General features: G+C 39.4%; 1 protein-coding gene across 8 annotated transcripts; it reads left to right on the forward strand.

Moving 5' to 3' along the window:
* Positions 1-22,247: 22,247 nt before the first annotated feature.
* UHRF2 (ubiquitin like with PHD and ring finger domains 2) lies at positions 22,248-121,385 on the forward strand. Of its 8 annotated transcripts, none has more exons than XR_004177863.1 (16): positions 22,248-23,051; positions 30,309-30,539; positions 43,080-43,339; positions 68,628-68,846; positions 90,041-90,150; positions 92,176-92,362; positions 96,230-96,353; positions 96,583-96,690; positions 101,505-101,609; positions 108,423-108,529; positions 111,790-111,860; positions 112,613-112,753; positions 114,426-114,522; positions 115,191-115,348; positions 118,906-119,004; positions 120,367-121,385. XR_004177863.1 is itself a non-coding variant. In XM_021927506.2 (16 exons), exons 1-16 carry the CDS (start codon positions 22,899-22,901, stop codon positions 120,511-120,513), a joined length of 2,409 nt encoding a protein of 802 aa, XP_021783198.1. In that variant the 5' UTR covers positions 22,248-22,898; the 3' UTR covers positions 120,514-121,385. The 8 variants fall into 8 exon arrangements, 6 of the variants coding, with proteins under 6 accessions (XP_021783198.1, XP_031510077.1, XP_031510079.1 ...); XM_021927506.2 differs by having other exon boundaries at positions 111,790-111,952; XM_031654217.1 differs by lacking the exon at positions 68,628-68,846 and having other exon boundaries at positions 111,790-111,952.
* The last annotated feature ends 18,575 nt before the right edge of the window (positions 121,386-139,960 follow it).

Genomic DNA, 139,960 nt, shown 5'->3' on the forward strand with positions numbered 1-139,960 from the left:
GTTTCTCCAAGTAGTACCTCCCACCTGGCTGTCTCATTATGTGCAAGTCTTATGATAACCTTAAATCAAGAAACATAGAACGTATACAAAAAAAAAATTAACAACAAGAAATTAAAGCATACCACCAGAGAAAATCATCTTTACTAAAAGGAAGACAGAAAGGAAGAAAAGAAGGAGGAGAAGACTACAAAACAATTAGAAAAAAAAAATGGCAGGAGTAAATCCTTATTTACCAACAACATTGAATGTAAATGGACTAAACTCTCCAACAAAAAGACATAGAGGCTGGGCTTAGTGGCTCATGCCTATAATTCCAGCACTTTGGGAGGCCAAGGTGAATAGATTGCTTAAGCTCAGGAGTTCAAGACCAGCCTGTGTAACATGACAAAAACCCTCTTTTTGGAAAAAAAAAAAATACTAAAAATTAGATGGGCATGGTGGCAAGTGCTTGTAGTCCCAGCTACTTGGGAAGCTGAGGTGAGAGGACCTCTTGAGCACAGAGGTCATGGCTGCAGTGAGCCATGTTCATACTACTGCACTCTAGCATGGGTGACAAAGTGAGACCCTGTCTCAAAAAGGAAAACAGAGAGAGAGAGAGAGAAAAAGACCCAACGGTCTGTTGTGTAAAGATACACATAGACTGGTTCATCTTTTAGTCTTTCTACTCAAGAAAGACGTAAGTAGTTTACACACCACAATTACAGTATTATAATATTCTGTGACATGCAAATGGAAACCAAAAAAAAAAGCAGAAGTAGCTATACTTATATCAGACAAATTAGATTTCAAGACTAAAACTATAAAAAGAGACAAAGAAGGTCATTATATAATAATAAAGGGGTCAACTCAGCAAAAGGATATAACAGTTGTAAATATATATGCACCCAATACTGGAGCACCCAGATATATAAAGCAAATATTATTAGAGCTAAAGAGATAGATAGACCCAGGCTGGGCATGGTGGCTCAGCCCTATAATCCCAGCACTTTGGGAGGCTGAGGCAGGCGGATCACCTGAGATCAAGAGTTCAAGACCAGTCTGGCCAACATGGAGAAACCATGTCTCTACTAAAAAATACAAAATTAGGTGTGGTGGGGCATGCCTGTAATCCCAGCTACTTGGGAGGCTGGGGCAGGAGAATCGCTTGAATCCGGAAGGCAGAGGTTACGGTGAGCCAAGATTGTGCCATTGCAATCCAGCCTGGGCAAAAAGAGTGAAACTCCATCTCAACAACAAAAAAAGAGAGAGAGAGAGACCCCAGTATGGTAATAGCTGGAGACCTCAACACCTAACTTACAACATTGGACACATCATCCTGACAGAAAATCAACAAAGAACCATCAGATTTAATCTGTGCTGTAGACCAAATTGACCTAATAGATATTTCCAGAGCATTTCATCCAATGGCTGCAAAATATACATTCTTCTGTTCAGCACATGGAATATTGTCAAGGAGAAGCTATATGTTATACCACAAAACAAGTCTTAAAAATTAAAAAAAAAAAAGAAATTAAGTATCCTCTCTGACAACAATAAAATAAAACTAGAAATCAATAACAAGGAATTTTGGAAACTATACAAACATATGGAAATGAAACAATATGCTCTTGAATGACCAGTGGGTCAACGAAGAAATTAAGAAGAAAATTTAAACATTTCTTGAAACGAATGATAATGAAAACAAAATATAACAAACCTATGGGAAACAACCAAAACAGTGCAAAGAGAAAGCTTTATAAGAAGTGCCAACATCAAAAAAGAAGAAAAACTTCAAATAAACAACCTAATAATGCATCTTAAAGAAAAAAAAGGCAATAGCAAACCAAATCCAAAATTACGAGAAGAAAGAATAAGGATCAGAGCAGAAATGAATGAAACTGAAATGAAGAAAACAATATAAAAATCAATAAAACAAAAAGTTAGTTTTCTGAAAAAATGAACAAAATCAATAAAACTTTAGACAGACTAACTGAAAAAAAAAAGAGAGAAGACCCAAATAAATAAAATTACGGATGAAAAAGGAAACATGCTTTTCTCCAACTGATGCCACAGAAATTGAAAGGATCCTTAGTGGCTACTATGAGCAACAATATGTCAATACATCAGAAAATCTAGAAGAAATGGATAAATATCTAGACATATACAACCTACCAAAATAGAACCATGAAGAAATCCAAAATCTGAACAGACACATAACAAGAAATGACATCAAAGCTGTAATAAAAATTCTCCCAGCAAAGTAAAGCCCAGGATCTAATCGCTTCACTGCTGAATTTTACCAAACATTTAAAGATGTTTGGTAAGTACCAATCCTACTCAAACTACTTTTAAAAAATAGAGGAGGAGGGAATACCTCCAAACTCATTCTATGAGGCTAGCATTACCCTGTACCATAACTAGACAAAGACATATTTTTTTTAAAAAAAAGGTAACTACAGGCCAAGATCCCTGATGAACATTGATGCAAAAGTCCTCAACAAAATACTAAGAAAGCAAATTCAACAACACATTAAAAAGAATATTCAAGCCAGATGTGGTGGTGCCCACCTTTGGGAGGCCAAGATGGGAGGATCGCTTTAGTCCAGGCATGAGACCAGCCTAGTTTTGTAAAGACCCTGTCTTTATAAAAAATAAAAAATCAGCTAGGCATGGTGGTGCATGCCTGTTCTCAGCTATTTGGGAGGCTGAGGTGGGAGGGTTGCTTATGCTTGGGAGGTCAAGGCTGAAATGAGCTATGTTTGCACCATGGTACTTCAGCCTGGACAAAAGAGTGAGACCCTGTCTCAAAACAATATGTAAATAAACAAGTAAATAAATATAAAGACCATTCATCACAACCAAGTGGGATTTATCCCAGGAATGCAAAGATAGCTTAACATATGTAAATCAATCACTGCGATACATTATAGCAACAGAATGAAGGACAAAATCTATATGATCATTTAAATCAATGCTGAAAAAGCACTTGATAAAATTCAACATCCCTCCATGATAAAAACCTTCAAAGAGCTTGAACATAATAAAAGCCATATATGGCAGACTCACAGTGAGTATTATACCAAATGGGGAAAAACTGAAAGCCTTTCCTCTAAGATCTAGAAGATGACAAGGATGCCCACTTTCACCACTGTTATTCGACATAGTACTAGAAGTCCTACCTAGAGCAATTAAACAAGAGAAATAAATAAAGGGCAATCGAATTGCAAAGGAAGAAGTCAAATTATCCTTGTTTGCAGATGATATGACATTATATTTGGAAAAACCTAAAGCCTCCACCAAAAAACTATTAGAACTGATAAATAAATTCAGTAAAGTTGCAGGATACAAAATCAACATACAAAAATCAGTAGCATTTCTATATGACAACAGTGAACAATCTGAGAAAGAAATCAAGAAAGTAATATCATTTACAACAGCTACAAATAAAATTAAATACCTAGGAATTAACTAAAGAAGTGAAAGTTCTCTACAATAAAAACTATCAAACATTGATGAAATAAATTGAAGAGGACACAAAAAAAGGAAAGATATTCCATGTTCATGGATTGGAAGAATAAATATTGTTAAAATGTCTACTCTACCTAAAGCAATCTACAGATTCAGTGTACTCCCTATGAAAATATCAATGACATTCTTCACAGAAATAGAAAAAACAATCCTAAATTTTATATGGAACCACAGAACATCCAGAATAGCCAAGACTATCCTGAGCAAAATTATACTACAAAAACTGTAGTAACCAAAACAGCATGATACTGGCATAAAAACAGCCACATAGGCAAATGGAACAGAATAGAGAAACCAGAAACAAACATACATCTACAGTAAACTCATTTTTGATGAAGGTTCCAAGAACATACATCGGGGAAATGACAGTCTCTTCAATAAATGGTGCTGGGAAAACTAGATACTCATATGCAAAAGCATGAAACTAGACTCCTATCTCACATCATATACAAAAAGTCAAATAAAACTGGATTAAAGACATAAATCTAAGACCTCAAACTATAAAACTACTAAAACAAAATATTGGAGAAACTCTACAGGACACTGGAGTGAGCAAAGATTTCTTCAGTAATATCCCACAAGCATAGGCAACCAAAGCAAAAATGGACAAATAGGATAACATCAAGTTAAAAAGCTTCTGCACTGCAAGGAAACAATCAACAAAGTGAAGAGACAACCCACAGAATGGGAGAAAATATTTACAAACTATCCATCTGACAAAGGATTAATAACCAGAATACCAAAGGAGCTCAAACAACTCTGTAGGTAAAAATCTAATAATCCAATTAAAATGGGCAAAAGACCTGAATAGACATTCCTCAAAAGAAGACATACAAATGGAAAATCAGTATATGAAAAGGTGCTCAACATCATTGTTCCTCAGAGAAATGTAATTCAAAACTACAATGAGATATCATTTCACCCATTAAAATGGCTTTTATCCCCCAAGACAGGAAATAACAAAGGCTGGCAAGGATGTGGAAAATAGGGAACCTTTGTACACTGTTGGTGGGGATGTGAATTAGTAACACCACTATGAAGAACAGATTGGAGATTCCTCATAAAACTAAAAATAGAGCTACCATATGATCCAGCAATTCCACTTCTAGGTATACACTTAAAAGAAAGAAGATTAGTATATGGAAGAAATGTCTGCATTGTCGTCAGGTTTCTTGAAGCACTATTCACAACAGCTAAGATTTGGAAGCAATCTAAGTGTCCATCAACATATGAATGGATAAAGGAAATGTGCTACATATACATAAAGGAGTACTATTCAATTCAGCCATAGAAAAGAACAAGATCCTGCCATTTGCAACAACATGGATGGAGCTGGAGGTCATTATTTTAAGTGAAATAAACCAACCACAGAAAGACAAACTTTGCATGTTATCACTTATTTGTGGGAGCTAAAAACTAAGACAATTGAACACACGGACATAGAGAATAGGATGATGGTTACCAGAGGCTGGGAAGGGTAGTGGCCGGGAGAAGAGGGGATTGGTTAATGGGTATAACAACATAGTTTGATAGAATGAATAAGATCAAGTATTTGATAGCACAACAGGATGACTACAGTCAACAATAATTTGTCGATCATTTAAAAATAACTAAAGTGGCCAGACACAGTGGTGAACACCTGTAATCCCAGCAGTTTGGGAGGCTGGGGCAGGCAGATCACTTGAGGTTAGGAATTTGAGACCAGCCTGGCCAATAAGGTGAAACCCTATCACTACTAAAAATACAAAAATTAGCTGAGCATGGTGGTGCACACCTGTAATCCCAGCTACTCGGGAGGCTGAGGCACAAAAATTGCCCGAACCCAGGAAGCAGAGGTTGCAGTGAGCCAAGATCATGCCATTGCCTTCCAGCCTGGGTGACAGAGTGAGATTTCATCTCAAAACAAAACAAAGCAACAACAACAACAATAACTAAAGTGTACAATTGGATTGTTTGTAACACAGAGAAAGGATTAATGCTTGAGGTGATGGATACCCCATTTACCCTGTTGTGATTATTATGCATTGTATGCCTGTGTCAAAATATCTCAGGTACCCCATAAATATATACACCTACTATGTCCCCACAAAAATTAAACACTATTTTTTATTTCATCTAATTTTAGTGAGTGAATGTGCGTGTGTGTGTGTGTGTGTGTGTACAGAAAGAGAGAGTGGGAGAAAAAGAGGGTCTTGCTCTCTCACCCAGGGAGTGGCTCAACCATTGCTCACTGCAGCCTCGACCTCCCAAAATCAAGAGATCCTCTCATCTTAGCCTCCTAGGTAGCTGGGTCTACAGGTGCATGCCACTATGCCAGGCTAATTTTATTTATTTATTTATTTATTTATTTATTTATTTATTTATGTAGTAAAGACTGAGTTTCACTATGTTGCTCAGACTGGTCTTGAACTCCTGGGCTCAAGCTAGTCTCCCACCTCAGCCTCCCAAAGTGCTGAGATTATAAAGATGAGCCACTGTACATTTACATTTTTAACGTATTTTTAAGTTAAAATAGAATGTTATATATATATATTTATAAAATATTATATTTCTCTATTTAACCAGTTCTTTTTATTAACAGACCATTTACCAGCTTCTGTCTCTTTGGTTAAGTGAGCTTCTATTCTTTGTGTCAAAATATTCATGTTCTTTAATTCAATAATTACATGTACATCTAGGCTGGGCATGGTGGCTCACACCTGTAATCCTGGCACTTTGGGAGGCTGAGGCAGGTGGATCGTTTGAGGGCAGGAGTTCAAGACCAGCCTGGCCAACATGGTGAACCCCAGTCTCTACTAACAATACAAAAATTAGCTGGGCATGGTAGCAGGCGTCTGTAATCCCAGCTACTTGGGAGGCTGAGGCAGGAGAATCACTTGAGCCTGGGAGGCAGAGGTTGCAGTGAGCTGAGATCACACCATTGCATTCCAGTCTGGGCAACAGAGTAAGACTCTGTTTCAAAAAGCAAAATAAAAAAACATGTACATCTAGGAATTTAGTCTAAGAAAATAATCATTTATGTTCATAAATATACGTGTGTGTATGTGTGTGTGTGTGTGTGTGTGTTCATGTTGGCATTGATTATAGTAGCAAAACTCTAAAAGCTTCCTAAAATGTCTATCAATTGAGGTGTATTATAATGGAATATTATGCAGAACCGTCAAAAATATTAAAAGAGGTTTACATATAATGAGAAGGAAATGTTCAGGTTATTCTGTTAAGTGTTAAGTGAAAGTTATAAACACATAGAAAAATGTCTGAGAAAGGGTGCAGAGGGGAGAAAGAGGTGGACAGGGGGAAAAGGGGAGAAATATTCTTTGCTCTGGAGAATATTAAGGTGAGGCATACATGTATATAAAGATTTATTTTCTCTCAGAACACATTATAGAGCAAAAGCAATAAAGATATGTTACCTGGATTTTCAAAGAAAATTAAGATATTTACAGTGGATAAACTCTGTGGTTATAGTTGCTGGGGAAAAGGACGGATTGTAAATTTTTCTGACTTGAATGTTGAAAATTAAAAATTAAGAATGCCTTCGATATCTATAACTTTAAGTGATCATAATATCATATTTGACACTCTGATGACGGCTTTGGACTTTTTAAAAAGAGGAAGAATTATCTGAGAGCAAGCACACCAAAACTTGCCAGCACACAGGAAGCACTTCAGATCTGCAGCGTGAACAGCCACAGGCCTCTTCTCTTGTCTCTATACTGTGTTTATTTATAAAGCAGGAAAGCCAAGTCAGAACAACAATCACGTTTCATTTCAAAACAATTTATCTCAGCATACTCTTTGTCTTTGAGTTTTGTGTGCACTACATATTTGTTTTCTCACTGCATACTCTTAGAATGTATTCATTTGAATTATTGGGTCCTTTGTTTTTTCAAGGAAAAGATTTAATCTTAACTACCTAGCTTTTTAGAAAGCAAAATCTCTTTTTTTTTTTTTTTTTGAGACAAGGTCTCACTCTGTCACTCAGGCTGGGCTGCAGTGGCATGACCACTGTTCACTACAGTCTTGAACTCCCAGGCTCAAGCAATCACGACCTCAGACTCTCAAGTAGGTGGGACTACAGGCATGTGCCAGCATGTCCAGCTAATTTTTAAAAAATTTTTGTAAAGAAGAGGGCAGTCTCACTACGGTGCCAGGACTGGTCTTGAACTCCTGGGCTCAAGTGATCCTCCCGCTTTGGCCTTCCAAAAAGCAAAATTTTTTACTAATTTAGGATTTAATATGAACCACTAAAAAAAGGAGCTTTGAAAATAATCACATCTAGATTTGTTTTTTAACTTGTAAAGTAAAAAGATCAGTATTCTTTCTCACAGCGTCAGCTTTCTATTCAGTTGTTGTTATTTGCCAATGATCTTATTTCTAGTTTAGATAAGTTGACCGAATTTTCTAAGCTCAATATTCAACATTTGACTACAATTTATTCCATTTTTAGCCATCTGAAGATCTATCTGGCTGAAGTAATTTTTAAATCCCTAAATTTGTTCCAGGGGTTTTTCTAATAGTAATTCATCATTTATTTAAGGCATTTTGTTCTTTATAATTGGGAGTAAGTTGTAATCCTAAAAGGAAGGTGGTTAATGAGAGAATTTCAAGTTTATGAGTGTAGCATTATCTCATTGGCTTTTCTAGCTGCCTACTTCATGGACAAACATTAGATCCCTGTTTGTGGATAGGAAATAAAGGAGAAAAATAGGGAAGTTCAGGAGAGTCTCCAAGACTGAAGAAAGCCTTTAAGAATGAAGCCAGGCAGTCCTGAAATGGAGTTAGACATCAATTGTGGACTGAATTGTGCCCCCAAACCCAAATTCATTATGTTGAAGTCCTAATCCTCAATGTGACTATATTTGGAGAGAGGGTCTTTAATGAGGTAACAAGACTAAGCGAGGACATAAGGGTGTGGCCCTAGTCCAACTTGACTTGTGTTGTTAGAAGAGGGAGAGACACTGAGGATGCACACACACAGAGAAAAGGCCGTGTGAGGACACAGAAAGCAAGCAGCCATCTGCAAGCCAAGGAGAGAGGCCTCAGGAGACAACCAACCTGCTGACACCTTGATCTTGAACTTTCAACCTCCAGAACTATGAGAAAATAAATTTCTGCTGTTAAGCTACCCAGTTTGTGGTATTTGGTTGTGGCAACCCTAGTAAGCCAATACAATGTCTAAAGCATTTAAATCACCAATATTTTAAAGCCATAGATAAATGCCTGCCAATGAGAATAGAAAGAAACACTTCCAGCTGGACACAGTGGCTCACACCTGTAATCCCAGCACTTTGGGAGGCTGAGAGGGGTGGATCACCTGAGGTCAGGAGTTTAAGACCAGCCGGGCCAACGTGGCAAAACCCCGTCTCTGCTAAAAATACAAAAATTATCCAGGCATGGTGGCACTTGCCTGTAGTCCTAGCTACTCAAGAGGCTGAGGTGGGAGGATTGCTTGAACCCAGGAGGTGGAGACTCCAGTGAGCTGAGATCATGCCACTGCATTCCAGTCTAGATGACAGAGTGAGACTCTGTCTCAAAACAAAAAAAAAAAAGAAAGGAAGGGAGGGAGGGAAGGGAAGAAGGGAGAGAGGAAGGGAGGAAGGAAAAGATGAAAGAAAGAGAGAGAGAAAGAGAGAAAAGAAAGAAAGAAAGAAAGAAAGAAAGAAAGAAAGAAAGAAAGAAAGAAAGAAAGAAAGAAGGAAGGAAGGAAGGAAGGAAGGAAGGAAGGAAGGAAGGAAGGAAGGAAGAAGGAAGGAAGGAAAAGAAAGGAAGGAAAGAAAGAAAAGAAAAAAGAAAGAAAGAAAGAAAGAAAGAAAGAAAGAAAGAAAGAAAGAAAGAAAGAAAGAAAGAGAGAAAGAAAGAGAAAGAACGAACGAACTTCTTACAAGTGCTACAATATAAAGTAACTAACTGAAGACTATAATAAACGGGTTTATACACAATAGAGAGTAGAATGACCATGGATCTGGATGCTTTAATGCTGACACCATGGTTGAGTTGACTGCTCCCGAACTGAGCCCTCTTCAGAGCTATCATCCTAGTCACTATGGACTGGAACTGATCCAGAAAAGATACAAGGAAATTAGAGGAATTCTATTTCCTCTATGCACTGCTATTATATCTGATATTGGCCTGACTAGACTTTCTTCTTTGATGGAGACAGTCAGGAGTCTCTATTCTACATCTACTTGCTTTCTAAAACTACAGAACCATCAGGTGCAGTGGCTCACACCTGTAATACCAGCACTTTGGGAGGCCAAGGCAGGAGGATTGCTTGTGCCCAGGAGTTCAAGACCAGCTTGGGCAACATAGCAAGACCTCATCTCTACTAAAAACAAAAAAAATTAGCTGGACATGATGTTGCACACCTGTAGTTGCAGCTTCTCAGGAGGCTGAGGTAGGAGAATCACTTGAGCCTGAGCAGTCAAGGCTGCAGTTAGCTGTGATTGCATCACTGCACTCCAGCCTGGGTGACACAGCAAGACCCTGTCCAAAACAAAAAACAATGAAAAAAACAATGGGACATAAAAAATTGTTTATCGATATTTTCATAGTTGTAGTGAAAGTCGTTTATCTGAAGTTCTTGAATACAAAATCTGACAACTGCACATTCACTGCCTCAATTACATTCACTCTGTCTTTTGACCTTTTCATAATTAAAATTCATTTAGCATATTTGCTGATTTTTGTATAAAGTTATTGATGATATGTGCCAATTTCAACCACATTCATTTCCTAACCTATGACTTTTCTTCCATTGCTCTATGAATTTCAGAATAATTGAAATCTTCAAGGAATATATGTTAGGTATAATCCCCTCTTTTAAAAAAAGTTGTATCTTGCTTCAGTTTATCCCTGCCCATCTCAATTTCAGAAAGCTAAATGAAAATGCATTCTGGCTCTTTATTTTGGCTTTTAAAAATTACATACATCAGATATTTTCAATACACACACACACACACACACACACACACACACATACACACACATACTCCAGTAGGTCTCATTCTTTTCTATCTTCTCTTTCATATGCCCCTTTAGACCCTTCATTGAAGAACCTAAACCACATTGTAAGTCAAGCTCACTCTCCTCTACTTTCCCTACCCTTGTCTCACCTCAAGGGGTTCATCTCCATCCAGTCCTGCATTTGTCGATGCTGCAGCAGTCTGTGTTCACATAGCTCCTAACCACTTCTTTGCAATGGAGTTCAGCTTATTTCACTCCTGGGGTACCTTGTAAATTTTAGAATCACCACCTTCCCTCTCTGAATCATGTGGTTCCAGTTATATTGGTTTTGGGACAGAGGTGAAGCAGGTCAGGTTGCTCTGCTGTTTACAGCCTGTCTCCTAATTATCTGTCCACTGCACCCATAACAGGACTAACATGAGGCTGAAGAATGGCTAACAGTTTTCTGAAGAATTGGGAACAAGCTAGAGTGAATTACAGTGTAAGAAAAGCATAGAACTAGGTATGGTGGCTTGTGCCTATAATTCCAGCTACTGGGGAGGCTGAGGCTGGAGGCCAAGGCTAAATTCCTGGCTTGAGCCCAGGAGTTCAAGAGTGGCCTAGGCAACATAGCAAGAGTCTGTCTTGGGGGGGGAAAAAAAAAAAAAGCACAACTGAGAAAAAAAAAATTAAAGAAAAGACAGAAGTGGTGCTATGGGTCCAAAGGAAATTAGCCTTTCATATGAGTCTCCTAGGGTGAGCACCACAGTTTCTAGACTTGCTCCCACGTTGTTTCAAAGTTCACTCTGCACAGACAGCTTCTTCTTTACCCTTCTCAGTGAGATTCTACACTTTGCCACTTTAGGACTATCCTATTCCCTAACACAGGAGTGAGGTACTTGTCCTAGACTCTGTGCCTTGTGCCCTACCACACCCTAGGGCAATTCATCTGAAGCTAAACATTTCCCTAAATTTTAATTGTGTTTAGAAAGATAGTACACAGAAGCTTCAGCAGAATTGTTTGATTTTGGGAGATTCAAAGTATGCACACTTTCATAAAATATTTGTTAGTTTAGAGTGAAGCTATGCCTCCTTACTCCTGTGTAAATTTGGTGGAAAACACACGTGCATGCATGCACATGCATCACACATGCACGCATAGCACACATGTTCACACATTCAGATCTACCCATATATGTGTGCATATACACAGCACACATATGCGAATGTATACATACATACATGCCTGTGTGTGCAAGAATGCACAGCACCATACCTTTCAAAAATCAGAACTAATCAATCTCTCATCAATATCCTTAGCTGCAGAACCTATAGAAGATTATAAAGTTAGTTTTTCTTTACCTTTGGTCACATTAACTTTTTTTTGTTGTTGTTTATTTTTGAGACATAGTCTCGCTCTATCCCCAGGCTGGAGTGCAGAGGCATGATTTCGGCTCACTGCAACCTCTGTCTCCCAGGTTCAAGCCATTCTCCCATCTCAGCCTCCCAAATAGCTGGGACTACAGGTGTGTGCCACCACTCCCAGGTAATTTTTGTATGTTTAGTAGAGACGGGTTTCTCCATGTTGGCCAGGCTGGTCTTGAACTCCTGACCTCAGTAATCCACCTGCCTCAGCCTCCTGAAGTGCTGGGATTACAGGCGTGAGCCACTGCCCCCAGCCTCCACATCAAATTATTATGCTGGGTTTTCACCCTAATTAAACTGCAAAAGAGGGGGAAGAAATCTTTTCCTTTTTAATATCTCAATACAGGTCAATCTTGAGGCCAGGGATAGAATTTATGCTTTCATTTATACCATCAATAGATAAAAATAAAAAGTCCCATTTTTCTAACAAGAACATCTATATAATTATGTGAATATAGGCACGCATAAACATTTAATGTACATACATTAAAGCAAACAAATCATAGGTGTATAGTGCAATAAATGTTTATATATATAAACCACCCTGTGGTCACTACCCAGGTCATAATATAGAATATTATGATAACCTAGAAGGTTCCTTTGCACCTTTCCCAGTTAATACCACCAATTTCTCCACTCCCCAAAGCTTTTACTTCTAACACTATGAATTAATTTTGCATATTTTTGAACTTTACATGAAGTTAATCATACAGAATGTGCATTTTTTACTCAGTGTAATGATTTAGAGAGTAATTCATGTTGTGGTGTGTATCAGTAGTTCATTCTTTTTCATTGCTATGTAGTATTCCATTATGTAAACATACCGTAATTTGCTCATCCATTCTCATATTTGTAGACATTTAGGTGGTTTTCAATTTGGGTCTATTACAACTAAATCTATTACAAACATTCTTATACCTATTTTATCAGACATATGCACTAATTTCTATTGCATGTATAACTACGAGTAGAACTGCTCCTAGAATAGGTATATAGAAACTACCCAGCAGGTTTCCAACTTGGTTTAATCAACTCACACTCCACCAGCAATATATGAAAGTCCCAGATGCTCTATATCCTTGCTAACACTCAATATTATCAGCCTTCTAATCATTAGTACTTTCTAGCGGGACATACATTTCCTTGATAGTGATATTTAGGATCTTTTCATAGGTGTGGAGGCCATTTAGATGTCCTCTTCTGTGAAGGGCCTGTGCCTATTTTTTCTCTGCCCGTCTCCCACTGAGCCTATTTTTAATTAGGTTGTCGTTCACCCATATTATTAAAATTGTACTCATTTGTGACACATTTTAAGAAACTAAAGACAGTCATCCCTGGGTTTACAGGGTATTGGTTCCAGGTCTCCCATGTATACCAAAATCTGCACATGCTCAAATCCCACTATAGGCCCTGTGCATATTTGAAGTCAGTCCTCCATATAAGTGCATTTTGAGTCCCTCCAATACTGTACTTTTTATCTGTGTTATATTGAAAAGGAAATCTGCACATAAGTGAATCAATACAGTTCAAACCTGTGTTGTTCAAGGATCAACTGTATTGTGATTTTTTTAAAAGCAATTTTTATGAATTGCTATTCATAGCAATTACCATTAATTTTAAACAGTCAAAACAATAATCCCTAATGTCTTTCACTATGACATATTCTGAGGAGTCACTCAAGAAAGTATATAGTTTTCCCTTAGCTAGGCTTAGAAAAAATTATACTGAGTCACAAAAGTTGAGGTAGATCAGAGTTTATCAGCATTAACTGGTCATCAGTATCGGCCAAAAAGAAAATTCAGCCTGAGCCAGCAATTGTGTGAAACATACAATAATCTGTGGTAGACTGAGGGATTGAAAGATTATGAAAAATAGAGGACAAGATGTTACCAAAGCTATAAAAGGTTATCAGTGGGTAATCTATGAATCTATTATAATTAGGGTTAGGAAGAGATGGTGTTTTAGATTAATTATAAAGATGACCAGGACGGGCACAGTGGCTCACACCCGTAATCCCAGCACTTTGGGAGGCCAAGGCGGGCAGATCACGAGATCAGGAGATTGAGACCATCCTGGCTAACACGGTGAAACCTCATCTCTACTAAAAATACAAAAAATTAGACAGGCGTGGTGGCGGGCACCTGTCTGTAGTCCCAGCTACTCGGGAGGCTGAGGCAGGAGATTGGCTTGAACCCGGGAGGCGGAGCTTGCAGTGAACCAAGATGGCGCCACTGAACCCCAACCTGGGCGAGAGAGCAAGACACTATCTCAGAAAAAAGAAGAAAAAAAAAAAAAGAAATGCAAAATTAGCCAAGTGTGGTGGCGCATGCCTGTAATACCAGATACTCAGGAGGCTGAGGCAGGAGAATCACTTGAACCCGGGAGGAGGAGGCTGCAGTGAGCTGAGATCACGCCATTATACTCCAGCCTAGACGACAGAGCAAGACTGTCTCAAAAAATAAATAAATACATAAGGTGACCGTAATTATTCCCCTCCCAATATACACACTCCTTTGCATTGAGACTTTGCAGCTCCTCCTATCAAGAGGAAGAATCAATTTTCCCTCTCCTTGAATCTAGGCTGGCCTTGTAACTTGCTTTAGCCAATAAAATCTGTTGAGGTGATCCTGTGCCAATTCCAGCCTTGGACCTCAAGAGGCCTTGTAGGCTTCCACTGGCTCTCTTAGAAACTTATCCAGTCACTGTGTGAATAAGTCTAGGCTAGACCCACATGGTGCACTGACAGATTATCTCGGGTGAGAAATACTCTGCCAGAAGATCCTGAGATGTGCATGGAGACAAGTTTGACGGGTTATAAATTGTATTGCAATTTATAAAGGAAAGCATTTAAGGATGGGTTTGGTGGCTCACGCATGTAATCCCAGCACTTTGGGAGGCCGAGGCAGGTGAATCACTTGAGGTCAGGAGTTTGAGACCAGCCTGGCCAACACGGAGAAACCCTGTCTCTACTAAAAATACAAAAATTACCCAGAAGCAGTGGCACACACCTGTAGTCCCAGCTACTTGGGACGCTGAGGCAGGAGAATCGCTTGAACCTGGGAGGCAGAGGTTGCAGTGAGGCGAGACTGTGCCACTGCACTCCAGCAGCCTAGGTGAAATAGCAAGACTCCATCTCAAAAAAAAACAAAAACAAAAAAACTTGAGGTCAGGAGTTTGAGAAAGCATTTGAGTATCAACAAGAGCAAGGAAAATTCTGCCCACCTTTTTATAAATGCATTTTTGTCGAAGCCCTGAAATCCTTGCCTGCCTGACAGTTTAGCTTTATTAATATCATCATTTTATTGTATTATGATGGGATTTGTTTGGATAATTACTTAGATAATTTGTTGCATTTTGTGTATATTATCTTATACCACTTAGTAGAAAATAGAAAAAGTGAAAGTACTGCTTAAAATGACAGTGCAATTGGGAGCAAGATGGACTCATTAAGTTTGCCAAAAGCAATAGTCAGCTGGGCACAGTGGCTCATGCTTGTAATCCCAACACTTTGGGAGACTGAGGCAGAAGGGCTGCTTGAGCTCAGGAAATGGAGACCAGCCTGGGCAACATGGTGAGAACTCATTTCTAATAAAAATTTTAAAAATTAGCTGGGTGTGATGTGTGCACTTGTAGTCTCAGTTAATTGGGAGGCTGAGGCAGGAGGATCACCAGGGCCACATAGCGAAATCATATCTCAAACTAAACAAACCAACCAACCAAACAAAACCAAAAAGCAACAGTCATTAGTTTCAACCTAATGTTTATTGGACTAAAGATGATCTACTGTGTATTCAAGAATTAAGGAGGCGGAGGTTGCATTGAGCTGAGATCACGCCATGCACTCCAGCCAGCCAGTCAGAGTGAGACCCTGTCTCAAAACAGACGAACAACAACAAAAACAAAAACAAAACAAAACAAAAAGAAATGACACTATGTGACTTTCAAAGCTAAGCCATACACAAAGTCATACAACTTGCACTTTGCTCACTGGAATTCTCCCCCTTCTTTGATGTCTTCAACCACCATGTAAGCAGTCTGACTGCCCCTGAGGTGGCAATTCTGTGAGACTGTCCAAACTAGCCCACAGAGAGAGATCACATGGAGAGATCCTGAGACTTCTTAAAGAAAGGGAGAGAGAGAGGAGAGAGGACAGAGGAGAGACAGAGAGAGATGGGGCGGGGGGGTAGGAGGGACAAAGAGAGAGAGAGAGACCTAGCTAATTCCTAACTATCCTGTCCTTGTTCTTCCAGTTCTGCCCCCATCTGATGGTACTGGCATGAGAGACCTTAAGCCAGATTCAGGCTTTTAAACTGAGCCATTTCTGAATTCCCGTACCACAGAAACTGTGAGAGATAGTAAAGTACTTTTATTATAAATCTCTACAATTTTTTTTGCAAAGTAAGTTGCATGTGATAGCCTACCCAGAAGTTGAACCTTAAGTTAACCCTATGATTAGGATGTTGAACCCTAACTGATGTCAAAACACAAAATTACAACAAATTTAAAGATCTAATTGTCTTTCTTTTGTGATTCTGGAATTGAGTAACATCTCATTCTGTAAAATAGAATGGGTGTTCCGCCAAGCTGAGCAGAGGGGGTTGGCTTTATAGGCAAAGGGCTGAAGAAAGCAGAAAGCAGATAGACCATTTCAAAGTTCCTTTCCTCATAGGGTTAAAACAGAGTGATTTTTTTTTTTTTTTTTTTTTGAGACAGAGTCTGGCTCTGTTGCCCAGGCTAGAGTGCAGTGGCACGAGTTCGGCTAGCTGCAACCTCTAGCTCCTGGGTTCAAGCAATTCTCTTGCCTCCCAAGTAGCTGGGACAACAGGCGTGTGCCACCACATCCAGCTAATTTTTGTATTTTTAGTGGAGACAGGGTTTCACCATGTTGGCCAGGCTGCTCTTGAACTCCTGGCCTCAGGTGATCCACTTGCCTTGGCCTCCCAAAGTGCTGAGATTACAGATGTGAGCCACCATACGTGGTCTAGAGTGAACTTTCTTATCATGCAGGCTCAGGTAAACTGGGGCCCCTCTGGTGGCTGTGTTGCTATGAATTTCCTGGTTTATTTATTTATTTATTTGAAAACTAGCCCCTTTCAAAGTTCAGTTTTATTACGTAGCAGTTAGCACAGGTGACTCCATGCTGGTTTGGTCTGGTCTGCTGGGGGTTAGTACAGGATCAGTCTAATAATTTTTTGTTTGTTTGTTTGTTTGTTTGTTTGAGACAGTCTTGCTCTGTTGCTCAGGCTGCAGTGCAGTGGCATGATCTCAGGTCACTGCAATCTCTGCTTCCTGGGTTCAAGTGATTGTCCTGCCTCAGCTGGGATTACAGGCACAAGTAGCTGGGATTACAGGCATGCACCACCACGCCTGGCTAATTTTTGTATTTTTAGTGGAGATGGGAATTCACCATGTTAGCCAGGCTGGTCTTAAACTCCTGACCTTAAGTGGTCCTCCCACCTTGGTCTCCCAAAGTGCTGGGATTACAGGTGTAAGCCACCGGTGCCCAGCCCTCATAAATTTTGTTAAACACTGTCGTCGGCGTAAGAAATGAGCTAATTGATTCAAAGACGCTCAGAAACGTTCGGCAATAGGAAGGACAAATTGCAGAAGGCAGAGGAAGGCATAAGATTGAAAATGGGGATACACCGCAAGTCTTTAGTGAGAATCCCAGGTACCCACTCCTACCTGAGCTATCAGATTGTCCAAAGAACCAGCGTCACTCACTGCAGAAAATAAGTTTATTCTTTGGACAAAGTTCAAAGTTCTTTGGACAAAGTTCAAGGGGAAGCCTCCAGAGAAACAAGAGGGTCAACTAAAAGCTAAAGAACACTGGCCAGCGAGGAAGGAGACTAGGGGTTTAAACAATAACACTCTTTCATTGGTTACATGTCCTTGTGCAAATCATTTCACCATTTCTTAAAGAGAAGTTTAGACCAGAATGAGGTCTAAAGTACATTTTCATAGTAAAAATACATGATTGCATTAGAAAGAGCACACCTTTTAAAATATGACTAAGTAACGAGCAACCATATGAAGTGCTTTTTAGCCAATGGAAATTCTAGTGCATTTCTTGTAACATGTAGTCCTTTCTAAAATAGCATTAGAGATTATAATCAAAATCCTCCAGTTAAGAAAATTTAATGGTTTCCCCACCCCAATGGGACCAATGATAAGAATATGGAACAAGATATAGGGAATGGAAAGAATATGCATGCATCTAGGACTAGTGACTGCAAATATGTTACAACCCCTAAACCCAAAGCAACAGGGGAGGGAAAGACAGGTTACCAGAACATGGAAGAGTGAGTCATTTGGAGCAGGTCACCTGAAGAGGACAAGTGACATCATGTAAAGGTAAGAGACAGTCTGACTTGGTCTTTCAGGGAGAGAGTCACGGGAATATCCTGATATCATTCTCTTCGCATCCTGCAGGTTTTGTCTGTGCTCCCTCCCCATTGGTCAACCTCAGTTGGAAGCTTGAGGTACTGCCTCTATATTCTTCCTGCTCTTGGACTCTAGGACTGCAAACAGGTAGAGAGTGGCCCTGGAGGAGAAAAAGGAAGACATCCAACATAAAAGGGCAGATGAAAAGGTATTAATCATAGCTTCAGAGGATAGGTTGTAATTCACTTTTAAAAAATAAGTTACTGGCTTTGAGACAGTAGTTAAAAAACAAGACATTCTGAAGTATAAGATTCTGGAATTTGTTCTACAATCAACGTTTTTCTGTTTCGCCTCTTGACTTGAACAAATATTGGATGATGAGTGATGGTACAAACTTTAGTATTTGCTTTTCATCCATGTAAATAATTTCTCTTTATTTTTCCCTGTTCATATCCAAATGGTTTCAGCTACACACTTGGTAGTAAGGCATGATATGCCAAAACTGTCTTGGCTGAGCACAGTGGCTCATTCCTGTAATCCCAACACTCTGGGAGGCTGAGCCAAGTGGATCCTTGGAGGCCAGGAGTTCGAAACCAGCCTGGCCAACATGTTGAAACCCCATCTCTACTAAAAATACAAAAATTTGCCGGGCGTGATGGTGTGTTCTTCCAATCCAGCTAATTGGAATGCTGAGTCACAAGAATCGCTTGAACCTGGGAGGCATAGGTTGCAGTGAGCCAAGGTTGCACCACTGCACTCCAGCCTGGGCAACAGAGTGAGAATCCATCTCAAAAACAAACAAACAAACAAACAATCAAAAAACCAACTGTCTAATATTGTGGTTTTTGTCAGAGAACTATTTTGTCTTTACAACTGAGCAGATGCCTAAGAACACAACAACAGTATTGTAGGCAAAGAGAGAAAACAGTACATAGTACTACGTGGAGAAACACAGGAAGGGTGTTATTTTGTTATATATAGAATCATTACTTGCAATTATTTGTGTATACCCTAAGTTGCCTACTGCATATGTAAATTTATGTTTCCAGATGTAATTCATTTGGTGCGCAGGACACATATATCATTTTTGAGTCTTACATCTCTAAACTCTGTCCTAAACAACATAGATCGTTTGGGATCTATACACAAATCCTATACAGTCTCAGTAGATGCCTAATTTTGAGACAGTAGTCTTATCCCCACCCCGCCCCAGTTCTCCATTAAAGCCCCACCACATTAAGAAAGATAAATCTCATAAGAGTGTGTACAGGAGGTCTTAAAAAGTCCCGCTTTAAGAACTTTCCTCTCTCTCTTCAATATTTGAAACTTCTGTTTCCAGTGGTCAGTTAGACATCTCCAGCTAGACAGATGCTATATTTCGGATGCATTTCAAACGCAACACAGCCCATTTGGAACTCATTGTATTTTCCCAACTTGCCTCCTCTTCAAGTTCAGAGCATCACCATCTGACCAAGCCATCAATTTAATTCTCCTAAGCTAGAAACTTGGAAACTGTTCTCAACATTCCATTTTCCTCATCTTTTATATCCACAATCCCACAAGTTTTATATGCTCAATTTTCTAGAATACTCTAGAATACATCCTCTCCTCTCCTACTTACCGCCACTAATTTCACCAAAACTGACACAATTGCCTCCTCCCTAAACTTTCTGACAGTAAATTCTCCCCCTCATCTCCCTCTTCCTTACTTTTTTCCTAAGGTATCTGTCCAGATTCCTTTTGCTATTATTTCAAATGCATATTTAATTACATCCATCTACTCCTTAAAAATCTTAATTTTTCCCTGGGGCCCACAAAAATCTTCTGCTTTGAATGCTAATTTTCACACGCTGCCCTTCTCTATTTAGTCAACCATTCTCTGATTTGCAGTCTTTTCAGACCTGTGAAAATGCATACTTTTTGTCTTTGTTTAAGCACTCTTTCCTCTTTGGGTATAGTCTGTTTATCTAAATCTTCTCTATAACAACAGCACTAAAATAATTTATTGTGTACTACTAAGGGATAGTATGCAAACCACTTTACATTCATGAGGTTATTTCAAGCACCATTTTACATTGAGGAAACTGAGGATGTAATTTGTACAAGATCACATTTTAAGCAAGCAGTAAAACTGGGATTACAATTCCGGTCTATCTCAATCCATGAACTGAACATTTAAATGCTGCCTCCTACTACTATGTATCACATAACTCATGTCAAGTTGTACAGTTATCTTTAAGCTTCCAGATCATTCTACTTCCCCTTTTCTTAATCATTCTAGTTCCCCTTCTCTCATCTCTAATCATAGTTTGTGCCAACATCAGTATTTGGTACTAAACTATTCTTTAATATTTTCTTTCTGTTAAATCTTATCTCAACTAGATTGTAATTTGTTTTGTGAGAGGTAACTAAAAAAAAAAAAAAACAACGTTACTCCACGAGGCCACAGAATAACCTTATAATAGTAAATAGTTTTGCCTTACTAAGCAAAACCATTAATAGTAAATGGTTTTGCCTTACTGGGATAGGTAGTAAGTGTGCTTTAGGTAGATTTGGTTTGTGCAAATGTAACTGCGGTTTTTGCCATCGAAAGTAATGGCAAAACCGGAATTACTTTTGCACCAACCTAAATCTCTCATTTACATATGTAATAAATACTCGATATTTGTTTTAATTAAAATAGGGCCAGACATGTGAATTATATATAGAGGTTCTGGTAACTGAAATTTTCACAGGGGCAAAAACCCAAAATATGTATGTGCAGTTAATTTTTCTCTCTCTCCTGTGTTGGGCCATCTTTTTTTTTTTTTCTCTCTCTCTCTCTCTCTCCTTGAGATGGAGGCTCACTCTATCGCCCAGGCTGGAGTGCAGTGGCGTGATCTTGGCTCGCTGCAGCCTCCGCCTCCCAGGTTCAAGCAATTCTCCTGCCTCACCCTCACGAGTAGCTGAGACTACAGGCACCTGCCACCATGCCCAGCTAGTTTTCAAATTTTTTTAGTAGAGATGGAGTTTCCCCATGTTGGCCAGGCTGGTCTGGAACTCCTGACCTCTGGAACTCCTGACCTCAAGTGATCCGCCCACCTCGGCCTCCCAAAATGCTGAGATTACAGGCCTGAGTCACTGCGCCCGGCCTTTCTCTTCTTTTTCATGATATACTACTGGTCTTGTCTGTGCTTGTAATTATTTTAGCTGTTTATTAGTTTATTACCCAAAAAAAATCTTTATCTTTACGGGAATAATTAGCACCGATAGGAATATTCAAGTTACCAATTTTGGAAAATATGAAGTCCAAGTTGTCTTGTTTTGTTTTCTTTTATATCCTGTCTCCCTTCTTGCGAAGACATATTTTCATTTAAAATAAACCCACTCACCCCTACCCAACTCCCCAGCTGTAGCAGGGAAGGATTAAGAAGGGGGCGGGGGAAAGCCCTGTTAGGTAGCGCGGCGTTGGGCCTACTTCTGAGAGTTTAATCCTAGTAGGGTCTTTGGAGTTCTTTCTTCGGAGGCGCGTAGCTCTGCATTATTTAAAACTGTTTTCCGCAAACCCGCAATCCCTTAGGCCAAAGGCACCCCTAACGCGGAAGGTCTACGAACGGAAATATCCCGAGCTAGAGAGCGGCCTTTCCGGAAGCAGCCCCGGCTCCTCCAAGGCCGGAGGGTCGGCTGGGAGCGCTGCAGGTCAGAGAGGGCGAACCCAGCGGGACCCGCGGCCTGAGGATGGGCCTGGGGCTGCCGCCTCCGCCAGGCGACGGGAAACCCTCGGACGTGGGTTTCCGCGCGAAAGCAGCATTGCGGCCAGGCAGGAAACGTGTTCGCGAAGCAGGAGGGCCCTTGGGGCCTTTCCCGGGCGACCCGACCTGCATGGCCGCGTGGCGGGAGCTTTCCTGTTGAGCGCGGTGGAGCGCGCACGTTTCCTTCAGTTCTTTCTCAGAAGTTTAGGCCGCACCCGCACGCGCCCCCTTTCCACGATTATACAAGAGCACGCCAGGGTTTCTTATTTTTGGTGTGTTTTTGAGACCAAAGACCCCTATTCGCTAAGCCTGAGGAGGCGCCCGTCCCCTCAGCCCTGAAACGAGTCCTCAAAACGGCAACCGATGTGGGTAGCCGCGCAACCGCCCGAAACCAAAGGCCAGAGGGCGTGCCCAGGGGCCAGGTGCAAGCGGTGGGGAAAGTAACGGCTTTTGGTAGCCCCGCCCCTCCGTCCCGCCCTCTCCGCGCCTGCCCATTTTCGTTCCCTCGGGTCTGTAACCGTCTCTCGGGCCGCTTCCTCTTTAAGGCGGAGCCCGGCGTGGATATCGCGAGATCCGGCTTGGCGCCGTGACCTCCATGTGGGAGCTCCAGCTCTATAAGTAAACACTCTGCGCGGCGCAGACATGGCCTCTTCCTCTTTTTGAGGCGGTGTCTGTGGCAGCGCCTCAGAGTGGTTCCGGTCGTCTCTTCTCAAGTCGGCTGGTCGGTCGCGCGGGCTGAGAGTCGCCGCTGCCTGTCGGGCCCGGCGTCCGGTAGGTCCAGTGCGCGCGCTCGCCCGCTTGTCGCGGAGGGCCCGAGCCGCAGGGGAAGCGGCGCGGGCCGGGCGGGGCGCGGCGCCCCGAGCGCAGGGGGAGACAAAGGGGACCGGCTCCTCTCTAGGCGCCAAGATGTGGATCCAGGTTCGCACCATTGATGGCTCCAAGACGTGCACCATTGAGGACGTGTCTCGCAAAGCCACGATTGAGGAGCTGCGCGAGCGGGTGTGGGCGCTGTTCGACGTGCGGCCAGAATGCCAGCGCCTCTTTTACCGGGGCAAGCAGGTGAGGCGCGCCCGCCGCGCCCCTCGCGAAGCCGGGGGCCGGAACAGCTGGGCTCCTCTGGACGCACAGGTCCCAGGGCTCGGTGCGCCGCGCTCTGTTGTCGCCTGGCTCCGCTGCGGGTGGGCAGCCCCCGCGAGGCGCAGCGTGCGGGGCCCCGTCCCGCCGGATGGGAGGGAGTGGGTCCCTGCCAGCCCGAACTGGAGGTGCGCCGAGCGGGGTCAGAGGTGAGGGTGTCCGGGGCGCAAATACCTCGCCGTTTGTTTTTGGCAGGACAGCGGCCGTAGGCATTGGACGCCGAGGTCCCTCGCTTCCCGCGCTCGGCGGGGCCTGGGGCCCCCAGAGGGCGGGGAGGGCAGAGGGCTCTGGCGGCCATGCCTCCGCGCGGGAGACCCGGAGAGCTGGCTGACCCGGCTGAGCGTTCGCCTCGCTTCTGTGGCTTTTCCGCGTCTTCGGCTTCTAAAAGGGGGAAAAGTCAGGCATTGAGCTTTCAAGAACCATACCTCTGCTTCCTGACTGGTAGGATTCGCGCAAAATGAAGATTCCAAGGGTTTCCAGAACTTCTGGTCCCTCTTCCTCGCCGCCTCTCCTAGGTTTGGAATGTCTCGAGGGAGGTTAGAGACCTGGGCATGAAGCAGCTGTCGGTTTAACCGGGTGCCGAGTTTACGACTGCCCAATATAGGCCAGAGTGAAAAGGAGTGTAAGACTCTTCCGCTCTTCTTCTCGCCTTCTAATACTCATCTCGTTCACGCTTTTAGCACGGCACTGAAGCATAGCCAGCGGTGCATACTTGAAGGCTGACTGTGGGCACCTCTGGTATTTTTATGGTCTGGCCAGTCTAAGATTTTTTTTTTTCCTATTCCATAAGTCTTTTACAGTCTATACCCCTAGCCACTCAGACCCATCATATTTTTCTTTGTCTTCATGTTGTTGATACACTAAAAAGTTGGCATCCTGAATTGATAGACCACAGTTTGGCTCCAATCCTGTCGTTTGAAATAAGTGTAGCTCTGATTCGGTAGAAGTAGCCTACAGTCGCAAACTACTTAAAAGGAATATTTTCCTCCGCTTCACAGGCTTAGTCTTCGAAGACTGTCGAGAAATTTCATAGTAACAAATTACACTTTGGGAAGGAGAGAGCTGCTTTTTTCCCCCCGTTTCTTTCTCTCTTTAAAATAATGTTATAGCACCTTTGATTTGTGTTTGCAGCCAGTTTTGTACTGACTCCTTAGTGTTTGACTTGTAAAAACAGGTATTTAGTTGTAAGCTTTGCTTTTGAAATAATTGTACACTTGTTAAATATACCTAGATTTGTTTTGCTGTGCCTCAGGTGGCTGATATTGTTTCCTTTTGATCATAAGTGAAAAAGCATGTAATCGTCTGATGCATTTTATTTTCTAACTAGGGACAAATAGTACATGAATTCCCAGGACACTGGTGATTTCAGCACCAGAAATAGAAATGAAGGATGTTCCTGGGCGACACCCCTAAAATCTTTATTATCAAATATGCTAAAATAATGATCACATATGGGATTGGGTTAAATTCAAGGCAACAAAGTAGACTTTCAGTAAACCTGGAAGCTCATTCCAGATTCCAGGGAAAACTGAAGATAACCGTTGAACTTCTCTTCCAGGATCCTAGTGGGTAATTCAGTACTCTGGTTTCTTCAGCCCAGTAGGGAAGAGGAATAGACCTTTGGTGCCAGCCATTAACTTGGAGACAGAAAAGGAAGGTCATTCGTACCAGCTGTGTGTTCGCTTCCTTATGAGCTGACAGGTAGCTATGGCAAGAGTGTTATCTTATCTTGGTCTTTGGAGCTCCACAGATGAGTTAGCTTACCTGTAGCAGGTAGCTACTGGATTGGCATAACAAAAAGTCCCCATCCTGTAAAATACCATGTCCTCATTGGGAAAAGGTCCCCATTCTTCAAAATGCTTTACTGCCACGTAGTGAAAAACGTCATAAATGGCAGACAGTACATTTATTTTTGTTTAAGTGGACCCGCCCCCCATACTCCATTCGTGTGTTAGGTTGCAGCTTTTAATCTTTGGTATGTATCAGAATCGCTTGTGGATATTTATTATAGATGTTCAGCTCACCCCAGAACTGCAAGTAGTTAAATTTAACAAGACCCCACGGGAGATTCTGATAACACCAGAGTTTAGAAAATGAATGTTGAGAGATAGTCTCCTACTAGTCTCTTACTATTCAAAGTATGGTCCCTGGATTCTCAGGACCAGCAGCATTGGCTTTACCTGGAAACCTCACGCCAGACCTACTGAAGCAGAATCTGTATTTTAACAAGATCTCCAGGTGATCTGTATGTAAATGAAGTTGGAGAAGCAGTGTTAATTGACTCCACTTTTTTTTTTTTTTTTTTTTTGAGCCGGAGTCTTGCCCTGTCGCCAGGCTGGAGTGCAGTGGCGCGATCTCGGCTCACTGCAACCTCCGCCTCCCGGGTTCAAGCGATTCCTCTGCCGCAGCCTCCCAAGTAGCTGGGACTACAGGCGCTCCACCACTCCCAGCTAATTTTTTGTATTTATTTTAGTAGAGACGGGGTTTCACCATTTTGGACAGGATGATCTCTATCTGGGACCTCAGGTGATCTGCCCACCTCGGCTTCCCAAAGTGCTGGGATTACAGGCGTGAGCTACCGTGCCCGGCCTTGACTCCACTTTTGAGTGTCAAAGTGGAAACCTGCAGTACAAAGCTATAAGTTCTGGTTAGAGTGGGATAACATGCTGTGAACATTCTTACCTGGGAAGTTGAGTTTGAGGAACGCGGGGATTGGGTCTTTTTCAGGAAGAGTTATGTTGGTGAATCTTTAAATCTTTTGAGAATCCAGAGCTTTCCCTATTTTAAAGGATTCCCTCTCCTGTCATTCTTTCACTCCTTACCACTGTAGAGATGGCCTTAAAATAGATAATAATGTGGGGCATGAACCATAGTTGAAGAAAAAAGTTGCCCCTCCCCCTTGGCTTTCACACAGAATATAAAAGTACTTGCTTGTTTAAAGGAGTATCGATGTATATATTATATATGATGTATATAATATATATAATATGTGATGGATACATGAAAGTTATTAACTTATGCCCTTCACTGGCAGCGCTCGTCAGTAGTTGCTTGGGAATGACTTCCCACTGCCCTCTCAGCCACTTCCACTTGGCATTTGCTTTCTGGTATTCCCTTGCATTATTGTTGTAGTTCCTCTTGTTACTTGGAATTTCTTCTTTCAACTCAGTAAAATTTAGAGAGTGGTCTGACAAAAAATCCTAACAATTTTTGCTTCTTAAGTATTGTAAATCCTGCATCCCCATCTTCAAGTATGGCAGTTCTCAAACATTTACTTTTGAGACATTGGTGGACCTAAGTTACATCCTTCTGACTCATATGTTTGTAATTTCTAAATGACTGCTTCCTTTTTTCCCTACTTAGAGCATAATTTGAGTGTCAGAGATAACTTTCAATCTTCTTTCATTAAATATGGAAGAACTTCAGTACTTTTCAAGTAAATCATCTCAACACTTCACAGCTCTTCATAGTATGTGAAGCTTTGTGGAATAAAGTTGTGTGAAACTTGTTATTGCAGTAGATAAATGGTCACTATTGTAGGAAGACTGAAGGGAGTACCTATGAATTAGGGAAGGAGTCGATAATCTGGGTTTAAAAAGCCTGTCATAGCAAGCATGAGGAAAGGTGGTTATATGTTACTGTGGATATAACTTATTATAGGGCCTCATGCCTTGATATGCTTAGACATTTGCTTAGAGACATATGCTCTTACGACATTTTTTCCTGTCAAATCAAATTTTAAAAAGTACCACTTGAAACAGCTTGTATTTACTCATGACAGTCATTGAGTAGAAACTAACCAGGAGTTGAATGTAGAAATACCCTCAACGTCCCTCTGACTCTGGTTCCCCAAACCTAAGTGGAAAAATGTTCTTTCAGTTTCCAGCAGTTGTTGTTTGTGTTTTTTTTTTTTTTTTTTTTTGAGACGGAGTCTCGCTCTGTCGCCCAGGCTGGAGTGCAGTGGCCGGATCTCAGCTCACTGCAAGCTCCGCCTCCCGGGTTTACGCCATTCTCCTGCCTCAGCCTCCCGAGTAGCTAGGACTACAGGCGCCCGCCACCTCGCCCGGCTAGTTTTTTGTATATTTTTAGTAGAGACGGGGTTTCACCGGGTTAGCCAGGATGGTCTCGATCTCCTGACTTCGTGATCCACCCGTCTCGGCCTCCCAAAGTGCTGGGATTACAGGCTTGAGCCACCGCGCCCAGCCAGTTTCCAGCAGTTTTATCACTTTAACTGCTATCTTCATTTTTGGAAATATCCTGCTAGTTAATTTGCATGTTTTATACTGTTAGAGTTTTTATTATCTTTAAACACTTCCATTTAAAAATAGTCATAATGTTTATCAGTTCTATGTTATGCTTTTTCAGCTCCTTCAGAATTAGTGAGGTATTTTGTTTGAGTTTTTTTGTGGGGGCTGTTGGAGAGTGTCAAAATGATGGTGTGAATGCAGTGTTTGCTCCTTGAGTTTTTTGGGGTTTTTTTTCTCGTCTATGGGAGTTCAAGACTAGAGGGTGTTCCTTTTTTTTGTTTTTTTTTTTTTGTTGTTGTTGTTGTTTAGGGGGTGTTCTTTTTGTTTTGTTTTGTTTTTAACCAAGGAAGCAATATTCACATCCCTATCCTTATTAAGGCTTATTTGCTTACTGACTTGGGATACTGCTTAGGCTTGTTTAGAGTGAGCATGCTAACTTGTGAGGTAGTACATAATTTAATTCCCTGACTGGGAAACTTGTGAAATTCTTGATCCTTTGTTCTGCTTGACAAATACGAATACCTATAGTGTTTGAGATTGTGCTTGTTGGGTTCTTGGACCACCAGATTTCAAATTACTGATCTAGTAGATTAAAAGTTTTAAATTCCGGACTTAACTTTTATTTCTTTTTGGTTGACTTCTCAAATACGGTGTTACTTTGTTAGAGTTGTGAATGTTGAAAAGTAATACATATGAAGAGTAGAAAATGAGCAATTTAAAAATCGGTTATGTTTCTGGGAAAGTGATAGTTCTGGCCTGAAAGGAGTTTAGTTTTCTTGTTTCATTGTATTATAGTGAAATTGCCAACTGAACTTTATAAAGAAACAAAATGGAGACTTAATTTTCTAGGGCTGTTGTATTAATGTAGCAAAACCTGGGTGGCTTAAAACAATAGAAATTTAGCCTCTCACAGTTCTAGAGGTCTACCAAGTTGTCAGCAGGACCATCCTCTGATAGCTCTAGCGGGGAGAACCCTTTACACTTTGCTGGAAATTTTCTTTCTTGGCTTGTATTAAGTACATCACTCCATTCACAGGGCTGCCTTTTTCCTGTGTCTTCACATTGTCTTCCTGCTGCATCTTTCCGAATGTCCCCTTATTATGAGGACACTAACCATGTTGGATTAGGGCCCTAATGGCTTTGTTTTAACTTAATTACCTCTCTGAAGACCCTATCTCAAAGTGAAGTCACATTCTGAGGTACTGGTGGTTAGGACTTCAACAAAAAATTTTGGCAGGGACATAACTTCCTTAGCCCATAACAGTAGATTTTGCATTTCTTTTGTTAAATTTATTTCCTGATTATCTCTTTAAAAGACTCTGTTTCCAAATAAGGTTACATTCTCAAGTACTATGGATTAGGATTTCAACCCATAACCCTTGCCAAAATATGGGTGGGTTGCAAGATAATTTATTCACTATTCATCCTGGAAGACTTCTTGATAAAACGTTGTAATTCTTGCAGATGGATAGAATTAGAGAACTTCAGGCAAGTGGAGTAGCATGAGCAAGAATTAGAATTATTCCTTCTTGGTTTTTTTGCTGCTTGACTTGAAAAATAAAAACCTACTGATAATGCTTTATTTTGCTCTGTCGCCCAGGCTGGAGTGCAGTGGCCGGATCTCAGCTCACTGCAAGCTCCGCCTCCCGGGTTCACGCCATTCTCCTGCCTCAGCCTCCCGAGTAGCTGGGACTACAGGCGCCTGCCACCTCGCCCGGCTAGTTTTTTTGTATTTGTTTTTTAGTAGAGACGGGGTTTCATCGTGTTAGCCAGGATGGCCTCAATCTCCTGACCTCGTGATCCGCCCGTCTCGGCCTCCCAAAGTGCTGGGATTACAGGCTTCAGCCACCGCGCCCGGCCCCTGATAATGCTTTAGAAAGATAAAATATTTAACTTAATGTCTTTTTTTTAAAAAGTGTAACACTGAGCTGATGACTTAATGTCTTTATGAAAAATGAGGTCATAAAACAACTTTGAAAATTCACATTTCTTGAAGTTGATTCAAGCACTGATTAAAAATAAAACTTGATGAGAAATTAAATCTAGTTTAGAGTTTTTCTGTGTAGGTCATAAGGTCACAGCAACCATGAAACATTTTGGGTTTGATTGATTGATTGATTTAGAAACAGGGTCTCACTCTGTTGCCCAGACTTGAGTGCAGTAGCATGATCATGGCTCACTGTAGCCACGACCTCCTGTGCTAAAGTGATCTCCCACCTCAGTCTCCTGAGTAGTTGGGACCCCAGGCATGTGCAGCCACACCCGCCTAAGTTTTTTATTTAATTTATTTTTATTTTTTGTAGAGATGGGGTTACCCAGACTGGTCTGGAGCTCCTGGGCTCAAGAGATTCTCCCACCTTGACTTCCCAAAATGTTGGGATTACAGATGTGAGGCATGGAACCCAGCCTTTTTTTTTTTGAGACAGAGTCTCTCTCTGTTGCCCAGGCTGGAGTGCAGTGGCACAATCTCGGCTCACTGCAACCTCCGCCTCTGGAGTTCAAGAGACTCTCTTGCCTCCGTCTCCTGAGTAGTGGGATTACAGATGCACCACCACGCCTGGCTAATTTTTGTATTTCTAGTGGAGACATGGTTTCACCATGTTGGACAGGCTGGTCTCGAACTGCTGACCTCATCATCTGCCCTCCTCGGCCTCCCAAAGTGCTGGGATTATAGGCGTGAGCCACTGCGCCTGGCCCATTTTTTTGTTTTAATGGCTAGCAGTGTTCTCTGTAGTGAATATGGAGTAACTATTAGGAATTTATTGGGGTCCAGAGAAGACACTGACATCAGAGGCCATTAAGTAATAGGAATGGTTTTAAAATTTCTAAATTGTAGTGCTATGGATTTTAAGTTTCGCTAGGACATTTGAGCAACTGAAAACGTAGAAAGATACATTTTAGAGAAGCATTTCAGTATTCTTTCTTTATTTTCTAGTTGGAAAATGGATATACCTTATTTGACTATGATGTTGGACTGAATGATATAATTCAGCTGCTAGTTCGCCCAGACCCTGATCATCTTCCTGGCACATCTACACAGATTGAGGCTAAACCCTGTTCTAATAGTCCACCTAAAGTAAAGAAAGCTCCGAGGGTAGGACCTTCCAGTCAGCCATCTACATCAGCTCGTGCCCGTCTTATTGATCCTGGCTTTGGAATATATAAGGTATGTTGTTTTCTTCAGACTTACTGTTGCGAGAATACAAATAAATTTCTTTTGTGTTCAGGATGTTTTGAGTAAGTAAACAGTGATTGCCATTTGAAAATAAAGATTGGGATGTTAATATAGTAACTTTTAAAAGTAGTCTTTTAAAAATTGATATGAAATACGTAGACAAATGTACAAGATGTATATGTACAGTTTAAAGAGCAGTAAAGGAAATAATTGTGTAATTGCACCAAGGTTAAGAAGTAGATTGATTTGAAATACTTTTTTTTTTTTTTTGATATGGAGGCTTGCTCTGTCACCCAGGCTGGAGTGCAATGGTACAATCTTGGTTAACTGTAACCTCTGCCTCCCAGGTTCAAGCAATTCTCCTGTCTCTGCCTCCTGTGTAGCTGGGATTACAGGCGTGCAGGACCACACCCAGATAATTTTTGTATTTTTAGTAGAGACAGGGTTTCACCATGTAGGCCAGGCTCGTCTCAAACTCCTGACCTCAGGTGATCCACCCACCTTGGCCTCCCAAAGTGCTGGGATTTCGGAGGTGAGCCACCTTGCCCAGCCTTAAATACCTTTTTAAAGCCTCGTATGTGTCCCTATCGGAACACTTCTCCCTCTGTCTCCCTAAGAGGTAAACTGCTTATTCTGACTTTTATGCTCATTTTGTTTTTCTTTAGTTTTGCTACTTACGTATATTTCTCTAGGCAGTATGTTTTGTCTATATTTGAATTTTATATGATGGAATTCTACTTTTTCTCAGCATTGAAAGATTCTCTGCATATAGCTGTGTTTTATTGCTTTTCACTATTATGTCATTCCATTTTATTAACATACCACAGTATATTTAATCTAATGCATAGATACCTGGCCTGTTTCCAGTTTCAACTGTTTTAAACAGTGCTGTTTTGAACCTTCTGTTATCCTGGTGCATATGTTCAAGAATTTCTACCTAGGATTAGAAGTGCTAGTTGTTCACCCACAGGGTACTTGCCAAACTGCTATACTTCATTCCATTGGTCTATTTGTCTAGCTCTGTTCCTATACTGTTCTGAGTACTGTGGCCTTATGGACTGTTTTGATCTCCCTTTCTCCTATCTCCCCAATTTCTTTTCACGTTCAGGGTCTCTTGGTTTTCTTGGCTTTTAGTATTTGGATACAAAAACTGTAGAAATAGCATGTAAAGCTCTACAATAATCTGATGGGATTCTATGGGGATTGCATCTATAGATGAGCTTGGAGAATCGACATCTTTACAATGTCGAGTCTTTTAATTCATGAATAGACTTCTCCATTAACTTAGATCTTTTCTTTCCTTCTTTTATTTATTGATTGATTGATTGATTTATGTGAGACAGGATCTTGCTCTGTCATCCAGGCTGTACTGCAGTGACGTGAACACGGCTCACTGTAGCCTTGACCTGCTGAGGTCAAGTGATCTTCCTGCTTGGCCTCCCAAAGTGCTAGGATTACAGGCGTGAGCCACCGTGCCCAGCTAACTTGGATCTTTGACATCTTAATTAGTTCTCTCTTTACATATTTAATATTTTGCTTTATTTCTGGTAGCTTTGTTTTTGATGCAATTATTATATATAGTTATCTTCTAAAATAGTAATCTGTTTGCTGATATATAGAAATGAAATTGATTTATTTGACTTTTGTAACCAGCAACCTTTCAAAGCTATCTTTGTAACTTCTTAATTCTTATCAGTTGGGATAAATGGGCACCTATACTGTTTTTCAAAGCATTTAAGACCAAAAATTGAAAATCGGTAGATGAAGTAAATTATTCAAAATTATTCAAATGGAGATAATTTTGGATATATGGAAAAATGCCAACAGATATAAATATGTATATGGAAAGATTAAGAAGAGATAGAACTATGTTTCCAAAGAAAGTACCAGGCTTGGGTTGCTGAACTGTTTTAAACCTATGAGGAGTAGATCATTATAATGTTACCTAAATTTACCTACAACATAAAGAAGGAAAGCTTCCTATTGCTTTATAAATTGAGTTTAATACTGATACTAAAACATGACAAAAAGCACATCAGCATCACTAACATTGATATAAAACGTAAGTTCTAGTCAGCAAATAGAATTATGGCTATATTCACTGATTTACCTTGCTTTTAAAAAATTATGGCTGCTTATTAAAAATATATTACTTAAAGCACATATGGTTTGTCAGGATGTGGGGACAGTTCATTATTTTAAAATGTTTCAGTATAATTCATTGTACTAATAAACCAAAGAAAACAAATTAATTTAAAATGTTTTCTGCATTTAAATACAAATTTGAGTCATTTGTGATTAAAAAAAAAAAAAACTCTTGGCTGGACGCGGTGGCTCACGCCTGTAATCCCAGCACTTTGGGAGGCCGAGGCAGGTGGGTCATGAGGTCAGGAGTTCAAGACCAGCCTGGCCAAGATGATGAAACCCCATCTCTACTAAAAATACAAAAAATAAGCTGGACGCGGTGACTGGTGCTTGTAATCCCAGCTACTCGGGAGGCTGAGGCAGAATTGCTTGAACTTGGAGGGTGGAGGTTGCGAGATTGTGCCACTGCACTCCAGCCTGGGTGACGGAGTGAGACTCTGTCTCAAAAAAAAAAAAAAAACTCTTGATAAAAGGAATAGATAGCATAGGTTAATATCTTAAACTACATTCTATACCAATATTCCCTTTAAAGACAAGCCAGATGAGGAAGCCAATTAATGCTTCCTTATTTGACATCTTTTTGGAAGTACTAGATAATGCAATTAGGCAAGAGAACAAAATAAAGTGTAAATATTAGAGAAGGCAAAATTATAGCCTATGGATACCTGGGAAAGCTGAGAAAATGTTTTAGAAAGTTATGAGCAATCACTAAAGTGGCTATCTTCAAAGTTAACATTGAGCTACTGATAGCTCAAGGAATTACTACGTCAATTAGAACAGGAAAAAAATTGCAATAACAAGAGGTAAAATCTGGGAATAAGTTAAGACTTATGTAAATTAAAACAGTGCTATGTAGTGGTCACAAGACAGAATTTTTAGCACTGAAGGCCAGCTTGCCATTTTTTTCTATATTACTCTGATTTCATCCACCTTTTAAATACCAGTACTTTCTGCATTTTTTACATTATTACTTTTTTATTTGTGTTACCACCTCCGTCATTGCTTTTAAAATAAACTTATTTTAGAACAGTTTTGGATTTACAGCAAAATTGAAGATAGTAGAGAGAGTTTCTGTATATCGCACACCTAGTTTTCCCTGTTAACATCTTAAGTTAGTGTGGTATATTTGTTGAAATTAATGACTCTTATTTTCTTAGCTTTTACCTCATGTCCTCTTTCTGTTCCAGAATCCCATTAGGATACTATACTGTATATAGTTTTTAAATCTCCTTTTACATTGACTGTGACAATTTCTTGGGTTTTTTTTTTTTTTTTTTTTTTTTTTTTTTCCCTGATTATGTGACCATTTTGAGGAGTTCTGGTCAGGTATTTTGTAAAATCTCCCCCATTAAGATTCATTTGTTTTCCTTATTTGTCTGCGTTTGCTTTGGGGAGGAAGACCACAGAGGTGTTTTCATCACGTATAAAGAGCACATACTATCAATATTCTATTTGCTAAGTATAACTTAGGTTTTACATCAGTAATAACATTAATACTGATGTGAACCTTAATCATCTGCTGGGGTAGTGTTGGTCAAGTTTCTCCTCTATTAAACTCACCCCACACCCCCTTCCTGTCTTTCCATACTGTACTGTTTAAGAGAAAGTTACTGTACAGTCCACACTTAAGGAGTGGGAAGTTAATGTACGCCCTCTACAAAAATTATTTAAAATTATTCAACATGGGAGGTGTATTTATTCAGACATTTACATCAGTATGGACTCATGCTCAAATTGTTCCACTTTTGGCTGTTAGAAACTCATTTATTTGATGACTGTGTCCCTTTGACATACCCCTATATCCCCCATTATTGTGGGCGTTTTGTTTTTCTTAAGCATTATCTTACTTTCTGGCACTACAGCATGCTTCAGGTACATCTTGTGTAGTTCCTGCTTCAGTCCTATAATCAACCATTTCTCCAAGGTTCCTTTAATTGTCGAATGATAGGGGTCGGGCACGATGGCTCACGCCTGTAATCCCAGCACTTTGGGAGACCGAGGAGGGTGGATCACTTCAGGTCAGGAGTTTGAGATGAGCCTGGCGAACATGGTGAAACCCCATCTCTACTAAAAATACAAAAAAAAAAAAAAAATTAGCTGGGCGTTGTGGCACATGCCTGTAATCCCAGCTATCAGGAGGCTGAGGCAGAAGAATCTCTTGAACCCAGGAAGCGGAGGTTACAATGAGCCGAGATCGCGCCACTGCACTCCAGCCTGGGTGACTGAGACTTTGTCTCAAAGTAAATAAATTTAAAAAAATAAAACGAAGATCTTGGCTCTAGGTATGCTTCTTACTATTGGTGTGTCATTGCTTTTAGAGCCTTCAGCAGACAGCAGGTAAATAATACATATTTGTACTAACCTATGTATATGTACATCTATGAATATTTACGTAACCGTCTGTATATTAAGCTTACAATATTACTTTTCATCTTTGACCAGAGTTTACAGTCGGCTGCTTTTGAATTGATTGTTTTGGCAGTGACAGGATGAATTTGCTTTCAAAGGAGGGCCAGTTTATGTATCTGCACATCTGAGATTAATCAAGGTTCAGCAGTTCAGGTCAACTTAAATTTCTGTTTAGCAAATTTCTCAGTACCCCACTATTCCTTCCTCTTCCCTCCCCAGTCTAACTCAGAAGAGCATCATGAGAAATTACTTCTCTCAGCAGGTGTTTGCTTTTTATTTTGGGTGTTAGTGCGTTGGCTGTGAACTACAGAATTTAAACTCTATTTGACATCTCTTCTATTTCCTATTATTGTGTAGTATAGATGTAGTATAGTATAGACTTGAGCTTTGCCATGAGACCTGGTTTCAAATTTCAGTTCAGCTGCTGCTTGGTTATACAAATTGGGAAGTAAATTTTACATTAAGGCTCCCTTTCCCCGTTTAGGAGCCCATAGGAATCTAGTAATTCTCAGAAGGCTGCTGTTCATACAGTAATAAATTTAGAGCTGTGTTTAGTCTTGGTTGAAGCTACTGTAGATTTATTTACTTTTGGAGGGATGAACCTTAGTAATTGTCATAGGTATTTGAAATTTTGACTGATGCCTTTGTTTTTTTTTTTCAGATAGAAGTACATATTTCTGGATAGTTCATTCTGTAAATAGTTGGATATCTTTTGTAATCGGTATTCTGCCTTCACAGAATTTTTATCACATACTGACTTGTTGACTAAACTGAAAAACCATTTAGAAGCTGCTGCTTTTGAAATGATTTGCTTTATTTTTTTTTATTTTATTTTTGAGATGGAATCTTACTCTGTCGCCCAGGCTGGAGTGTAGTGAGCCATCTCAGCTCACTGCTACCTCTGCCTCCTGGGTTCAAACAGTTCTCCTGCTTCAGCCTCTTGAGTAGCTGAGATTATAGGCACCCGCCACCATGCCTAGTTAATTTTTGTACTTATAGTAGAGACAAGATTTCACCATGTTGGCTAGGCTGGTCTTGAACTCCTGACTTCAGGTGATGACCTGCCTCGGCCTCCCAAAGTGCTGGGATTACAGGCATGAGCCACTGTGCCTGGTCTAAATTGGTTTGTTTTAAATTTGCATTGGGTTTTTTTGTATTTCCTATAGTGCAAGTCTGAGTAGGTAATATATAAAAACTTTAAGTTGATTATAAGTCATGTAAAAATTGGTTTTATTGCTTTTGTCTTGAATTCTTGGTTATGCCACTTGGGAAATGTTTTTTTTTTTTTTTTTATAGATGTAGAGCTTTCTGTAGTTGAAATTGCTTTATGGATGAGCAAACCTTTTTGGACTTTTCCTTCTGACTGAAATATTCTTTGAATGTTATGATAAGCAGGTACAAAAGATGAATTTTCAAATTAACTTTATTCAGAACTGGCATAGGTAAACATTTAAACTATATGTTAAGATGAAATTTTAGGCCAGGCACAGTGGCTCATGCCTGTAATCCCAGCACTTTGGGAGGTTGAGGCAGGCATATCACCTGAGGTCAGGAGTTTGCAACCATCCTGGCCAACATGGCGAAACTCCGTCTCTGCTAAAAGTACAAAAATTAGCTGGGCGTGGTAATTCCAGCTACTTGGGAGTCTGAGACGGGAGAATCATTTGAACCCAGGAGGCGGAGGTTTCAGTGAGCTTAGACCGTGCCACTGCACTCCTACCTGGCTGACAGAGCAAGACCCCGTCTCAAAAAAAAGAGAAATTTTAATCTGAAGTTATTTATTACCCAGTATCATTATTTTGCTCTGTTTGATAACTAAGCAATATTTAACCAGTTTCAGATATTTTCATAGTTATTGCAAGAAACTAGATACCACTACCACATATGGAGAGCCTATGAAAGATTGTACAGAGGCTGGGTCCATCCATTCACATTGTGTGTGCATTTAACATAAATTGAATCACACCGGGTCTAGATTGGGAACTAATTTTCTGCAATAAGATGGACGTTCGAACCTAAGTTGGTTTTAATTTTGGTTTTTGTATATGGAATTTTTTTATGATACCAAAAACATCGTACTTTTCAAATGGCTGTCATCCTGGCCTAAATGATGACGGTTTAGAATGATGATGGTAAGCCTTTACAGTTTAGCTGAACATGTGGCACTGTTAAACTTCTTACATGTTTTCTTATGCTTATTGTATAATAGAAAGTACTGGAAAGCGGAGAATTATCATTGATATCTTAGTATATTATTTCTTTTGTCCGTAGTACAGTTTTTGATGTTTAACCTTTTTGATTATGAAATGTATTAGACAATATAAAGAGTATGATCAGTGTCTATAAACACCACCCAAGTTATGAAATAGAATAACAATACTCCCAGGAACTTACCAGGTGCCTGCTCCTGATTATAACTCCCTCTTCCCTAGTTGTAACTGCTACCCAGACTTCTATGGTAATCATTTCTTTGTTCTTTACTAACTTTCTTATTAATATTAACCTTTAACAGCATGTTAATAATCTTTAACTTATTTATGCAACCCTAATCCCTCATTTTCTGGTTTCTGAACTTGATGTAAATAGAACCATATTGCTTTTGCCTTTTTTTTTTTTTTTTTTTTTTGAGACGATCTCATTCTGTCACTTGACTGGAGTGCAGTGGCATGATCATAGCTTACTGCAGCCCCAACCTTCTGGGCTTAAGCGATCCTGCCACCTCAGCTTCCTGAATAACTGGGACTACAGGTCTGTGCCACCATACCCAGCTAATTTTCAATTTTTTTGTAGAGACAGGGTTTCACTATGTTGTCCAGGCTGGTCTTGAACTCCTGTGTTCAAACAGTCCTCCTGCCATTTCCTCCCAAAGTGCTGGGATTACAGTGTGAGCCATCACACCCAGCCCAGCATTTTAAAATTTGTAATTAAAGAAAGATGGGGCTGAGTGTGGTAGTTCATGCCTGTAATCCCAGCACTTTGGGAGGCAGGGGACAAGTGGATCACTTGAGGTCAGGAGTTCGAGACCAGCCTGGCCAACATGGTGAAACCCCATCTCTGCTAAAAATACAAAAAGTTAGCCACCGTGGTGGTGGATGCCTGTAATCCCAGCTACTCAGGAGGCTGAAGCAGGAGAATTGCTTGTACCTGGGCGGCAGAGGTCTCAGTGAGCCAACATCACGCCACTGCACTCCAGCCTGGGCAACAGAGCAAGACTTCGTCTCAGGAAAAAAAAAAAAAAAAAAAGGAAAGAAAGATGGTACAATGAGAGAACGATTTTCAGAGTTGGAGAACCTGTGTTCTCAGCTTAACACCCACATTTTTTACCTGTGTCTCTCTTGAGCAAATGTATTTCTTGTCTGAACCTCATTAGAAAATGGGAATTATTTTGTATTATAATTAAAGGAGGTAAAGTATGTATTGGTTAACTGCTAATGTTTACTGACAGTATGGTAATAAGACTATACTCTGCGGTTTTTGTTTTTGTTTTTGAGACAGAGTCTTGCACTGTCATTCATGCTGGAGTGTAGTGGTGGGATCCACGCCTGGCTAATTTTTGTGTTTTTTAGTAGAGGTGGGGGTTTTGCCATGTTGGCCAGACTAGTCTCGAACTCCTGACCTCAGATGCTCCGCCTGCCTCGGCCTCCCAAAGTGCTGGGATTACAGGCGTGAGCCACTGCACCCGGACTATACTCTTTGAGTTTTAATGAGTCTTAACATTGAGCATATATACTTAGTAAGGAGACAGTTGTTTCATTTGTGTGTACTATATGCTTACTGGGTTGGCACGTTACATGAATTTTCTCACTTTATTCCAAATACACTGCAAGATGCTGGGACAAATTAAGTAACTTGTTCATGGTTACACCTAGTAGGTGATAGATGAAGAACTTGAACCTAGGTTTACCTGCAGAGCTGAAGTGTTTTCCGCAGACCAAATAATACCTAGCATATAGTAAAACCGTCAAATATTCGCTGTTGGTATTTTCTTTTTTTATTGATTGCTCCTTGCCTCCCATACTTTAGTTTTCAAACATATTAGATATTTGGACAGGTAAAACCTTTTCTCTAAATGTGGCTTTTTTTTTTTTTTGAGATGAAGTTTCACTCTTTTTGCCCTGGAGTAGTGGCACAATCTTGGCCCACTGCAACCTCCACCTCCTGGGTTCAAGTGATTGTCCCGCATCAGCCTCCTGAGTAGCTGGGATTACAGGTGCACACCGCCACACCTGGCTAATTTCGTACTTTTAGTAGAGACAGGGTTTCGCCATGTTAGCCTGGGTGGTCTTGAATTCCTGACCTCAGGTAATCTACCTGCCTTGGCCTCCCAAAGTGCTGGGATTACAGGCGTGAGCCACCATGCCTGGCCCTAAATGTGGCTATATGTTTGATGTGAATAAATGCAGCTCTTAAGTATAGAATTATGTGGTTGGCTTAAACTTTTTTTTAGCTTTTTAGCTCAGCTCCTTTTCCCCCCATATTAATCTTTTAAAAATAATTGTATATGATGTTTTGACATCTTTGGGGGCCTTACTGGCTGAGGAGGGACTGCCCTTCTTCCTAGGGCTAGCTTATTCCTAGAGATTGTAAACAGCTGATCAGTGAGCCTGCCTTTCATATACAAAACATCTAATCCTGAGTCTATGCACTTAACTACCTCCTTTATCTAACTCTTAAACACCAAGCCAATATTCTGCCATGATCACCCAGGGTCAGGTACCAAACAACTATAGACCACCCCTACAATCCAAAGCCCACTGACATTATTCAAACTAGCCATCTCGTTTCCTCTGCCTTGCCTTTCCATGGAAAACACAATAAAGGCTCTGGGTCCTAATTTTCCCCAGTTCCCTCTGCCTCCTGACCAAACCTAGTGCTTTCCTATATGTCTCCTTCTCTTGGGAAGTAAGTAATTGTTCTTTCAGTGGCGTTGGCCTCTCCGTGTTGTCACTCAGTTACATCAATAAAAATCTCATGAGTACAATTCAGATGTTCCCACATAGGCAAATTCTGTTTTCCTCTTTTGTCATCTTGTCTGCTATTTTGCTACTCCTCTAGCTAATTATTTCAGTTCTTAATTTGTACTAGATTACTTAGTTACCATGGCAGGATCTTCTGTGTTCATATTAATCACACAGGCCTAAGTATTTTTCCTCTGAACTGCCTTTAAAATCCAGGCTTTATAAAACAGCTTTAATATCTTGCATGCATCTTGGCTTATTCAAATTTTGCCTTAGTATGTCTATCCGGTGTGCAGAAAGTTTTGAATTTAAGAGCATTTCTGCCCCCGTCCAGTCTATATGCATTTCTGTGAGTGGTTACTCACAGCAATACTTAGTAGGATACTTACTATACTTAGTAGGATAATATTTTTTTGGCCAGGCAGGGTGCCTCGTGCATGTAATCTCAGCACTATGAGAAACCAAGGAAAGAGGATTGCTTGAGGCCAGGAGTTCAAAACCAGCCTGGGCAACACAGCAAACTCTGTCTCTACAAGAAGTAACGTTAGCTAGGTGTGGTGGCATATACCTGTAGTCCTGCTGCTCAGGAGTTCGAGTTCAGGAGTAGGAGGCTGCAGTGAGCTGTGATCACACTACTGCATCCAGCCTGGGCAGCAGATAGCCTGTGTTTAAAAAAAAAAAAAAGAAAAATTCTTGTTTCCAGTTGTAAATCTAGGTTTACTATATTCAAAGAATGCCCTACCTTTGTGAGCTGATATGTTCTATGTGTTGATGTTCAAACAATGGCATTATTTTGAGGTTGATTTAGGTTTCTGTTAACTTCAGTTTTATTTTTAGATGTTAAGGTAGCCAGCTATTAGATCTTCGTGCTAGTATCTTACATTTGATAGGCAAATTCAGTACTTCATTTGTGCCTCCTCGTGTTCCTTAGTAAGGTTGATACAGCTTAATGTATTTTTGCTGTTACCATTTTAGTATCAACTATATGCTGCATTCTTTGCAATATTCTCATAGTGATATATGAAACTTACATTTTGATTTGCTGCAACAGAGTAGTAACCTCAGTTTATTCTCCCAAGTATGATGGACCTTAACATTGATTATTTGCATTTTTATTGTGTTATCTACAAGAAACTAAATGTCTTTAAATTTGTCAGTGACTAGTATGGGAGAAATGAGCCTATGTTTATTTGATACATGAATTAATTTATGTTATGTATGACATGCTCCATCTCTGATTGTCATACCCAGCCTGGTTGACTGTTAGGTTTTTATTTTTTCCTAAACTCTTCATTCTTGTGTAATATTAAACATTATGTCTTTCAAGCTATTTTATTGCTACCATGTTCATTACATACACTGCCTTTGGTCAAATGTACCTCTTCTAGTAGTGACAGTTGATAGTTTTTGTTTTGTCTGTATTCTTTCTATCCTCTGTCAGTTAGTGGTTTGAAACCTTTTTATATTTTCAGTAACTTACATCTAAGTTCCTAACTTCCTTTGAAGTTGCTGTTTACCTGTCTTGTCATTTATCAAGGTTCATGGTATGATGGCAAGAACGTAAGCTTCAAAGTCAAGATGGCTTCAAATCCTAACCTTACATTTCATTAGCTTTAACCTAAAAGAAGTTAATTTCTCAGAGCCTTTGTTTCCATATTTTGTAAAACGAATTAAACTTGTTAGGGTTAGACATACCTGAGTAAGGAACCTTGCATATTATCTGGCATACTGATACTTAACTTTTAGTATATACTTCTCCCACAAGGTATGCCATCTATCAGACACCTTAGGAGTGGTGTCTTCTACCTTCAAGGAAAAGGTAACTGGATGAAATAGTGATCTTGTGTTGATTTCATTTTTTCTTTTTTAAGGGCTTAAAAAGAAAGTTGAAGGAATTTCTCTTGGTTATTGTCCTGAAAGGGCTCTGGCCCTTTTTTTTTTTTTTTTCTTGTTTTTCTTTTTGAGACAGAGTCTCACTATGTTTCCCAGGCTGGAGTGCACTGGCACGATCTCCACTCACTGCAGCCTCCACCTCCTGGGTTCAAGTGATTCTCCTACCTCAGCCTTCTGAATAGCTGGGATTATAAGCATGCTCCACCATGCCTGGCTAATTTTTGTATTTTTTAGTAGATACTGGGTTTCACCATGTTGGCCAGGCTGGTGTTGAACTCCTGAGCTCAAGTGATCCGCCCCTGCCTCGGCCTCCCAAAGTGCTGGGATTACAGTGTGAGCCACCATGCCTGGCCTGATCTTTTAAACAGTGTTTAAAAGGAGAGGATTTTTTTTTTTTAACCTTCCATTTTATAACTCTTAATTCTCTGATACACCTGTCTTTTAATACTCTTTCCTTTTGTCAGATTGCATGGGTTAGTTCTGGATCAGCCACTTGACTTGACTACATCCATTTTGTGTCTTACAGCCCTGTTCATTTTTATATTTTATCTTTGTTCTTTGAGGTGGTAGATAAATGTATTTGCCTAGTAAGTTACTAACTAGTGATTTCGTATAGATGTGTTCATTAGACTCTTTTTTTTTTTTCGTTGTGCATAATTCTCTCATTTTCAACTTTTGTTTTTCATGCTTTACTGTTTTCTGGTTGGACTGATTATGTAAGTTATCTTTAGGATTATGAAGAAATTAATGGAACAGATTAGTCATAATAGTTTAAAGTCCTGGCTTTTCATTAGTGTCATTCTTACTTGATGACTTGCAAGAATGACTCTTAGGCACATAAGAATTATATTTTCAAAAGTCTAGTGTATACGTCAATAAGGAGTAAAGAAAACATCTATTTCATTGAAGGAAATCAGGAAGAAAGTTAGTTTTCATCTTAGTCAATAGATTGAAGATAGCACAATTCAGAAAGAATAGTTTTGATCTAATCTTATTAATCACTTTAAACATGAGTAGCTGCAAATATTGTTTACCATGATAACCCACAAATAACTTGAGTTATATTAACGTTTATGAAGCAGTAGACAAAATTAAGCTTCATTAACTGATTTTAAACTTTTTTTAGGTAAATGAATTGGTGGATGCCAGAGATGTCGGCCTTGGTGCTTGGTTTGAAGCACACATACATAGTGTTACTAGAGCTTCTGATGGACAGTCACGTGGCAAAACTCCACTGAAGAATGGCAGTTCTTGTAAAAGGACTAATGGAAATATAAAGCATAAATCCAAAGAGAACACAAATAAATTGGACAGTGTACCCTCTACGTCTAATTCAGACTCTGTTGCTGCTGATGAAGACGTTATTTACCATATCCAGTATGATGAGTAAGTGCTCAAGCTATTGAGGACTTTATTCATATTTTCATTTGTAGAAACAAAGCCTTCTCTTTCAAGATTCTTTTAAATAGTCTTTCTGAAGAAATTCTTTAGAGATTATGTTCAATTTGTTACTTTTTGGTTTTGGTCGTTGTACTCTAATAAATAAGGGCCCTTTAGCTCTCTATTGTCTCTGATTCTTAAGTGGTTTATTTTTCAGTATCATAATATTGGCTTAATTTAGGGTGTATGGGTTTCTGTTTGTCTTTTTCTCTATTAGGTGGGCTTTTTTTGAGACGGAGTCTCTTTCTCTGTTGCCCAAGCTGGAGTGCTGAATGGCACGATCTTGCCTCCTACAACCTCAGCCTCCTGGGTTCAAGTGACTCTCCTGCCTCAGCCTCCCGAGTAGCTGGGATTACAGGTGCCTATCACCACGCCTGGTTAATTTTTCTATTTTTAGTAGAGGCGGGGTTTCGCTGTGTTGGCCAGACTGGTCTCAAACTCCTGACCTTAAGTGATCCACCCCCCTTGACCTCCCAAACTGTTGGGATTACAGGGATGAGCCACTGTGTCCGGCCTCTGTTACATATTTTGATATGTATTTTAACAGTATTTTGGAAACTATTTTATAACATGTAGTGTAATAGCATTAGAGTGACATCTGTATGTATATGTTGTGGGGAGTGGGGACAGGGTCTCACTTTGTTGCACATGCTGGAGTACAGCAATGTGATCATGACTCACTGCAGTCTCCACCTCCTGGGCTCAAGCGATCTTCCCACCTTAGCCTCCCAAGTAACTGAGAATACAGGCATGTATATTACCATGCTTGGCTAATTTTTTTTTTATTTTGGTTTTAAGACAGTGTCTCACTCTGTCACTCAGGCTGGAGTACAGTGGTGCAATCTCTGCTTACTGCAACCTCCGCCTCCCCAGGTTCAAGCTAGTCTCTTGCCTCGCCTCCCGAGTAGCTAGCATTACAGGCGTGCACCACCACGCCTGGCTAATTTTTGTGTTTTTAGTAGACATGGGGTTTCACTATGTTGGCCAGGCTGGTCTCGAACTCCTGATCTCAGGTGATCTTCCCACCTCAGTCTTCCAGAGTGCTGGGATTACACGCGTAAGCCACCACACCTGGCCGGCTAATTTTTTTGTAGAAATGTGGTCTCACTATAGTGCCCAGGCTGGTGTTGAACTCCTGGGCTCAAGTGATCTCCCGCCTCAGCCTTCCAAAGTGCTGGGATTAAAGGCGTGAGCCACTGTGCCCAGTGCAAAATATTTTTTAAACAGCTTTTTATTGAGATAGTTCATGTACAGTTTACCTGTTTAAAGAGTATAATTCATTGTTTTTGACATATTACCACAAACTAATTTTAGAGCATCCCCCCAAAAAGAAATCTCGTATTGATTATCAGTCACTCCCCAATCCTACTTCCCCAAGAAAATTGGATGGATTGATTGATTTAGAGATGGAATCTTGCTCTGTTAGCCCAGGCTGGAGTGCAGTGGTGCGATCTTGGTTCACTGCAACCTCCGCCTTTTGGGTTGAAGTGATTCTTCTACCTCAGCCTCCTGAGTAGCTGGGGACTACAGGTGCCTGCTACCATGCCTGGCTAATTCTTGTTTTTTTGTTTTTTTGTTTTTTTTGAGATGGAGTCTCGCTCTGTTGCCCAGGCTGGAGTGCAGTGGCGCAATCTCGGCTCACTGCAAGCTCCACTTCCTGGGTTAATGCCATTCTCCTGCCTCAGCCTCCCGAGTAGCTAGGACTACAGGCACTCGCCACCATGCCTGGGTAATTTTTTTTTGGTATTTTTAGTAGAGACGGGGTTTCACCATGTTAGCCAGGATGGTCTCAATCTCCTGACCTTGTGATCTGCCCACCTCAGCCTCTCAAAGTGCTGGGATTACAGGGGTGAGGCACCGCACCCAGCAAATTCTTGTATTTTTTAGTAGAGACTGAGTTTGACTATGTTGGCCAGGCTGGTCTCGAACTCTTAACCTCAAGTGATCCACCCACCTTGGCCTCCCAAAATGCTGGGATTACAGGCCTGAGCCACCACGACTGGCCCAAAATCGGCTTTAAACTGTTAGGTTGGAAGTGGTATTAAGAACTTATCTTGAGGGTTTAGATTCTGATAGTAAACTATTGTCTTTACCCATTTAAAAAATTATAGTATGAAAGTTACTGTTGGGACAGATTTAGTATGTATTAAACACACTAAATGACCTGAAGTCACTAATCAAGTAATACATTAATATGTATGGAAGATATTATGCTACCAAATTCTTATCAAGTACAAGTTCAAAATCCTAGAATGGTGGTTATTTTTCATATCACAAAACAGTATAAAAAGACTTCAGTATTCAGATTTCCAGGATATCTGAAAACAAATCAAAAGTAGATCCCTTTAATCTTTACTTTTCTGGTACTTATTGTTGTTGTGGCTAAGCTGCCAACACTGCTTATTTGACATGGTAGATGGTAATAGTACCAACAGTTATCTGAGTATTTAGATCCGGGATTGGCCAGAACTGAACAGAGGCTGGCGTAGAAAAGGGTTGAAGTTGGTGTGTAATAGTAAGTGGTCTCTGGGTTTATAAATGCTGCGTCAAAAGAGGTAAATAAGTAGAATGTTTTAAGTTCTTGAGTTTTGTTGTGGAAATGGGAGAAATAATTAGGAAAAGTACTACCTTGAATCTGATTTTGGCCAATAAGAGTTATTGTTTGGCAAATAATATTATGCAGAATGGCACAACATAGACATAGAATAAGGAATTTTAAATAGTGAACAAAAGCTTATTAAATTTTACAGTTTTAGGGGCTCGTAAAGTTGCTTTTGAAGTAAGACTATCCAATGAATAGGCCCTACACTTCAGTTTGGTGTATGTTAGAACACAAAACACAGTACTTTAGCATTTGTTTGGCTGCTTTTTTTGTCCGTTAGAATGAATGTTAAGTAAAGGGAAATCTAAATCCAACATGTGTGAAAAGACTAAAATTACCTGCCTTAATAATTTTACATGATGGAATTAAATGTTTCAATGCTGGCAACTTGAAAATATGATAGCTGAACTGTCTTTGAAAAATGAAAAATAACAGAAGCTTAGTAACAGGTAAATGTCACCTCTTTAAAAAGAGGAAAGGACTATATAAGATATGAGATGTATAAAATAAATAAGCTCCTGGATAAAAGAATCGTTATGAGCCGATATGGATGTGATACAAAGCTTGTTAAAGTTTCATTCTTCGTGATAATGAGAAAAATGAATTATAAAATATAATGAAGTACATGTTGATTTCAGTAAGTCATCAAACAAGTTCTTCCTTGAATGGAGGATGCATTGAAGAAAGCTGGTGAAGTGTATAGCCTAACAGTAGTAATAAACAGATTTTTTATTTTATTATTTTTTAGGCAGAGTGTCGCTCTGTTGCCCAGGCTGGAGTGCAGTGGCACGATCTCGGCTCACTGCAACCTCTGCCTCGCGGGTTCAAGTGATTCTCCTGCTTCAGCCTCACGAGTACCTGGGATTACAGGTGCCCGCCACCACACCTGGCTAATTTTTGTATCTTTAGTAGATACGGGGTTTCACCTTGTTGGTCAGGCTGGTCTTGAACTCCGGACCTCAGGTGATCCACCTACCTCAGCCTCCCAAAGTGCTGGGATTACAAGCATGAGCCACTGCACCTGGCCAGATTTTTTATTGAGTAGTAAGCTCCAAGTGAGTTGATAGAATGTGGTTGTCATATAGTTATGCTGTAAACCTGTTTTACTTACTTTGGTTTATTTATTTATTTTTGAGACAGAGTCTTGCACTGTGATCCAGGCTGGAGTGCAGTGGTACGATCTCAGCTCACTGCAACCTCTACTTCGTGGTTTCAAGCAATTCTCATGCCTCAGCCTCCCAAGAAGCTAGGATTATAGGCATGCATCACCACACCTGGTTAATGTTTGTATTTTTAGTTGAGACTGTGTTTCACCATGTTGGCCAAGGTGGTCTTGAACTCCGGAACTCAAGTGATCCACCCACCTTGGCCTCCCAAAGTGCTGGGATTACAGGTGTGAGCCACCACACCCAGCTAGTTTCATTAGAAGTAAGATACCTAGTACAAACCAGATGATGCTGCTGTTGTACTGGACTGGCTATTCCCTACTAGGAATATTGTCCTCCAACTCCCATGTCTTAAAAACAATACCATCAGGACCTGGTGCATATTCAGAGTAGGACTCAAAATGTAAAACTACAGTGAAGAGTAGCCAAGAAAACTAAATACTTAGCTTAAAAGACCTGGATTATGGTATTTCTCTCAAAGAACTACTTTTTCATTTTTCTCCTAGAGTGATAAGCATTATTTGGCAAACCTGTACACATTTGTATCTCCAAACCTCTGAGTGTAGCAGTGTAGTTTGAACAAGCCATCATTTAGCAAAAGCAGGGAAATGTACATGAGATAAAAGAAACCTGCCTCCAGAATTCTTTTGGGCTATACAATGTTTGTCAGTTAAAATGGAGCTGTTTAAAAGCTATTTTTATAGTAATCTACATATCTAATAGATTACTAGACCAGATTATCAGTCTTTGAAATGAAGCTTCATTAAAACAATTATAAATCATTAAGTGGTTAATACAAAAAAGGGAGAAAAATCAAATTTTCTCGTATTTCATTTTAGTAAGTGTGTACTGTTCAGTTTTATAGCTTCCTCAATGTTGCATATTCCCATCAATTATCTTCTCTGTAGTTAAGATATTAAAGGTTAAGATTAACATTTTTAAAGGCCCTAAACATCCGAATTCACAAAACTGACAGCAGTCTTGCAAGTAGAGACCCTGAAGCTATTGATGAAGAGTCAGGATGTTGACTGAAGGAAGTAGTGATCTTGAAGGACAGTCATTCCATTAGTGTTTTAAATATTATCTGTGGCATAGCTTATGATATTTTAGAGAATGTTGTCTTATGTGCCAGACTCTGAGCATAACTTCTTACACAGATGCTACGTAATCTTTAGCATGACTATAATGTAGCTACATTAACTCTTGTATGGGGAAACCAAGGATTAATTACATTATTAGCCAAGGGTCACATCTATTAAATTGTGTGATTCCAGAGCCCAAGAGTTAACCAATATGCAATATTGTGATTCAGCACAGACATGGTACATATAATTGGTAGTAGCCTAGTTGTGTGTTGCCTTCAGAGGTCAACATTTTATATAAATATTTAATTGCAAGTATGACCTGAAGACTTGCTGTAGACTTTGCCTGGGATTTAAAGCAAAACACACACACGCAACTTCTATTGAGTTAAACCATAGGTATGTCAACAACTTGGGCTATCCTGTCAAATTTTATCTGTACTCATCATTTGACTGCTTTATCAGCAGACAAATGCTAAAATCTTGATCCTGCTTTTGTGTATAAGAAGCATCTGCTTTCAGTGGATTTTGTTTAGATTCATTTTAATTACTTAGACTAGTGGTCCTCAACCCTGGCTACACATTGTGTAGGAAGTTTTCAAAATAATCAATGCGTGAGACCTCTCCCCACAGAATTTGCAGATAGTCCTTCTGAGGGAGCCCCCTTCCCTCTCCCTGGCATTGATGTCTTCAAAAGTTCTAATGATTCTAATCATTCCCTGTGATTCTATTTCATTCCCTGTGATTCCCTGTGATAATAATCCCCTATGATTGTAATGTCTAGCCATGGTTGAGAACCACTGCCTTAGTCCATTTGTTCTCAAAATATGGTCGTTGGCCAGGAGCATCAGCATCACGTGTTAGAAATGCAAATTCTTGGCCTGTGTGGTGGCTCATACCTGTAACCCTAGCACTTTGGGAGGCCAAGGCAGGTGGATCACTTGAGCCCAGGAGTTCGAGACTAGCCTAGGCAACATGGCAAAACCCAGTCTCTACAAAACAAACTCAGCCAGCTATGGTGGTGTGCACCTGTAGTCCCAGCTACTCAGGAAGCTGAAGTGGGAGGATGGCTTGAACCCAGGAGGTGGAGGTTGCGGTGAGTGAAGATTGTGCCATTGCACTCCAGCTTGGGTGACATGGTAAGAACCTGTCTCTACCAAAAAGAAAAAAAAAAGAAGTGCAAATTCTTGGGCTCACTCCAAACATGATGAATCAGTCTTGGGGGTGGCTGAGCAATATGAGTTCTAGTAAGTCCTTTGAGTGACTCTGATGCACACTTCAGTTTGCGAACAAATCATTGATAGATTCCTTTTGACCCAGCCTTATCCATTACTATCAGGCAGCTGCTGCCAAATAGCAGTGTGGGGGAAAGTAGTTGATATATGACAGTTTAAATATATTTTAGAGACCAAAGATGATATGCAATACCTGAAGAATCTGAGCATTCATTCTTATTTTAGTATGTCTAGGTGGTTTGTAGCTTTTTTTTTTTTTCATTTTGTTTCCTTATAGACAAATTATTGGAACTAAGTCTTTTCTAAAATTATATTTCGTTCAAGCTAAGTCATCTGTAGGTGACTTTAAATGAGGGACCATTTCTCCACTATGCAGTCTTTACCCATATTAATTTTTCATAGAAATTAATGTCTGTAATGTATTTATGGGGAAATTTGTCTGTTAAATTCTTGAGTCGGGGAAATACTATGTAATAGTTGACTTTTCTGAGATCTAAAGTTTTTCTTGCTCTGTTGCCCAGGCTAGAGTGCAGTGGCACAATCTTGGCTCGCTGCAGCCTCTGCCTCCTGGGTTCAAGCAATTCTCGTGCCTCAGCCTCTCGAGTAGCTGAGATTACAGGTGCCTGGCACCACGTCTGGCTAATTTTGGTATTTTTAATAGAGACAAGGTTTCACCATGTTGTCCAGGCTGGTCTCAAACTGCTGACCTCAAGTGATCCACCCGCCTCAGCCTCCCAAAGTGCTGGTATTACAGGTGTGAGCCACCACCTCCAGTCAGTCCTTCTAAGACAAGCTTCCTGAATGGGAGATGGGATTGAACGAGATGTCAGATTCTTCCCTGATTGTAAAATGCTTTTCCTTGAAATGTTACCAGTGGATGAAGCAGCTCAGTCTCTGTTCATTACAGAATAATCATAATCAACCCATAAATTTTCAATCAGTTCAAAAGTTTTCTAAACATTGGCATAATTTTTTTTTTTCTTTTTTCTTTTTCTTTTTTTGGAGACAGGGTCTTGCTCCATCACCCAGGTTGAAATGTGGTGGCACAAACATGGCTCACTGCAGCCTTGACTTCCTGGGCTGAAGTGAATCTCCTGCCTCAGCCTCTCAGGTAGCTGGGACCACAGGTGCACACCACTGTGACCAGTTCATTTTTGATTTTTTTTTTTTTGGTAGAGATAGGGTCTCACTTTGTTGCCCAGGCTGGTGTCGAACTGTAGGCTCAAGCAATCCTTTCACCTTGGCCTCCCAAAGTGCTGGAAGTACAGGCCTGAGCCACTGTGCCTGGCATGGCATGAAGTTCATAATGATATGGTCTAGGCTTTAATTTTTAGGCCATAGTTACCACACTACCACCTGTTCTCTTCATCCTCTTAAAACCAAGGATTTAGCATGTACTGTTAGTCAGTCTTACAGGTCAGTTAAAAAGGTAAGTGTAAGGAAGCTGTGCTTGTTAGTGACTTGCTTTTCCTTTATTGCTTTATTTAACTTAGTGGTCTAATTTAGAGATCTTGGGTTATAACTTCTAGCTGATTTCTGTAAGAATCAAAGTAAGCTAGAAAACACCTAGTAGTTTGAACAAGGAAGTGTGTATGTAAAGAAGGAAAATTCTTATGAAAGTTAATATGTCTGTATCTCATCTTAAGAATGAACAGTTACCTTCGGCTAGGCAAGTTGCAGTCTTTAACTATGGGCAAATGATTGTCAAGAGTCTTTTCATAGTGAAGCCCAAATTAAAGTAGCTTAATCTAGTAATTCTCTTATTAAAATAACAGGTGTGCCAAGCAGTATACAAATACTTCACCTGGATTATCTCATGTAATCCTCATAGAAACTCAATGAAGTAGATATTTTCTTATGTGAAAAGTGGGAATAACTGAGGTTTAAAGAAGTAACTTGCTCAGTATTAGAGAGCTAGTGAGTAGTAGGCAGATTCCAGAAAGCACATGCATGCAACTCCTCTGCCATACTACCTCTCATTTTAAGAGAAGCATGCTTTTAAAAAACTATTGTAGAGTACCATCTATCTATCTATAGCGTATCAGTTTGTTTACATAACTTAAAAATGTGTGTCTCTCAGTCAGAATGCTTTCACAGAACAGATACTATAGACCAGAGAGATTCTTTACTTGTCCATAAACACCTGTATGTACTTCTTTGTGGGGGAGAACACATACTCTTTAGTATTAAAAGGGTTGCTTAAACCAAATAGGTTCAACTGCTACTTTTAGTACAGTGTCAAGGCTTTACCATGGGATTGAAATCAAATGAAATGTTACAGCATCAGTTAGAATTTTGTGGGTAACTTAGGCTAGGCTATAATTAAAAACTCATCTGGCAAATGTCTTAAAATATGTTGTCATTGCTCCCAGCATTCTTTAAGATTTCTGGAGCTATTCTCAGTCTGTGGTACATGATTTTGAGTAGCCTTAATTATGGCTACTGCAAATAGAAGTCAGTGAGCCAATTCTGAATAAAATCAAGTAGTATTTTTAGATGAAAGTAGTTTTTCCAAAAAGTAACAAAACTGATGTTCTTGAGTATATTGATGTAGTGATATCTTCTCCTAAAAGAGTTCCAAAAATGTTTTTAACAGTGTCAAATGTAGTTATTTCTAGGTTTTGATGGGAGAGAGAGTAGGTTTTTCTTGAATTAAGTGTCATGTCGATCTTGAGTACAGGGACCTAGAAGGAGTTGTTGAATTTTAGAACCCTGGTAAAGTATCCTATCTGCTCTATTGCTTCTTGGTTGTTATTGGTGTCTTTACTAAAGACTTAAGAGTATTTCCTCTGTCTATGACTTGTAGGGTCCTGAGTGGATAGTAATCAAAAGGAGGGAGGAAGAAGTTAGATATGTATGTGATCTTCTCATTGCTCATGTGTTACAGGATCACTTAGTACTTAGAAAAAGGACTTTATAGATACCAGTTGATTTCACCTCTTCAAACTTATATATTGTCCCTTTACATTTATGTTTCTCAAAGGTGGTCTAAAACATTGCATTTTCACCCATGTAAGGTGTTTAAGAAACAGATTCCTGAGGGGACCCTCTCTCCCTGCCTCATTGTGTGGGCCTAGGAATCTGCTGCTTGCTTTTTTTTTGACAGAGTCTTGCTCTTGTCGTCTAGGCTGGAGCGTTGTAGTGGCATAATCTCAGCTCACTGCAGCCTCCCCCTCCAGGGTTCAAGTGATTCTCCTGCCTTAGCTTCCCGAGTAGCTGGGTTTGTAGGCGTGTACCACCATGCCTGGCTAATTTTTGTATTTTTAGTAGAGACAGCATTTCACCATGTTGGCCAGGCTGGTCTCGAACTCCTAACCTCAGGTGATTCACCTGCCTCGGCCTCCCAAAGTGCTGGGATTACAGGCGTGAGCCACCACGTCCAGCCTAGGAATCTGCTTTTCAAAGAGGTACCACCCTGGCCATTAAGTATACAGAGCAGTGGCTCTGTCACAGGCTTTATAGTTTAGGCACCGGATTTAGAATTTGGGTTGAGGCACAATGGCTCATGCCTGAAATCCTAGCACTTTGGGAGACTGAGGTGGGAGGATCACTTGAGCCCAGGAGTTTGAGGCCAGCTTGGGCAACATAGCAAAACCGCATCTTCTATTTAAAAAAAAAAAAAAAAAATTGGTTTGAATTCCAGATCTTCAGTTTATTGTTAAGTTTTTTGTTTTCTCTTAAATTTTTTCAGCTTTTAATTTCCTCATCTGTAAATAACTATTTGACCTGTGTTATTTATGTATTGATTGATTGATTGATGGAGCCTTGCACTGTCTCCCAGGCTGGAGTGCAGTGGTATCATCTTGACCCACTGCATCCTCCACCTCCCAGGTTCAATTGACTCTTCTGCTTCCGTCTCCTGAGTAACTGGGATTACAGGGGCGTTCCACCACATTTGGCTAATTTTGTATTTTTAGTAGAGACGGGGTTTCACCATGTTGACCAGGCTGGTCTCAAACTCCTGACCTCAAGTGATCCACCTACCTTGGCCTCCCAAAATCCTGGAATTACAGAGGTGAGCCACCACACCTAGCCTCTTTCTTTATTTTGAGACAGGGTCTTACTCTGTCACACAGGTTGGAGTGCAGTGGCACAATCACAGCTCACCACAGCCTTGACCTCCTGGGTTCAAGTGATCCTCCTACCTCAGCCTCCTAAGTAGCTGGGATCACAGGTGCATGCTTCCATACCTGGCTAATTTAACAACTTTTTCTTTCTGTAGGGACAGGGTCTCCCTGTGTTGCCTACACTGGTCTCGAACTCCTGGGCTCAAGCAATCCTTCCCCCTTGGCCTTCCAAAGTGTTGGGCTGACAGGCATTACCCACTGGTCCTAGCTCTTTCTTCTAATAATATTGAAAATAATCTGGTGATAATGGAATAAAGCTTTTTGCTTTTCATTTACTAATTAATAAAGACGGGTTTATTTTGGTAAATAACTGCCCCCTGCCCTTTTTTTCCCTTTTTCTGATATAGAGTCTCATTCCCATCACCCATGCAGGAATGCAGTGGCATGATCTTGGCTCACTGCAGCCTTGACTACCCTGGTTCATGTGATCCTCCTGCCTTAGCCTCCTGAGTAACTGGGACTACAGGCACATGTCACCTCGCCTGGATAATATATATTTTTTTGAGACAGAGTCTTGCTCTGTCACCCAGGCTGGAGTACAGTGGCTCAGTCTTGCCTCACTGCAACCTCCACATCCCATGTTTAAGTGATTCTCATACCTCAGCCTCCCAGGTAGCTGGGATTACAGGCATGTGCCACCACGCTTGGCTAATTTTTGTATTTTTAGTAGAGACAGGGTTTTACTGTGTTGGCCAGGCTGGTCTCGAACTCATGGCCTAAAGTGATCCACCTGCCGCAACCTCCCAAAGTGGTGGGATTACAGGCATGAGCCACCTTGCCTGGCCTAATTTTTTTTTAATTTTTAGTAGAAACAGGGTTTTGCCATGTTGCCCAGGCTGGTTTCAAACTCCTAAGCTGAAGCGATTCGTCTGCCTCTGCCCCAGTCTACATATTCTTAAATAATACCTAGAGCTGGGTGCGGTGGCTTATTCCTGTAATCCCAGCACTTTGGGAGGCTGAGGCGAGTGGATCACTTGAGGACAGGCGTTTGAGACCAGCCTGGCCAACGTGGTGAAACCCCGTCTCTACTAAAAATACAAAAATGTGCTTGGCATGGTGGTGCACGCCTGTAGTCCCAGCTACTCGAGAGGCTGAGGCAGGAGAACCACTTGAACCTGAGAAGCGGAGATTGCACTGAGCCGAGATCGCGCCACTGCACTGCAGCCTGGGCGACAGAGTGAAACTCTGTCTCAATAAATAAACAAATAAACAAACAAAGAAATAATAATACTTAGAAGTTTTATTTTGGGCATACTTTTTTTTTTTTTTTTTTTTTTTTGAGTCTTGCTCTGTCACCCAGGCTGGAGTGCAGTGATGCAGTCTCGGCTCACTGCACGCTCCGCCTCCCAGGTTCACACCATTCTCCTGCCTCAGCCTCCCGAGTAGCTGGGACCATAGGTACCCGCTACCACACCCACCCAGCTATTTTTTTTTTTTTTTTTTGCATTTTTGGTAGAGACGGGGTTTCACTGTGTTAGCCAGAATGGTCTCGATCTCCTGACCTCATGATCTGCCTGCCTCAGCCTCCCAAAGTGCTGGGATTACAGGCATGAGCCACCGCGCCTAGCCAGCATACTTATTTTTTAACCTAATTATGTTGTTTCTACTGTTAACAAAATATATGCTGGGCGGTCATAGTTTATTATATATTTGATTAAGAGCTTTTTATACAAAAGCATATTTTTCTATTTAGTAAGTTGGACATGTTTCCAGACATTTGTAGGCCTGGTCTCTCCCAGACACACTATATTTTGAACATGGTACTTGCTCCTCAATGAAAAATTGCTGTTTTACAGTACGATAGAAGTATGCATACCTAGCTTTGAGAGTACAAAGGTAGAGGAGATATTTTAGTTCCTGAAGGAGAACAGCAGTATACAAGGATAAAGAGGCAGAAAATACGGGGCTACCTGGGAGTAGATTAATATGGCTGGAGTGTAGAAAAGCATATAGTGAGTAAGAAGAAATGAAACTAAAGGCAAATAAAGATTTCCAGTTAAACATGGCAGGTTAAGATGCATGTTTCTTTCCACTCCTTTCTAAACCATTCTAGAAGACAGTAAGATAATAAATCCGTAAACCCCCAAGGACAAAAAAAAAAAAAAAAAGGCACAGAAATCAAAACACGAGAGAAAGCAACATTTTGGAAGGCACAACGGTAATGAATTAATATTATGTAGTTTAGCAGGGCAGAGAAAACTGAAACCTATGGACAAGAAGCCAGCAAACAAAGCAAGCAAGCAAACTGGTGTTGGAGAACCTTGGGGAAGACTCAGGCCTTGAATTCACTAGGCACTTTGGAGGAAGGCATGTGGAATAGAACTAAAAGCAAGAGGACTGGATAATTTGTATTAAAGAGCATTTTAACCACTTTTAACCCTTCCTAGTGTTAAGAAAGAAGACATGCTCTCCAGGAAATAGGATTCAATATAGGAGGTAATGGAAGGAGATGCTAGCATGATAGCTATGGACTAGGCATAAAGCCTATAAAGCAAGGTGTCCAGATTGGAATTTGACAGAGGCACTAGAATAAATGTTTCAAAGTTGCAAAAAGGTGGAGTACCTAAGATGTCTGAACAGTTTTAAAACTGTGTAGGAATGTAGATAAATTAATGATAGGTACATAGTAACAACCAAAAAGAGCAACCAAATTCTCAAAGGAAAACACAGCTGTGGAAGGAAGGAAATGTAATTAAAGCATAGTTCATTACTTATCTGTGAATACTATTTAGTTAACATGTAAAAAATATTGATTTTACAGACTACCTAGTATCTGTAATATATTTAAGAAAAAGAAAAAATTTATCAACCCCTGTTAAGTATATAGAGTCTAGAGCCAGATGATCAGTTTGAATAATGTCTCTGTGCCTTATTACCATCCAAATAAATACCTTCTATGCTTCATCTGTAAAATGGGGGTAGAATAATGCCTAACTGTCCTAAGGGTTGTTGTAAGTATATATGAACACTTAATGCAGTACCTCATGTTAGTAATTGTAAGAGGAGGATGGAGGCAAGTGAACTGTACTTGGTGGATGTTAAGAGTAACAGTTTAACAACAAAAAATACAAAGCATGGTGTTTGAAAATGTGGCGGTAAATAAGATAAGAATGGAAAGTTTTTGCCTCTTGAGTAACAGAAGTTAAGAATGTGGTAGGTTGTGGCAGTAGACAGACTCCCTGTCTTCACTGTAAGCCTTGAGTGTTACCTTTTAAAGTTTGTACACATAAGGAGAAACTTCAAAAATAGGAAAAGCCTTTTGTGTTTAGCCAGTGTTTGGATTTTCAGTTGCGTAGCATTTGTATTTATTACAGAAATCTTTAAACACTGCAGAACAACAATATGATGAACCCATCACCTTGCTTTAACCATTATCAACTCATAGCCAATCTTAAGACCTTTACTGACCAGCTGCAAGTAGTGCAGTTAGCGGATCGTCTTCAACTAACTACAGCACTTTCTAACTGTACCACAGTGTTTGAAGCAAAGCTACGCTCTTTCTTGGCCTCCCTCAGCCAGTGACCAAGTGTGGCAGAGCTTCTAGATTTGGCAATTTTTGCCCAATGTTAATTTCACACCTGAGCTTACCATTAGGCTGGCCAAGATGTCAGAGTTGAACCACACTCAGGCTTTTCCTGCCCCTTCCTTCTTTCAAAGTGATAGACCGGCATCATGGTCTAAGGGCTTTTACTACCTAGTTCTCCTTTCTTTCCCTGTCTTTCATAGGTGTTACCTTCATCTTGTCATCTGTTTGCCAGAGTATCCAATGGACAAAATGGCTTAAAAAGGATTCTTTTTAGAGTTTGCAGGAAAAAAAGTTAACATCAGATCTGAGACTGGTATCCCTGAAATGGTCGGCTTACATGGGTTGGCCCTTGCCTGCTGTTTGGAAACCTTAGATTTCAGGAACATTCCCTTTATTTTCTGATTAAAAATGGTTCTCTGTGTCTAAACTGTTTTTGCAAACAATATGGTCTATGCTGAACACTTGCTTCTGGGAGTCTGGAATTCTGGTATGTGCTAGGCAGTACATATCATCAGCCCCTAATTACCTTGAACACTTTAATCTGCCCTAGTAGACAATATTTGACATGTGTTTTCACAGTTGGTTGTTGGAGGCATTAAGCATGCCCTGTGTGACTCCACTAGGAGATGACTCTTCAGAGAGCTTGTGTCTGGTTTCCTCTAGTCACCTCATGTACCTTTTCCCTTTACTGATATTGCTTTTTGTTGTTGTTTTTTGGCTGTATTAACTCAGCCATGGGTATAGCTTCATGCTGTAATGTGTAGAGGAGTCCTATGAGTTCTACTACATCAATGAACCTGGAAATGGACTTGGAAACGCTGACATACAAAGTGTAACAACAAATGTCACATAAAATTCCCAGTGGTTCTTTAACATCAGATAACAAGTCAGTGTTCGTAGTTCCTTAATTATCTGTTTAAAAATGTACTTAGGTTGTTCAAATAAGGATCGAAAACAAACCCCACCCATTGCATTTAGTTGGTAAGTCCCGATCTACAGATTTCTTTCCCCTTTCCCCCCTATTTATTTAAATAAACTGTGTCATTTGTCTTGTACAATTTTCTCAGTCTGGATTTTACTGATCACATTACTGTAGTGATATTTGACACATTCTTCTGTTATATGTTAGTTTCCTGAGAAGCTAATAATTACATCTGAAGTTTGATTTGATTTAAACTCTATTAGATAAGACTACTTGAGAGACAGTGTTTGTTTACCTATGGCTTGTTATCCCATCAGGAGACACATAATACTTTTCTGTGGTAAGATTCAGGTGTTGTCAGCCTGATACACTCAAAATTTGTTACCAGCTTGTATTGTAATTCCCTAGAATCCTTCAAAGGTTGACCGATGACATTGATACTTTTAAGTATTATTAGGAACTTCCAGTGCCTTTTAACACTTATTTTTAACCTATCCCAGTTGTTACTTTGGTGCTTAGATTGTCTCATCTGTAGCCTGCGGAAGATCCTTCAAGTTTAAAGTGACATAATAGTTTTTGAATGTTTCTTTGTGTTCAGGTATAACAGAATGTTCCAGCCCTGGGTTCAGCCATGTCTAGGAATCCTAGTTATTTTGAATTTGAAATGGTATTTAGAGCACATAGTCTGTGCTGCTCGTTGATACGTGTTTGATCATGTTTCTAGATCTTTTCATTGAAGCAGAACTAGGAAATACTTAAATATACCATGTTTGAATATTGATATTTCCAGTTAAATTTAGAGGAGGAAAGGGTTATAACTTAACCTCTGTGATTTTATATTTATTTTCTCTTACCCTGAAAATCACAGTTTCTAATGATATCACTGATTTGCTTTATCCTACTCATGGTAGTTTAAGACTAACAATACTCATATTGCAAACAATAGGACTACTGAAAAATTATTATTTTTTATCCTTAGGAAATATATCATTTGGGCTGTCTAGTGAACTTGGTGTGCTTTCACATAACTTGTAATCGTTTATCTTGGTGTTGTTAGGCTACCAATTGTGTAGTTTCATTCATTTTGCTTTTGGTTTTTAAGGATTTTACACATTTTGTTAATTGTGTTTATAATCATGTGACACATTACATAGTTCTGTAGTTAAATCTCCAAAACACAGTATACTAAGAGAAGCTGAGCTTCCATCCTGATTTCTTCTATCCTGTTTCTTACCTAGTTTTGTTTTTTGAGACGGAGTCTCGGTCTTTCGCCAGGCTGGAGTGCAGTGGCACGATGTCAGCTCACTGCAATCTCTGCCTCCCTGGGTTCAAGTGATTCTCCTGCCTCAGCCTCCCACCTAGTTTTTTAAGTAACAGTATTTGTTAGTTTGGTTTATGCTTCTGTTTTAATAAAAGTGTGTTGTGTATATACGTATTTGTATATATGCCATATACCCATATCTAGTGTATATATGTGTATTTATACATATATACACTAGAAAATAGAACACTACACATACCGTTTTATTCCTTACGTTTTTTTAAGTTCATATATCTTGGAGATCACTTCATAGTATATGTTTCTCATTTCTTTTTTTATAGGAGCACAATATTCTATTATATAACTGTATCATGTTATCTTGAGGATTTCTGTTATAGACGTTTGATTGTTTTTAGAGCTGTTAAAAATAGTGCAGCTATAAATAGCCTTTGTATCTTTTCATCAGGAATTCCTGAGTCAGAAAGTAAATGTATAGACAGTGTTTCTAGTAATTAACAGATTCCCCTCTAAGAGGGGAAAGTACCACTTTGTATTTGTCAGTAGTATATGAGAGTACCTGTTTTCCCATAGCCTGCCAACAAACTGTAATCAAACTTCATAAGATATTTTAAGTAGATCTGTGTCTTAGAATCTTCATTTTGGCAGAAGTATGATATGGATTGAAAGATGTGATCCTGAAGATGGGGAGATGTGTTGGGCCTAGTCTGAGAAATGTATATCTTAACTAAGGACATAGAGTTACATTAAACAATCATTAACAGATTATCATAAGTGGGACTGAGTAACTGGATAAAGGCAATATAAGAGGAATTGGAGATAACTCTTACACTTCTAAGAGCATGAAGGGTTTTTCTCAGAGAATATTGAGCACCAGCAGATTATAGGGTAGGGAGATTCCATTTTGGATGCTTTGCATTTGAGGTGCTTCTGGGACATTTCATTTGGAGGTGTAGTTGGTTATATGAATCTGAAAAGTTCAGGCTAGAGTGGAGCTTTGGAGTTATCACTGTATATGTTAAAATATGTGTAACGGAAGATGCCTAGGAAAATATTAGGTAACATTTGAGCACATAATACGTTCCCAAGTTTAAGAGTAGTTTTATGTTCCTTTTCTGTTTTTGTTTTTTTGTTGTTGTTGTTGTTGTTTTCTCCTAGCAGTTGACTTACTATCTCCTTGGCTAGAATTTAAAAACATACGCTTCATTTTCATGACTTACCTTCTACAGACTTAACTATGTATATGTATGAGTACATACAGAATGTATATATAATCCACTATGTAATTCTCTCCTGGATTTGTACAAATTTAGTTTTGGTGCAGGTATAGCTTAAATTCTCTTGCTGTGGTTTATGGAATGATTTATTTTGCCCTGTCTCTATATAAATGTAACTTTATATACAATTTTAAAACTTTGTTGAGGTTCTCTACTTGGTTCAAAATCTTTCCATTCTAGGTATTTAATTTTGACAAAGTTAGGTTAATGGAGGTGGGGTTTTTTTTGCCACTGATACATGCTTTTTACATACAGAATGATGATAATGTGTTGTTCAAATAATTTTCACATTACAGCTGAGAAAGGAATCTCATCTGAAATAGAACAGGCTTCTGTCTTACATGGCCTTAAGAATATTGAGGCAGGAAATGAATTTACAACTGTGGAATCAGAAAAGCACTAAAAGATCTAGTTTAACCTCATATTATAGATTGAGAAAAAATGTTCGTTATTTTTCTGACCAAACCATTGTGAAATAACCTGAGTGTATAAACACCAGATGTTGGGCTACAGGCTTTAAATTTAGGTTTGACCATTAAAAAATGGGATTGGCCAAGGCGGGCGGATCATGAGATCAGGAGAGACCATCCGAGCTAACATGGTGAAATCCCGTCTCTAATAAAAATACAAAAAACCAACCAGGCGTGGTGGCAGGCGCCTGTAGTCCCAGCTATTCGGGAGGCCGAGGCAGGAGAATCACTTGAACCCGGGTGGCAGAGGTTGCACTGAGCCGAGATCATGCCATTGCACTCCAACCTGGGCGACAGAGTAAGACTCCGTCTCAAAAAAAAAAAAAGTGGGGATTGAAATGGAGAAGAGTAGAACTATAGACGTAATTTTGTACTTGTCAGTGTCCTTCTTTAACATTATTTCTGCGTAATAAAAAAAAAAACATTTATTTACCCCATTAAGTACTGTTCTAGGTGCTTTAAAAGATTTCTCATTTTAGTTCTCAAAAGCACCATATGAGATACAGTTACCATTAGGTACATTTTGCAGATTAGGAATATAGTCCAAAAGGTTTGGTAACTTTCCCAAGTATACACAGTGACCAGAAGCTAAGTTGAGGGGTTGGTGGGAGTTGAGGGAGAAGCTCAGTTGGGAATCTAAACCTAGGCTGGCTGAAAATAGAACATCTTTTGAGTGAAGACACCAGGATGATACAATGATCCAAAACCTTGTCACATGAGTTGAAGGAAATTCATTAAAAATGGTTTGAATTGGGAAAGATGATGATTGAGGCTGGCAGGGACATTTAGGCTAAGTGTTATATCTGTTGTGGCAAGAGTGTGTTGATTTCTTCATGGACTTAAGGCATAGAATGAGTTCCAAAAGCTTATCTTTGATTCAGTATCAAGTACTTTCTCTTTCCTGTGTCAGAACTATGTGATCACAGAGTGGCTTTTCTTAGAGTTCTGCCCCCCAACCCCCATCACCTGCTGTAAGATCCCACACGGGATTAATATATATTTAATCTAAATGAGTTAGGTATACTATTAGATTCCTGAGCTTTCATAGTCCTTGTTTGATTTGGAAGAGCCAGGACTAGCTGTTTCTAACTTCAGGCCCACTTTCATTTTGAGCAGGCCACTCTTAGTTGGGTAACGGTTCAAGATTTCTTCCCTTAGTTCCTACCTTTTTAATGCTGCCTCACTATGATATGATATTTAATATCATAAATATTCTTATATTTCTGTGACTCTTTAAAGTGGGTTTTTAAACTTGAGCATGCATCAGAATCACTGAGGGGATTTGTAAATGTAGATTACTGGACCTCATTTCTAGAGTTTCTGACTCAGGGTCTGAGATGGAGCCCAAGAATTTGGATTTCTAGCACATCCACAGATGATGTTGATGCTGCTGATCTGGAACCATACTTTGAGAACCACTGCTGTAGTAGTCTGGCCTACCTTCGATAGATTGAGCTTTTTAAGAGCACGAACCAGATGTTACTCATTTCTTTTTTTTTTTTTCCCTTTCTTTTTTTATTTATTTATTATTATTATTATACTTTAAGTTCTAGGGTACATGTGCATAATGTGCAGGTTTGTTACATATGTATACTTGTGCCATGTTGGTGTGCTGCACCCATCAACTCGTCATTTATATCAGGTATAACTCCCAATGCAATCCTTCCCCCCTCCCCCCTCCCCATGATAGGCCCCGGTGTGTGATGTTCCCCTTCCCGAGTCCAAGGGATCTCATTGTTCAGTTCCCACCTATGAGTGAGAACATGCGGTGTTTGGTTTTCTGTTCTTGTGATAGTTTGCTAAGAATGATGGTTTCCAGCTGCATCCATGTCCCTACAAAGGACACAAACTCATCCTTTTTTATGGCTGCATAGTATTCCATGGTGTATATGTGCCACATTTTCTTAATCCAGTCTGTCACTGATGGACATTTGGGTTGATTCCAAGTCTTTGCTATTGTGAATAGTGCCGCAATAAACATACGTGTGCATGTGTCTTTATAGCAGCATGATTTATAATCCTTTGGGTATATACCCAGTAATGGGATGGCTGGGTCATATGGTACATCTAGTTCTAGATCTTTGAGGAATCTCCATACTGTTTTCCATAATGGTTGAACTAGTTTACATTCCCACCAACAGTGTAAAAGTGTTCCTATTTCTCCACATCCTCTCCAGTTACTCATTTCTTTGTCCCCCTACTACCTAGTAATACATCGGAGCAGCAGCTCTTAATTTTATAGAAGCCAGTGTGGACTGTAACTGATTTCTTCAGTTTAATGATATTAGGAAGTTAGGCCTAAAATTGAAGAACCCCGCTCAACAAGATTGCTTATGTCTATAATCTGAGCACTTTGGAAGGCCAAGATGGGAGAATCACTTGAGCCCAAGAGTCTGAGACCAGCCTGGGCAACATGGTGAGACCCTGTCTCCACAAAAAGTTTTAAAACTAGCTGGGCGTAGTGACATGCGCCTGTAGCCCCCACTTCTTGGGAGGCTGAGGTAAGAGGATTGCTTGAGCCTGAGTGGCCGAGGCTGCAGTAAGCATGATCATGCCACTGCACTCCAGACTGGATGATAGAGTGAGACCCTGTCTCTAAAAATAATAAAAATATATGACATTGAAGAACCTTATAAAGCTTTAGGTTCAGGTCAGGTTAGGTTTGTGATGCTTACTATTAGGAAATAGACATAAAGCCAAGATACTGCTAGAATTTTTACATGGTTTTGCTTTCTGATGAAATTTCTTGGCTTTTTTCTTTTTTAAATGTTACTTAGAGAGCTGGCTACATATAAAAACTAGAATCTGTTTTTTCCTGACTGTTTAAATGATTGCCATTCTAACTGGTGTGAGATGGTATCTCAGTGTGGTTTTGATTTGCATTTCTCTAATGACCAGTGATGATGAGCTTTTTTTCATATGTTTGTTGGCTGCATAAATGTCTTCTTTTGAGAAGTGTCTGTTCATATCCTTTGCCCACTTCTTGATGGGGTTGTTTGTTTTTTTCTTGTAAATTTGTTTAAGTTCTTTGTAGAGTCTGAATATTAGCCCTCTGTCAGATGGATAGATTATAAAAATGTTCTCCTGTTCTCTAGGTTGCCTGTTCACTCTGCTGATAGTTTCTTTTGCTCTGCAGAAGGTCTTCAGTTTAATTAGATCCCATTTGTCAATTTTGGCTTTTGTTGCCATTGCTTTTGGTGTTTTGGACATGGAGTCTTTGCCCATGCCTTTGTCTGGCATGGTATTGCCTAGGTTTTCTTCTAGGGTTTTTATGGTTTTAGGTCTTAGGTTTAAGTCTTTAATCCATCTTGAGTTAATTTTTATATAAGGTGTAAGGAAAGGTCCAGTTTCAGTTTTCTACATATGGGTAGCCAGTTTTCCCAACATCGTTTATTAAATAGGGAATCTTTTTCCCATTTCTTATTTTTGTCAAGTTTGTCAAAGATCAGATGGTTGTAGATGTGTGGCGTTATTTCTGAGGCTTCTGTTCAGTTCCATTGGTCTATATCTCTGTTTTGGTACCAGTACCATGCTGTTTTAGTTACTGTAGCCTTGTAGTATAGTTTGAATTCAGGTAGTGTGATGCTGCCAGCTTTGTTCTTTTTGCTTAGGATAATCTTGGCTATAAGGCCTCCTTTTTAGTTCCATATGAAATTTAAAGTAGTGTTTTCTTCTTCTGTGAAGAAAATCAATGGTAGCTTGATGGGGACAGCATTGAATCTGTAAATTACTTTGGGCAGTATGGGCATTTTCACAATACTGATTCTTCCTATCCATGAGCATGGAATGTTGTTCCATTTGTTTGTGTCCTCTTATTTCCTTGAGCAGTGGTTTGTAGTCCTCCTTGGTGAGGTCCTTCACATCCCTTGTAAGTTATATTCCTAGGTATTTTATTCTCTTTGTAGCAATTGTGAATGGGAGTTTACTCATCATTTGGCTCTCTCTTTGTCTGTTGGTGGTGTATAGGAATGCTTGTGATTTTTGCACATTGATTTTGTATCCTGAGACTTTGCTTGACATTGCTAATCATCTTAAGGAGATTTTGGGCTGAGACGATGGAGTTTTCTAAATGTACAATCTAGCCATCTGCAAACAAACAATTTGACTTCCTCTCTTCCTATTTGAATACTTTCTTTCTCTTGCCTGATTGCCCTGGCCAGAACTTCCAATACTATGTCGAATAGGAGTGGTGAGAGAGGGCATCCTTGTCTTATGCTGGTTTTCAAAGGGAATGCTTCCAGTTTTTTTGCCCATTCAGTATAATGTTGGCTATGGGTTTGTCATAAATAGCTCTTATTTTGGGATACATTCCATCAAGACTAGTTTATTGAGAGTTTTTAGCATGAAGGGGTTGAACTTTATAGAAGGCCTTTTCTGCGTCTGTTAAGAAATTGTGTGGTTTTTGTCATTGGTTCTGTTTATGTGATGGATTACGTTTATTGATTTGCATATGTTGAACCAGCCTTGCATCCCAGGGATGAAGCCAACTTTGATCATGGTAGATAAGCTTTTTGATGTGCTGCTGAATTGAGTTTGTCAGTATTTTATTGAGGATTTTCACATCGATGTTCATAGGGATATTGGCCTGAGATTTTCTTTTTTTGTTGTGTCTCTGCCAGATTTTTGTATCAGGATGATGCTGGCCTCATAAAATGAGTTAGGAAGGAGTTCCTCTTTTTCTATTGTTTGGAATAGTTTCAGAAGAAATGGTACCCAGCTCCTCTTTGTACCTCTGGTAGAATTTGGCTGTGAATCCGTCTGGTCCTAGGCTTTTTTTGGTTGGTAGGCTATAAATTACTGCCTCAATTTCAGAACTTGTTATTTGTTCTATTCAGGGATTCGACTTCTTACTGATTTAGTCTTGGGAGGGTGTATGTGTCCAGGGATTTATCCATTTCTTCTAGATTTTCTAGTTTATTTGTGTAGAGGTGTTTATAGTATTCTCTGATGGTAGTTTTTATTTCTGTGGGTTCAGTGGTGATACTCCTTTTTTTTTTTTTTTTTTTTGAGTCTATTTGATTCTTCTCTCTTCTTTATTAGTCTGGCTAGTGGTCTATTTTGTTGATCTTTTCAAAAAACAGCTCCTGGATTCATTGATTTTTTTTTTTTTTTTTTTGAGACGGAGTCTTGCTTTGTAGCCCAGGCTAGAGTGCAGTGGCCGGATCTCAGCTCACTACAAGGTTCACACTCCCAGGTTCACACCATTCTCCTGACTCAGCCTCCCGAGTAGCTGGAGTTCTGGCTCCCGCCCTGCTTGACTAGTTTTTTATTTTTAGTAGAGACGGGGTTTCACCGTGTTAGCCAGGATGGTCTCCATCTCCTGACCTCATGATCCACCTGTCTCAGCCTCCCAAAGTGCTGGGATTACAGGCTTGAGCCACCGCGCCCGGCCCCCTGATTTTTTTTTTTTTTTTTGAAAAGTTTTTAGGTGTCTCTTATCTCCTTCAGTTCTGCTCTGATCTTAGTTATTTCTTGTCTTCTGCTAGCTTTTGAATTTGATTGCTCTTGCTTCTCTAGTTCTTTTAATTGTGATGTTAGATGCTGGAGAGGATGTGGAGAAATAGGAATGCTTTTATACTGTTGGTGGGAGTGTAAATTAGTTCAGCCGTTGTGGAAGACAATTCCTCAAGGATCTAGAACCAGAAATACCATTTGACCCAACAATCCCATTACTGGTTGGTATATACCCAAAGGATTGTAAATGATTCTACTATAAAGACACATGCACATGTATGTTTATTGCAGCACTGTTCACAATAGCAAAGACTTGGAACCAACCCAAATGCCTGTCAGTGATAGATTAAAGAAAATGTGGCACATATACACCATGGAATACTATGCAGCCATAAAAAAGGATGAATGTATGTCCTTTGCAGGGACATGGATGAAACTGGAAACCATCATCCTCAGCAAACTAACACAGGAACAGAAAACCAAACACTGCATGTTCTCACTCATAAGTGGGAGCTGAACAATGAGAACACATGGACCCAGGGAAGGGAACATCACACAGCGGGGCTAGGGGAAGGATAACATTAGGAGAAATACCTAATGTAGATGACGGGTTGATGGGTGCAGCAAACCACCATGGCACATGTATACCTATGTAACAAACCTGCACGTTCTGCACAGGTATCCAAGAACTTAAAGTATACATTAAAGAAAAAAAAAGATAAACTGGAATCTTTCCTTTCTCTTTCAGGGAAAATGGAGGCTATTGGAACATGCTAGGTTCATGTTCTTATAAGTATTGCAAATGGCACAAGTTGATGAACTTGTACAAAGATCAGAAAGGCCATCATCTAGTCCTGTTAAAACTTAAACTTGGGGCCGGGCATGGTGGCTCATGCCTGTAATCCTAGCACTTTGTGAGGCTGAGGTGGGTGGACCTCACCTGAGGTCAGGAGTTCGAGACCAGCCTGGCCAACGTGGCAAAACCCCATCTCTGCTAAAAATACAAAATTAACCAAGCGTGGTGGCACATGCCTGTAATCCCAGCTACTTAGGAGGCTGAGGCAGGAGAATCACTTGAACCCAGGAGGTGGAGGTGGAGGTGGCAGTGAGCTGAGATCTCACCACTGCACTCCAGCCTGGCCGACAGAGTAAGACTCCATCTCAAAAAAAACAAAAACAAAAACAAACAACAAAAAAAACTTGGGGCTTGACATGGTGGCTCATGTCTGTAGTCCCGGTACTTTGGGAGGCTGAGGCAGGAGGATTGCTTGAGGGCAGGAGTTCAAAACCAGCCTCATCAACATAGTAAGACCCTGCTTCTACCAAAGAAAAACATGTTAGCTGGGTATAGTGGCGCGTGCCTATAGTACAAGCTACTCAGGCACCTCAGGATCGGGGATTTCTTGAGCCCAGGAGTTTGTGGCTACAGTGAGCTATTATTACATAACTATACTCCAGCCTGGGTGAAGGAGTGAGACCTTGTCTCAGAAACCAAAACAAAACTTGGGTTAAAAGAATGTAGAGCAAGAGCTTGTGTTTTTGTCACCCTTCCCAGTCCCCTACTTTTCCCAGCTAGCAGTAAATGTCTTAATAAGACTTTAGCAAGAATTGTTTTGCTCTGGGAAGTCAAATCATGAGTGTATATTATTTAAGTGCCATTACGAATATTCAGTCTCTCATTGAGAATATCTAGATTATAACAGTAATATGTGACTGAATAGATATGTTACTTATAGTTTATTCTAGAAAAAATAGCATATAGCTCCCTCAAAGTAGATGACTGTGGTTCTTGAATGTGGGCTGAACACTTACTTGCCTGACAACCTGCAAGCCATGAAGAGATCCACATCTCCAAGGCCTAGTGGGAATGGGGAGAGGGTTCATGCTCATACTTACAGAAACTACCCTGTAGGTATCACAGTACAGGTGAGAAGCCAACATGAAGTAACCCCTGTTATTTAAGGACACTGCAACCTATTTTACTCTTTCTCTTAGATGATTAACTCAGTAAATTAGGTTTTTCTGTACATTGCATAAAACTTTAGTTGTCTTTGATAATCATAAGCCATGTTTTATGGTTTTCTCTCTCCTCAGATACCCAGAAAGCGGTACTCTAGAAATGAATGTCAAAGATCTTAGACCACGAGCTAGAACCATTTTGAAATGGAATGAACTAAATGTTGGTGATGTGGTAATGGTTAATTATAATGTAGAAAGTCCTGGACAAAGAGGATTCTGGTTTGATGCAGAAATTACCACATTGAAGACAATCTCAAGGACCAAAAAAGAACTTCGTGTGAAAATTTTCCTGGGGTAAGATTTTCTTCACTGGTGCCGTTTAATTACTGAATTAATGAAGGAATGTATTTTTAGGTATTAAGCACGTGCACCTTAGTAAAAAAAAGATGGAGTCTATAAAAGATGGAAATTTCCATACTGAAGGAGAATATTTTTATAAATTCTTAAGAATTTTTCAAAGTTAACCGTGGCTTAAATCTTCAACTTTAAGGTTGGAGATACTATTTGGAAGAATGTTGGAAATAACTGAGTGTTTTATTACAGAAATTCTTACCTCATGGGATTCTTACAGATCAAACAAAACAATATGTAAAAGCATTTTAATAACTATAATTGCTATGAGGATCTGTGATCTGTGTTGATATAATAGCAGTGGATGACTACTTAACCAGCTGTCTACTGGACTTCTCAGACTAGCAGTAATTTTCCTTCATAGTAATTTTTCAACTTACAGAATTTAAACTTAATGAAGAGAATTCAGAATGCAAAATGTCACCTGAATCAAATCACTCAGATATTTCAATCATTTCTTTCCCCTCCCCTCGCCTCCCCTCCCCTCCCCTCCCCTTCCTTTTTTTTTTGAGACGCTCTGTCGCCCAGGCTGGAGTGCAGTGGCGCGATCTCTGCTGTCTGCAAGCTCCGCCTGCCGGTTTCACGCCATTCTCCTGCCTCAGCCTCTGGAGTAGCTGGGACTACAGGCACCTGCCACGACGCCAGGCTAATTTTTTGTATTTTTAGTAGAGACGGGGTTTCACCATGTTAGCCAGGATGGTCTCAATCTCCTGATCTCATGATCTGCCTGCCTCGGCCTCCCAAAGTGCTGGGATTACAGGTGTGAGCCACTGTGCCCGGCCTTCTCTTTCTCTTTCTTTCTTGTTCTGTAGCCCAGGCTGGAGTACAGTGGCATGGTCTTGGCTCACTGCAACCTCCACCTCCTGGTTTCATGCAGTTCTCCTGCCTCAGCCTCCCAAGTAGCTGGGATTACAGGCATACAACACCACACCCACCTAATTTTTATATTTTTAGTAGAGACAGGGTTTCATCATGCCAGCCAGGCTGGTCTCAACTCCTGTCCTCAAGTGATGCACCCGCCTCTGCCTCCCAAATTGTTGGGATTACAGGCGTGAGCTACTGCGCCCAGCTTTCTATCATTAATTTTTTAAGAAATACTTTCAGATATTTCCTGAAGTGATAAAGTACTAGGCATTATTTGAGTTACTTTTTTACACTTTGGAAAACATTGTCACTCTCTTTCTGTGTCTGCTGCTTCTGAATAATTTGCTGAATAGTCACTAATTTACTTTTTAATAAATAAAATCTCTGTTAATGATTTCCAGTTCTCTATTATCAGTAGTTACATAAACATCCTCGTATATGCATTTTTGTGCATTTCTTTTCTTTAGAATAAATTATTAGATTTGTTGCGTTGAGCACTGAGGGTTTTAGAATAACCCTGACAGTTGTTTTTTTAAAAATAATGATGATAAGCAGCTAAATGAATATTCTTGTCATGTTCTGATTAACTGGATTAGTGATACAGGGTGACAAATCTTGGAACAATGATTAAAATCTAAAGCAAGGATAGCCAAGCTTATGGCCCACTAGCTTCCTATTTTTGTAAATAAAGTATCATTGGAACACAGCAATGGCCATTGATTTATGTATTATCTGTAGCTATTTTTGTGCTAAGTAATTGCAACTGAGACCATCTTCTCTGCAAAGCCAAAACTACTTACTTTCTTGCTCTTCGTGGGAAAAGTTTGCTGACTCCTGAGATTTAAAAAAAAAAATGGTGTGAGGCGTTGAAAACTTAACATTTTAGAAAACAGGTTTCAGAACTTCTTACAAACAAAAGTGTGATTCTATTGCCAGACTAAGAGTATAGCTCAGTCACAGACTTCTAAACAACTTGAAACCCTGATATGGATGCAAATCATTAAGGAGAAAGCCCCTAAATAAATTGGCTATGTTAGGAGTCTTATAACCTATTTGAGTGTTCAGGTGTACACAATAGGATAACGGCACACATAGCATTGAGCTAAAAAAGCTTGCTGTTAAAAAAAGATTTCCCGGCTGGGCGCAGTGGCTCATGCCTGTAATCCCAGCACTTTGGGAGGCCAAGGCGGGTGGATCATGAGGTCAGGAGTTCAAGACCAGCCTGGCCAATATGGTAGAACCCCATCTGTACTAAAAATACAAAAATTAGCCAGGCGTGGTGGCGCATGCCTGTAGTCCCAGCTACATGGGAGACTGAGGCAGAATAATTGCTTGAACCCGGGAGGCAGAGGTTGCAGTAAGCCAAGATCATGCCATTGCACTCCAGCCTGGGTTACAGAGCGAGACTCCGTCTCAAAGAAAAAAGTTTTCCCAAGTAATCCTGAGGTACAGTTAAGAGTGGGAACACACTGGCTTTAGAAGTGGACCTAAGACTGAGTAGGCCAGGCGCAGTGGCTCATGCCTATAATCCCAGCACTTTGGGAGCCCAAGGTGGGTGGATCACCTGAGGTCAGGAGACTGAGACCAGTCTGACCAACTAGTGAAACCCTGTCTCTACTAAAAAATACAAAATTAACTGGGTGCGGTGGTGCATGCCTGTAATCCCAGCTATTCGAAAGACTGAGGCAGTAGAATCACTTGACCTGGGAGGTGCAGGTTGCCATAAGCTGAGATCATGCCATTGCACTCCAGCCTGGGCAACAAGAGTGAAACTTCATCTCAAAACAAACAAACAAAAAGACTTGAGTGGAAATTACGGATAGGCAAATACCAGTTTGATAAAGAGAATGGTTATGTGATGGCTATCCCAACAGTACAATACAATGTAAAGTATTCTTTGTCATTAAAGTTTTTACTAGAAACATTAGGAACACAGTAGCTATAAAGGAGCCAGTGTGGCTTATGGACGGAATTTTTTTTTTTTTTTTTTTGGAGACGGGGTCTCGTTCTGTCGCCCGGGCTGGATAGCAGTAGCACGATCCTGGCTCGCTGCAACCTCCGCCTCCTGGATTCAAGCAGTTCTTCTGCCTCAGCCACTGGAGTAGCTGGGACTACAGGCGCACCCCACCATCCCCATTTTATTTTTTGCTCAAAACCAGGCTGGTTTTGAACCCCTGACCTCAGGCAGTCTGCTTGCCCTGGTCTCCCAAAGTGCTAGGATTACAGGTGTGAGCCACCGCATCCAGAGAAATTTTTTTTTTTTTAATGATTAGAAATCTTTCATCCTCACTGGTAAGAATGGATAACAGGTTGAAAGAACAAATGCATTCTGCTGTTGATAGGCATTTTGGGGCTGTTAGAAACAATGCTGCCATCATTGATGTTCTTGTACCTATACCTATATCCTGGCACTTGTGTGCATTAGTGTCTGTAGAGTGTATCATGCCTAGGATTAAAATTACTAGGTTGTAGAATCTGCATCTTCAACTTGAGTAGATAGAACCAAGTGTCTGTACCAGATTACAGTTCTGCAACAGTATGAGAGTTCCTGTTCTGTTTTCTCATCCATGCTTAGTTTTTTCAGACTTCAGTTTCCACTAATCAGGTGGGTATGTAATAGTATCTCATTTTGGCTTTGATTTGCAATTCTCTGACCCCTAATGGGGTTGAGAACCTTTTTGTATTTTTATTGACAAATTATATATATCTTTTGTGAGGCCCTGTTCCAATTTGCTGACTTTTTTTGTTTATTAAATAAAGTGATTCATTTTTAGGAGTTCTAATTATGGAGACTAGGCCATTTCAGTTATATGTGGCAGAAATACTTTTTCTAATTCTGTGGCTTGTCTTTTTCTCCTTATGATGTTTGAATAGTAGTTTTCTTAATTTTAATGCAGTTGAGGTTATCAAAGTTCAAGAAAGTTTTTTTCCTTTATGCTTGTACTTTCTGTCTTTCTTAAAGATACTCTTTTATTGCCTTCTAAAAGCTTTGTGGTTTTGCCTTTCTTTAGGTCTTTAATTGACTTGGAGTAGATTTTTGTGTACAGTGTGAGGTGTAAGGGTCTAATTTAACTCAATACATATGAATAAACATTTTTCCTAGCACTGTTTATTGAAAAGCCAATTTCCCTCCCATTGATCTTCAGTATCACCTCTGTCATATCAAGAATCTTATATTTGATGAATGCTTCTGACTTGTCTATTCTGTACCATGGGTCTGTTTTTTGTGTATCCTTGTATCAGTTCTACACTTCCATAGTACAACAGAGCACATGATCCTTCCTTGTTCTTCAAGCAGGTTTTATATGTTCTTAGCTCTGTGTACTTCCATTTGAATTTTCCAGTCATCTTTTCTCTTTCTGGTATATAGGAATACAAGTATCCTTTGATCTTGGATTCAGTAGCTTTATTAGATTTACTAATTTTAATTTACATGTAGATTGTTTCAAAATGTTTACAATTATAATCATCTGTGAATTCTGAGATTTTTGTTATGTCTTTTTCTTTACTTTTGATTTCTTCCTCTTGTCCTTATTTACCAGTTGGGCCTGAATTACATTGTTGAAAAGAAGTAGTGATAACAGGCATCTTTTTCCCCTGCTTTCCGAGAGAAAACATACAAAATTTCATCCATAACTATAATGTTTGATATAGGTATTTTGTGGATATGCTCTCCTAGATTTGGTTTGACGGTGTTTTGTGTAGGATTTTTGCATTGTATTAGTGCATGAAATTTGCATGTTAATTTTCCTATCTCACTGTCCTTCGCAGATTTATACTAGTTTCACAAAATAATTTGGAATCTTCTTTTTCTTATGGTAGAGTTTTGTGTCTTTGTCTTGAATGTTTGGTAGAACTTCTCAATAAAGTCATCTGGGGTTGAGTTTTCTTTGTGGGATGGTTCTTTTATGGTTGATTCGGTTTCTGTAGTTATCAGAGGACTATTCATGTTTTCTATTTCTGGAACTAGAATTTAATTTTCTAGGAATTTATCCATTGCATCTAAATTTTAAAATTTATTATCATAAATTTGTTCGGTAACTACATCTTTTTAATGTGTTAATCTGTTATGTTGTTTTTTATTTCCGAATTTAGTTTGTGACTTCTTGACCATTCTCACCAGAGGTCTATCAGTTTTGTTAGGCTTACAAAGAAGTAATCTTCAGCTTTGATCCTCTCTATTGTGTTGAAGGTGCAAAGGAAGAAGCAAATAGAGGATATGATTTTTAATTTGCCTTGGATATTTGATAAGGGAACTTGGAGTTAAAGTTCATGCTTGTTTCTGTTTTTAATTTGTGAGTACCAAAAAGTGCATATGCTTGAACTATCTAATTCTAGTTATCAAATTCTATTTTCATGTTGTCATTTTCTGTTTATTTTAGCTTTGAAAAAAGTTGAAAACAAGTTTGGGATTCAAAAACATTTTTTAAAGTAATTTGTTCACTTACTATTGTAATACAATATTTAGTACCATGTGAACTTATGCTGATTTAGATATTCATGAGTAAAGTAGTATTTGAATCCTATAGCAAGAAAATTAATTTACCTTACTGAAACTACAGATAAAGGCCAAGCATGGTGGCTTACACCTATAATCCTAGCACTTTGGGAGGCCAAGGCGGGCGGATCAGTTGAGGTCAGAAGTTTGAGACCAGCCTGGCCAACAGGGTGAAACCCCATCTCTACTAAAAATCTAAAAATTAGGGCCAGGTGCTGTGGCTCGCGCCTGTAATCCCAGTGCTTTGGGAGGCCAAGGCGGGCAGATCACCTGAGTTCAGGAGTTCTAGACCAGCCTAGGCAACGTGGTAAAACGCCGTCTCTACTAAAAATACAAAGAAGTTAGCTGGAAATGCTGGTGCACCCCTGTAATTCCAAGTCCTTGGGAGGCTGAGGCAGGATAATCGCTTTAAGCCAGGGAGAGGTTGTAGTGAGCAGAGATCACACCACTGTACTCCAGCCTGGACAACAGAGTGAGACTCTGTCTCAAAAAAAAAAAAAAAGAGAGAAAAGGGCTGGGCGTGTTGGCTCACTCCTGTAATCCCAGCACTTTGGGAGGCCGAGGCGGGAGGATCACGAGGTCAGGAGATCGAAATCATCCTGGCTAACAGGTGAAACCCCGTCTCTACTAAAAATACAAAAAAAAAATTAGCCAGGCATGGTGGCGGGCACCTGTAGTCCCAGCTACTTGGGAGACTGAGGCAAGAGAATGGCGTGAACCCAGGAGCTGGAGCTTGCAGTGAGGGGAGATCGCGCCACTGCACTCCAACCTGGGCGACTGAGCGAGACTCCGTCTCGAAAAAAAAAAAAAAAAAAAATCTATAGATACATTTTAGGTTTAGTGTCATTTTTATGGAGTTTATTTACCAAATTTTTTTCATACTTAAGAAATTTCTATAGTGATATACTTACTAAGCCATTCTTACAGGATACATACTTAATATGCATATCAAGTTATAAGTCACAGGTCACTGTGCTTCGGCCATGCTGGCCTCTGTGTGTTGCTCAGTCACGCAAACATTCTCCTGCCTTGGGGCCTTTGTACTTGATGTTCTCCCCTACGCAGATACTGATTTGGCTTACTCTGTCTCTTATTTCAGTTCTCTGCTCAAAAGTATCTTCAGAGTGACCTTTCTTGATCACCCTTTTTAAAATCACATACATACCAGACATAAGCTATTTAAATTCTCCCTTACTCTTTTTTCTGAATTCTTTATTTTATTTATGACCCCATTTGTATAGTTTCCTATTGCTGCTACAACAAATTACCACAAACATAGTATCTTAAACAATAAATCATAGTATAGTTTGGAGGTTAGAAATCTTAAATGGATTTGGATTTCACTAGGCAAAAATCATTGTCAGTAGGGATATGTTCATTTTTGTAGACTCTAAGGGAGAACCCATTTTCTTGCCTTTTCCATATTTCAGAGGCGTCCCACATGCCTTTGCTTATTACCTGTTCTCTCCACCTTCAAAGCCAACAGTGTTGCATGTCTTTTACAATTCTTTTTGTGGATGCATCCCCTTCATATTCTCTCTTCTGCCTCCCCTTCCCCTGTGATTATATTGGATCTGCATGGATAATCTTCCCATTTCAAGGTTTTTAATGTGCAAAGTCCTTTTTGCCATGAGGTAACATATTTATAGGTTCCTGGAATTAGGACATGAACCTCTTTGGGGCCCATTGTTCTGCCTGCCACACCACTGGAATGTTAATGCTTTGTTTTTGTTTGCTGTTGTGTGCCAGGCCCTGTTCTAGGCACTAGTTAACTACAGTAGATTTTCAGTACGGTATTTCATAGATTCCGAGAGAATAGGTTTGTTTTTGTATTTTAACATCTCTGAAATAAATATGTATCTTAAAATTGCTGTTGAGCTGACTGAAGTTGAATTCTTTCGAAGATTTGAATTTGCTTGTTTACCAGTCACTTGCGAGTGCCATTTAACTTTAACTTAAATTCTCTGCTTGAGCCTTTTTAGACCACATGGGTAGCATGAATTCAGGTCTCTGAACCGGACTGAATCCTAGCTTATCATTTAATTCTTGAAGAATGCTTTTTTTCCATTACACCCAGTGGCAGTATTGAAACAAGAATGTTTCTTTATCTGCAAGGTGACTTATTTCTCACTTTAACTGTGAGAACAGGTTGGTGTCTAAGCTTTATTTGAAGGTCTTCCTTAGACACCTAATCAGTCTTTTTTTCTTAGTTGAAATTACATAATGTGTCTTATAGTTGCCAATTATCATTTGGTGTTCCAGCTTTATTTGGGAGTTCTTAGACTGCGTGATTTCAATCTAGTTTCTTTTTTCGTAGCACATAAATTGTTTTACAATTATCAGCCCATTAGATTCAGTGAAATAGGATATTTCCTGAGGAATGAATTGATTATATGCGTGTTTTTATTATGATCAATGGTGTTTTGTGCATAAAGAATGTCTTGATAGCCTTTAACAAAAATGGTAAATAAGTGAAAAAGTGACTTTGGCCTTGAATTTGTGACATTTATTGAATCACTTAAAGTAGTACATGGAAAGCACCTGTTTCCAGGTAGGGTGGGACAGCTGGCAGTAGATTAGTGCTTTTAGCTAAAACAACTAGAATAGCCTGATGAAATAGTCATTCTTTGAATGCACGAGAGAATCAAAGAGAACCACTGTGGGTATGTCTCTGGAGAGGTAAGAATCTCAGAAGGCAGGTAGCTTTGTAGTTGTGTTTTGTCCCTGGGGAATCTGCTAATTCTGGATGCAGTGTAAAATCTAGTTCAGAGCAGCTAGGAGTCAGATGGAAAGAGAAATCAGTAGAGCTTTTGGGAGATATTTGGGATGCCTTGAGCATATGGCCTGCTTTCAGCTTTGGTTGAATACTGGACTTCTGCTGGGCAAGAGGTTGGAAACGTAAGTAAGAAGTGGCATTTTCAACAGTCTTAGAAGGCATACACTAGATTTTAGGGTAACTGGTGTAATGGCTCCACAGAATATGTGGGTCTTTTAGTTTGAAAACTGGATGACTGGCTGGGTGCGGTGGCTCATGCCTGTAATCCTAGCATTTTGGGAGGCCGAGGCGGGTGGATCACAAGGTCAGGAGATCGAGACCATCCTGGCTAATATGGTGAAACCCCGTCTCTACTAAAAATATAAAAAATTAGCCGGGCGTCATGGCACGCGTCTGGAACCCCAGCTGCTCGGGAGGCTGAGGCAGGAGAATCGCTTAGACCTGGGAGGCAGAGGTTGCAGTGAGCCCGAGATTATGCCACTACACTCCAGCCTGGGTGACAGAGTTGAGACACCGTCTCAAAAAAAGAAAAGAAAAGAAAATTGTATAGCTAAGGCATGCAGGTAGACTAAATCTTATTTCAAGACTAAACCAGCCTTGACTCAGCTTAGATGCTGATTAAATGTTAAACCACCACAGTATCTCACCAGCAGAAGGAAGGTTGAACTTTCCTTTACATAAGATAATATCTGAAGCTTTTGGCTCCATGATGGAGCCAAAAACGCCATTCTGCCAGAAGATGGTACCACATAATCAGAAAACAGAAGGAATGCCAATTATAGGAATAGACCCATTAGGTGATCTTGATAATTCCAGTTATTAGAGAGACTTTAAAGTAACTGTGATTAATATGCTGAAAACATGGTACATTTCCACTGAGAATTGGAACTCACAAAATAATTATATGGAGATTTTAGTACTGAGAATTATAGTAAGAAAGTAAGACCTTGTTAAATTGATTTAATAACAAATAAGGGCCGGGCGCAACGGCTCATGCCTGTAATCCTAGCACTTTGGGAGGCCGAGGCGGGTGGATCACGAGATCAAGAGATGGAGACTATCCTGGCCAACATGGTGAAACCCTGTCTCTACTAAAAATATAAAAATTAACCAGGCGTAGTGGCAGGCACCTGTAGTCCCAGCTACTCGGGAGGCTGAGGCAAGAGAATCACTTGAACCCGGAAGGTGGAGGTTGCAGTGAGCCGAAATTGCGCCACTGTACTCCAGCCTGGCAACAGAGCGAGACTGTGTCTCAAAAAAATATATATATATATATGTGTGTGTGTGTGTATATGTGTGTGTGTGTGTGTGTGTGTGTGTGTGTATATATATGGAGTTCCTAAAGAAGAGAGTAGAGTGAAAACAGTATTTGAAAATATAACTGATTAAAGATATCAGTCCAGGTCAAAGAAGTTCTCTAAACTCTAAGCAGGATAAATATAAAGAAAATGCACAGTGGTATATCACAAATAAGAATGCTAAAAACTAAAGATAAAAACACAGGGAAGATGACCACGTTTTTATTAGAAGCAATTTAAGCTAGGAGACAGTGGAATGGCATGTGAAAATACTAATTTAAGAACATTCCCAGCCGGGCGCGGTGGCTCACACCTGTATAATCCGAGCACTTTGGAAGGCCGAGGCGGGCAGATCACTTGAGGTCAGGAATTCAAGACCAGCCTGGCCAACATGGCAAAACCCTGTGTCTACTAAAAATTTTAAAATTAGCTGTGTGTGGTAGCATGCACCTGTAACCCCAGCTGTTTGTGAGGCTAAAGCAGGAGAATTGCTTGATCCTGGGAGGTGGAGGTTGCAGTGAGCTGAGATCGTGCCACTGCACTCCAGCCTGGGTGACAGCAAGATTCCATCTCAAAAAATAAAATAAAAAAATTCCCAACTTAAAATACATTTTAAATGAAAATACCTGTCAAAAATAAAGCCAAAATAAAAATGTTATCAAACGAAACCTGAAAGAATTCACCACCAACAGACAGGCACCAGGAGAAATAATAAAGGGAGTTATTTAAGTGGGAGGAAGGAGATTCCAGATAGAAACATGGAAATATAGGACAGAATTAAGAGCAGGGAAAGGGTAAATGTATGAGTAAGTATAAGTAATTATTTTTTAAAATAGTGAACTTTAAAAAATACATAGAAAAAATGCCTGACAACAATAATGCACAAGATGGGGTTGGTAAATGAAGTTCTGAGATTCTGGCATCATTGGGGAAGTAGTGAAAGTAAAATTTAAAGTAGATTATATCAGGTTTGCACAGCCCAATCTCTAGTGCAACTACTAAAAATAAAAGATTTTTAACAAATTAATACACTGAAAATGAAAAAATAAATATTAGTCTAATCCAAAAGAAGGCAATTGTGACTAAAAGAAGCAGATAAGTAGAAAACATACAGTAAAATGGCAGAAACAAACACAGCTGTATCAGCCATTATATTAACTGTGTGTGAATAAAGCATTTCAAGACAACGATCAACAGAGTAGATTAAAATAAAAAATCCACATACTACTCTTAAGAAAGACTCCTTAAATATAAAGTCACAGAAGTTGAAAAGAGATGGATAGTTGGGATTATAAGAAGATGTCAATAGCAAAGACTTTTCAGATCTCCTTAAATGTGCTGGTAATATAGAACAAAATATTACTAAATTATCTAATTCACAAACTCATGAACAACATCTACAATGAAACAGGATGGTATGGTATCATAAGCCCCAAAATAGCTGGTGGGATAAACAGTGGAAAGTTTCAAGACCTGTGTAGTATCAGTGGCTATGCAAGAGAAATGTGTATTGCGCCCAAGAATTCCAAATAATGAATTAGTTCAGCAAACTAATTTGAAAATAGCAGCTATGGTAGCCATCTTTTAAAGTAACCCCCAATGATTCCTGCTTACTAATACTCACCCTCATGTGGTTTTCAGCCATATTTTACTAGGGTGACTCTTTGTGACCAGTAGAATATGGTGTAAGTGATGCTATGCCACTTCAAGATGAGGTTTTAAAAAGATACCAGCCTCCATTTTGGGTGCACCCTCTTGGATCACTTCCTCTGAGGGAAGCCAGGCAGCTTTTTTATTTTCCCTGAGTAGAGCCTTTACATGAGACTGCACCCCTGGCCAATGGCTTAACTGCAGTCTCATGAAAGATCTGAACCCAGAACTATCCAGCTAAGCTACTCCCAGATTCCTGACCCACCCCAATATGATTAAGTACAAGCAGTTCGCAGTAAGATCTGAAGGGACTAGAGTACTCTTTAAACTCTTTAAATTGGTCAGCTAAAACTCCATACCAGGACTAAAGCTCCATATTGAGAAGAAACTGGTGGGAATAGGATCCACACTAAGTAGGATGAGGAGAATAGAGACAAAGGAAAAAGGGGTCCGGTTAAAAATAGGGGAGGAGAATACAGCCGAAAGATTTCAGTAAGTAAGCTTCCATGCTGTCTTTTTAAAATTGTTTTTGAGGTATAACTTACATTCAGTAATGTGTACTTACCTTAAGTGTATCTTAAATATAGTGAACACTGACAGATGGATATACACATGTCACCACTAATCAAAACACAGAATGTTTTCATCACCCCCAAAAGTTCCCTTGGGTCCCATTACAGTTACCGCTACCATCTGTAGAATTGGTCCCAGACTGCCACTGATTGGCCTTCTATCAGATTAGATTTTAGCCTCCAGAATTTTGACTGTTTATCCAAGAAATGTGTAATCTGGTGGGGGGGCGCCCAAAATGGCCAAATAGGAACAGCTCCAGCCTCCAGCTCCCAGCGTGAGCAACACAGAAGATGGTGATTTCTGCATTTTCAACTGAGGTACTGGGTTCATCTCACTGGGGCGTGTCGGACAGTGCTGGTGAGTGGATGCAGCCCAACCAGCAAGAGCTGAAGCAGGGCGAGGCATTGCCTCACCTGGGAAGCGAAAGGAGGAAGGGAATTCCTTTTCCTAGCCAAGGGAAACCGAGACACAACACCTGGAAAATCGGGTAACTCCCACCCTAATACTGCGCTTTACCAAGGGTCTTAGCAAATGGCACACCAGGAGATTATATCCCACACCTGACCGGGAGGGTCCCACGCCCACAGAGCCTCCCTCCTTGCTAGCACAGCAATCTGACATCTAACTGCAAGGCAGCGAGGCTGGGGGTGGGGCACCTGCCATTGCTGAGGCTTAAGTAGGTAAACAAAGCCACCGGGAAGCTCGAACTGAGTGGAGCCCACCGCAGCACAAGGAGGCCTACCTGCCTCTGTAGACTCCACCTCTGGGGACAGGGCATAGCTAAACAAAAAGCAGCAGAAACCTCTGCAGATGTAAATGTCCCTTTCTGACAGCTTTGAAGAGAGCAGTGGTTGTGCCAGCACAGAGTTTGAGATCTGAGAACAGACAGACTGCGTGTTCAAGTGGGTCCCTGACCCTTGAGTAGCCTAACTGGGAGACATCCCCCACTAGGTGCAGACTGACACCTCACACCTCGCACAGCTGGGTATTCCTCTGAGGCAAAGTTTCCAGAGCAAGAATCAGACAGTAACACTTGCTGTTCAGCAATATTCTGTCTTCTGCAGCCTCCGCTGCTGATACCCAGGCAGACAGGGTCTGGAGTGGACCTCAAGCAAACTCCAACAGACCTGCAGCTGAGGGGCCTGACTGTTAGAAGAAAAACTAACAGAAAGGACACGCACACCAAAACTCCATCAGCAGTACGTCACATCATCAAAGACCAAAGGCAGATAAAACCACAAAGATGGGGAAAAAGCAGTGCAGAAAAGCTGGAAATTCAAAAAATCAGAGCGCATCTCCCCTCCAAAGGAACGCAGCTCATTGCCAGCAATGGAACAAAGCTAGTCAGAGAATGACTTCGACAAGTTGAGAGAAGAAGGCTTCAGTCGATCAAACTTCTCAGAGCTAAAGGAGGAACTACATACCCAGTGCAAAGAAACTAAAAACCTTGAAAAAAGAATGGAAGAATGGATAACTAGAATAAACAATGCAGAGAAGTCCATAAATGAACTGATAGAGATGAAAACCATGACACGAGAGCTAGGTGGCAAATGCACAAGCTTCAGTAACCATCTGGATCAACTGGAAGAAAGAGTATCAGCGATTGAAGATCAAATGAATGAAATGCAGTGAGAAGAGAAGTTTAGAGAAAACAGAGTAAAAAGAAATGAACAAAGCCTTGAAGAAATATGGGATTATGTGAAAAGACCAAATCTACGTTTGATTGGTGTGCCTGAAAGTGACGGGGAGAATGGAACCAAGTTGGAAAACACTCTGCAGGATATTATCCAGAAGAACTTCCCCAATCTAGCAAGGCAGGCCAGCATTCAAATTCAGGAAATACAGAGAACACCACAAAGATACTCCTCGAGAAGAGCAACTCCAAGACACATAATTGTCAGATTCACCAAAGTTGAAATGAAGGAAAAAATGTTAAGGGCAGCCAGAGAGAAAGGTCGGGTTACCCACAAAGGGAATCCCATCAGACTAACAGCGGATCTCTCGGCAGAAACTCTCCAAGCCAGAAGAGAGTGGGGGCCAATATTCAACATTCTTAAAGAGAAGAATTTTCAACCCAGAATTTTATATCCAGCCAAACTAAGTTTAATAAATGAAGGAGAAATAAAATCCTTTACAGACAAGCAAGTGCTGAGAGATTTTGTCACCACCAGGCCTGCCCTACAAGAGATCCTGAAGGAAACACTAAACATGGAAAAGAACAACAGGTACCAGCCATTGCAAAAACATGCCAAAGTGTAAAGACCATCGAGGCTAGGAAGAAACTGCATCAACTAGTGAGCAAAATAACCAGCTAATATCATAACGACAGGATCAAGTTCACACATAACAATATTAACCTTAAATGTAAATGGACTAAATGCTCCAATTAAAAGACACAGACTGGCAAATTGGATAGAGTCAAGTCCCATCAGTGTGCTATATTCAGGAGACCCATCTCACAGGCAGAGACACACACAGGCTCAAAATAAAGGGATGGAGGAAAATCTACCAAGCAAATGGAAAACAAAAAAATGCAGGGGTTGCAATCCTAGTCTCTGATAAAACAGACTTTAAACCAACAAAGATCAAAAGAGACAAGGCCATTACATAATGGTAAAGGGATCAATTCAACAAGAAGAGCTAACTATCCTAAATATTTATGTACCCAATACAGGAGCACCAGCTTCATAAAGCAAGTCCTTAAAGACTTACAAAGAGACTTAGACTCCCATACAATAATAATGGGAGACTTCCACACCCCACTGTCAACATTAGACAGATCAACGAGACAGAAAGTTAGCAAGGATATCCAGGAATTGAACTCTTCTCTGCAGCAAGCAGACCTAATAGACATCTACAGAACTCTCCACCCCAAATCAACAGAATATACATTCTTCTCAGCACCACATTGCACTTATTCCAAAATTGACCACGTAGTTGGAAGTAAAGCACTCCTCAGCAAATGTAAAAGAATAGAAATTATAACAAACTGTCTCTCAGACCACAGTGCAATCAAACTAGAACTCAGGACTAAGAAACTCACTCAAAACCACTCAACTACATGGAAACTGAACAACCTGCTCCTGAATGACTACTGGGTACATCACGAAATGAAGGCAGAAATAAAGATGTTCTTTGAAACCAATGACAACAAAGATACAACATACCAGAATCTCTGGGACACATTTAAAGCAGTGTGTAGAGGGAAATTTATAGCACTAAATGCCCACAAGAGAAAGCAGGAAATATCTAAAATTGACACCCTAACATCACAATTAAAAGAACTAGAGAAGCAAGAGCAAACACATTCAAAAGCTAGCAGAAGGCAAGAAATAACTAAGATCAGAGTAGAACTGAAGGAGATAGAGACACAAAAAACCCTCCAAAAAATCAATGAATCCAGGAGCTGGTTTTTTGAAAAGATCAACAAAATTGATAGACCGCTAGGTAAGCTAATAAAGAAGAGAGAAGAATCAAATAGACTCAATAAAAAATGACAAAGGGGTATCACCACCGACCCCACAAATACAAACTACCATCAGAAAATACTATAAACACCTCTATGCAAATAAACTGGAAAACCTAGAAGAAATGGACAAATTCCTGGACACTTACACTCTCCCAAGACTAAACCAGGAAGAAGTTGAATCCCTGAATAGACCAATAACAGGCTCTGAAATTGAGGCAATAATTAATAGCCTCCCAACCAAAAGAAGTCCAGGACCAGACGGATTCACAGCCAAATTCTACCAGAGGTACAAGGAGGAGCTGGTACCATTCCTTCTGAAACTCTTCCAATCAATAGAAAAAGAGGGAATCCTCCCTAACTCATTTTATGAGGCCAACATCATCCTGATACCAAAACCTGGCAGACACAGCAAAAAAAGAGAATTTTAGACCAATATCCCTGATGAACATCGATGCAAAAATCCTCAATAAAATACTGGCAAACCAAATCCAGCGGCACATCAAAAAGCTTATCCACCATGATCAAGTGGGCTTCATCCCTGGGATGCAAGGCTGGTTCAGCATATGCAAATCAATAAACATAATCCATCATATAAACAGAACCAAAGACAAAAACCACATGATTATCTGAATAGATGCAGAAAAGGCATTTGACAAAAAGGCCTTTGACAAAATTCAACAGCCCTTCTTGCTAAAAACTTCCAATAAATTTGGTATTGATGGAACAGATCTCAAAATAATAAGAGTTACTTATGACAAACCCACAGCCAATATCATACTTAATGGGCAAAAACTGGAAGCATTCCCTTTGAAAACTGGCACAAGACAGGGATGCCCTCTCTCATCACTCCTATTCAACACAGTGTTGGAAGTTCTGGCCAGGACAATCAGGCAGAAGAAAGAAATAAAGGGTATTCAGTTAGGAAAAGAGGAAGTCAAATTGTCCCTGTTTGCAGATGACATGATTGTATATTTAGAAAACCCCATTGTCACAGCCCAAAATCTCCTTAAGCTGATAAGCAACTTCAGCAAAGTCTCAGGATACAAAATTAATGTGCAAAAATCACAAGCATTCTTATACACCAATAACAGACAGCCAAATCATGAATGAACACCCATTCACAATTGCTTCAAAGAGAATAAAATAGCTAGGAATCCAACTTACAAGGGATGTGAAGGACCTCTTCAGTGAGAACTACAAACCACTGCTCAGTGAAATAAAAGAGGACACAAACAAATGAAGGAACATACCATGCTCATGGATAGGAAGAATCAATATTGTGAAAATGGCCATACTGCCCAAAGTAATTTATAGATTCAGTGCCATCCCCATTAAGCTACCAATGACTTTCTTCACAGAATTCGAAAAAACTGCTTTCAAGTTCATATGGAACCAAAAAAGAGCCCACATTGCCAAGACAATCCTAAGCCAAAAGAACAAAGCTGGAGACATCACGCTACCTGACTTCAAACTATACTACCAGGCTACAGTAACCAAAACAGCATGGTACTGGTACCAAAACAGAGATCTAGACCAATGGAACAGAACAGAGCCCTCAGAAATAATACCACACATCTACAGCCATCTGATCTTTGACAACCCTGACTAAAAACAAGAAATGGGGAAAGGATTCCCTATTTAGTAAATGGCTAGCCATAAGTAGAAAGCCAAAACTGGATCCTTTCCTTACTCCTTATATGAAAATTAATTCAAGATGGATTAGAGACTTAAATGTTAGACCTAATACCATAAAAACCCTCGAAGAAAACCTAGGTAATACCATTCAGGACATAGGCATGGGCAAGGACTTCATGTCTAAAACACCAAAAGCAATGGCAACAAAAGCCAAAATTGACAAATGGGATCTCATTAAACTAAAGAGCTTCTGCACAGCAAAAGAAACTACCATCAGAGTGAACAGGCAACCTACAGAATGGGAGAACATTTTTGCAGTCTACTCATCTGACAAAGGGCTAATATCCAGAACCTACAAAGAACTCAAACAAACTTACAACAAAGAAAAATACAACCCATCAAAAAGTGGGCAAAGGATATGAACAGACACTTCTCAAAAGAAGACATCTGTGCAGCCAACAGACACATGAAAAAATGCTCATCATCACTGGCCATCAGAGAAATGCAAATCAAAACCACAATGAGATACCATCTCACACCAGTTAGAATGGCGATCATTAAAAAGTCAGGAAACAACAGGTGCTGGAGAGGATGTGGAGAAACAGGAACACTTTTACACTGTTGGTGGGATTGTAAACTAGTTCAACCATTATGGAAAACAGTATGGTGATTCCTCAAGGATCTAGAACTAGAAATACTATTTGACCCAGCCACCCCATTACTGGGTATATACCCAAAGGATTATAAATCATGCTGCTATAAAGACACATGCACACGTATGTTTATTGCGGCGCTATTCACAATAGCAAAGACTTGGAATCAACCCAAATGTCCGTCAGTGACAGACTGGATTAAGAAAATGTGGCACATATACACCATGGAATCCTATGCAGCCATAAAAAAGCATGAGTTTGTGTCCTTTGTAGGGACATGGATGCAGCTGGAAACCATCATTCTCAGCAAACTATCACAAGAACAGAAAACCAAACACTGCATGTTTTCACTCATAGGTGGGAATGAGATCACTTGGACACAGGAAGGGGAACATCACACACCGGGGCCTATTGTCGGGAGGGGGAAGAGGGGAGGGATAGCATTTAGGAGATATACCTAATGTAAATGATGAGTTAATGGGTGCAGCTCACCAACATGGCATATGTATACATATGTAACAAACCTGCATGTTGTGTACATGTACCCTAGAACTTAAAGTATAATAATAATAATAAAAAGTGTGATCTATGACTGCTAGCAAAAAGTGAAGTTAGACCCTTTAAAGGGTTCAGGAAATTGATGAAAATAAGCAAAAGGAAAGGATTGATGTTAAATTTTATGTGAAGTTAGAGTGAGAAAGTAAGGAACAGTATAACATACTTACAAGGGAAACATTCCAGAAAAGCATGAGTGAAGGAGAGCCAAGGATTTTAAGTCTAGTCAAAGTAGCCTTTAGTATAACAGCTATAGACAAACTGTCATTAACTTTAAAGAACTGCGGGAGTATTGTTCTGATGAAGCCTTCCTAAGGAATATTGAGGAGAACTAGGTTCAAACAATCAAGATAACTGAAGATAATTTGAAATAAAGAGTTGTGCTCAATATTTAAAATATTTCTGCATTTAGAACCAGGACTAATTGAACATAAAGGAGAAAGTGTAGTATGTACTGGCTTTATGACCTGACACAGCTACATTATAACTAAAAAATGGAAGGAATATATGCAAAAAATTTAAACTATTTTCAGCAATTGACAGCTGGCAACAATGTCTTGCATGTAATGTGGGATAAAGCAAAGGAGTATTTGTAGTGTTCTAATTCTGGTATCCTTAAGAACTAGGATTTTTCTGGTTGGGGGAAAAAGAAACAAAGATACATAATTTTTTAATAAAGTAAATATCCTTTAGCCCTGAATTTGAATACAAATTGTTAGTATGAACTCATGAGATGTTCTGTGTTTGAGTGTGTATATTAATGTGTATGTTTAAAATTTATAGGCTACAAACAGTAATCAACCCAGTTGTAGTAAGCTTTCCTAGTGCCTAACTATGGTCTCAAAATACCTTTCCCACTGAAAGAAACTCCTCGCTGGGGGGCAGAAAATGTGCAAGATGAACCTGGAATATCTTGTCATGCAAATAAGGAATCCCACAAAGTCTGCTAAGTTCTTGTCAGAAGGATTTGAGAGTCAACTGGAAGCTCCCACTGGTCAAAGATGAGACAGTTTGAACATTGATAAGAAAAATACAGTTGGTTGAGACATACCAAATATATTTAAATCCATGAGTTTATAGTAACACAAAAAAACTTGTCACCATGGAAGTTGATAGAGACTGATTTATTTTTAAAACTGCTGAATCAGCATTTTATCTTTGTTATATGAGCTATACTACTGGGTCACCAACTAGTTAATGAGGTCATTTCTCTATAAAATTGTGCCAAGTAAATGAGATGAGAAGGGAATGATAGAATGGGAATATCAACATTTTCTAATCCCCAATGAATTAATGTAGGCATTGAGCATTAGTAGCTGCCATTATGAGAGGAAAAGAGACAAATAACTAGGCGCTTCCTGATGGAAACAGACCTATGAAATTATCTTACCAAGAAAATGAGCCTAAATCTGATTGAGACTGAGTCTTTAGCCCAGGAGTTGGCAATATTTTTTTTTCTGTAAAGAGCCAGATAGTAAATAGTTTAACTTGGGGGCCAGATGATCTGTCACAACTACTCAACTCCGCTGTTACAGCATGAAACCAGCCATAGATAATACAAAAATCAAATGGCATAACTAAGTTCTAATAAAACTTTATTTAAAGATTTTTCACCTACACTCCAGATCAACTACCAATGTACAAGAAATATGAATGACAGGAAAAACTGTTTGAACCATACTTTGGGAATGCAAATATCAAAAATCAAGACTGTGAGAAACACTTCAGGACAAATGGTTGGAATTGTTAACAGATTTCAAGGAGGAAAGAGATGGCATGTGGATTTATAGATTAGAGACTTTTCAAACACAGGCAAAACTGTTTTAGGGAGATAGACAAGTGACATGATGAAAAAAATTAAGGTAAATATAACTCTTGGAAGGACACGAAGTTGTCATTGTGAGGGGACAAGGTAAGGGTTTCTGAGGCAGTTGATATTCCTCTGTCTTCTGTCATTGTTGGTGGTCACAAAGGATGTGTATATTGATAATTGGTTCAAAGCTATGCATTTATGGAGTTTTCTGCATTTGTATATATTTGACATTGAAAGTTTTTTTTAAAAAGGTGGAAGGATGGAAAAAGTCTTCAAGCAAGTGCTAACCAAAAGAAAGTAAACTTTTGATTCAGAATGCATTATTAGAGATAAGCTACTCAATAAGATGTAGCCTTCTTAAATCTATACCTAATAAAGCAAAAGCCAACAGATTAAAAGGAGAAATAGGCCGGGCATGGTGACTCATGCCTGTAATACCAGCACTTCGGGAGGCCGAGGTGGGCAGATCACCTGAGGTCAGGAGTTGGAGATGAGCCCAGCCAACATGGTGAAACCCTGTCTCTACTAAAAATAAAACAATTAGCCGAGTATGGTGGTGCAGGCCTGTAGTCCCAGCTACTTGGAAGGCTGAGGCAGGAGAATTGCCTGAACACAGGAGTTGGAGGCTACAGTGAGCCGAGATTGCACCACCAGCCTGGTGACAGAGCGAGACTCCATCTCAATAAATAATATAAACAAACAAATAAATAAATGGAGAAATGTACAAATCCACACCCATGTAGGAAACTTTGAAGAAGTGTATACAAACAAATATGAATTGAGTCTGACAAGTATGGTTTAGTATGAAAGACTTTATGAAAAGGGTTATCTTATTTTTGCCTAGAAATTTTATTTATTGGAAATTTTTTTTTTTTAGATTTTTTAAATCTACAGAATTATCCCATGTAATTACATTTTCACAAAAGTATATGAAAATATATTGCTTACATAAAAGAAATGTTAAAATTCTACCAAAGGACAAAACTAACAGAAAACATACCTTATTTCTTGATAGAAAGGTTTAATATTGCACAGATGTAACAGGAAATTATTTAAATCTTCCATTGTAATTGACAGAATACCATTTTACCTAGTCTTTAAATTTACAAGATAGCTACTTCTTACTGGATAAACTAATGAAGCCTGTATTTTTTTTTTTCATATTATGTTAACTAATCACTATGGACTTTTCCTACTATTGAAAACAATAGTTCAGAATGATTGGAATAGCTCTAATCTCAGTTTATAGATAGGCAGATTTCAGTGAGATTCCAAACTGACTTTTAGTTGTTATTTGTTTATATACCTTAGATTTTGCTGGCAGAAGTTAACCTTTCTTCCTTTTTTAAACAGGGGTTCTGAAGGAACTTTAAATGATTGCAAGATAATATCTGTAGATGAAATCTTCAAGATTGAGAAACCTGGAGCCCATCCTCTTTCGTTTGCAGATGGAAAGTTTTTAAGTATGGATTTTTGTTTTTGGGCTTAGACTGTATGTGTTGTACATTATTGAACTTTATTTGTACTGGTCAGTGAATAACTTGGAAGGAAGTATAAAAGTGTAGACCATACAAATTTATTTTCAAGACAACAGTTTTGATCTAAGATTCATTTTGTTGTAATGAATTTTTCCCAAATGATAAAATGTTATTTTTGAAGAAATATATTATCTTGGTATTTTATTGCTATTCTTTATTTTAAAAATATTATGGATATATAATAGTTGTGGTTATTTAAAGAGTATATGTGACATTTTGATACAGGCATACAATGTGTAATGATCAAATCCGGGAAATTGGGATATTCATCACCTCAAACATTTATCATTTTTTGTGTGTGTTGGTAACATTCCAAATCTGTTCTTTTAGTGATTCTTTCTAACTGTATCTTTGCACCTTATAGCCAACCCTTCTTTATCCCCTGCCCCACTTCCCTTCCCAGCCTCTAATAACCATCATCATTCTATTCTTTACCTGCACAAGATCAATTTTTTTTGGCTCCCACATATGAAAGAGAACATGTCACATTTGTCCTTTTGTACTTGGCTTCTTTCACTTAACATAATGTTCTCGAGTTTCATCCATGTTGTAAATGAAAGGTTTCTATTATTTTTTATGGCAGAATAATATTTTGTTGTATATGTATATACCACATTGTCTTTTTATCTGTTGATGGATTTCCTGTTGTTTCCTCTGTTATAGATTCTGTCCAAAGAAAAAGCCTGTTTCTGTAATTTTGTTAGCCACCCACGTTTAGTTTTTAATAATGAGATTTATTTTTACACAAGTAAAGTCTTAGAATTATAGTGCTGATTGAGCCTTGAATTTCTGGGAGGTAATAAATGAGGCTTATATAAACATTAGAAGGTTAGAATGCAGCTGTACCTCTTCATTTTACAGATTTTTCTTGCTTGATATCAAACATTTGGTAACAGAGATAGAATTAGATTCTAGGTCTTTTCATTCATGGTGGGGCTTTTGTTTGTTTGTTTTTTGTTTTTTGTTTCGAGACAGTTTTGCTCTTGTCTCCCAGGCTGGAGTAAAATGGCATGATCTTGGCTCACTGCAACCTCTGCCTCTCAGGTTAAAGCGATTCTCCTGCCTTAGCCTCTAGTAGCTGGGATTACAAGTTCCTGCCACCAGGCCCAGCTAATTTTTGTAATTTTAGTAGGAATGGGGTTTCACTGTGTTGGCCAGGTTCTCGAACTCCTGACCTCGTGAGCCACGCCTGGCCTCAGGCATTTATTTTTAAAGCCTCACACTTGATTATACTTTTTGGTTCCTTTCTTTTCATTAGAAAAGCTGTATGCTGGCTGGACGCGGTGGCTCAAGCCTGTAGTCCCAGCACTGTGGGAGGCCGAGACGGGCGGATCACGAGGTCAGGAGATCGAGACCATCCTGGCTAATGCGGTGAAACCCCGTCTCTACTAAAAAGTACAAAAAACTAGCCGAGCGAGGTGGCGGGTGCCTGTAGTCCCAGCTACTCGGGAGGCTGAGACAGGAGAATGGCATAAATCTGGGAGGCGGAGCTTGCAGTGAGCTGAGATCCGGCCACTGCACTCCAGCTTGGGTGACAGAGTGAGACTCCGTCTCAAAAAAAAAAAAGCTGTATGCTGGCCAGGTGCCAGCACTTTGGGAGGCCAAAGTGGGCAAATCACCTGAGGGGTCAAGAGTTTGAGACCAGTCTGGCCAATATGGAGAAACCTCATCTCTGCTAAAAAATTAAAAAGCCAGGCATGATGGCGCCTGCCTGTAATCCCAGCTACTTGGGAGCCTGAGGCGGGAGAATCACTGGAACCTGGGAGGCAGAGGTTGCAGTGAGCCAAGATCACGCTATTGCACTCCAGCCTGGGCAACAAGAGCAAAACTCCATCTCAAAAAAAATAAAAAAATAAAAAATAATGCTGTTTCCACAGACTTTTCTTTATGCGGTTCATAGATACAAAAAATGTTTTAAGACTAGGCTTGCTATAATTTTGTTCTTAATAGGGCGAAATGACCCTGAATGTGACCTGTGTGGTGGAGACCCAGATAAGAAATGCCATTCTTGCTCCTGTCGTGTATGTGGTGGGAAACATGAACCCAACATGCAGCTTCTGTGTGATGAATGTAATGTGGCTTATCATATTTACTGTCTGAATCCACCTTTGGATAAAGTCCCAGAAGAGGAATACTGGTATGATTATCAGGTTTTTGTTGTTGTTGTTCTTGCTATGTAAATAATTAAACATGAAATATGTATTTGAACCACCAAAAGTAGACTTCTAAAGATACGTAATATAAAAGTGCTTAAAATGTTATGACCAGTGGTTACTTAGCATTCATAGCTTTATTCAATTACTGTAACAACTTCTGAACCATCTCTTGCTCCATTTTTTAATCCCTTCAGTTTCTTCTCTGATAATAGAGTCTGTGTTCATTCAAAAACGCAAATCTGATTGTGTTGCTTCGTTGCTTCAGAGGGTTTATGTTGCCTTACAGGAGTGATATTTAGTGTGATATTTAGTTGCTTCTCCAGCCTGTATCTCTTACCACTTTCCTCTTTCATTTCCCCAAATACTCTACACTCTAGCCAGATTAAATATCTTTCAACTCCTTAAGTAAGCCATGTTCTTTTCCAGGTTGTCACACTTGCCATATTTTTATCTTGGAAGCATTATCCTCTTTGCTTAACTTCAAGATGATACTAATCCTTCAGCTTTTCAGTTAAATGTGACTTCCTCTGGTTATCCTTTATGGATGGTCCTCTACCCCCAACCATGCTAGATATCCTTGTTATGGTCTATAATAGTACTTAACATTTACTAAACACTAACAAAGCAGTTTATATGATTACTGTATTTGATCCTGTGATGTTGATACATCGAAGAAGATTCCAGTTATACTTGCCAAAATCTGTTCTTCTCTTATGGCATAGTGATAACTACAAAAAGAAGTTATCAGAAAAGAGACTGGGAAAAATGTGTCCAAAGTTAATCCTTTTAATACCATGTTGAGGAGGGTTTTTCTTTTTAAACTGTGTGCCATATTGCTACTGTTGAGCATTTTTAAGAAGGACAACTGAGTCAGAAATAACTGATGTCACAAGTGGGTAATTGGTATCTGTGAAAAATAGATTGTTCCTTTTGATCTCTCCCTAATCTGTTGGGAAGGCTGTTGCTGTATTATGACAGAGGCTGTAGAGGTGAGAGAAAGGGGGAAAGGATATATCTTCTTCCTTTTACCTCCTACTACTACCTTATATGATCACACTCTGAATTTTACCATCACTAATAACTGTTTCTTCTGAAATCTCATATTTTCCTTCTTTCTTGTTCAGTGGATGACATATTTCTGCTTTTCTAAAATACAAACTCTTTCACCTTCTCTTACAGTTCCATAGTCTTTCCAGAAACTTCACTTCTTCAGTTAATCCCTCTCCCAAGTTACCATTACCAGATCGTTCTCATTAGCATTCTAGAATCTCTTGAATTTTCAAAATACACACAAACCTCCCTTGATCCCATTTCTCCACCAGCTGTCTACCCCATTCTCTGCCTCTTTCATGGCAAAGATTCTCAAGAGCTATCTCTACTAATTGTTTCCATTTCCTCTCCTGTTCATACTTCTGCACTCCAGTCTAGCTTTCTTTCCACTGTATCTGCTTATGTCAGGTTCACAGACACTTTTTATGTCTACACCTAAAGGTCAGTTCTCATTCCTTACTCAACTGCTTAGCTGGTTACTCTGTTTTATAGATCTTCTGAGATCATATAATCCCATTTTTCTACCTACTTCACTGGCCTTTCCTTCTTAGTCTCTTACTGGGTTCCCTTCACCTACCAGATTTCAGAGCCCCCCTACCCTAACCCCCAAAGCACTATCCACTTCTTTTCTATGCTAGGGAACTATGCTTGTTCCCTAGATGATCTCATCCAATTATGAGATGTTAAATACGAAGCTAATAGTTCTGAATTTATGTCTTCATTTCTAATTTCCCCTGAGCTTTATATTCCTATATGCAATTGCTTAGTGGACTGGCATCACAAAATTAGTCCAGATGGAGTTCTTGATTTCCACAAACTCCCTAAAATCCTGCTCCTCCCCTAGTCTTCATTAAATAGAACTAATCATTTTATGCCAAAAAGCTAAACTTCATTTTATGCCAAAAACTAATCATTTTATGCCAAAAAGCTAAACTTCATCCTCAGTTCTTTTGTTCTTTCACATACTCTACATCAGTAGATTTTGACAGTTCTTAATGTTTCTTCATTCTCATCTCCCAGCCCAAACAACTATCTCTTCCTTGAACTTCTGTAACAGATACCTAACTAGTCTCTTTGCTTCATGTGCTATCCTTTCTCCCATAGCAGCAGAGTGAGCTTAAAAAGGCCTGAATTAGATCATTTGTCTGTTTGAAACTCTCTAATGTCTTCCTATTTCACTTAGAATAAAAATCTAAGCCCTTACCATTTATGACCTGGCCCATGTCTACTCTCTAATTTCGGTTGCTTATCACTAGCCTGTTTACTTACTAACCTTGGTCTCTACCCACCTTTATCTTCCTCAAAGCATACCATTTCTTTTTGTGCCTCAGGACCTTTGCACTTAACTGTTTCTTTGCCGGGAATGCTTTTCTTGGGTTATCTACTGTAAGAAGCATATCATTTCTAGTCACTCTTAACACATAACCCTGATGTATTTCCACTTAACACTTTCTGGAATTCTTTCCTTGTATGTACTGGTTTTCCTTAACTACTATGTACAAACGTTTTTAACCCCAGCACCAAAATAGTGCCTTGCACATAGGAGGTTCTGAACAAACCTGTTGAAGGAGTGAATCAATCCCAGAGATGACTTTAGGATGATATAATTAGAAGAGTGTCTTGTATTACTCTGGAGCATATCTCTACATTTGTATCAAGGTCTTTCACTTCACCTGGAACTCCTTAATCTTAAATCTTTTCTGCTTCTCCAAATCATGTTGTCTGGATATTTAACCTGTGCACTGATTTTCTCATCAAACAGATAATACTTGCTTTAAATCACAGAATCTTTAATAAAGTTAGTTACAAAGATGAGCCCATTGGATAAAATACAGCTTTTCTTTAGGACAGTTTATTTTTGGAAGCCTTCCTGATTTTCCAACTAGTTGATTTTCCAACTAGAAAGAAATTTAATTCAAATTTAATTTAGTGCCTTCTCAAACTTAATTTGCTCAGGATCAGGGATTGAATTATTTAAATTTTTGTCTCCTATAGTGTTCAACAAAGTATCTCATAATTGGATTGACTTGTGGGCATAGTATTCTTTCTTCTAAAAGCTACATAGAATAGATAATTGTGAAATAGAAAGTATGGGCAAAGGAATTTGAGATTAATTGGGCAGTGGCCATTAGATCTTTGTTAGGGTATTCCTAACGTTTCCGTTTTTTGGTGACGTAAGAATAGCCTCATCTTATTCTGTAGACATATACCTTGCTTTTTAGAAAAGATTCAAGGTAGTTTATGAAATACAAGTTATAGTAGGGTAATCAATTACAAATAGGCTAAAGGACAAACAAGCACAAGGAATTAAAATGAAGCTAACGATAAGGTTAATATAAACAAACATCCTTGAAGTCATGTATACTTGTTATATAAACTACCATTTTCTTCTGGGAATTCTAATAACCAGTTTAGATGGGGAGATGTATCTGTTACACAGTTGAATGTTCTAGGAAGATCTAGCTACTTTTGTTTTAATGACAGGAACTTCAAATTTCTATTCTCAGGGTTAGTGAAAAGTTTAGAGTTCATGTTATCATTCTGAATCTCATAGCTTTGAGTTTTTAACTGAATTTGAGGATTTATAAGATATCTAAAGGAATGACAAGGATATTTTAAAAGCCAGCCTAACCATGTAAATATTTTGAAAAGTTTAGTATTTTAATGCCAGTTAAAGCTCTGTAATGTATACCAAATAATACATCTTAAAACTTGCTCTTACCTGGGAAGGCTAATATTCTGTTACTAGCCTTAATATGGCATTGTGAAAATGTCTTCGTTCTTTTTTTCTTTTAAAGGTATTGTCCTTCCTGTAAAACTGATTCCAGTGAAGTTGTAAAGGCTGGTGAAAGACTCAAGATGAGTAAAAAGAAAGCAAAGATGCCATCAGCTAGTACTGAAAGCCGGAGAGACTGGGGCAGGGTAAAGAAGAAATTCCTCTTTTCTTCCTAGTAGCAATTATAGTATATAATGTTTTGATACCAATAGTAGTAATGGTATAAAAGATTAAACAATATCATTATTTGTTAATATCAGTGGTACTTAAATTACATAAACAGTTGGGTTCCTGTTTTATTCACATCTCAGAATTAAGGGCTTTCATTAAAATCTAACATAATGAATTTCTCAAAGTTTGTGTTGTGACTTGTAGGGAATGGCTTGTGTTGGTCGTACGAGAGAATGTACTATTGTCCCTTCTAATCATTATGGACCTATTCCTGGTATTCCTGTTGGATCAACTTGGAGATTTAGAGTTCAGGTATGTTTTAACATTGGCTTAGTTGAAAAGGGAAAATTGGCTATCAGATTATAGCAGTGTTAATGTCTGTTGATTTTAAGTGACCCTAACACGTGACATTGACTTGTTAGAATGAAAGATTTTATTTTAGGATGGGTATACTCTTCCTGGAGGTTAACAAAGGAACGTACATCACAGAATTGGGCATTAGCTATGCATTTTCATCACTTTGTTTTTACTGTTCTGTTATAGTTATGGTAGTAACCATTAATTGTTAAGCTTTCTAAACAGCCTTTCTTGCAAAAATTTAGCAGTTGAAATATTAAACTTGAATGGTGTAGCAATTTCTCATTGAATGTTGATGAACTCTAAGCTTGTTTCAGGTGTTGTCTTTGGGATTTATCCTCCTGAACAAATGCTAAGACATTGGGTGAGGAAGTGCCAGCTAATCCGAGAATAAAATAATTTCCCATTTCGAATTACACCTAGGATTCTGAACATTAATTAAGAGTGGCTTTAATTTTTTTTTTTTTTTTTTTTTTTTTTTTTTTGAGATGGAGTCTCGCTGTGTTGCCTAGGCTGTAGTGCAGTGGTGTGATCTTGGCTCACTGCAAGCTCTGCCTCCCGGGTTCACACCATTTTCCTGCCTCAGCTTCCCGAATAGCTGGGACTACAGGCACCCGCCACCATGCCCGTCTGATTTTTTTGTACTTTTAGTAGAGATGGGGTTTCACTGTGTTAGCCAGGATGGTCTCAATCTCCTGACCTCGTGATCCACCCGCCTCGGCCTCCCAAAGTGCTGGGATTACAGGCGTGAGCCACTACGCCCGGCCTGGCTTTAAGTTTTATATTGAATGGCCCTGGTACTCAGACCTTTAATATAATTATAAAATTTAGATAACATATACTTATCCCTTGGTATCTGTGGGGATTGGTTCCAAGATCCCCCATAGACACCAAAGTCTGTGGATGTTCAAATTGCACACAAGCTCAGGCTTGTGTGGTGGCTCACACCTGTAATCCCAGCACTTTGGGAGGCCACAGCAGCCAGATCACTTGAGGCCAGGAGTTCGAAACCAGCCTCGCCAACATGGTGAGACCCATCTCTACTGAAAATACAGAAATCAGACAGATGTGGTGGCGAGCGCCTATAATCCCAGCTATTCGGGAGACTGAGACGGAAGAATTGCTTGAACCCAGGAGGCCGAGGTTGCAATGAGCCGAGATTATGCCACTGCGCTCCAGCCTGGGTGACAGAGCGAGACTCTGTCTCAAAAAAAAAAAAAAAAAAATCCTTTATACAGTGGTGCAGTGTTTTCATATAACCTATGCACATCCTCCTGTATGCTTTTTTATTAATACCTGATACAGCGTAAATGCTGTGTAAATAGTTGTTACACTGTATTGTTTGGGGAATCATGACAAGAAAAAGTCTGGACAGATTCAGTACAGACACAACCATCTATTTTTTTCCCCAGATATTTTCTACTCTCTTTAATTGGCAGATGTGGAACCTGTGGACCAACTGTAATACATAAAAATGACTTAAAAAGCTATGTATATATTAAATACTAGTAAATAATTTATATTTTAAAAACATGCCCTACTTTTCACTTTTTTTTTTTTTTTTTTTTTTTTTTTTGGAGACAGAATTTCACTCTTGTTGCCCAGACTGGAGTGCAATGGCACAATCTTGGCTCACCGCAACCTCTGCCTCCCAAGTAGCTGGGATTACAAGCATGCACCACCACACCTGACTAATTTTGTTTTTTTAGTAGAGGCAGGATTGCTTCATGTTGGTCAGGCTGGTCTCGAACTCCCAACCTCAGGTGATCCACCCGTCTCAGCCTCCCAAAGTGCTGAGATTACAGGTGTGAGCCACTGCGCCCAGCTTAATCATTATTTTCTGTTTCTCAGAGGCAGCCACATAAAAATTTTAGTTGTCTCCTATGCATTTACCTTCTTTCTTTCTTTCTTTCTTTCTTTTTCTTTCTTTCTTTCTTTCTTTCTTTCTTTCTTTTTCTTTTTCTTTTTTCTTTCTTTTTCTTTCTTCTTTCTTTCTTCCTTCCTTCCTTCCTTTCTTCCTTCCTTCTTTCCTTCCTTTCCTTCCTTTCCTTCCTTTCCTTCCTTTCCTTCCCTTCCTTCCTTCCCTCCCTCCCTCCTTCCTTTCTTTCTGTCCCTCCCTCCCTCCCTCCCTCCCTCCCTCCTTCCTTTCTTTCTTTCTGTCTTGACAGGGCCTTGCTCTATCACCCAGGCTGGAGTGCAGTAGCAATTGCAGCTCATTGTAACTTCAAACTTCTGGGTTCAGGTGATCATTCCACCTAGCTAAGGCTAAAGATGTAAAGACGTATACCACCATGCCTGGCTGTGTTTTGTTTTGTTTTGTTTTTTGGTAGAGACCGGGTCATGCTATGTTGCCCAGCCTAGTCTCAGACTCCTGGCCTAAAGCAGTGCTCCAGCCTTGGCCTCCCAAAGCACTGGCATTATAGCTTGGCGGTGGCAGCTGCTGCTCCTCCTCCTGCTGCTCCTCCTCCTCCTCCCCCTCTCCCCTCCCCCCCCCCCCCCCCCCCCCCCCAGTCCCTGGCTGTAGTGCCGTAATCACAGCCCCTTCCTGGGCTCAAGCCGTCCTCTAGTCTGAGCCACCAGAGTAGCTGGGACTACAGGCACATGCCACCACACCCAGCTGATTTTTGTGGGGTTTTTTTTGAGTCGGGGTTTCACCATGTTGCCCAGACTGATCTTGAGTCTCTGGGGTCAATCCCTCCTGCCTCAGCTTCCCAAAGTACTGGGATTACAGGTGTGAGTCACTGTGCCCGGCCCTACCTTCTTACTTCTATTAATAAATAATGTGTTTATACTTTTTTTTTTAATTCATCTTTTAGTTGTATTCACTTCTTTCTTTCTTTCTTTTTTTTGAGACAGAGTTTTGCTGTTGTTGCCCGGGCTGGAGTGCAATGGCACAATCTCGGCTTACCACAACCTCAGCCTCCCGGGTTCAAGCAATTCTCCTGCCTCAGCCTCCCGAGTAGCTGGGATTACAGGCATATGCCACTACGCCCAACTCATTTTGTATTTTTAGTAGAGACATGGTTTCCATATGTTGGTCAGGCTGGTCTCAAACTCCCAACATCAGATGATCCACCCGCCTTGGCCTCCCAACATGCCGGGATTACAGGCGTGAGCCACCATGCCCGGCCATATTAACTTTTTTCTGTGGAAGATGAAACATTTAGTTTAATACTGTCTGTGTTCTCTTATCTTTGCAATAGTTGTATTATAATTTCGGTTGAACCGGTATTCAAAGTTTAGGTTATTATGACTTTGGATCTATAAATACAATAAAATATTGTATACAAATAGAATATAATACTATAAATATAGTTAAAATACACTTTGTGTATTTCTAATCACCTTATTTTTTATTTGCTTTTTTTTCATATACCTGTCTGTCACATATTTATTTTCTAAACTCCGAAAGCCTCCTTATATAGTCTAAGATGACTATGAGGTTGTTTTCCTGAGCAACTAGTGAGATGGATTTGCTATTTAGAAAGAAGGGAAGCTTTAGGAAAAACAGATTATTTTTGCCAGGGTTGATGAGGTGGGGCAATCAAATGGTCCCTTTTGCTGAGGTATTTCAAAAGCCAAAACCTTTCCAGGTTCTGTTGCTATCAACTTCTTGTTGGCTTCTAAAAGCTTCTAAAGTGCCTTCCCCGCCACCCCAAATTCTTGTGCAAGCTTGAATTTCAGCTTCTTTTACTCTACTAAGAAAATTGTATTGGCCAGGCATGATGGCTAATGCCTGTAATCCCAACACTGTTAGGCTGAGGCAAGAGGATTGCTTGAGCCCAGGAGTTCAAGACCAGCCTGGGCAACATGGTGAGACCCCTGTCTCTACCAAAAAAAATTTTTAAAGACCCAATTGTATGACAAACAGATGAACTACAATACCTTTCTCAGGGAATTTGAAGTTCACCAAGAAGTGATACTTGTTTCAGTGAGGCAGGAATGAAGATACGAGGGGAAAAGCAGTCAGCCATTGAAGTAGAAATGAGTAAAGTAGAAATGGATAGCATGTTTGGGTAACATTGAGCAGTTTTGGCTCAGGCATATATGTTCCTTGAAGGTGAAGCTGTAGATAAGGCTAGGAAAAATAGATAGGAGCCATATTTAGAGAGGGTAATAAATCATGTTGACTTGGGTTTAATACTATGTGACCACTTAATGTCAAAAGCAGAATTGTTTTTAAAAGAATCATCCAGTTTGTGATAGATAGGATGGGTTTGAAGAAGCAAAACTAGAGGCAGTAAAAAAGGATCTATTGTAAACATTCATGACTTAAACTGAGACTCAAACTAATATTGAACAGTGGAAGTAAAGGTAGATGGATTTGAGAAATTTAGGAGGTAAAATCAACAATCCTTGTAACCAAAAGGGTTTGAGGAATAAGGGAGAAGAATGGGGCTAAAAAATAACTCCTGCATTTTTGACTTCACAAACTAGGCAGGCAACAGAGCCACTATCCAAGACTAGAAATAAGAGAGAAACGATACAGACTGCTGATAGTTCTCTTTTAGCTGAGTTGAGCTGGAAGTTCCAATAGACAGAAGATGATTGTTTACTAGTTATTGTGCAACTCAGAATTCTACCCAATCAGTTTTAGAATTCTCAGAACCTAAAGGATATGTTTGAGGAGATTTAAAATGAGAGAGCAAAAGATAGAACTCTGTGAGAACTTTGTTCTTTAGGTACCAATAATATATATGAAAGCATTTTGTAAATGTATCTTAACTAACTGTTCAGAGGTATTTTGAGACTCTTCAATTGTTTTATAGGTGAGCGAAGCAGGTGTTCACAGACCCCATGTTGGTGGAATTCATGGTCGAAGTAATGATGGGGCTTATTCTCTTGTCCTGGCTGGTGGATTTGCGGATGAAGTCGTAAGTCATTATACAACCTTACTCATTAGTACCTGCCTTGATCATTTGTAAAATACAATAGCTTTGCCTAGGATACATCAAATACTGCTGTGTCTTTTTAGCAGTTTTTTGTTGAAGTAATCAGTTTTATACATGTTAGAAAGTAAATCATTTGACAGTGTTTATTCTTTACATGTACTGATTTGACTTATATGTGTTGTTATTATGTTATAAGGAAAACACTCACATTCTTGATAGAGCTTTTATTCCTTTTTTTTTTTTGAGAGAGAGTCTCGCTCTATCACCTGGGCTGGAGTGCAGTGGTGCGATCTCAGCTCCCTGCAACCTCTGCCTTTGGATTCAAGTGATTTTCCTGCCTCAGCCTCCCAAGTACGTGAGATTTCAGGCATCTACCATCACACCTGGCTAATTTTTGTATTTTTATGTTTTATTTTTTGAGACGAAGTTTTGCTCTTGTCACCCAGGCTGGAGTGTAATGGCACAGTCTCGGCTCACTGCAATCTCCTCTTCCCGGGTTCAAGTGATTCTCTTGCCTCAGCCTCCTGACTAGCTGGAATTACAAGCATACACCACCTCACCTGCTAATTCTTGTATTTTTAGTAGAAATGGGGTTTCACCACGTTGGCCAGGCTGGTCTCGAACTCCTGACCTCAGGTGATCCTCCTGCCTCGGCCTCCCAAAGTGTTGGGATTACAGGTGTGAGCCACCACACCTGGCCAATTTTTGTATTTTTAGTAGAGATGGGGTTTTGCCTTGTTGACCAGGTTGGTCTCGAACTCCTTACCTCAGATGATCTGCCCACCTTGGCCTCCCAAACTGCTGGGATTATAGGTGTGAGCCACGGTGCCCATCCTCTATAGAGCTTTTTTTTGTCCTTCTTCTTTAAGTTTTCTCTTTTAAAAAAATAAAAACGGGTTCCAGTGTTAGAGCTATAGAGCTTATTTTTAAAAATTAACTTATTATTTTGAGTTAATTGTAGATTCACATGTAGCATTAGAAACAATACAGAGGGCTGAGTACAGTGGCTCATACCTGTAATCCCAGCACTTTGAGAGGGTGAAGTGAGTGAATCTCTTGAGCTCAGGAGTTCAAGACCAGTCCTGGGCAACATGGCAAAGCCCTGTCTCTACCAAAAAATATAGAAATTAGGTGAGTGTGATGGCATATGCATGTAGTCCCAGCTACTCAGGAGGCTGAGGCAGGAGGATTGCTTGAGCCCAGGAGGTCGAGGCTGTAGTGAACCATGATCGTGCCCTTGCAGCACTCCAGCCTAGGCAACAGAGAGCGAGACCCTGTCTCCTTTAAAAAAAAAAAAAAAAGGTGGGAAGGGGATCCTGTGCCCTTTACCCAGTTTCTCACAATGGTGACATCTTGCCAAACTATATAATAAAGTATCAGAACCAGGATATTGACACTGTACAGTCAGGGGCCGAACATTTATATTATCACAATTTCCATTGTTGTGTTGCCCTTTTATAGCTACACTATCAGACATAGCCCCCCACTGCTTCTTAACCTCTGACAACCACTAATCTTTTCTCTTTTTTTTTGAGATGGAATCTTGCTTTTGGCGCCCAGCCTGGAGTTCAATGGCGTCATCTCGGCTCACTACAACCAGCCTCCTGAATAGCTAGAATTACAGGCACCCAGTTAATTTTTGTATTTTAGTAGGGATGGGATTTCTCCATATTGGCCAGGCTGATCTCGAACTCCTAGCCTCAGGTGATCTGCCCACCTCGGCTTCCCAAAGTGCTGGGATTACAGGCATGACCTACCGTGCTGAGCCTTTTTGTTTTTGTTTTTGTTTTTGTTTTTTGAGACAGAGTCTCACTCTGTTGCCCAGGCTATAGTACAGCGGCTCACTGCAACCTCTGCCTCCCAGGTTCAAGTGATTCTCCTGTCTCAGCTTTCCGAGTAGCTGGGCTACAGGCATGCACCACCATGCCTGACTAATTTTTGTATTTTTGGTAGAGATGGGGTTTCACCATGTTAGCCAGGCTGGTCTCAAACTCCTGACCTTGGTGATCTGCCAACCTCAGCCTCCCAGAGTGTTGGGATTACAGGCGTGAGCCACTGCACCCAGCCTCATTTCTTTATTCCTGCAATTTTGTCACTTCAAGAATTTTTGTAAATGAAATTATGTGGTATATCATATATTAACCTTTAGGACTGGCTTTTTCTACTCAGCATGATTCTCTGGAGATTGTGGCATGTATCAATAGTTCATTCCTTTTTATTGCTGAGTACTAGTCCGTGGTGTGGATGTACCACAGTTCATTTAATCATTTACTTGTGGAAGAACAGCTGGGTTCTTTTGAGTTTTTAGCTATTACAGATAAAGCTACAGTAAGTATTTGTGAACAGGTTTTTTGTAAACATAAGTCTTTATTTCTCTGGGATGAATGCCCCAGAAGTGCAATTCCGGGGTCACATGTGGCAGTTGCATGTTTAGTTGTTTAAAGAAACTGCCAGACTGTTTTCTCCAGTGACTGTACCATTTTACATTCCTATTGGCAATATATGAGTGATCCAGGTTCTCTGCATCTCACCAGCATTCACTGTTGCTGGGTTTTTTCGTTTGTTTTTGGTTTTTGGTTTTTTTTCCATTCTGAGAGGTGTGTAGTGGTAGCTTATTGTAGGACGTCATTCATTTGCTTATTTGCCATCTGTGTAGCCTCTTTAGTAGTATAGCTCTTCAGGTTTTTTGGTCTTTTTCTGTTGGGTTTTTTGTTTTTTGTTTTTTGTTTTTTTACTGTTTATCGGATATGTGGTCTTCAGGTATTTACTTGCTTTCATGGATTATTATAAAGATGAATTAATTCGAGTAGTTACGGAGAACACAAAATATAGTATGTTTTCAGACAGAAATAGAAAAACTTGCTGTCTTTCTGAAAGGCAGATTTGGCAGTGCATTTACATTAACATGGCAAAGTAAATGAAAATGGAAATATTTAGGTTCATCCTTTGCATACTTCTTTAGCATGCATATTTTGAAGCTATATCTTTATGTATTTGTCAGAAATACAAAAAGATGTTGTATAGTTTAATACAGTCAGCGTTTGGAATTTTTTAAAGGCTTTATAAATAACTAGAAATGTAGTCTAACAATTGTTTTTAGTGTCTGGGCAATTGTATTTGATCTGGTCTCTGACATTTGTTGCATTTGAAACTTGGGCCAAATTATTTAACTCTGGTAACTCAGTTTCCCCATCTGTAAAAAGAAGAAATAGTAGTATTTTATGTCGGGAAGATGATTACATTAAATGAGATAATTTATGTAGCCCTTTGCACATAGCATGGACTGAAATGTTAGTTATATTCTCTGTAGCAGAATATTACTTTAAATAGGGCGAATCACAGTAGCTCATGCCTGTAATCTCAGCACTTTCAGAGGCTGAGGTGGGCTGATCACTTGAGGTCAAGACTTCGAGACCAGTCTGGCTAACATGATGAAACCCCGTCTCTACTAAAAGTACAAAAATTACCCATTCGTGGTGGTGCATGCCTGTAATCCCAGCTACTCGGCAGGCTGAGGCAGGAGAATCACTTGAACCCAGGAAGCAGAGGTTGTGGTGAGCCAAAATCACATCACTGTACTCCAGCCTGGATGACAAAGTGAGACTCTGTCTTTAAAAAAAAGAAAAGAATGTTATCTTAAATATATGAAGTTTATTTTCTTGTTTCCATGTTTTTGAATATAGTTACTGGTCAAATGTTAAAACATTTGTGCAGATAAGTACTGGTGAACTGCTAGTTGTCTTAGATAGTCAAGTCTGTTAAATGATGTGAAGAAGAATTTTAGGACTAAGGTGACATATAGGCCTTGATTGACAGCTAAAATGTATCTGGAGATGTTTATATATTTTATAAGCATTTTCAACTTTTTGATCATTCTATTGTAGGCAAGTATATCTATAGGATTAGGAAAAGGAAACCTGAATAAACTATTCACATTTAAGAAAAACATTTCCTGAATTCTCGAATTTGGTATAAATTTCATGAAGCCAGTGGTCTTTATTCAGTCTGGTTGAATGGATGTAATACTCTTACGTACCTGCTGATAACTGAGTTAATATTTTAGCCTAGTAACTTAGGAATTAATCAAATGCCAGTTTTAGTGCCCTGTATTTTGGTGACCTCTTTTGAGAAGTGAGGACCCACAAAGATGATCTGTATTCTCTCAGTTGTCTTGAGAAGTAGTTTGCTCAGTGTTCAGGAGAAGACTCTGAAGCCAGAGTCTGTTTGGTTTTGTGTCCTGGGTGTGGAGCCATCTCTCTTCCTAGTTGTGTGATTTTAGGTGATTTACTGAACCTCTGCCTCATCTGTAAAATCAGATTTATAGTACTTAAAGGCTTGCTGTGAGGTTTAAATGAATTAATTATATGTAAAATGCTTTTCCTAACACCACCTAACCCCCTAGTAGTAGATGTGTGTTATACTAGCAGTGGTACAGTTTTGCAGAGATGTAAAGGGTATTATGAGAGGTATTGGTAAACTTTGAGGCTATGGTCTAGACAGCCTTGAATTAAATCATTAAAGGAGTTTGGGGAATGTTTGTCTTCATTGTGCTTTGGAATTATTTATCTGATAGTCCTATAGGGAGGAGGCTGAGAAGTTTGGTATAAAGGTCTTCCACCTGATCTTGATGATGGCAAGAATAGGAGCATCTAGCTTGTTGTCTTAGGCAGTTGCTTTAGCAGCTTGGGAGAAGAATAGAGGTTGGGAATAACTGAAGAACTGAGTTACTTCAGGGCAGTGCTGTGTCCCTTGTGTAGATAGAGCTGCTTTATGTGAGCTCTTCCCAGGCACTAGAACTTGTTTAGGCTACTGCCTCCCAGGCACAATTTAATGGATCATTGACTAGAAGATGCAACAAATTTAGGCTGATTATTTTATTTTTTAATAGAGACAAGGGCTTGCTATGTCACCCAGGCTAGTCTTGAACTCCTGGGCTCAAGCAGGCCTTCTGCTTTGGCCTCCCACAGTGCTGGGATTACAGGCATGAGCCATTGCGCCTGGCCTTTCCATAGGAAAAATAGTCTGAAATAATATTGGTTGAGCTCTTACAGTCTGACAGTTTTTTCCCTTGTGGTAATATAATGTTTTTGTTGATGTAATGATTAAAGTACAAATGAGTTAAAGGTACGAAATTTTAGCCATGTTTCCTTGATTTGCTGCTTGAAGAATAATCAGAAATGTTTTAAATACTATTTAGCTTACATTTGTCTTATTATGCTCTCTTACTTTCCATTACTTTTTCTTTATGGCACTCCCATAATAACTTGAAAAGTTGACAGAGTTATGAATATGAATATTGTGGAGTCTGTCCAGATACCGGGTGGAAGACTGGTTTTGATCAGTTTAAGAAGTATTCTAAACTGTTCTAGATGTACGTATTTATTAGAATTCCTTCTCATAGAATACATACTAAAGATTAAGTTTCGTAATACCTTGTTTAAAAAATATGTAGACCTTAATATTGGATTAACAAAAAGTGAAAGTAAATTTAAGGGTTTTGGACCAATAAAAACACTGTAAGACCATGAGATTTTTAGTTGTGGCTTTTAATCCGAGGAAAAAACAAAGTATAAATAATTGACTTCTATAATAAGAATTTGGTAGACACAAAACATTGTCTAAGTTGTCTAAACTAATTAAAATGATCTTGCATTAAAGAATCACTATTTTGCTAGTGTTAGTAGAATTAATTGTGCACTGATAGTTACTTTTCTTAATTTGTTTCAAGTACTGAATCAGATAGAGACAATAATATCCATATAAATTTGTAGCTGCTATAGAAGTAATTGGAGAGCTAGTGCATGTAACATCTTTTGGCTTTTTTTTTTTTTTTACATTTAGTAGATACTTTATACTACTTTTAGTTTTTTTCAAATTTTTTTCCAAATTTCTTAATGGGAGGCAATTTTTTTTTACCTGAATGTGATATAAGTGAATCCGCAGAGTATGAAATAAAGGGAACTTACTATGCTGTTAGAATTTTAATATGAAAGCCAGGGCTCAGTGGCTCATGCCTGTAATCCCAGCACTTTGGGAGGCCAAGGCAGGTGGATCACTTGAGGCCAGGAGTTTGAGACCAACATGGCAAAACCCCATCTCTACTAAAAATGCAAAAGCTAGACAGGCATGGTGGCACATTGCTGTAATCCCAGCTACTTGGGAGGCTGAGGCAGGAGAATCAATTGAACCCGGGAGGCAGAGGCTACAGTGAGCCGAGATCGCGCCACTGCACTCCAGTCTGGGTGATAGAGCAAGACTCTGTCTCCAAAACAAAGAAAAATTGAATACGAAGTTTTTAGGTAAACTTGCTTTGTAGTACTTATTTATTGTCAATGCCAGAATTTGAAATTTGAGACAGCACACTTCGGTATGGTGTAGATGTCAGTTGGAAATCTGGTTATGGAGTGTTTGTTGAAGTGGTGTTATCTATAAAGAACCTACAAGCTAGTATTGTTAAGTTTTAACATTGAATTGAATAAAATATAATATTTAAACCCATAAGACCTTACCTTGTTTGTAACATTCTATTGTAGTAAAATATTACTACATATATAGCATGAGTCTAACCATATTTGGAGATGTTGGAAAGTATAATTTAAAGTGTTAGGTCAAGTTATGTAACTTGAAGGTATACTACACACAAGATTGCATTTAAATTTTGCATTATTTTGGGAGATGCCTCAAGAGAAAACGTCAACTCATAACATCCTAATGAAATGTTTTGACTCTGAAATAAGCATTGGTGAAATTATACTTGGGTTTAGCTTTCTTAATAAAGAAAATCTTCTCTGACAGGACCGAGGTGATGAGTTCACATACACTGGAAGCGGTGGTAAAAATCTTGCTGGTAATAAAAGAATTGGCGCACCTTCAGCTGATCAAACATTAACAAACATGAACAGGTACTACTGTAAACGCTGTTTAGAATTTGAACATTGAATAAAAGTTTCATCATAGGACTATAAATTGTAACTTATATTGCAGAGGAGAATCTGAAACTGGGAGTTAAAGATCTGAAATTAAAATTCCAGTGCCTGATTACGTAATTGTTTATCAGCATCCTAACATATCTTTATACTGTTGTTTTTTAAATGCCATAATTTCTAGTCTTACTGAACACATGTGGTATGCATTTGAAAAAGTTCACAACTTTGAAGGAAAGGAGCCTGTATAATTTAAGCGAAATTGAGAATAACGTGGCTTGTCTACTGCCCCATTGGTCAAAGCTAAAAGTGACAAACTCCTTTTTAGAGTAAACTTAGTAACGTGAAATAAAGTTATGTTTGAGAGCCACATTTATGTACATAAATGAAGCATAAGGTAACTTAATCAGGTCTGTACTGAATGTACTTTTAGGATGTCTGCTAATAAGATATCTTCTAAGAGTTGTTAAAGGGAATGTTCATTTAGTTACAAAAGTGATCTTTTCTAACTAAATCCCCTTAAGACATTACAAAAGAGCCACCGTGTGCTGACTTTTATTCTATAGAAATACTAATGACATCTCAGCTCCCGTGTGTACAGAAAATTTATTAATTTCAAAATGTTTTATTTTATAAATGCATGCTAATACCAATATTAATAAGTAACCCAGACCACCAGATAGCAAAAATCGCATTATAGTTTGTCATATCCCATATAGTTTGTGAACATTTCATAACGTTAACAGCTTTTATATCCTATTATTAAGGGTATTTTGTGGATTGAGTAAAAATGAGTGTTTTTCACTTTGAGTCTAAATCACTCAGTTTCAAGTAGTGTCCCCTTAATTTCTGATTACTGTGTGATGTAAAGAATATACCAGTATGATTTCAAGACTTTCATGTGGATCAGCTTACATAGAATCTCTGTTTTCATGTGTTCTATATTGTTTCTGACAGTAGGATTATTTTTACTGAACCAGCAGAGGAGACAGGTCAGATTTGCTGGTGAAAACATTCTTGAGACAGGAGCTTAGCTCTTCTTTTCTGGCAAGAAAGCAGTCCTTCAAGAAGAATGTCTTAAAATAAATATTTTGATGTGTTTTTGTCAATGAAAATGTATCTCACATTTACAAAAGGACTCTTTCAAGTTGTCAAATCTGAAAATTATTTTTCCCTTTAATAATTGATAGTTTTGCTTGAAAGGAACTTCCTTCATAACCACCCACCGTTGTAATGTACATGTTAGATTCCTTTCACGCTTTTGGACAATGTAATAAGTACCGCTACAGTCTCATTAAAAAATAATTCACAAATAGTAAAAATGTTTGCTATAAAGAGGAGATAGTGAAAATGAAGTATCAACTGAAAACAATTTAGGATTGAATTATCAGAGAGACTTTAACATCCCGTCTGTCAGTTTATACATTAAGTTGTGAATACACCTTGTGATTGTAAAAGTGCTTGGGCAAAGGTACCTGTATGTCTTACAAACATGAAAACTGAGGTGAGAGACCCTTTGCTCTGACCCATAGTATACTCTTTTCCCAGCAGTGTATGATTCAATTCATTTTTGCTTATTTGCTAGGAGGTAGTTCGACGCCTTCTTACTTCTGAGTTTATTCCTATTTCATCCCAGCTCTTCCAACTTTAAGAAACTGAAGAGGGCAGCAAAGTAATCTGGGCATCTTTTATCAGGGCAGTCAGAGGCACCTGACTGATTGAGCTGCAGATAGATTAATGGAGGAGCTCTGTTGCTGTATTGCCTAGTTTCATCCTCTTGGACTATTTTCATATACTTGAATAGCCTGATTATCTGAAGTCAGAAGTGAGTTGACAGTGCCAGTTAGTGGTGGCAGTAATTATAACTGAAGGTATCTGTGAGCACTAAAGCATTCCATTCAGTGACACGAAGGTAATACTTACCCTAGCTCTTTAGGATAAAATATGTGTAATATGTCAATAGATATTCTGTAAGTAAGACGTAATACTAGCCCTAGAGTCGATGGCTATATTTTTTTCTACCTTCCAGAATTGTAATCCATCTTCCTTTTAGATTAAAAAAAAAAAGGTAACTTGGTAAGCTTAAACTCTTCGACCACAGCTACTATATAAGTTATTTTTAAAACAAAATTTTTAAGTTTATTTACTCACTAAAAGTATAACTATAGTTATATTTCTTTTCAATAGGTTAGTCATATTCTTGGAGTCTATTTTTTAACTTAAGCCTGCATACAAAGAATTAAACCCTGAAGACATTTTATGTCATATCTGCTTTCACCAGATTGGGTATAATTCTGATTTTTGTTTGTTTTTTAAACCTTAAGTGTTCTCAGTGTTTTCTTTTCATTTAAGACATAGGTGTCCTAGAGGAAAATGCTAATTTTAAACTGATTCTAAAATTGTTATTTTAAAATACTAAAAATAATTTAAATACAGATTTTGATACAACTAGGTTCTCCCAAGAGAAAGGTCTTCTGACATCTAATAAGTTCATTATTTACTATTGTTAGGTGATGAATGCACATACTAAGTTCCAGCTAAGTCAGGTGCTGCTTCCAATTCGGTGTTCCTCTTTGACCATGTATTATCAGTAAAATGTAGTGATCTCAAGCAGCCAGAAATCTTCATTTTCATTAGCACAGACATTTGGATGCTTTAGGCTTATTGAAATTTATCTTTTTATGGAGGCCTTTAAAGAATATTCTCATACAGCACTTGTTCTTAATATCTTTTAAACTTTAAGGATTCTCTATTGTCTGGAATGTGGAAAGTAGACCTGGGAAAGTCATTTGTGCCTTGCTGACAAATTTATATTTCTGGATTTCTTTCTACATTATTCCAGCAATTTACCTCACACCCTTATCAAAGATCACTATTAAAACAATCATTTGCTTTAGTTTTCCAACGTTCTCCCTTCCCCCAACAAACGTTATTTAAAGAAAAATTCCATGTATTTCTAGTTGTTTTCTATTATACGTGGCACAGATGTTATTACTTTCAGAAGAACCCTACAGGCTATCTGAGAACCAATCCCCTGGCTTGGGGGTGACATCAGAAAACTGATTTGTCTTCTCTGCTGGTGGGGGAAAGCATAATCCTATTATCTGGAATAATATGGAAAGAATCATAGAATCTTAACCATCAGGTAAGGTATAATTCACCTTTTAATTGAGCTAATGACTCGATTGTATACTTAAAGAAAAATTACGTGGTATAAAGACCTTTTTGTTGTTTTTTAGGGCATTGGCCCTAAACTGTGATGCTCCATTGGATGATAAAATTGGAGCAGAGTCTCGGAATTGGAGAGCTGGTAAGCCAGTCAGAGTGATACGCAGTTTTAAAGGGAGGAAGATCAGCAAATATGCTCCTGAAGAAGGCAACAGATATGATGGCATTTATAAGGTGCTCTATCTGGCATGACATCTTGTTTGTCATTCTTCCTGGGCTTTCAAGGCAGGGTTGTTACAAGGGACTACTGTGGGTGGGCTCGAGGAAACAGTAGCCATCTTATATTGCTACTTTTTCTGGAAATTTAACAGATGCATAAAGCAAACTCTTAATTTTAGCACTTTACTTTTAAGGCTTATTTCGAGTTCCTAAGGGCAGAGTTATATTTTGGGTTAAGATTTTTTTTTAAAATGTATGTTCTCTGTAATAAAGCCATTTAAGTAACTGGCTGTTGTATAGCTTGATTTTTATATATCTTTTTAGAATAATTTTAGTTGTAATAGATTTTCAAAGCAGAGCACATTATAATAATAGATTTGCATTCTTTGTTTAAAAAGAGGCATTTGCTGCCATCTTTACTATACAAAATTCTGTTAATTAGCATAATCCTGTTACTCTCTTAACTTTATAGCAGTCTGTACTCATATGGGAAGTACTGTGATAGGAATTAGGTCAAAAATGTTTTAGCGAATATTCTTGACTTACTATCCTTACAGCAAAGCAGTATATTCAGAAGTTGCATTTAATTCTGGCAAAGATTATTTTGATACCACTAATGTGATGAATAAGCCTAAACTTTAAATCTCAAACTGGCACTGAAATATTGTAATTTAGGTGGTGAAATACTGGCCAGAGATTTCATCAAGCCATGGATTCTTGGTTTGGCGCTATCTTTTAAGAAGAGATGATGTTGAACCTGCTCCTTGGACCTCTGAAGGAATAGAACGGTCAAGGAGATTATGTCTACGTTTACAGGTTAGATTACATTTGTCTAGCTACCTATGTGTTCATAAAAATATATACCTCCACTATCTACATGCCTTAACACTGGATATAACCCACAGCAATTGATTGGTGGACTATAAGGGGTGAGGAATAAGATCATGCAAATAGAGGAAAAGAAGAGAAAAGGTGGTATCCTAGATGTCAGACTGCCCTAGGACCAAGGGTTGTGCCTGGGAAAAGCTGGACTTGTTAATTTTAAAAGTAAAGTATTTCCAAATCAATTTGGAAATGACTTGAAGTGTGAGGGAAAGGGATTCATAAAATGTAGGTATAGGAGGCCCTGGAAAAGCACATTTATCCTAGAGGGCACAGGGGATGTCTGTCTGGTAGGGGAAGGGTGGGAGGTGACTTTATAAGAGTGGTCTGCTTTCTCCCTTTCTCACTTTTCCTCACCCCTTTTCTCTCTTCCCCCGCAAAGCTGCTTCCCTGCTCTGCCACCACCTTTAGTGCTTTGCCTTTTTTCCCCTTTGCCCATGCTCTGCTGTTAACCCATAAAGACTTCGTTGATTTTGTATGCATAGTGGATGGTATGGCTGCATTTCCCCTTCACTGCCTGTATACCCTAGAATTTGTCCCTGACACTGACTTCAGTGCATGGTTTAAGTTCATCTCCCATCATTCCCCATTGTTGTGCTTCCCATAAAAACTGCCAGCTTTATCATTTCCCCTGGCTCTGCCCACACTGCATGTGTAGGGACTGAACTATGGGCAAGTGTCTGACCACCCATGCAGGTGAGTGTGTGTCTTCTAGTGCAAGTCTGTTTCTGTTTTTGTTGTCTTTTTAAACTCATAGAATTGATTGTTGAAAATAAGACCATCAGCTGCTAAAACAACTACTAAAATAATTCTTTTTAATATAAAAAAAACTTCGTCAAATTTACTTTCAGAAGATTTTTCAGATGTCCCTGTTGAGAGCATTGTTCTAGATAGGTTAGATTTGAAACTGTGATCAGAAGCATGTGAGCCCATCTGCTATGATGAGTACTAGTCATTGAGACCTGAAACATAACAGTGCTTTAAGCATGACTGTTATTACAAAGCATGCTCCTGCCACCCCACCCACCCCCTCAAAGGTAGCCATTGAAACATAAGGATAATAGATAGAATGTATTTCTTCAAGTCTAACTCTTAGCTGATGGAAGATTTAGTAATTTAGTTGCTTTAGGTTTTCTAAAAGCTCCTTCTTACTTTAGGAGATGAGAAGTTTGACCTTTAATGTTTTTGATATTTTTTTAGATCAACTCCACAATTTACTATGATCCAATCTATTTGCTTTCTATCTGTTGTGCTCTGTGATTGGTTCTCATTTACCTTCATATCTGTATTCTACTTTCCTTACACTTTAAAGAAATCTAATCACAGCTCCTGAAGACTTACCTTTCTTAGATCTGAAACTTAAGATCAGTGTATTATAAAATGGAATCTCTTAGTAGTTACAGCTATGTGATTTTACACTGAAATTGGGATTTTAATAGTTACCTGTGCTTTGAATTCTTTTCCTCTGTCTGTTTCTTTTATGTAAAGTTTTTCAGTTTGGGGCAAGTGTAGTCCTCCCCTCCCTTTTAATTTCTCACCAGGATCTAAACTCCCCTTCTCTGTGAAGCTTAAATCTACATTGTACTCTGCCTCCTTCCCCCATCAGTATCCAGCAGGTTACCCTTCAGATAAAGAAGGGAAGAAGACTAAAGGACAGTCAAAGAAGCAGCCCAGTGGAACCACAAAAAGGCCAATTTCAGATGGTAGGTAATGATTGCAAAATATAAATAATAAGATCCTTTTTTTGTTTTTGTTTTTGTTTTTTTGGGAGACAGGGTCTCACTCTTGTCACCCAGGCTGGAGTGCAGTGGAAAGATCTTGGTTCACTGTAGCCTTGACTTCCTGGGCTCAAGTGATCCACCTACCTAAACCCCCGGAGTAGCCCACGGCTGTACACCACCACACCTGACTAATTTTTGTGTTAGCCAGGGTTTTTTTTTCTAATTTTTGTATTAGAACATGGAGTTTCTCCATGTTGCCCAAGCTAGTCTCGAACTCCTGGGCTGAAAGGATCCTCCCACCTCAGCCTCCTAAAGTGCTGGGATTTCAGGTGGAAGCCACTGCATCCAGCCAACATACTTTTTAATAAAGAGAAATATTAAGAAAATAAATTGAGAGACTTACAAGAAATGAAAGCAAAGGATTTGGCTGGGGGAGGGCGGTGGTAGAAGATGGATCATTTGTTTATTTTAATAGTGTCAGAGCCAAATAGCAGGAATTAACAATATCCTAAATTTTAGGGGAAATTAGATGCTGTTTTATGTTGGTTATCTTTCTGCTAAACATTACCTGTGCCAGTTAACTCTTTTGTTTCATAGTTCTGCTTAGAACCACTTGTAAGTCTGCTGATACATTTTTAAAATAAATCTAGATGACTGTCCAAGCGCCTCCAAAGTATACAAAGCATCAGATTCAGCAGAAGCAATTGAGGCTTTTCAACTAACTCCTCAGCAGCAACATCTCATCAGAGAAGACTGTCAAAACCAGAAACTGTGGGATGAAGTGCTTGCACATCTTGTGGAAGGACCAGTATGTGAAGATTTTTAAAAATAATAACATTCTGATATTAACAAATGATAAATAATTGTCTCATGAAGTATGTTTTTCACGTGTCAGTCAAAACTTCATCCTTTTATCTGATTTTCTCATCCAGTGCCACTACCTTTCGGAAATAATCTAAGGCAACTCATATGCATGCTCCTAAATTTACTTTAAACCTCTTAGAATGCTGGATTTTGACTTCTCTATGCCCAAGCTTACTTTACTTGGAGGTACTGTTCTCAGAAGAATTTTCAGTTGTGAAACATGATCAGTTTAATCTAAAAATCGCCACAAAAGTTTTTGTTACAGTTCAAGGTTACTTAACAGCATAAGTCTTAAGCAGTTCAGCACAATTTTCAAAACCTACATGTTAAACTAAGCGGTAAAATTAACCAGATTATCTATTAAGTATTTTATGTTTTTAAATTTTTCATTTTTTCTTAATCACATAATTTTAAAGTAAAAACAAATCACATAGTTAATTAACGTGTGGCTTTCGTGTTAAGCTGTGTTTTGCAAGCAAGCCTTTCTTATCAAATCCCTAAAGTTGGAGGCTTCAAATATGAACTGTCTCTTCATTCTTTACTCACTTATTGTGTCTTTAATTTTACTTATAAATTTGAATCTTCTTTTGAATATTGACCCCTTGTCATTTATAATACAATTACTTTTCTGTTTTCTTTCTCTCCAAAGTGTTGATGTGCCCCTATGTCTGTATGTCTTTGTATGTCTTTTCTATCTAGACTTAAAGCAGCAACACAAAAACTCTACAGCGTTTCCTTTGTGAGAGATAGTCATTATTATTAAGGAAGAATTTTTAAAATATGATTTTTAAACTTTTAGAAATGCTGAAATTTATCAAATATCATTTGGATTTATATTGGAATTGTTATTTCCTTTGTCTATAAATGTGATACATAGAGTTATCCTTGGCAAAATGAGGCTTACATGCTTACAGGGCAGAGGAAAGTGATTACACTTTGAGAAGTGTTACTTGTATTTTAGCCAGGACACCCAGGCATAAAGAGAGTCTTTGTTAGGTCACACTCATTTTTTTCACTTACAGAAAATTAAGATACAGGAAGCAGTTGTTAATCAGCCTAATTATTCTCTGGTTGGGAAAGATACTGCTTGTTAGTGATAACTGAGGTGAGTTCCCACTGTAGGTGGGAAAGAAGCAATTACAGATGGAGGAAAAAGCCACCTGAGTACATGTGAAAATTGTCTTCTCTATGGGTGGTATCCCACTGGTGACAGAATCTGACCTGTCTGGGTCATATTATTGTGACCTTGCTGCTAGTGATTACTCTGGATGTTATGTACTATTGCCCTGGACAAGTTTCATGCCCATTCTCTTCAGATAGGCCAGGAACACATTTATTAAGCCAGAAAAAACAGGTGTTAGCCAACAGTAACTTTAAATAAATACATATGTGAATATGTATTTATGTCCAAACTCATTCCAAAGTCCCTGTGATCAGGAGCCCTATCTACATCTGTGGTCTCCTCTTTTACTCTTGTGCCCAGATTGCTTGACTGCAGTGGTCACTGTTTTATTTATACACCCTCAACATCTTGATGCCCCTGGGCCTTTACATACGTACTGTTTATCTGACTGGAATTCTCTTTTCATGTGTCTCACTCTTTCATATCCTTTAAGTCTGCATTAATAGAGATTCCTCAGAGAGGTCTTCCCAAACCTCCCTTTCTAAAATAGCAGCTCTTTTTAAAATTCACTTTAAAAAAATCCACACAGATGGGGTTACTATGTTGCCCAGACTGATCTTGAACACCTGGCCTCAGGTAGTCCTCCCGCTTCAGCCTCCCAAGTAGCTGGGTTTATAGGCGTGAGTCAGTTTGCTCTGTTTCATCAGTTACTACTATCTGAAACTGTTTTTTGTTTGTTTACTCTCCTGTAGGAACGTAAGTTCCAGGAGAGCACAGACTGCCTTTTTATTACCACTGTTGATGAGTCCCTAGCACATTGTAGCTACCTGTAACTCAAAATACCTTTATTAGATATACCCATATTATAGGAACTATGGAAGTACCAGGTTAAATATTGGTCATTAACAAAGGAATTTGTTAGGGAGAGAGTACCTGGTATAAAGTTTTCAGCATCTCCCCATAATTGCCGTGTTTTAAAAATGTGTTTGTAATACTTTGTCCATAATGCATTTGACTTTAATGATCCATGTTCATAAATCAGTTAATATGAGACATCTTTTGAAATGTGACATTTGATTTTTAAATTTGAAACTTGTAAGGTTTTTGTTTGTTTGTTTTTGAGACGGGATCGTGGTCTGTCGCCCAGGCTGGAGTACAGTTGCATGATCTCAGCTCACTGCAGCCTCCACCTCCTGGGTTCAAGTGATTCTCCTGCCTCAGCCTCCCAAGTAGCTGGGATTGCAGGCACCTGCCACCGCTCCTGGCTAATTTCTTGTGTTTTTTTCTAGCGACAGGTTTTGCCATGTTGGCCAGGTTGGTCTAGAACTCCTGACCTCAGATAATCCACCTGCTTCGGTCTCCCAAAGTACTGGGATCACAAGTGTGAACCACCGTGCTCAGCCTTACTTTTTCTATTAATATAAAAAATAAATATGAAATGCACTCCCTTACTACCTAAAATAACTGAAGGATTGTCCTTATGACTATTTAGCAAAAAAATACTTCTAGCTTAAAAAAACAAACAGCCAAGATGAAATGGAGCCAGTAATGGCTTTTGAAGAATATAGGGTATCCATTTGATCATGTTTACTTTAGGTGTCTCTACTTTTTATAATTTCATCCTACCGTAAGTAAATATTAGCATCAGGAAGGTATGGGATTTTAGGATTGAGGTAAAATATCACAGAATAATCCTAGGAAATTAAATGTTTTGTGTGTGGTATTAGATACTACAGAGTATTGTTTCCTAGTGTTTTGTTTTGTTTTGTTTTGTTTTTCAAGCTCCAAGAGACAAATATTCAAGGTTTATAACAGCAGAAGATTGAATAGATAATACATGTTCATACACTAGAATACTGTGCAGAACAGCTTTTTGAAAACAGGCAGTCAGTATGTAATGACCTTGAGACAAGCTGCCCATGATTTTTTTAAGTGAAAAATAGTTTATCCCTGGAATGTGACGTTTAGAGGGACATTGACTTTTTAACATCATATGTTGACTTTGCAACTTTTCCTACCTAATACTATGATTTAAAACTAACGTGTGTGGAATGGGGTTTCTTTATATAAGTTTGCTTTTCTCAGGTAGTTACAATCATGACTACTTGATTTTTTTAAATAGAAGACATTAAATGTGACTGAAACATTTTTATTGCTAAATAATGGATATATTTTGGGATACATGTGAAATTTTGATATATTCATATAACATGTGATAATCAAATCAGGGTAATTGGAATGTTCATCACTATAAATATTTATCTTTTCCTTATACTGGGAACATTTGAATCATTCTCTACTAGCTGTTTTGAAATATACAATAGATGAATTTTATGAACTGCTAACTTTTCTTTCCTTATCCTTGGGTACTGTTGTAGAATTTTCTGAAAAAATTGGAACAATCTTTTATGTGTGTTTGCTGCCAGGAGCTAGTTTACCAGCCTGTGACAACTGAGTGCTTCCACAATGTCTGTAAAGTAAGTGGAATTCCTTCGTCATTTTCCCTGTTAGGCATGAAGGCACACTAATCTCTATACCTGTTCTTAGCATGCTAAGAATAAGAAACATTTTCCATGAAGCAGGATAGTTGTGGAACCTTCTAGTTAAGAAGCATTTAGTTACGTCTTGGTGGTAAATGCATGTTTTAATTAGATAGTAATAATAATTCAGATATATATCGTTTGAGGTATTCTGTCATGTTTGGAATTTTGAGGAGGGGCTGAAATGGGAAAGAAGGTAAGAGGTCATTGCTCTTGTCTATGTAATAACTTGTATGTTTTATACATTATAGTGCAAACTGGAGTGTTTTCATTAATAAATGATATAAAACAGTTATATCTAGCATCACGCCCAGATGAACTGAATACTGTGTTTTCAGTGTGGTGTAAAAGGAAAGTGTGTGTTTTAGTCAAGCCAAGGTTTGAATCTTGCTCTACCCAGTGGTGATTATGTTTCCCTAACTTCAGAACTTCAGTTTCTTTTATAAAATGGAAACAAATCTACAAATGAGTTTGTGCCTGATCTTGAGTTGATTAACTATATATTTAATGTATTTAGTACTGCTAAATGTATATATATGTGTGTGTGTGTGTGTGTGTGTTTTGTTTTTTGGGTTTTTTTTTTTGAGACGGAATCTCGCTCTGTCATTCAGGCTAGAGTGCAGCAATGCGATCTTGGCTCACTGTAACCTCTACCTCCCCAGTTCAAGCAATTCTCATGTCTCAGCCTTCAGAGTAGCTGGGAGTACAAGCATGCACCACCCTGCCCAGCTAATTTTTGTGTTTTTTAGTAGAGACAGGGTTTCACCATCTTGGCCAGGCTAGTCTTGAACTCCTGACCTAAGGTGATCCACCTGCCTCAGCCTCCCAGAGTGCTGGGATAACAGGTATGAGCCACCATGCTTGGTTGCTAAGTATATTTTTGGAAGACTCACCATATGTTAAGTGATTTGGTAAAATATAAAATTCATTTCTAAGCAAGGGAATCCTGATTCTCCCCTGCCTCCCCCAGGGCTCTGTTTAGAAACAACAGGGTTAAAATCTAACCCAAAAGATTAGGCTAGTGAGAACTATATGTAATCTCTAACTCCATCATTTTAGTAGACGAGGAAACTGACGCACAAATTAAATAATTTACCTGAAGTCTGAGAATATCTGCCAGAGATGAAACTAAAGCCATGACTGTAGGCTTTTCCATAGTGCAGATTCAAGCCTTTATGTTTGTTCATTCTGTACATTTCCCTCATTACCAGTGTCTGGTTCATATTTAAAAGCGTAAGTTGCTGAGTACTTACATGCTTTATGCTCAGATTAAATTGGATGTTTTTGTTTTTACCATAGGATTGCCTACAGCGCTCCTTTAAGGCACAGGTTTTCTCCTGCCCTGCTTGCCGGCATGATCTTGGCCAGAATTACATCATGATTCCCAATGAGATTCTGCAGACTCTACTTGACCTTTTCTTCCCTGGCTACAGCAAAGGACGATGATCTGTCTGCTTTCACTGTGTTGTTCATGGTGGCTTTTTGGACAATAAAGAATCTAAAATGGGCGGGGAGGGTGGAAGAAATGGTGGACTGTATCTCTCACGTTCTGAAGCAGCTAATCCTCTTTCCCACATAGCCATCATCTTGTGTGTGTAGTAAGAGGCCCATTTCTCAACTGTCTTTTAAATATCTAAAGGTAGTTCCTGTAACAACTAGTTTTAATGAGTAAAAACTCAAAGCCTCAGCTCTAGTTGATATCCAAGTTATGATTTATTTTGCAACTACCTCAGGACAGAAAAGATTTATGGGGATTTTAAAAATCATTGAATAACTAGTTAAATGAAATTTTAGCTACACACTGCCTCCCAAATATTAGTTGTGCCTGGTTCTTGTAATTTGATTTTACAGAAAAGGAAATGACACTTGAGATCCTTGGAATGAACACAGCTTCTATAGTGTGCATATACTTTTTTAACGTCTCTTCTTCCATTACAATGTGTGTTTTGCAAGGACAGGTTCATTTTTTTAGCCCACTTTGTGAACTCCATTGTGCTTTTTTCTGGTGTTTTATGCAAGTTGACTACTAATGACTAATGAGAACAATAATGAATGCATTGTTGCTGCATTAGTGTAATGTGGTGTGGTTTTGCACTTAAAAGAGGTATTCATGCTCTAGTTGTAAATGTTCATGAAAATCCACTTCTGTACTAGTCGAACTGCTTTTAGTGTCTCACCAGTGGTTTTACATCTGCAGAGTTTTGAGGGCTGTGCTGACCTTTGAGAGGATTTGAAATTGCTTCATATTGTGATCCTAAATTTTATATTCACTATATTCCCTAAAGTATACCTTAATAAATATTTTATGATCAGAAAAACAGCTCTTTGCTTTACTTTTTTACACTTGTCTGGCTTATGTTACCAGTTCTAAGGGATCCTGTATTTCTGGAGTTTTTCATTGTGTATCTCTATTGAAACATTTTTTTTACTTTGCGCTGGTAGTGAGAACCAGCATGAAATCTTAAGCACTCAGAACAGATTTCTTCCTCAGTTTTTTTGTTTGTTTTGAGATGGAGTCTTGCTCTGTTGCCCAGGCTAGAATGCGGTGGCACAATCTTGGCTCAATGCAAGCTCCACCTCCTGGGTTCACACCATTCTCCCACCTCAGCCTCCAAAGTAGCTGGAACTACAGGCACCTGCCACCACACCCGGCTAATTTTGTTTTTGTATTTTTAGTAGAGACGGGGTTTCACCGTGTTAGCCAGGATGGTCTTGATCTCCTGATCTCATGATCTGCCTGCCTTGGCCGCCCGAAGTGCTGGGATTACAGGCATGAGCCACTGTGCCCAGCCCTCAGTTTGTTTGTTTTTTTCGAGATTGAGGCTTGCTTCAAGCTCCACCTCCCAGGTTCACGCCTTTCTCCTGCCTCAGCCTCCCGAGTAGCTGGGACTACAGGCACCCACCACCATGCCTGGCTAATTTTTAAAATATTTTCAGTAGAGATAGGGTTTCACTGTGTTAGCCAGGATGGTCTCTATCTCCTTACCTCGTGATCCACCCACCTTGGCCTCCCAAAGTGCTGAGATTACAGGCATGAGCCACCGTGCCTGGCCAGTTTTGTTTTTTGTTTTTTTGGTTTTTTTAAGTTTAATAGGAAAAAAATGTAAAATAGTCACCTAGTGACCATTTTGTCTGTAGTTTCTGTTCTATGTTCAGTTTTAGTCTAATCGGTGCTACTTATTTCACAGACATAAGAATGTTTCAAAACATTGTTCTATTCTCTATACTGCTGGGCCACGCACGATGGCTTATACCTGTAATCCCTGTGGGAGGCCAAGGTAGGAGGATTACTTGAGCACAGGAATTCCAGACCACCCTGGGCAACATTACAAGACCCTGTCTCTCAAAAAGTGAAATTAGCAGGGTGTGCCAGTGTGTGCCTGTAGTCCCAGCTACTTGGGTAGCTGAGGTGGGAGGATTGCTTGAGCCCAGGAGATTGAGGCTGTAGTGAGCCATGATCATTCCACTGCACTTTAGCCTGGGTGACAGAGCAAGACCCTGACCCCCACCACACCCCCTCGAAAAACACACTGTTTTTATCAGAGAAAAGTTTTAATGTGATCCAGTCAGTCTTTCCACGCCTAAGTTCACAGCCATATAAATACCATTCATTGAATACTTACTTTGTACTAGTCACTTGTATGTATTATGTATATTCATTGAATTCTACCAACAACAAATATTGTTATCCCCATCTTATGGATGAATATCAGTGGCGCAAAAAGGTTAAGTAACTTGACCAAAGGTCATACAACAATCAAAAGGTGGATCTGTGACAAACTTAGGCAGTCTTGTGTCCAGAGCTGGTGATGTTTGCTATATAGGCAGGCCCTCGCTGTTGGATATATGGCCAACTAGTTTCAGTGCTTTTTCTGAATTCAACTAAATTCCAGATCAGGTTGTGGGAAATGCCTGGAACTATTGTCTCTTAGAGGTAAACATTGGGATCATTTTTATTTTGTAGCATTGCATTTAAATAGGACCTTCTTAAATTGAAAATGAATCATTAAGTTGCATCATTCAGTTCCATATCCCCTCTCGTATTGGCCACATTTCTGCATGAAGAGTGGGAAATATCTTCCAGTTTCAGCTACTTGAACTGGTTTATTTCTACCCCTTTGATTAGCAAAATAGCTGATTCCCACAGTTCTGCTTTGTATTGTCTGAACTCTAGCTATAACATGATAGACTAAGAAAGAAAGCTAATTGTGGCTTAGCATATTTGCAGATGTGAAGAACGGCCCAAAGCTAAGCAATTATTTATTATTGAACCTTTGAATCATCACAGTTCTTTTACATAATATTTCAGTTGGTGTCTAGAAAATGGGGACTTTAGGACACATAACCCCAATAATATTCTTAAACATGTTAAAAGGTTAAGTTTCTTTACATCATCAAATATCTAGTAAACGTTCCAATTTCCATAGGTCTCAAATGTCATAAATTGCTGTTTTGTTTTTAGTTGGTTTGTCTGAATCAGGATCCAAATAAAGACCTCGCATTGTGATTAATTGCTGTCTCTTAAGAATATTGTAATCTGTATACATCCCCTCAATCTTTCTTCCCCCTCTTCCCCTTTGCAATTAGTGTGTTGAAATTGAGTTGTTTGTTCTGAAGCATTTCTGACAGAACATAGATAATGGAACCCTGTGGTGTAGTTTAACATGTTTCTCTTTATTTTCTGTTAATTGGTAGTTTAGAATTAAAGCATGACCAGATTCAGACATGACTTTTGGGAGTGGGAGATGGGTAAGACTTTTTTTATAGGTGATGTGGTTATCCTTCAGGAAGTGCATAACACCTGGTTGTCTCTTAGTCCTAAGTTTGAAAGATAAGCTTTTTTCACTGGAATTTGTTACATTTGGTAGGTTACAGTGATTACTATGAAGTAATCAGTCACTTTAATTTGGATAGGATTTAAACGTTTTTTTCTGATTAGATAGGGCCTCTAGTTTTACTCGCTTCTAAGTAATACGGTTCACTCAATAAATATGTGCATGCTAATGTTTGAGTATATTGGTAAACTTTTGGAAGCCGGCAAACTTTCAGAAGCTGGCAATCTAAACATCCCTCTCAACCCTGTTACAACATTTAGCTAACAGAAATGGGCCCTACCTATATACTTAAAGCTTTGGATTTTAGTATCAATCCTGCTTGGAAGAGCCGAGTAGAGATCTGCTCTGATGCCCAATATCTGCTATTTGCCTATTAAGAACCAAACCTTTCCCCATTCTTCAGGACAACCCTGATTGCAAGAATGAGCTTGATGGCCCATTCACCATGAGCTTACCTTGGAAAGAGTTATCCTTTCTTGCCCACTCTGTCTGGTCCCTACAAGTAGACTGTCACAATTCCTGAAGGAAGTGATATTTAGTAACCTGGCTTAATCTAATCCTACACAGAAAAAAGATTAAATACCTTCACTGTATATAACAAAATTGAAAGCTTCTTAGAGGGACCATGCAGGCAGACCAAGTGACTGCTATTGAAAAAGATAAAAGAAGGCCAGGTGCAGTGTCTCACACCTGTAATCCCAGCACTTTGCAAGGCCAAGGCGGGCGGATCACCTGAGGTTGGGAATTCGAGACCAGCCTCACCAACATGGAGAAACCCCGTCTCCATGTTGGTGAGGATTTTTATATCTAAAAATATAAAGCACATGCCTGTATATCCAGCTACTTGGGAGGCTGAGGCGGGAGAATCGCTTGAAACCAGGAGGCGGAGGTTGTGGTGAGCCAAGATTGCGCCGTTGGACTCCGGCCTGGGTCACAAGAGCAAAACTCTGTCTCAAAAAAACAAAAACAAAAGAAGATGATCTTTCTTACTGTTTAATGACTAGATTTGCAAGTATGAAACTGCATTGCATTGACAATAAAACAGGCTGCCATGTGAAGAGTAATTTGAGATTAAAATTCTAGGAAGTAAACATGATTGTGAAGACGATGCAACAGATGAAACAATTGGATACTGCCAAAATTTGAATGCATTGCTGAGTGATATGTATGGATATGCCACGGTTTATTCATCTGATGGATATTTGGATTGTTTCCAGGGTTTTGCTATCACAAAGCTGCTGTGAGCCATTGTCAGTCTTTGGAAAACTCTTACGAAATTATGTACTTACCATACAACCCATCAGTGTCACTGATTGTTAAGAAAAATGACATGTTCAAAGTGGTTTATACAATTTTACATTCCTGCCAGCAGTGTTTGAGATTTATGGTTGCCCCACATCCTCTCTTAATATTTGGTTTTGTCATTTTTTAAAAAATTATAAACCACTCTTGAGGGTGTGTAACTCCTGTGAGAGACAAGAATGGGTTGCATACTTGGTGACAGGAGAGTGGATTGTGGTAGCCGTTTGTACTGTTTGCCAGGTATCTTTGACTCAGAAGTGCACTTGCTGGGATTGTTCTTCCAAGCTTCCTTGTGTTTGGATAGGGCCATGTGACAAGCTGGCCAGTTAGTTGTGAGCAGATATGCTGTATACCACTTCTAGGCAGGGCATTTCCTTGCCCTTCAGTTTTCTTTCTTCTTCCATGGAGACTAGTAACACCCCAGATGGGACTTTTCTGTCAGCTTAGATCTCAGAATAAGAATGACAGGAAAAAAACCCAGCTAACCTGTGGTGGGCATGCAACATGAGAGAGAGGTAAATGCTTGCATTTACCCCTAAGGTTTTTGAGTTAGCAGAGCATGACCTAGCCTATCCTGATTGATAGAAACATTCCTAACTTCCTCAGCCTAACAGCAGATATGGAATTGAATTTGTTCTATATTTTTTCTTGAGATGGTCTCTCTGTCATAGTGGCGTGATCATGGCTTTCTGCAGCCTCGACCTACTGGGCTCAAGCTATCCTCCTGCTTCAGCCTCCCAAGTAGCTGGGACTACAGGCATGCGAAACCATGCCTGGCTAATTTTTGTACTTTTTATAGAGATGAGGTTTCACCATGTTGCTCAGGCTTGTCTCAAACTCCTGAGCTCAGTCAATCCACCTGTCTCAGCCTCTGGAAATGCTAGGATTACAGCCATGAGCCACCATGCCTGGCCTGGAATTGAATTTAATTGGCCTTTTAATATTGAGTCTAAAGTTTTCAGTATTTTAGAGCTAATTCTTTAATACCCAACTCAATTGACTAAGCTATTTATAAATTGGTTGGTAATATAGTAGGCACCCTCGAAGATGGACCCCAGTGATTCCTACCTTCTGCTCTTCATGCCTTGGTATAATCTCCTCCCCTTGAGTGTGGGCTGGACTTAAATTCAATTGTAAACAACAAAATACAACAGAAATGATCAGACCTAACTTCCGAGGTTAGGTCACAAAAATACTGTGACTTCCTACTTGGACTACCCTCTCTCTTTTAATCTGGGTGAAGCCAGCTGCAACGCAGTGAGCTGCCAAATGGGAAGGCACATGTGGCAAAGAATAGAGGTCTCCAGCCAACAGCCAGCAAGGTCCTGAAGCCTACCAAAAACCACAGAAGTGAGCTTGGAAGTGGATTCTCCTCCAGGCAGTCCTTGAGATGACTTCAGCTCTTTATTGCAACCCTGTGAGAGATGCTCAGCCACAGGTACCCAACTAAGTCATTCCTGGATTCCTGACACATAGAAAGATGATGAATGTTGATGTTTTAATCCATTAGGCCCTGGGGTAATTATGCAGCAAAAGATTGCTAATACAGATAGGGTGACCCTGAGTGCCAGTTTGCCCAGGAAAGACTCAATTTGCACTTGTTGCTCCAAAATTATGAATACCATTTGCTTTTCCTCCTTAAAGTGCCCCAGATTGGATAACATCACCTAATTTATTCAACTGAGATCTTTTATGACATAACCGTGAATTCACTTTTATTTTTGAAGTAGTGTTTCCTTACCATAGCCAATAATTTTTTAACTCATTGATTTTCTTTAGGAGAAAATACAGGCATTTAAAGTAAGTCTCTAGTGAAGTCCCTAGTTAATAGATAAAAATGATAACTGTAGAAAGTACAGTAATCCCATGAGCATTTTGCCTGGAAATTCTTTGACTCTAAGAAGCTTCTAAATAGATTTTTGCCAGTTTCTAGATGCCAAGAGAAATTTTTGAGGTGCCCCACACTTCCGACATACATTTATCCTTTATCTATTTGTGTGGAAGATTGTGAACTAGATTGTTCAAATACTTTATCGTTTGAATTTACCTAGTTGATATCTACTTAAGAAATCATAGTAAATCTTAGATGAGCTTTTGGGCTTATATCCACCCACTACTAAGTGACCCCCAACCCCCAACATAAACTGTTTTTATTTGGGTCACAGATACTTAACAAAGTGTCACAAATGTGATCTTACCAAATGCGCAAGTTATTATAAAATACTCCATTTCTATAAAGAACAGTCCCCCCAGTTCATGTTACAAACTCTTATTTATTTATTTATTTGAGACAGAGTATCACTCTTGTTGCCCAGGCTGGAGTGCAATGGCACGATCTCAGCTCACTGCAACCTCCACCTCTCGGGTTCAAGCGATTCTCCTGCCTCAGCCTCCTGAGTAGCTGGGATTACAGGCATGTGGCACCACACCGAGCTAATGTTTTATATTTTTAGTAGAGACAGGGTTTCACCATGTTGGCCAGACTCGTCTCGAACTCCTGACCTCAGGTGATCCACCTGCCTTGGCATCCCAAAGTGCTGGGATTACAGTCATGAGCCACTGTAGCCGGCCTTTCTTTTTAAATTTTGAAGTAATATAGACTCACAAGAAGCTGCAAAAATAGGACAGAGAATTTCTATGTATTTTTCACCCAGTTACCCCCAGGGATGGCATCTTATATTATCAGTAGGTTGTCCAGACCAGGAAATTGACACTGGTATAATAATATCAAGTAAGAGCTTACTTGAATTTCACCAGTTTTTATATGAACTCATTTTTGGGTGTATGTACGTATAGTTTTATAGAATTTTACCATATATATACATTTTATACATATATGCATAGGATGGTAGTGGTATAAACCACCACCATAATAGAAGATGGACTGTTTCATCATCAAAAAATTAATTCTCTCCTGCTACCCTTTAGAGTCACAACCGTCCCCAACCCTAACTCATGACAACCATTGTTCTGTTCACCATCACTATAATTTTGTCATCTCAAGAATGAAATATAAGTGGAATCGCATAGTGTGTAACTTTTTGAGACTGGATTTTTTCCCCACAGCACGATAACCTTGACATCCATCTAAGTTATTGCATATATCAAATAGTTTCATTCTTATTGTTGAGTAGTATTCCAGTTTATTAATCTGTTCATGTCTTGGAGGATTTTGGGGATGTTTCTAGTTTTTGTCTGGCTAGTTTTTTTTTTGTATTTTCAGTAGAGACGGGGTTTCACCATGTTAGCCAGGATAGTCTCGATCTCCTGACCTCGTGATCCACCCGCCTCGGCCTCCCAAAGTGCTGGGATTACAGGCTTGAGCCACCGCGCCCGGCCGTTTTTGTCTGTTATAAATAAAGATGATAAATGTTGCTGTGCAGACTTTTGTGTGGACATAAGTTTACATTTCTCAGTGACATAATTCTAGGTGGTATGATAAGTATATTATTAGCTTTATAATAAACCATTTCCCAGAGTGGCTGTACCATTTTACGTTCCCATCAGTAATGTGTGAGTTCCAGTGCCCTGCATTTTTGCTCACACTAAGTATGGTCAGTATTTTTATTTTAGCCATTGTAATAGATGTGTAGTAGTATCTCATCATGGTTTCATTTTGTATTCTCCTGATGGCTGATGACTTAGTCATCTCTTCATGTGTTTAGTTGCCATCCTACATATCCATGAAGTGTCTCTTCAATCCTTTTGCCCGGGTTTTATTGGACTGATTTTTACTGTTGGGTTTAAAATTTCTTATATGTTCTGACATTTATTCTTCAACTTATAAACAATCCAATTGTACTATTTAAGTTATCTTAAAATATACAATTATTATTGACTATAGTTGCCATGTTGTGCTATCAAATAGAAGGCCTTATTCTTTCTAGCTAATTTTTTGTACCCATTAACTATCTCCACCTCCCAGCTACCGGACCCCACTACACTTCCCAGCCTCTGGTAATCATACTTGTACTCTCTATGTCCATGGGTTCAATTATTTTGATTTTTAGATCCCACAAATAGGTGACAACATGCGATGTTTGTCTTTCTGTGCCTGGTTTATTTCACTTAACATAATGATCTCCAGTTTCATCTGTGTTGTTTCAAATGACTGGATATCGTTCTTTTTTATGGCAGAATAGTACTCCATTGTGTATGTGTACCACATTTTCTTATCTATTCGTCTGTTGGTGGACAGTTAGGTTGATTCCAAATCTTAGCTATTATAAACAGTGCTGCAACAAACATAGAAGTGCAGATATCTCTGATATGCTGATTTTCTTTCAGGTATATGCCCAGTAGTGGGATGGCTGGATCATATGGTAGTTCTGTTTTTAGTTTTTTGAGGGACCTCAAAACTGTTCTCCATAATGTTTGTACTAGTTTACATTCCCACCAACAGTATACAAGGGTTCTTTTTCCTCCACATCCTCACCAGCATTTGTATTGCCTGCCTTTTGGATAAAAGTCATTTTAACCAGGGTAAGATAATATCTCATAGTAGTTTTGATTTGCATTTCTCTGATGATCAGTGATGTTGAGCACCTTTTCATAAACCTATTTGCCATTTGTATGTCTTCTTTTAAGAAATGTCTATTCAAATTTTTTACCCATTTTTAATTGGATTATTATATTTTTTTCTATAAAGTTGTTTGAGCTCCTTATATATTGTGATAATTAATCCCTTGTCAGATGGGTAGTTTGCAAATATTTTCTCCCATTCTGTGGGTTTTCTCTTCACTTTGTTGATTATTTCCTTTGCTGTGCAGAAGCTTTTTAACTTGATGTGATCCCATCTGTCCATTTTTGCTTTGGTTGTTTGTGCTTGTGTGGAGTATTGCTCAAGAAATTTTTGCCCAGATCAATGTCCTAGAGAGTTTCCCCAATGTTTCCTTGTAGTAGTTTTATGGTTTGAGGTCTTAGATTTAGGTCTTTAATCCATTTTGATTTTATTTTTGTATATGGTGAGAGATAGGTGTCTAGTTTCATTCTTCTGCATATGGGTATCTAGTTTTCCCAGGACCATTTATTGAAGAGACTGTCTTTTTCCCAGCATATATTTTTGTTAGATATTTGATTTGTAGATATTGTTTCTAGTCTGTTGGTTGCATTTTTTGTTGTTGTTATGTTAGTTGCATTTTCATCCTCTTAGTAGGGTGTTTCAGAGAAAAAGTTGTTAATTTTGATGAAGTCCTATTCATCAGTTTCTTATTTTATGCATCATGCTTTTGGTGCCAAACATAATTTATTTTATTTTTTTGGGACTGAGTTTCCCTCTTGTTGCCCAGGCTGGAGTGCAATGGCGCAATCTCGGCTCACCACAAACTCTGCCTCCCAGGTTCAAGCGATTCTCCTGCCTCAACCTCCCAAGTAGCTGGGATTACAGGTGCCCACCACCACGCCCAGCTAAGTTTTTTTTTGTATTTTTAGTAGAGACAGGGTTTTACCATGTTGGCCAGGCTGGTCTTGAACTTCAGACCTCAGGTGATCCACCCACCTTGGCGTCCCAAAGCGCTGGGATTATAGGCATGAGCCACTGTGCCTGGCCCAAACATAATTTTTTAAACTGTGAAGGAGAAGAATAGTTTAATACCCAGATAGTTCTCCTTGCCATTGCTCTTTCCAAACTTAATTTTCTAGGTTTTGTTCTATTATTTCCTTTCTGCCTGAAGAACTTACTCTAGTCATTCTTTTAGATCAGGTCTGCTAGTGACAACTTGTCTTAGTTTTCCTTCATACAAGAATGTCGTCATTTCACCTTCATTCCTAAGGGATATTTTCACTTTCCTGGGTTGGCATTTTGTTTAGCACTTGAAAATATCTTGCCATTTCTTTCTGGCTTCCATGATTTCTGATAAGAAATCTGCTGTTACTCATATTGTTTTTCCCCTGTGGATAATACATTGCTCTTCTCTGGCTTCTTTCAAGATTTTTTGTCTTTAGTTTTCAGAAATTTGATTATGATGTGTTTGAGAATGGGTTTCTTCAGGTTTATCCTGTTTTGAGTTCAACCAGCTTCTTAAATCTAGATGTTTATCTTCTGTCAAATTTGGGAAGTTTCTAGCCATTACTTCTTTAAATATGGTTTCAACCCTTTACTCCTTCTCCTCTTCTGCTGGAACTCCAATGACATGAATATTAAATATTTCATTACTGTCCCAAAAGCCTCTGAGATTCTGTTCATTTTTATTTGGTTTATATTCTGTTGTTCAGATTGGGTAATTTCTAGTGATTGAGTTCACTGATTGTTTTATCTATCATCTACATTCTTCTATTGAGCCCATCCAGTAAGTGTTTTATTTGGGATGACATATTTTTCCATTCTGAAATTTCCATTTGGGTCTTTGTAATGTTCTTTCAAGTTGAGACTGTCCTGTTTCTTGATAGGATCAGTAATTTTGCATTGTGTACTGGACATTTTGAGTACTATGAGACTCTAATTTCTGTTTAAATCTTCTATTTTATAAGGAAATCAAGCAGTTTAGGTTCAGAGTGCATGTTCTGGACCACTTTTATAGACTGTGTTTCAATGTAAATTTAGTTTTCAAAGCCTTTGCAGTGCTTTTCTAGTCAGCCTCGCTTGGGTGCTACCTAGAAGCTAATCTGAAACCTGAACTTTAGCCACTCATAGTTCATTTTGCTGTGTTGAATTATGCTTGGTGTGATGCATGGTCTACTTGAGGGTCTGCCCAGGAGTTTCTGCAAGGATTTAAATAATTCATTTCTCTGACTCCCTTTTCTCTTCAATCCCACCTCAATCTCTACTTGGGGTGGTTGGGGTGCTGCCTTTTCGCAGCCGGTCAGTCAGTGCAGGGCAGGCATAGTCTACAAGGGTCCACTCCACAGTCTTGGCCAGACCAAGTGACCAGGAAGAATGGGTGTGGTTTTCTCCCATGGTGTTCATGTGGAGTAGGCATGGTTTGTTTTTTTTTTTTTCCTGCACAGTTACCCCTTTTCCAATTCATTTGACTTATTTTCTTTGTCTGTATCCATTGATGTTTTCTAATTGTAGACCATGGCACCCAAGCCAAAAGAAAGCAAAAGAAAGCAAAAAGTAAGTATAGGAAAGACCCCAGGAAGCTTACTCCCAGGATATTTCACATATCCTAGATTTTATTTATAATTAGCAAGAGGAATAGGGTGGAATATACTTGGCTCCATCTTGGGTGGAATTTGAAGTGCCCAAAGTAGCCTTTCAAAGACAGATTTTTAATCTAAGAAACCATAACACTTTACCACAAATGAACTCTATTTCAGAGAAAACTAATATTTCATTTTATTTGTTTATTTATTTATATTTGAAACTGAGTCTCACTCTGTCACCGAAGCTGGAGTGCAGTGGTGCGATCTTGGCTCACTGCAACCTCCGCCTCCGGGGTTCAAGTGATTCTCCTGCCTCAGTCTCCCAAGTAGCTGGGATTACAGGTGCGCACCACCATGCCTGACTAATTTTTTGTATTTTTAGTACAGATGGGGTTTCACCGTGTTAGCCAGAATGGTCTTGATCTTCTGACCTCATGATCCACCCGCCTTGGCCTCCCAAAGTGCTGGGATTACAGGTGTGAGCCACCGCAGCTGGCCTAAGAAAAATAATATTTATTAAACACCTATGTGTCTATAGTATTTGACAAACTTCCCAACAAAGAAGCTATTTCTTTTTTTGTTATAGCTAAACAAAGTCAGCAGAAGGAAAGGAACATCTATGCTATGCTCTATGCTTATTGAGGTTTTTGTTTTTAAAATATGAAAACGACAAATACTGTAGCATGCAGACTATTCAGTATTGGTCTTTGTTACATATTTGTTTCTTAAATAAAAGAATAAGGCCAGGCGTGGTGGCTCACCCCTGTAATCCCAGCACTTTGGGAGGCCGAAGTGGGTGGCTCACCTAGGTCAGGAGTTCGAGACCAGCCTGACCAACATGGTGAAACCCTGTCTCTACTAAAAATACAAAAATTAGCCGGGCATGGTTGTGGGCACCCAAGAGGCCAAGGCAAGAGAATCGCTTGAACTCTGGAGGCAGAGGTTGCAGTGAGCCGAGATCGTGTCACTGCACTCCAGCATGGGCAACAAGAGCGAAACTCCATCTCAAAAAAAAAAAAAAAAAGAATAAAATAATACAAATGAAGCTGGCATACAGTCACACTTCCCATTCCCCTGCGTACCCAAGAAATTACTGCAAAAATCTTGATACCTTTTCAGTCTAGTTTTTTGTACTTAATGCACCTACATATAGGTCACAATAAACAAAATGTAGGTATTTCAAGTGTTATAATGAAAACATATACAAATGATATATTGCATGTATTCTAAGCTTTTTTCATTCACTTTATCCTTTAGGATAGTCTTCTTTTTTAATAGGTAAGAAGTCTCTTTACCTTTAAGACAAGTAGCTCACACTAGTTTTACTTTCCTCCAAATTATCTTTTCTGATCTATTTGCCATGTTAGTGTTTAGAATTTTAGTTATAGCTTATTTTTAAAATCCCAAGTTATTTTTAAAATATATGACTTACTGATTTACTGACACATTTTATCTGTTTCTTTGCTCACTATTGCTTGTTGAATACTTCAAGATGTTTTTGTACCATTAGACCTTTCAGTGACAGTCTTTTTTTTTTTTTTTTTTTTTTTTGAGACAGAGTCTTGCTCTGTTGCCCAGGCTGGAGTGCAATGTGGCATGATAGCTCACTGCACCCTCCACCTCCTAGATTCAAGCAATTCTCATGCCTCAACCTCCAAAGCAACTGGGATTACAGGCGTGTGCCACCATGCTTGGCTAATTTTTTTTGTTGTTTGTTTGGGGGTTTTTTGTTTTTTTTTTTTTTGAGACGGAGTCTCGCTCTGTCACCCAGGCTGGAGTGCAGTGGCGTGATCTCGGCTCACTGCATGCTCCGCCTCCCAGGCTCACGCCATTCTCCTGCCTCAGCCTCCCGAGTAGCTGGGACCACAGGCGCCCGCCACCACGCCCAGCTAATTTTTTTGTATTTTTAGTGGAGTTGGGTTTCACCGTGTTAGCCAGGATGGTCTCAATCTCCTGACCTCGTGATCCGTCCGCCTCAGCCTCCCAAAATGCTGGGATTACAGGAGTGAGCCTCCATGCCCGGCCTCTCAGTGACAGTCTTTGAACAGTAAATATTCTCAATCTTACCAGGTCTGAAAATGTCTTCATTTTTTACACTAGTTTTAGAAAGTTAAATTGGCTGGGTTTAGAATTCTAGGTTGCTAGTTATCTTTCTTCAGCATCTTGTAGATATACCACTGTTTTGACATCTATTGTTGCTGAAAAAGTTGAATGTCAGTTTGACTGTCTTTTCTTTGAAGGCTATGTGTTTTCTAGTAACTTCTGAGTTTCACTAAAAGGTATCTAGATGTGTATTAATATCTATTTGTTCTGTTTGGTCATTGTGCCCCTTTAAGTTGAGAGTGCTTATCTTTAGTTCTGGACATTTTTTGTTACCTTTTAAATATATTTCTCCTTTCCCATTCTATCTCCTTCTCTATGTCTTATAAGTTTTTCTTCTATCCTACACAACTTAACATCTATTAAATCCTATTAAATCCTCTTTCTGTGCTGTGTTCTAGGTGATTTCCCCACTTCATTAGTTTTCTTTCTTCCAATTCCCTATATTTTCTCATTAATTGTGTCTAGTCCACAGTTTAACCTGTCTAAATAAGATCTAAATAATTTTTTTTCGAGAAATATTTTAAGCTTGTTTTCAAGTTTATCTGTTCTTGTTTCATAAACTCCTGCTCTTATTTATGGATTTTAGTTCATGATCTCTTTGAGCATTTTTTAAAACATACTTCTTTCAGAGTTCTTTTAATCTTTCATTTCTGATTCTTTAAGTAAGAATTTTGCCATTTGTTGGTCCATAACATTGAATTTCATTTAAAAATAAATAAATTTGTATCTGCAAGCTTGTCTTCTACAGGACTTTTCTTCTGAGAGGGTTTTGTTCATGGCTTGGTTATGGATGCAACTGCTTCCTTTGGAGAAATTTTTAGATTATTTCTGCTGGGGCCTTATATGGTTTTCTGAACCTGAACCAAATGTTATGTTTTGTTAAATGGGGCTCCTTCACCATGCAGATTGTATGAATTGGCTTCTGTATTCACATGCAGCCAAGCCTCTTGTTGGATGACTTTGTTTCAACCCATGACCTGAGATGGGGACACTTATTTTTCAGTCCTCATATTGGAACAGGGCTTTCCCAATTCTGAATGTGCCCATTTCTGCTCCTTAATATCCAATGTGACTGCAGCCTCAATTCCTAATATTCATTTCCCACCCTTTTTTTTTTTTTTTTTTTTGAGATGGAGTCTCGCTCTGTCGCCCAGGCTGGAGTTCAGAGGTGCAATCTTGGCTCACTGCAACCTCTGCCTCCCAGGTCAAGCAATTCTTCTGCCTCAGCCTCCTGAGTAGCTGGGACTACAGGCATGCACCACCACACCTGGCTAATTTTTGTATTTTTAGTAGAGATGGGGTTTCACCGTATTGGCCAGGCTGGTCTCAAACTCCTGACCTCACGATCCTCCCGCCTCATCCTCCCAAAGTGCTGGGATTACAGGCGTGAGCCATCATGCCTGGCCTTCCCCAGCGTTATCGAAACCCCCTAATTCCTAAGGCACAACGTATCCAGTCTAGGGACCTCTATGGGCCATGTGGTTTCAAGTTCTATGTGTTCTCTCTTTATTTCTACCACCTGCAGACTTCCTTTTCTTCCTTTAGAACCTATTTTTTCTATGGAAAATAGGTAAAGAGGAATATTTCCTGAGGAAATTCAAGTGAGGAAAACAGGAATATTTCACCAGCATGTACATGTCTTTGAAGTAGGGATGGGAATATTTCCCATACATATTCAGTCTGTATCTAAAAACAGAAGTGAGTGCTGTTGGTATTATTCACCTCTGTAACTGAAATAATGTCTGAACAATACCAACAGCACTCAGGTAAATGTAGTTATCACCATTTTACAGACAAGGAAGCAGTTTCAGAGAGTTAGTTACTTTCCCTAAGTCACAGTTAGTCATTAGTGGGGCTAGAATTTAAATTCAAATCTATAGGTTAGTTTTCACTATTTTTTCTGCCTCACTGTTGTTCAATTATTTACTCAAGAATTTACTTTTAATTTATCTTATGTCCTTTTGCCCTTGACATCAGGTTTGGACAGTATTCCAAAGAGACCTGGCCAGGTATGGTGGCTCACGCCTATAATCCCAGCACTTTGGGAGGCCGAGGTGGGAAAATCTGCTGAGACCAGGAGTTGAGACCGGCCTAGGCAACATAGGGAGACCTCCTTGCTACAAAAGAAACAAAGAACTGATATGCAACCTGACTAAATTTCATCTGAAAATACCTGACAATGATTGTTGTGTGATGCATATTTCTTTTAAAGACTCCCCTTATTTTCATACTATAATTACCATGATCTTTTTTATTTTTCTTTATTTCCTTTTTTTTTTTTTTTTTTTTTTGTGGGGGGGGGGACCGAGTCTTGCTCTTGTCGCCCAGGCTGGAGTGCAGTAGTGCGATCTTGGCTCACTGCAATCTCCACCTTCCGGGTTCAAACGAGTCTCCTGCCTTAGCCTCCTGAGTAGCTGGGACTATAGGTGTGCACCACCATGACCAGCTACTTTTTGTGTGTGTGGTATTTTTGGCAGAGATGGAGTTTCACCATGTTGGCCAGGCTGGTCTTGAACTCCTGACCTCAACTGATCCACCCACCTCGGCCTCGCAAAGTGCTGGGATTACAGGCATGAGCCACCACACCTGGCCAAGCTTCATTCTTAAATGCAACTTACTTCTGGGAAATAATTGCTTAAGGACTATATTGAGCCTGTGAAACTATAGCACCTTCGTTCAGCCTCTTCTCCCAAAATAGCCTCATGCTTAGTAGCATTAGGCTTCAGATTGACAGCACTTCTATGAATGGCAGACACTGTCCCAGACTAACAGCTGTCTTTGTGACAAAATACAGAAATAGTGATGCTGGACCAATGCAGTAGCTTACACTTGTAATCCCAGCACTTTGGGAGGCCAAGGCGGGAGGATTGCTTAAGCTCAGGAGTTTGAGACCAGCCTGGGCAACATAGTAAGACCTCATCTCTTCTAAAATTCAAAAAAAAAACTAGCTGGGCATGGTGGCATGCACCTGTAGTCTCAGCTACTTGTGAGGGTGAGGAAGAAGGATCGCTTGAGCCAGGAAGGTCAAGGCTGCAGTTAGCCCTTATTGTGCCACTGTACTCCAACCTGGGTGGCAGTCTTTAAAAAAAAAAAAAAATGTTGCTAGCTAACCCTCCATTCCCACCCTCCAACATGTCTGATGCCAGACTATACTCACTCTTTTGCTATTTGCAAGTTTATTTAATAGCCTACCCCAACTGCCTTGTCCGTGGATAGAATTTTCTTCACTGTATTTTGGAATGCATATAACCAGTAAGCTTCTTTTAACCAATAAAAACATCTAGAGTTTGTATTTTGCATAACATTGATATTCCTTTGTAGTTCATATTGGATGAAATGTCTTGAACACAAGCAAGTTGTCTTTTTTTTTTTTTCCCCATTCTTTATGCCAGACTTTTCAAGAAAGAATCTGCATCTAGTTCAACTTTGGCTGCTTGCTGCTTCTGCTGCAACTAGCAGTTTTAGATCAAGTTCCCAGTGACAACACCGGTGGGGGAAGTCTGCATTTTTTTAGGATGACTGACCTCAATCCTGGAGCTGTTGGATTCCACCCTGCTTTTTGGGAGTTTATGACTTTGGTTGTTATTTAATGCACTTAAATCTTCTGAGTCTCACTGAGTATTTTGTTTTGATTTTTCAAATTTTCTTCACAACTCTTTTGTAGGAAATTTAAAATGTTACACCCAGAACTGTACAAATACTTTACTAGTGAGGTTAAACTAAATGCAACAATGCAACAAACAAATGAAAAGCACACTAAAATTTCACTTGGGTCAGTTCTGAAAACCCTAGACCTCTTACAGCAACCAGAGTTGTTTCCTTTCATGCAGTTCCACTCAAAAAGGAATTTGTAGGTTTTTTTTTCAATCCTCCATAGATTCTGCTGAATTCAGAAGAAATTGCATGCAATCCCTAGCTTTGTTCCAGAAGTTAATTTGTGAAAGAATGAAAGCCATGATCTTTTTCTTGATGTAGGTTGAAAATAATCATTTGTTTGTATGAATTTGTATGGATACTTCCCATAGGAACAATAATATGCAGGAGTATCCAATCTTTTGGCTTCACTGGGCCACATTGGAAGAATTGTCTTGGGCACACGTAACATACACTAATGATAGCTGATGAGCTTAAAAGAAAAAAAAAGCAAAAACCTTATAATTTTTTTTTTTTTTTTGAAACGGAGTCTCGCTCTGTCGCCCAGGCTGGAGTGTAGTGGTGCGATATTGGCTCACTGCAACCTCTGCCTCCCAGATTCGAGTGATTCTCCTGCCTCAGCCTCCCTAGTAGCTGGGATTATAGGCACATGCTGCCACACCCAGCTAATTTTTATATGTTTAGTAGAGACAGGGTTTCACCATGTTGGCCAGGCTGGTCTTGAACTCCTGACCTCAAGTGATCCACCCACCTCAGCCTGTCAAAGCGCTGAGATTATAGGGGTGAGCCACTGTGCCCAGCCCACCATATTTCTTTTCCTTTTTTTTTGAGACAGAGTCTCGCTCTGTCACCCAGGGTGGACTGCAGCGATCTCTGCTCACTGCAAACTCTGCCTCCCAGGTTCAAGCGATTCTTGTGCTTCAGCCTCCTGAGTAGCTGGGACCACCATGTCCTGCTAGATTTTTGTATTTTTAGTAGAGATGAGGTTTCACCATGTTGGCCAGGCTGGTCTCGAACTCCTGAGCTCAGGCAATCTACCGGCCTTGGCCTCCCAAAGTGCTGGATTACAGGCATGAATCATCACGACTGGCCCATATTTCTCTTTATTTGTTGAACACATACTACTTGGAAGGCCCTGGCTCAGCACTGAGAATCCAACAATGGGTAAGATATGCTAGAGAGACCAAAACATAGAGACAAAAACTGAGTGAACATTAAAAAATTAATTATGATTGTGCCCAGGGTACAGGAGGAAGCAAACCAAGGGCCAAGATAGAAGATAACAGAGAAAGCCTATTTCATGGGGATGTGAAGAACGCATTTTTGAAATGAAATACAGAGAATGGCTAGGATGAAATACAGAGAACGACTAGCAAAGCAAGGTGGCTGGGGACAGGGTTCCAAGGGGCGGTGCCTTTCAGGATGAGACCCGGGGCAGAGAAAGACTGGCACAAGCATTAGGTAATACATGAGCAATTAATAGTGAAGAACAAGTGATTCACTTGACTCTTAATCGCCTGTGTTTGGCTCTGCTATGTTCTAGGGGTAAGTAATGGATAATAGCCATGGAAACAACCTTGGCACTCAACGATAAACACTGTGTAAAGTAAGTAGAAAAGAATTGCTGTTTGCTTCCATTATTTACTGTCATACACTTGTCCTTCCTAAGAAGGGGCCGCTCCAGGCCCTGATGGCTAGCTTGCACTAAGCATGGTTTCCAACTCAGGAAGGGCAGAGTCCCCAGGTCTGCAGTTCCCATGGCAGCAGGGTATCCTGTTTTGGCCGATAGGTACTGGAGGCAGTCAGGCTGGGTCCAAATTCTGCCCCTCCCTCTTATTGACTGGTAGTGGGACTTTAGGCATCTCTTCATACCCTTCCCCACATGCGTAAGAGTGGAACATTGTGAGGGTCAAATG

The sequence above is a fragment of the Papio anubis genome, chromosome 13 (assembly GCF_008728515.1).
Source record: "Papio anubis isolate 15944 chromosome 13, Panubis1.0, whole genome shotgun sequence".
In the NCBI taxonomy this organism is placed as follows: domain Eukaryota; kingdom Metazoa; phylum Chordata; class Mammalia; order Primates; family Cercopithecidae; genus Papio; species Papio anubis.

What these genes read in the sequence shown, in the direction of transcription:
- UHRF2 (XM_021927506.2), top strand. Translation starts at nt 22,899, where the DNA reads ATGTGGATCCAGGTTCGCACCATTGATGGCTCCAAGACGTGCACCATT. An exon ending in ACATTAACAAACATGAACAG is followed by an intron (nt 108,530 to 111,789) that starts GTACTACTGTAA and finishes GTTGTTTTTTAG; the next exon opens with GGCATTGGCCCTAAACTGTG. An exon ending in CACATCTTGTGGAAGGACCA is followed by an intron (nt 115,349 to 118,905) that starts GTATGTGAAGAT and finishes GTACTGTTGTAG; the next exon opens with AATTTTCTGAAAAAATTGGA.